At 40.9% G+C, this 144,179-nt stretch overlaps 2 protein-coding genes, 5 non-coding genes and 1 pseudogene across 7 annotated transcripts; 5 read left to right on the forward strand and 3 right to left on the reverse strand.

Moving 5' to 3' along the window:
* Positions 1-4,799, forward strand: part of LOC147299471 (uncharacterized) — a 10,178-nt pseudogene extending 5,379 nt beyond the window's left edge.
* A 24,775-nt stretch (positions 4,800-29,574) lies between these two features.
* On the forward strand, positions 29,575-29,680 carry LOC147299472 (small nucleolar RNA R71). The gene has a single exon (XR_015120140.1). It is a non-coding gene; the product is annotated as a small nucleolar RNA R71 (small nucleolar RNA).
* A 16,997-nt stretch (positions 29,681-46,677) lies between these two features.
* Positions 46,678-46,781, forward strand: LOC147299473 (small nucleolar RNA R71). The gene has a single exon (XR_015120134.1). It is a non-coding gene; the product is annotated as a small nucleolar RNA R71 (small nucleolar RNA).
* Positions 46,782-52,218: 5,437 nt separating this feature from the next.
* Positions 52,219-54,042, reverse strand: LOC147299474 (uncharacterized). The gene has a single exon (XM_086230867.1). It carries the CDS (start codon positions 54,040-54,042, stop codon positions 52,219-52,221), a length of 1,824 nt encoding a protein of 607 aa, XP_086086993.1.
* On the forward strand, positions 53,381-53,484 carry LOC147299475 (small nucleolar RNA R71). The gene has a single exon (XR_015120131.1). It is a non-coding gene; the product is annotated as a small nucleolar RNA R71 (small nucleolar RNA).
* A 21,451-nt stretch (positions 54,043-75,493) lies between the features above and the next one.
* Positions 75,494-87,119, forward strand: LOC147299476 (uncharacterized). The gene is made up of 2 exons (XM_086229413.1): positions 75,494-77,039; positions 86,508-87,119. The coding sequence occupies exons 1-2, from the start codon at positions 75,623-75,625 to the stop codon at positions 86,546-86,548; spliced, it is 1,458 nt and encodes a 485-aa protein (XP_086085539.1). The 5' UTR covers positions 75,494-75,622; the 3' UTR covers positions 86,549-87,119.
* Positions 87,120-113,893: 26,774 nt separating this feature from the next.
* On the reverse strand, positions 113,894-114,000 carry LOC147299477 (small nucleolar RNA R71). The gene has a single exon (XR_015120148.1). It is a non-coding gene; the product is annotated as a small nucleolar RNA R71 (small nucleolar RNA).
* Positions 114,001-144,038: 30,038 nt separating this feature from the next.
* On the reverse strand, positions 144,039-144,145 carry LOC147299478 (small nucleolar RNA R71). The gene has a single exon (XR_015120146.1). It is a non-coding gene; the product is annotated as a small nucleolar RNA R71 (small nucleolar RNA).
* Between the last annotated feature and the right edge of the window lie 34 nt (positions 144,146-144,179).

Here is a 144,179-nt window from a genome sequence, read left to right on the forward strand (position 1 = left end):
TGCGCATATTTTATAAAGGACTAACCCTTGCGAGTAGGAATGCTGTGATTAATTTTTCAGGTGGTTCTATCAGGAATAAGACAGCCCAGGAAGCCTCTGACCTCTATGAAGAGATGGCAAGAGAAACAATGCATTCAGATACTAGAGGTAAGTGTGCTGGTGTTAATGAGGTCAATACTTCTAATAATCTTGCATCTAATGCGCAGATCGCTCGGCTGGAACGCAAGATGGATGTCATACTTGCCCTAAATCAGAAAGCTCCATCATTGGAGGTTTGCGCCATTTGTGCTACACCTGGACATGAAACGATTTCTTGCCCTCATGGTGTCGATTTCCCTGAGTTTGAGCAAGAACAGGCCAACATGCTGAACTCATATAATCAGAGGCCCAGGAATGATCCATTCTCTCCTACTTACAACCCAGGGTGGCGGAATCATCCCAATTTCAGGTGGAGTAATAACCAGAATCAGCAGCAGCCTCAAGGTTCATTTCCACAACATCAGGCACATCAGGCACATCAGGGCTATCAACAACAACAGCCTCAGAAGAAGTCCTTGGAAGATTTGATTGCATCCATGGCTCAGAGCACACAGTCTTTGATTCAGAAGTCAGAGACACATATGCAGAAAACTGATAGGGCCATTGCGAATCTTGAGCAACAAATGGGCCAGTTAGCTACCGCACTGAATCAAAGAGAGCCAGGGAGACTTCCAGGGCAAGTGATCATTAACCCCAAGAATAAGGAGCAGGTGAATGCAATTACTCTCAGAGGGGGTAAGATAGTTGGGAAAGAGGAGAAAGAAGTTGTGGAGGAAGGTGTCAAGTCAGAAGATGCACCTGAGATCATAGCCGAACCTGTTAAGGGTACCTTAGACTCTTCTGTGCCATCTTCAGGCAACCATGTGGTAGTTCCCAAGGGTTTTCCCTTACCTCAGGTACAATCTGACCCCTCTAAGTTGATTTCTATACATGCTCCTTTTCCTAGCAGGTTGCAGAAGGCTAAGAAAGAGGACCCTCTGAAGGGTGTTATGGAGATATTCAAGAAGGTGGAGATCAATATTCCCCTTCTAGATGCGATTAAGCAAGTGCCAAGATATGCAAAGTTCCTCAAGGACTTGTGCACAAACAAGAGAAGGTTCAAAGAGTTCGAGACAGTGAAGGTCTCTGAGGAGGTTTCAGCAGTGATTCAGAGGAAGCTACCTCCCAAGCTCAAGGACCAAGGCAGCTTCACTATCCCTTGTATCATTGGGGATTGTAGGTTTGAGAAAACTCTCCTTGATTTAGGTGCCTCTGTGAATTTAATGCCATTTTCTGTGTATGAGACTTTGAATTTAGGTGAGCTGAAGGCGACTTCTGTGAGTATCCAGTTAGCTGATAGATCAGTTAAGTACCCCAGAGGAATTTTGGAGGATGTACTTGTGAGAGTAGATGGATTGATATTGCCGGCTGATTTCCTAATTTTGGAAATGGAGGCCGTACCTATGTATGAGGCACAATTACCCTTGATACTTGGTCGTGCCTTTATGGCCACTGCAGGTACAAAAATTGATGTTCAACAGGGTACACTAACTATGAATGTGCAGGGACAGACCATTGAGTTCAGAGTGTTTGAGGCACTCAAACTACCCAGTGATGAGCACGAGTGCTTTAGGGTGGATGTTATGGATTTGGTTTGTCAACAGGTGTTTAATGTGACTTATAGCAGTGATCCGTTGGATAGAGCTTTGATTCATAGCCCTATGGCTGTGCATGAGGATGAGCAGGTTGAGAACATTTTGGCTCACTTAGAGGCCGTACCCCGCTGTTCAGGTATGTATATTTCTGCTTTTGAGCCTTTACCTGTTTCTGATACAAAACTTGTACCCTCTGTGTTGCAGGCACCTAAGCTAGAGTTGAAGGATTTGCCTGAGCATCTGAAGTATGCTTATTTGGGTGAGGGAAGCACATTACCGGTGATCATTGCTTCCAACCTCAATGCAGAGGAAGAAGAGAAATTGTTGAGAGTGCTGAGAGAGCACAAAACAGCAATTGGGTGGAGTATTGCAGATATCAAGGGAATCAGTCCCTCGAGGTGTATGCACAGGATATTGTTGGAGGATGGAGCTAAGCCAACTAGAGAGGCTCAGCGTAGACTCAACCCAGTGATGAAGGAAGTTGTGCTGAAGGAGGTGCTGAAGTTGCTAGATGTGGGTATTATTTATCCCATATCATATAGCAAATAGGTGAGTCCGGTGCAAGTGGTTCCTAAGAAGTCTGGTGTTACAGTGGTCAGAAATGATGCAAATGAGCTGGTGCCAACTCGAGTACAGACAGGGTGGCGTGTCTGCATAGACTACAGGAAACTTAACTCAGGTACTCGGAAAGACCATTTCCCATTACCTTTTATTGATCAGATGTTGGAACGTCTTGCAGGTCATAGCCATTATTGCTTTCTAGATGGGTATTCAGGCTACAACCAGATAGCTATAGCCCCAGAGGACCAGGAGAAGACGACATTTACCTGTCCCTATGGCACTTTTTCCTACAGGCGCATGCCCTTTGGCTTGTGCAATGCTCCAGGTACTTTTCAGCGATGCATGATGAGCATTTTTTCGGATATGGTGGAGCATATAATAGAGGTATTTATGGATGACTTCAGTGTATTTGGTTCTTCTTATGATAAATGCCTACATAATCTTGCTTTGGTTTTAGAAAGATGCCAGGAATGCAATTTGGTTTTGAATTGGGAGAAGTGCCATTTTATGGTACAACATGGTATTGTTCTTGGCCATGTCATATCCAGTAGAGGGATAGAGGTGGATAAGGCCAAGGTTGATCTGGTAAGTAATCTTCCACCACCTTTGACAGTTAAGGATGTGAGATCGTTTCTTGGTCATGCAGGTTTTTACAGGCGGTTCATTAAGGATTTTTCCCAGATAGCTCGGCCTTTGAGTAGATTGTTGGCCAAGGAGGTGCCGTTTGAATTCAATGAGGAGTGTCTAGCCGCATTTAACAGATTGAAGACTCTTCTCACATCAGCTCCAGTCATTATGCCTCCTGATTGGAGTTTGCCATTTGAGCTGATGTGCGATGCTTCTGATTATGCTGTGGGAGCTGTGTTAGGGCAGAGAGTGAACAAGATACCACATGTTATCTACTATGCCAGTCGGACTCTCAACGATGCCCAGCTGAATTATTCCACCACAGAGAAGGATCTTTTGGCTGTCATTTTTGCTTTAGAAAAATTCAGGTCATATCTGATTGGAACTAAAGTGATTGTGTTTTCTGATCATGCAGCGCTTAGGTACCTTCTACAAAAGAAAGATGCGAAGCCCAGGCTGATTAGATGGATTTTGTTGCTCCAGGAGTTTGACCTAGAGATCAAAGATAAGAAGGGCTCAGAGAATGTGGTGGCGGATCACCTTAGTCGATTGGTGCACAGTTCTACTGCAGAGGAGGACATCCTCCCTCTGAATGAGCGATTCCCAGATGAGCAGTTGTTCTCATTGTCTGTTTATGTTCCTTGGTACTCTGATATTGTTAATTATATTGTTACAGGAGAACTTCCAGGTGATATACAGAGAGCTCAGAAGGAGAAGCTCATCAGCACGGCTAAGTACTATATATGGGATGATCCATATCTATTTAAGCGGTGCCCCGACCAGATCATCAGAAGGTGTGTGCCAGAATCTGAGTTTCAGTCTATACTAACTTTTTGCCATTCTGATGCATGTGGAGGACATGGTGGAGCAAAGAAGACGGCCCTAAAAGTGTTGCAGTGTGGTTTTTACTGGCCTAGTTTGTTCAAGGATGCTTATACATTCTGTACCACTTGTGATAGGTGCCAAAAGTTGGGTAATATTTCTTCACGAAATCAAATGCCTCTTAACCCCATTCTTATTGTTGAGATTTTTGATGTCTGGGGCATTGATTTCATGGGCCCATTTCCGTCTTCCAAGGGTTATTTGTATATCTTGCTTGCGGTTGATTATGTGTCGAAATGGGTGGAAGCAATTCCATCCAAGACTAATGATTCTAGAGTTGTCCTCAGATTTCTTAAGGATCATATTTTTGCAAGATTTGGCGCTCCCAGAGCTATTATTAGTGATGGAGGATCTCACTTCAACAACAGGTTATTTGCGGCCTTGCTGAGCAAATATGGTGTCAAGCATAAGGTTTCTACACCTTATCACCCCCAGACAAGTGGACAGGCTGAGATCTGTAATAGGGAAATTAAGCAAATTTTGGAGAAGACTGTGAGCCCCTCCCTGAAAGATTGGTCAGATCGCCTCTTAGATGCTCTATGGGCTTATCGTACAGCGTATAAGACTCCCATTGGTATGTCCCCGTACAGGTTGGTTTTTGGTAAGCCATGTCATTTACCTGTCGAATTAGAGCATAAAGCATATTGGGCTATTAAACATTTCATTTTTAAGATGAACGAGGCAGGTGACCATAGGAAGCTACAATTGAGTGAGTTGGAAGAACTCAGGAATGAGGCTTACGAGAGTTCTAGGATTTACAAAGACAAGACTAAGGCCTACCATGACAAGGCCATTTTGAGGAAACATTTCGAAGTGGGTCAGAAAGTCTTGCTTTACAATTCTCGCCTCAAACTCTTTCCAGGTAAACTTCTTTCTCGATGGTATGGTCCATTTACTGTTACTAATGTTTACCCTCATGGTGCAGTCGAGGTCTGCAATACAAAGACAAAGAATACATTCAAGGTGAATGGCCATCGGCTTAAGCATTACTTGGAGGCTAATATGGAGCGTTCGCAGGAGAATATGCTCTTGGAGGATCCTGTTCCATTCGCATGATGTACTACCAAGTCTGGCTGAAGACGCTAAACTTAGCGCTGATTGGGAGGCAACCCAACATTTGGAGAGAAGAGACATTGCCCTATGGCTGTTTGCATGGATATCAGGGAGTTCTTAACCTTCTACTTTCCTTTAGTTTTTTTGTTGGTTGTGGTCTGTTTTTAGGTCATTAGAGTATTTGTTTTCCTAACTTGAAGGATTCATTGCATGCTTAGTTCGAAACATTGAGGACAATGTTTCATTTAAGTTTGGGGGAAGAGTTTTAGGTTTAGGTTTTGAGATTTTCGTTCAAATTTTTGAAAAATACCAAAAATATTTTTTGTTTTTATGGCCTTTAGGTTCCTGTCCACCACTATGATGAATTGCAAATGCTTTGATCTTGCATACTTTGGTCGAATTGATGAATCCAGTTCTTTTGATTATTCTTTTGACATATAACTCATTTTGAGCATATTTGAGCTATCTTTGTGTGGATTACAATGCCGGTATAGTTTAGACTGAAAATGATTGCATGCTTGTATGATCTAGGCTTCTAGTGAACTTATATACCCCTTGTGAGATTCGAGCTTTAATTCTTCTGTTTTGAGGGTTATATGCTAATACTCCATACGTTCATTGAATATCTAGAGTTTGCATGGTCTCATTATCTTTCACTTGATCAAATGCTTGAAATGTGCATCATTTTAAATCAAATGATAGAACTTCCATCTCAATTTAATTGAAGCATGTTGTAACTACATGGAACCTAGGAAATGATTTAGGCCTTCTTTGTCTCGTTTGCGCCATTCTAGCCATCCTTTTTGTGTTAATTTATACCCCTAGTTGCCCTGTTGAGCCTTGTCAGCCTTTTTGTTCCTTAACCATGTTACCTGTGCCAGCCCCTAGTTTGGGGGAAGTACCTTTCCGTTGTGTGTATCTACCCATACTTAAGGGATTGTAGAGAACTGGTTTAGGATAATTGTTCATTTGTGTGCAAGGATTGGGAATAATGTGGAAAAGAAAAGAAAAGGACTTGAATATGTTGCCGTGCCCAAAAGGAAAAAGAAAAAAAAAAAAAAAAAAAAGAAAGTGAAAAGGGTAGGCATGTGTATCACAAGTGTGCAAATTCAAGAATGCAAGCTTTGTTGCCAAAGTGTATAAGAATGAAATGACAACGTAAAACCTGATTCTCTATGGTTCCCTTAAGTCTTTGTGTTTTCCATACCCTTCTTGTTAAAACCCTTCACCGTTAGCCCCATTACAACCCATATGTAAAAGTCCTATATGATCTTAGGTGAAGTGTAGTCTTAATGTGGAGATTAGAAGGGATGGAAGCATATTGTATTTTGATTTGATTTCGGGTATTTGGTACCTTTCATGAGATCATTATTCTTTCACTTGTGCTTTCGTTCTTACATATATGTGAGTAATTTGAATTTGTATGCATAAACTCGCTCACATATGCCTTTTGAGGGAATCACTATTTAACCAATATCTCAGTGCTTTATTTGAGAGTGACTATCTTTGTGAGAATTGAAGTGACACTAGCTGCTTATGATTACTCAAGTTGCTTGAAAGTTCAGATTGAAAACTATGTTGATATTGTCTTACGCACATGATACTTTAACCTTGTTGATTGTGAGTTAATGTTGGCATTTGGTAATCTCTGGAACTAGTATGTAATCTATTTGACTGAGTTATGAATGATCAAGCATACCTGAGATTTTTGGTGGACGGTTAGGTTGTTTTTGGAGTCTTAGTGTAGTTTTGTTTTGTTTTGCTAGGGACTAGCAAACGTTAAGTTTGGGGGAATTTGTTAGGTCCTTAAATGTTTGCATTTTAGGCCCTCTATCTTCATGTATTTAGTACTTAGTCCCTATATTTTATGTTATTTATTTGTGTTTTTCTCTTTTGTAGGTGGAAAGCCCATAGGAATTAAATGGATGCAAATCAGCCCATTTTGAGCTTAAATGAATATTTGCTGTTTAAATGGAAGCCCAAGATCAAGAGAGGGTCCAAGAGCATGAAGAAATGGAAGCCCAGCCCAAACCACATAGGAAGTGGCGTGGTTGCTAGAAGAAAAGGGCTGGCCGCACCTTGCAAGGCTTTCCTTTCCTAATTGGGCTCTTAAAAATCAGATTTGATATAACCTGATTTATTTCATTTTAATTCCTAATTTATTGGAGGCCCATTAGGGGAGGAAATCAGCTACATGCAAGCCCATAGGGGTCAGCTACACCATGCGCAAGAGAGGGAAACCCTAGGGCCTTGCGCAAGTCACTTAAGCCCAAGAAGCCAAGCCCATGCCGCATCTTCCTAGCTTGGAAACCCTAGCTGGCCGCACATCCTTCCTTCCCAAAACCCTAGCTGCTGCACACCCTTATATATACATCTCTTTCTATCATTTTGGGGGTTCAGACACTTGAAAAAAATCAGAAAATAGAGAGAGAGTGGCTGCTGAAGGCGTGAGCTCTCCTTGGGGTGTTTTCTCTTCTTCTTCTTCTTTTCTTGTAATTGTTAGAGGAAAAACATGATTACGTGGCTGTTCTTGTTCTCTAGCATGAACTAATCACGTTTTCTAGGGCCTAGGATTCAGCCCTAGGCCGAATTTTCAATGGATTGGTGATGTAGTTGCTGTTTCTTTAATTCCATGGATTTGATGATTTTGATTTCACTTTTATCATTGTTCTCTATGTGTTTATAATCCTTGATTGATCACCTAGGGTTATTGCATCTAGAATTTAATCAATTTAGGGTGAGGACAACCAATCAGCCCCTAATACAAGTGATAAACAACTTAGGATTTAGTAATTGGCTGAATTCTAATTGTGTGAAATCAATACTAATGCACCTAAGGTAGACGCCATGCCTTAGGGTTTTATTTGCATTCATAATCTCATTTGTGTGTTAATGGACCTTGCTGCGTTCTTAGGTAGATGCCATGCCTAGGTTGCATTTAGGGTACCAAACTAGGGTAGACGCCATGCACTAGTTTGTACATTTGGGGAATCATGCATTTCATGCTATGCCATAGGTGAATATGCGAATGCATTCATCAATAGGAATTAAAGGTTTCAGAAATTGCACCATGACATTGAAAATTCGGCCTAGGGCTGAATCCTAGGCCCTAGAAAACGTGATTAGTTCATGCTAGAGAACAAGAACAGCCACGTAATCATGTTTTTCATCTAACAATTACAAGAAAAGAAGAAGAAGAAGAAGAGAAAACACCCCAAGGAGAGCTCACGCCTCCAGCAGCCACTCTCTCTCTATTTTCTGATTTTTTTTCAAGTGTCTGAACCCCCAAAATGATAGAAAGAGATGTATATATAAGGGTGTGCAGCAGCTAGGGTTTTGGGAAGGAAGGATGTGCGGCCAGCTAGGGTTTCCAAGCTAGGAAGATGCGGCATGGGCTTGGCTTCTTGGGCTTAAGTGACTTGCGCAAGGCCCTAGGGCTTCCCTCTCTTGCGCATGGTGTAGCTGACCCCTATGGGCTTGCATGTAGCTGATTTCCTCCCCTAATGGGCCTTCAATAAATTAGGAATTAAAATGAAATAAATCAGGTTATATCAAATCTGATTTTTAAGAGCCCAATTAGGAAAGGAAAGCCTTGCAAGGTGCGGCCAGCCCTTTTCTTCTAGCAACCACGCCACTTCGTATGTGGTTTGGGTTGGGCTTCCATTTCTTCATGCTCTTGGACCCTCTCTTGATCTTGGGCTTCCATTTAAACAGCAAATATTCATTTAAGCTCAAAATGGGCTGATTTGCATCCATTTAATTCCTATGGGCTTTCCACCTACAAAAGAGAAAAACACAAATAAATAACATAAAATATAGGGACTAAGTACTAAATACATGAAGATAGAGGGCCTAAAATGCAAACATTTAAGGACCTAACACCGCCTCCACCTCGTCATCCGTGGCTTGATTTCTTCTTCCCTTTCTTTTATTTTAATTGTTTTAATTATGCTTTGTTTATTTATGGATTTAATTATGTGTAGCTGAATATTGGGCTAGGGCTAGGATGAAGCCCTAGCGATGCTGCTTACTCTCACTATGGATTATTGATTTTTAATTATTTACATGTTGACAAATCTTGGATCTCTGTTTAAATTGAATCTATTTGTTCCGCATCTTTGACTGATCACCTTAGGTTGCATGCATCTAGATATATGTTGTGAAACTAAATAAGCTCGAAAGGATGATAGTTTCAATAGGCAACAAGTGGATATCCTAAGATAATATTCATGAGAAAAGGGATCATAGAGGACATAGGGTACATTAATTTGGAGCTATGCGCTATGTGTTTGTCACTCTCACAGATCGTAATGACTCTTGCATGGGTAACAGCTGCCTTAGCTTCGCACTAGGGAACATGCAAGTTAACTGGCTAAGGAAAGCCCAAGAAGTTCTTAGTTTATGCACAGTAAGGGGAGTAATTGCTAAAAGTAACTAGCCAAACCTTTTAGTAGACGAACTTTGTAGACATGTTTATATATTGATTGTTAATATCCATAGTAGAGTGAAAGGTATGCTAGTGGTCGATTCTGACCCCTAGTGTTTCTTTATTATTGTTTTATCCAAATTCATTCAGTTGTTATTTTAAAGTTTTGTCATTTATCTGTTAGTTTGTCTAGTCTCAAAAACCAATCAAAACCCCCCATTTGCGTGTGTGAGTTAGAGTTGATTTAATCGAATTTAATTAAGTTAGTGATCATAACACTAGTACAATTCCCTGTGGGATCGACCTCGTATTTGTAAGCTTTGCTACTCCGCGATTCGTGCACTTGCGAGTTAACCTAGAGCTCAGAAAAGGGTATTTAATTTGCTCTAGGAAAACATACAACAATGCCTTGGTGAGAATTGGAGTTGATACTATTTTGGATATGCTGATTTAGTCTTGTTTGTCTAAACACTTGAGTTTGTGTTAAGGATGGTTGTTGAGTGTCCAATTTGCATCATTTTATGATACTAATTCCCTAATCTAGAGTGCAAGAACTCGATATTTTAGGTCTTGTTAGTTTGTTTTAGTGTTTTGTAGGTTAAATAAAGCAATGATGGAGAAAGAAGCTAAATGGGGCTATTTTGAGCTAAAAATGGAAAAAATGAGAAAAAGGATCTTGAGGGAATCTTCTAGAAGGATCTGGAATCTGGAAGGAATCTTTGAAGAATCTTAGACAGAATCTTTTGGAGAATCTTTTTGGTCAAGGTTGACTTTTGGTCAAAGTCAAAGGTCAAAGGTCAAAGTCAATGGTCAACCATGCCACATCATCACATGACATGGACCACACATGCAGCCCATGCACTAAAGGCCATGCGCATAACCCTAGCCCAAAGGACCAAGGCCATGCGCCTATTGCTAGCCCAAATGGAGGAAGCCCAAGTGGTGCCATTCAAGGTCCAAGAGCCCAAGTGTATGCCGCACCCACTCAGCTGATCCAAGGCCCAACGAATGAATCCTTCATGCTCAAGGAAAATCTCACAAGATTCAGTCAAAGATCAGAAGGAATCCTAGTTGAAGAAGAAGTCAAAACCCTGGAAAATTGAACATGAATTTCGACAGTGATTCTGTACCTCTACAGATCGAATCAGGTGTTATGCCATATATGGTTGGAAAGCTACGGATGTTAGCTTCGCAGGAAGTTTTACGGATTTCGATTCCGAGTTGCGTAGGTCAAGATATAGCCATTTTAGCGGAGGTAGTGCAGCAGTTCCGCGAGCTGAAAAGGGAGTTACGCCCAAAAAGAGCCCAAATCAGCCCAAGGCCCACTTTTGGCCGAAAATTAGAAGCCTTATGGGACAAGGAAAGCTTCACCTCCTCACTCCTATATAAGGACCCCATTCTCTCATAATTGAGGAAAGTTTAATTTGAGTTATGCAATACTTTTCAGATTTCTAGAGAGAGAGTAGTCGACATTAAGAGAGAGAAGAAGAGAGCCACTTTGCCGCAAGCCCTAGCTAACCCTAGCCGTGAGGAATAGCTTGTGTGGTCTCTCTCTTTCTCCTTCTTGTGCCGCAGCCCTCTCTATGCTTTTTCTTAATTTTCTGTTATTTCAATTGTTTAATTAGTTTTGTTATTTGTTCAACAATGGATTGGAAATTTATATATGTTATGTTTCTTTTGTTTCTCAATTTATTTATGAGTTAGTTTGATTGTTCTTGCATGTTAAGATTATGATGATATCCATATTATTTGATTCAATGTTGATTTATGGTTAATGAAATAAAGCCATGTGATTTTATGTGAAGTTTGCATGTGATTAATTCCTATTGTCTTGTTAAATTGATTCTAGTTGTTTTCATTCTTTGGCTGGCCACCTTAGGTATGTTTGCATCTAGTAATTGTTATGAAATTGAGAGGTGATAATCAAACTAATCAATTCAGTAGGTAACAAGAAGATAACCTAAGAACTTATCTTTGATAAATAGGTTTCATAGATGTCATCTAGATTGATAATCAAGATTCTATCATGCTCTATGTGTTTGCTGTTTTCATAAGTTCTTAATGACTCTTGCATGGTTAACAGCTTAGGTAGACGATAATCAAGCTTCCTAGGAACATGTGAGTTAACTAGGTTAAGTAGCGATAATCAAGCTCTTAATTTATGAATAAGGAAAACATAGTTAGAGAGTGTCCGATAATCAAAGCCTTTCGGCTAGCAACCTTAATTATGTGTGTTTACATTGAATTGCATGTCACCATAATAGTTGTTATCTTTTAATATGTGATGGATTCAATATCTTAGCATTGCAAGACAATCGGGTGTGTGCGTGTGTTTGGTGGTGTGCGTGTGTTTCACAACTTACAACCCCCCATATCGTGTGTGTGTGTTAGTGGATAGATCAAATTGATTTGATGTGTATTTAACCATTCCTCATGGGATCGACCTCGTATTTACAAGCTTTGCTATTGATGCGATTCGTGCACTTGCGAGTATACTTAGAATTGAGTTATTTAATTTGTTCTAAGAAAACAATCAACAATGGTCTATATTTTTCATGGAGGAGTAAGGTATGTTAATTGAAGCATTATTAGAGGTCGAAGAATGAATTTTATATGTATCTTGCTTGATTATGCTATTTATGGCTGTGCTTATGAAATCATGTGTTGGGATGTTTGGAGTCTGTCTTGAGTCTTTTCTTTGTTCTTTTTGCTCGAGGACTAGCAAAATCTAAGTTTGGGGGTGTGTTGAGTGCTCATTTTACACTACTTTATGATACTAACTCCCTAATTCAGAGTGCAAGAACTCGATATTTTGTGTGTTGTTAGATTGTTTTTTTTTTTTATAGGATAAAATGAGCAAAGAAGAGAAAAGGAGCCAAACGGATCATTTTTAGACGTTTCCTAGTCAAACTAGGAAAACGAGAGAAATTCTGGTCAAACCAGGAAAGGGGCCGAAATCCTAGTCGAACGAGGATTCCTAGTCACACTAGGAAACATCAAGTCCAGAACCATCATTGCGGAGCCAGAAATGAGAAATCCTGATTGGAACAGGAAATCCTGGTTGAACTAGGAAACCTAACCCAACTAGGGAAAGGAGTCCTAATGACACTAGGAGACCCCAGGGGCAATATGGTCATTACGAGAAGTCAAAATGGATAAGGAATCCTTCATTTACAAGAAATCCTAGTCACACTAGGAAATGTTGGTCAAAGTCAACTCTACAAAATCAAGGTTCCAGAAGCTTCTAGAAGGTGGTGGACATCCTTGGAAATAAATGGAGGGAAGAAATGAATTCGAACTCAAATGGAAATGAGGGGCAAAATGGGAAGTCAAAGTTAATGGTCAAGGGTCAACTATGACAAGTCAACAAGTCCAATGGGCCATGGGCCTATGCAAATGCCGAAATCTGAGGGGCCATGCATGCATGCATGCACCAGCCCAAGATGAAGCCCAATGCGCAAGCCTAAAGGTGGCAGCCATGAAGTGAAACCCTAGGGGGCTGGCGTGTGGCACTTAAGCCCAAAGCCAAAGCCCTTGCCGCAAGCCCAAAGCTTTCCCTAACCCTAGCAGCAGCCGCACCTTCTCTTTTCCTTGCCTCCCAAGGATTCCTCTCCTACTGATCCCTATAAATATATCTTTAAAAATCAGAAAAAGGGTGCTGAAGTTTTGCGCTCTCTTCTTCTAATTTTCGAAAACCCTAGCCGTAGCCTCCATCTCTTTCTTTTTATTCTCTTGCCGCAACCCTAGCAGCCACCCTCTCTCTTATTCTCTTCTTGTGCCGCAGCCACCATCTCTTCTTTTCTCTTTAGTTTCTCCTTCTTTTCTTTTATGGCCGAACCTAGCAGCCCCCTTCTATTGTGTTGTCTTTTATTTTTGCGCTGAACGGAAGAAAGCGGATCAAGTGACGCCGCAGCCACCACCACCGAGTTGCACCACCTAGGAGCCGCTCCTTCCAGCAGCCACGCCATCACCATCTTGCTGCCACCTTGCCGAGCACCTCAGCCTCCTTGCCGTGGAGCCCAAGGCCGAGCAGCCCCATTGCACACCACCATTGCAGCCGCACCTCCACCTTGCTGCCCCGGCTTGCATCTTTGTTCCTTGTTATTTTGGGGGCTGAATTGAAGAAGGAGAAGGAAGTCAAGCCGCGCCACCTTCTTGCTGCCACCATCTTGCCGAGCACCCCAGCAGCCTTGTCGTGGAGCCCAAGCCGAGCAGCAGCCATCACGCCGCCTTGCAGCCACACCGTTCAAGGGTGGAGCCGCCTCCACCTCGTCATTCGTGGCTTGATTTCTTCTTCCCTCCGCGTTTATTCCGATTATTTAATTATGCATCAATTATTTATGGATTTAATTATGTGTAGCTAAATATTGTGCTAGGGCTAGGATGAAGCCCTAGCATTGCTGTTCATTTTCACTATGGATTATCAATAATTTAATTGTTTATATGTTGACAAATCTTGGATCTCTGTTTAAATTGACTCTATTTGTTTTGCATCTTTGACTGATCACCTTAGGTTGCATGCATCTAGATTTATGTTGTGAAACTAAACAAGCTCGAAAGGATGATAGTTTCAATAGGCAACAAGTGGGTATCCTAAGATAATATTCATGAGAAAAGAGATCATAGAGGACATAGGGTACATTAATTTGGAGCTATGCGCTATGTGTTTGTCACTCTCACAGATCGTAACGACTCTTGCATGGGTAACAGCTGCCTTAGCTTAGAACTAGGGAACATGCAAGTTAACTGGCTAAGGAAGGCCCAAGAAGCTCTTAGTTTATGCACAGTAAGGGGAGTAATTGCTAAAAGTGACTAGTCAAACCTATTAGTAATGGCTCCAAATTAATGTACTGTATGTCATCTATGATCCCTTTTCTCATGAATATTATCTTAGGATACCCACTTGTTGCCTACTGAAACTATCATCCTTTCGAGCTTGTTTAGTTTCACAACATAAATCTAGATGCATGCAACCTAAGGTGATCAGTCAAAGATGCAAAACAAATAGAGTCAATTTAAATAGAGATCAAGGATTTACTACATGCATGAAATTAAATCACAAGTGTCACCATTGCATAACTCACAATTAAAGTTTCATCATCCAACTTAGCAAAGCAATAAAAAAAAAAACTCAAAACATAATAATAAAGAAAATAAAAGATCTAACTTCCATTATAATAATTAAATCCACAATGAAAGCAAGAACAACTAATTAACTAAAGAAAAAGAAGAAAATCAAAAAAAAAACAAAGAACATCACAAGAGGGTGGCAGCGGCACAAGAGAGAAGAAGAGGAGAGACATAGCAGCAAGGAGGCTCACGACAAAGGTGAGCTAGGGCTGCGGCACATGGTCTCTCATTCTCCCTCAAGTGGCGCCACCCTCTCACTCTCTCTCTCTGAAATTCGGCCTCCCCCTCTCTCTCTGAATTCTGAAAATATAAAAATATGGGAACCCAAAAGTTATGAAGTCTGAAGGGATATGATATATTTATAGAGGTGTAAGAGAGGAATCCTTGGGAGGCAAGGAGAAGACAAGGTGCGGCTAGGGTTTCAGTAAAAGAACCTGGGCTTAAGTGAATTTCTTGCTCCTTAAGACTTCTAATTTTCGGCCAAAAGTGGGTCTTGGGCTGATTTGGGCTCTTTTTTGGGCGTAACTCCTTTTCAGCTCGCGGAACTGCTGCGCTACCTCCACTAAAATGACCATAACTTGAGCTAGAAAACTCGGAATCGAAATCCGTAAAATTCCCTGCGAAGCTAACATCCGTATCTTTCCAACCATATATGGCATGCTACCTGATTCGTTCTAGAGAAGTACAGAATTGCTGTCGAAATTGGTGCTCTATTTTCCAGGGTTTTGACTTCTTTTTCAGCTAGGATTCCTTGGGCTTTCTCTTTGCATGGCGTGATGGACTTGGGCTGCATGGCTTGCGCATGGCTGTATGGGATGGGCTGCTGCAAGTGACGTGATGGGCTTCCTCCCTTCTAACTTGCGCATGGCTGCATGACTTGGGCTGAATGGGTTGCACAGGCCCTAGGGTTTCAGTGCATGGGCTGCCACCTTGCATGGCGTGATGGACTTGGGCTGCTAGGTTTAGGCGCATGGGCTTGCATGGGATGCGCATGTATGCATGGGCTGCCACCTGGCCATTGACTTCCATATAGGCCCATGGCCCATTTGACTTGATGACATGTCATAGTTGACCCTTGACCATTGACTTTAACTTTCCAATTTGCCCCTCATTTCCATGGATGTCCACCACCTTCTAGAAGCTTCTAGAACCTTGACTTGATAGAGTTGACTTTCACCAACCTTTCCTAGTCCCACTAGGATTCCTTGTAGATGTAGGATTCCTTGTCCATTTCAACTTCTCATAATGACCATATTGCCCCTAGTGACTCCTAGTCTCATCAGGACTCCTTTTCCTAGTAGGATTAGGTTTCCTAGTTCAACCAGGAATTCCTGCTTCAATTAGGATTTCTCATTTCTGGCTTGACAATGATGGTTCTGGGCTTGATGTTTCCTCTTGTGACTAGGAATCCTCATTTGACTAGGATTTCTGCTCGTTTCCTAGTTTGTCCAGGAAATGTCCCAAAACGGCTCCATTTGCTCCTATTTCCTATTTTTGCTTCATTAGACCTAAAAACACAAAAACAAGATAACAGACACCAAAGTATCGAGTTCTAACACTCTAGGTTAGGGAGTTAGTATCATAAAATAACGTAAAATGAACACTCATCAACCTCGTATTTGTAAGCTTTGCTACTTAGCGATTCGTGCACTTGCGAGTTAACCTAGAGCTCAGAAAAGGTTATTTAATTTGCTCTAGGAAAACATACAACACTATTCAGCAGATTCCTAAGTATGCTAAATTTTTGAAGGAATTGTGCACACACAAGAAGAAATTCAAAGAGCATGAGCAGGTGTGTCTGAGTGAAGAACAAAGTTGAAAGACCCTGGCAGTTTTACGATTCCATGTTTGGTTGGGGATCACAAGTTTGAGAAGGCATTGCTGGATTTGGGAGCAAGTATTAATTTGATGCCGTATTCAGTTTTCCCACAGTTGGGCATAGGAGACCTTAAACCTACTAGTGTTACTCTTCAATTGGCAGATCGTTCAATAAAAGTTTCGAAAGGTGTGGTTGAAGATGTGCTGGTTCGGGTAGCAGATTTGATCATGCTTGCTGATTTCATCATTCTTGAAATGGAGGATACCCCAATTAGAGGGAATGAGCTACCGATCATATTGGGAAGACCGTTCATGGCCACAGTGAACACCAAGATTGATGTGAGTAATGGGAAGTTGACAATGTCTGTACTTGGTGAAACAGTTGAGTTTGATGTTTTCGGTGCAATGAAGTATCCAAAGGAGGAGGATGATTGCCTAAGGATTGATAGTTTGGACCCATTGATTGAGGAAGTGTGCGAAACTAGCCTTGCAGAAGATACATTGGAGGTTGCTTTGGGAGCACCAGAGACCAGTGAGTTGGATGAAAACGTGGAAACAACTCCTACACGTTTGGAAGGCAACCGACCTCTCAGAAATAAGTAGTTCAACCAGTTTGAAATGTTAGTACCCACTAATCATAAGACACTTCCTTCTATTGAGCAAGCACCAAAGTTGGAGCTGAAACCGTTACCAGAGCATTTGAAATATGCATTTTTGGTAGAAAATGAGACTTTGCCTGTGATTATTGTAGCTAATTTGGGTGCAGGCGAGGAAGAAAGACTCTTGAGAGTTCTGAAGGAAAATCGGTTGGCATTGGGATGGACCATAGCCGATATCAAGGGAATCTCACCCACAATATGTATGCATAGAATTTTACTTGAGGAGGAATCCAGGCCTACTCGTGATGCCCAAAGAAGACTGAATCCAACTCTGAAGGAAGTTGTGCGTAATGAGGTAATCAAATTGTTGGATGTTGGTATTATTTATCCTATCAGTGATTCGAAGTGGGTTAGTCCTGTTCAAGTGGTGCCGAAGAAAAGTGGTATTACTGTGGTGAAGAATGAGCATAATGAGTTGGTTCCCCAAAGGACGCAAACCGGTTGGCGTGTTGATGAGTGTTCATTTTACGTTATTTTATGATACTAACTCCCTAACCTAGAGTGTTAGAACTCGATACTTTTGTGTCTGTTGTCTTGTTTTTGTGTTTTTAGGTTAAATGAAGCAATGATGGAGAAAGAAGCTAAATGAGGCTATTTTGAGCTAAAAATGGAAGAAATGGGAAAAAGAATCTTGAGGGAATCTGCTAGAAGGATCTGGAATCTGAAAGGAATCTTTGGAGAATCTCAGACAGAATCTTTTGGGGAATCTTTTTTGTCAAGGTTGACTTTTGGTCAAAGTCAAAGGTCAAAGGTCAAAGGTCAAAGGTCAAAGTCAATGGTCAACCGTGCCACATCATCACATGACATGGACCACACATGCAGCCCATGCACTATGGGCCATGCGTATAACCCTAGCCCAAAGGACCAAGGCCATGCGCCTAAGCCATGCAGCCCAAGTCCATCACACCATGCAAGGTGGTAGCCCATGCACTAAAACCCTAGGGCCTAGGTGCATCCCATTCAGCCCAAGTCATGCAGCCATGCGCAAGCTAGAAGGGAGCAAGCCCATCACGCCACTAGCAGCCCATTCCAAGCTTCCTTGCGCCAGCCCACTTGCAAGTCACTTAAGCCCATCACGCTTACAAGGTTGCAGCAGCCCACATGTGTGTTTGTAAACCCTAGCCCAAGTCGACACACAAGGAGTCCTTATCTTGCAAGGAAGTCAAAACCCTGAAATCTAAACATCAAATTTCGACAGCAATTCTGTACTTCTCCAGAACGAATCAGGTAGCATGCCATATATGGTTGGAAAGATACGGATGTTAGCTTCGCAGGGAATTTTACGGATTTCGATTCCGAGTTTTCTAGCTCAAGTTATGGTCATTTTAGTGGAGGTAGCGCAGCAGTTCCGCGAGCTGAAAAGGAGTTACGCCCAAAAAAGAGCCCAAATCAGCCCAAGGCCCACTTTTGGCCGAAAATTAGAAGTCTTAAGGAGCAAGAAATTCACTTAAGCCCAGGTTCTTTTAATGAAACCCTAGCCGCACCTTGTCTTCAGCTTGCCTCCCAAGGAATCCTCACCTCACCTCTATAAATATATCCTATTCTCTCATTGTTTGGGGTTCCCATATTTTATATTTTCAGAATTCAAAGAGAGAGAGGGAGGCCGAATTTCAGAGGGAGAGAGTGAGAGGGTGGCGCCACTTGAGGGAGAATGAGAGACCATGTGCCGCAGCCCTAGCTCACCTTTGCCGTGAGCCTCCTTGCTGCTATGTCTCTCCTCTTCTTCTCTCTTGTGCCGCTGCCACCCTCTTGTGATGTTCTTTGTTTTTCTTTTGATTCTCTTCTTTTTCTTTAGTTAATTAGTTTGTTCTTGCTTTCATTGTGGATTTAATTATTATAATGGAAGTTAGATATTTTATTTTCTTTATTATTATGTTTTGAGTTTTTTATTGCTTTGCTAAGTTGGATGATGAACCTTTAATTGTGAGTTATGCAATGGTGACACTTGTGATTTAATTTCATGCATGTAGTAAATCCTTGATCTCTATTTAAATTGACTCTATTTGTTTTGCATCTTTGACTGATCACCTTAGGTTGCATGCATCTAGATTTATGTTGTGAAACTAAACAAGCTCGAAAGGATGATAGTTTCAGTAGGCAACAAGTGGGTATCCTAAGATAATATTCATGAGAAAAGGGATCATAGATGACATACAGTACATTAATTTGGAGCCATGCGCTATGTGTTTGTCACTCTCACAGATCGTAACGACTCTTGCATGGGTAACAGCTGCCTTAGCTTAGAACTAGGGAACATGCAAGTTAACTGGCTAAGGAAGGCCCAAGAAGCTCTTAGTTTATGCACAGTAAGGGGAGTAATTGCTAAAAGTGACTAGCCAAACCTTTTAGTAGACGAACTTTATTATATGCATTATCTTGAATTGCTTGGTTGTATTTCCATCAATTGGTGTGGATTCTGAATTCTTAGCATTGCAATTGTGTGTGTGTGTGTGTGTGTGTGTATGTGGTGTGTGTGAGTTTAACAATCTACAAACCCCCCCTGCCGTGTGTGTGTGTTTGGTGATTCTAATTGGTAAGTTGAATTGGTTTGATGTGTATTTACCTATTCCTCGTGGGATCGACCTCGTACTTATACGCTATGCTTACATGAGCGATTCGTATACTTGCGAGCTACAACTTGGTATTCGTTTCTAAATTCCAAGTAAAACAAGTTGTACAAAAAGGAGCAACAAGTTTTTGGCGCCGTTGCCGGGGAATGGTGCTAAATATCATCGAATTGGTTTTACTTATCATTAGAATTAGGTTAGGTTATTTATTTTTCTTTGTAGTTTTTTTTTTAGGTTTTAATAATGCTATTTTCTACTTGAATTCTTATTCTAACCAATTATTGTTTTTGAGAGTTTTTGGAAGGTTCAAAGAGTCCATGAAGGATGGCGAGCTTTCCAAAGCCGAGAGCAAGAAAGGGAAGAAGAGGACATTTGAGTAGACGATTGGCAACGTCTGGCTGAAGACGTACAAACTTAGCGCTGCTTGGGAGGCAACCCAAAGCTTTTGAAGAAATCAAGGGAGTGAGTCGAGAAGACCAAGGAGACCGCGTCTATGCTTTGAGGATCATGGTGGCTGTGCATTCATTGGGCCATGCTTGCAATCCAAGTACACAATTTCTTTCATCCTTGCTTCATTGAACCAATTTTTTGTTTTTTGTATTTTTGGTTTTGTTGGATAATTGTTTTGATTCCCTTACTTTAACTGATCATGCATGTTTGTTATTTCTTTCACATTGAGGACAATGTGTCATTTAAGTTTGGGGGGAAAGGCAATTTCTTTGTTTTTAGGTTTCTAGGTTTTTCTACAAAAAAAAAATTTTCTTTCTGTTTGTTTTCAATTAGGGTGTTAAAACCCACAACAAAATGCAATTCTCTAAGATTCATTCCACTCTAATGATGGAGTTGAATCCTTAGAACCGTGTTGCGACATTGTTTTAAATAAAAACAAAGTTTTGAGTTTTTTTGTTTTTAATTGTGTTTTTAGAGTCCCCAACAAGTTGATTGATTGTTTATGGTCTTTGAGAAACATGTTTAGCATTGTTGTATATGATATGTGTTCTTCTTTTTCTAATATTGTTCCATAACCTATATTATGATTCTATGTGATTAGATCTTGTTTTCATAAGCTTGAGTTATGATTTGCATGATTTAGTGATTCATATACATTTTAGAGTAGACTTATATGACCTAAGTGAGCTTTTGAGCCTTGTCCTTCATTTTTCGAGTGTTAGACACCACTCTATTCCTTTCTTGTCATTTAAGTCGTTGTGTGATCTCATTATTCATTCTTTTGATCAAATGCTTGAAATACACATGATTTGTATCAATGAACTAGAACTTCTCTCTTATTCTATGCAAAGCATGTTTATAACTACATGGAACCTAGGAAATGATTTTAGGCCCTGTTTGTTGTATTTTTAACCTTTAGTTAACCCTTTACTTTCTAACCCTAGTTTAACCTTAAGTTTGGGGGTGTTACATCCCTTGACCTAATTTTTCTTTTATCTATGGTGTTGCATTGATTTGTGACTTTTGGAGGTTGAAGAAAAGTGTTCATGCATAGCTTGAAACAAAAAAAAAAAAAAAAAAAAAATGTAAAGTGCTACAAAAGTGTGTATGCCGTACCAAAAAAAAAAAAAAAAAAAAAAGTGAAGTGTATGGGACGGTTCCAAAAAAAAAAAAAAAAAAAAAGAAAAAAATGAAATAGTCAAGCTATGTAGTGCAATTGTGGAAGGTATGCCTCTAAGAGTTGTGTTGGTTGCAATTCCATAGATCTAGCCCTTTGTTGTATACCCTTTTCATTGTTTTTATCACACCTAACCCAAGCTAACCCTTTTGAAAGTCCTAATTGATCTTAGGAGAAATGTGGTTCTTGATGTGGAGTGTAGATGAGAGAGGAGCATATGGTTTTTGATTTTATTTCAAGTATTTTGATATTCCTTTCATGAGATCATGTTTCCTTTCAAATGTGCCCTTGTTTCATGCTAATATGTGAGCTATTTGTCTTTGATTACATAACATCTCTCACATATACTTATGAGTGCACGAATCAACCTAATTCTTGAGTGTTTTATTGTTGAGAGTATGCCTTTGTGAGGATTGGAGTTGAATCTATTTTGTATATGTTGATCTATTCCTTGCTTTTCTGACACTTGGGTTATGAAGAGAATGACCTATATGCACAATGGAGGAGTAAGGTATGTTATTTGAAGCATTATTAGAATTTGAAGAATAAATGTTATATATGCCTTGCTCTACTATGTTATTGTTGGTCATACTCATGATATCATCTGTTGGGAAAGTAAGTAGTTTGTTTTTGAGTCTTTGAGTCTTTTCTTTATTTTCTTTGCTCGAGGACTAGCAAAGTCTAAGTTTGGGGGTGTGATGAGTGTTCATTTTACGTTATTTTATGATACTAACTCCCTAACCTAGAGTGTTAGAACTCGATACTTTTGTGTCTGTTGTCTTGTTTTTGTGTTTTTAGGTTAAATGAAGCAATGATGGAGAAAGAAGCTAAATGAGGCTATTTTGAGCTAAAAATGGAAGAAATGGGAAAAAGAATCTTGAGGGAATCTGCTAGAAGGATCTGGAATCTGAAAGGAATCTTTGGAGAATCTCAGACAAAATCTTTTGGGGAATCTTTTTTTTCAAGGTTGACTTTTGGTCAAAGTCAAAGGTCAAAGGTCAAAGGTCAAAGGTCAAAGTCAATGGTCAACCGTGCCACATCATCACATGACATGGACCACACATGCAGCCCATGCACTATGGGCCATGCGCATAACCCTAGCCCAAAGGACCAAGGCCATGCGCCTAAGCCATGCAGCCCAAGTCCATCACACCATGCAAGGTGGTAGCCCATGCACTAAAACCCTAGGGCCTAGGTGCATCCCATTCAGCCCAAGTCATGCAGCCATGCGCAAGCTAGAAGGGAGCAAGCCCATCACGCCACTAGCAGCCCATTCCAAGCTTCCTTGCGCCAGCCCACTTGCAAGTCACTTAAGCCCATCACGCTTACAAGGTTGCAGCAGCCCACATGTGTGTTTGTAAACCCTAGCCCAAGTCGACACACAAGGAGTCCTTATCTTGCAAGGAAGTCAAAACCTTGAAATCTAAACATCAAATTTCGACAGCAATTCTGTACTTCTCCAGAACGAATCAGGTAGCATGCCATATATGGTTGGAAAAATACGGATGTTAGCTTCGCAGGGAATTTTACGGATTTCGATTCCGAGTTTTCTAGCTCAAGTTATGGTCATTTTAGTGGAGGTAGCGCAGCAGTTCCGCGAGCTGAAAAGGAGTTACGCCCAAAAAAGAGCCCAAATCAGCCCAAGGCCCACTTTTGGCCGAAAATTAGAAGTCTTAAGGAGCAAGAAATTCACTTAAGCCCAGGTTCTTTTAATGAAACACTAGCCGCACTTGTCTTCAGCTTGCCTCCCAAGGAATCCTCACCTCACCTCTATAAATATATCCTATTCTCTCATTGTTTGGGGTTCCCATATTTTATATTTTCAGAATTCAAAGAGAGAGAGGGAGGCCGAATTTTAGAGGGAGAGAGTGAGAGGGTGGCGCCACTTGAGGGAGAATGAGAGACCATGTGCCGCAGCCCTAGCTCATCTTTGCCGTGAGCCTCCTTGCTGCTATGTCTCTCCTCTTCTTCTCTCTTGTGCCGCTGCCACCCTCTTGTGATGTTCTTTGTTTTTCTTTTGATTCTCTTCTTTTTCTTTAGTTAATTAGTTTGTTCTTGCTTTCATTGTGGATTTAATTATTATAATGGAAGTTAGATATTTTATTTTCTTTATTATTATGTTTTGAGTTTTTTATTGCTTTGCTAAGTTGGATGATGAACCTTTAATTGTGAGTTATGCAATGGTGACACTTGTGATTTAATTTCATGCATGTAGTAAATCCTTGATCTCTATTTAAATTGACTCTATTTGTTTTGCATCTTTGACTGATCACCTTAGGTTGCATGCATCTAGATTTATGTTGTGAAACTAAACAAGCTCGAAAGAATGATAGTTTCAGTAGGCAACAAGTGGGTATCCTAAGATAATATTCATGAGAAAAGGGATCATAGATGACATACAGTACATTAATTTGGAGCCATGCGCTATGTGTTTGTCACTCTCACAGATCGTAACGACTCTTGCATGGGTAATGTTGATATGTTTTCTTAGAATAAAATAAACAATCACTTCATTCTAAGTTTACTCGCAAGTGCACGAATCGCATTAGTAGCAAAGCGTACAAGCACGAGGTCGATCCCACAGGGAATGGTTAATATACAACAAATCAGTGCAAATAATCAATAGAATAACTAATGGGGGGTTTTGAAAGATGGAAACACACGCACACATCACCACACGCACACACACCTTATTCTATCTTGCAATGTCAAGTTTTCGGTCTCAAATCAGATAAGCATGCAATAACCATCCAAGGCTAATGACAGTTAATTTGAACACAACATATTAAAGTTTGACAGCTAAAAAGGTTTGGCTAGTTACTTTCTCGCCATTGTTCTCCTAATGCATAAACTAAGAGCTTCTTGGGCCTTCCTTAGCTAGTTAACCTACATGTTCCCTAGTTCAAGCTAGGGCAGCTGTTACCCATGCAGGAGTCATTAAGTTTTATGAGAACATCAAACATGCACAACATATAAGCTTTGACTATTTCCTTATAGAGGTCGCCCAACCCCACTACCAAGAATAATCCCTTATTCCCTTGTTACTTGTGGTTTAGTGTCTTTGACTATTTCACAGCTAAACCTAACGGATAAACTAGATGCAATTACCCTAAGGTGGCCAGTCAAAGGATGCAAACAACTAGTGACGGGGGTTTTAATAGATAGTGGAAATTTAATATGTGCAAACATCAAACTAACAGACCAAGAGACGGATAAACGATTTGTTAAAGCATACGAATCCATTAATCAACCTACGACTAACATGCAAGATAGAATAACTAACCTACATAATTAAATAAAACAAATAAAAGAAATAAAACAGCAGCAAGTAAACAAAGTCCCAATTCATGATTGCAAAAGGAAATCAGAAACGCAACTTAAATGAACCTAGAAGCATAAACTAAACAACTACCTTAAAGTGCATCAATTAAATGAAATCAGAAACGCAAAATTAAAGAAACTAAAAGCATAAACCAATGGAAATCAGCAACATGAATTCAAAGCAATAAGAGGTAAATAACAAAATCAGATTGCAAGATTAAATAACAACTAACTAAAATCAGAACCAAAACTATAAAATAAATAAAAAGACAACCAAATTAAACCAGCAATTTAATTTAATAAAATCAGTAACATGATCCAACAATAGAAATTAAAAGGAAAAGGAAAACAAAAATCAGAGATGCAACAAGTGGGGGCTGCGGCAAGGAGGGAGAAGAAGGAAGCACCAGCACAAGCAATTGGCTCACGGCAAGGTGAGCTTGGGCTTGTGGCAGCAGGTGATCCTCCCCTCTCAATGTCACGCCACCCTCTTCCTAAGTCCCTCTCTGAATTTGGCTCACCTTACAAGAGAAATAATAGTTGAAGCTAAAAACCCTAAAACAGAAAAATAAACTAGGAGAGAGAAGAGAGAATTCGGCTGGAGGAGGGGAGAAAGAATCAATGCTAAAGTCTGAATAAGAGGGGGTTTAAATAGGAGAAGCTTTCCTTGAGAGCCAAGGAAAGCTAGTTGCGGCTGGCTAGGGTTTCTCTCCTAGTGCCTTGCGGCTTCAGCTAGGTCCAGCTGGACTAGGCCTTGGCGTGATGGGCTGCTCCCTTTTGGGCTTGAGTGGCTCACGCCTAGCCTAGCTAGGGTCCCTCCTTGGCGCATGGGCTGGTAGTCTTGGGCTTTGGGCTTGCATGTTGGGCTTCCATGTTGGGCTTCAGTAGCTTGCACAAGATGGGCTAGGGTTTCACTCCATGGGCTTCCATCTTGGGCTTGCGCATGGCCTCTTCCTTGCTAGGGTTTGCATGGCATGCATGCGCATGCATGGGCTGCCATCTTCCTCCTTGCGTGTGGCTTTTGGGCTGCTAGGGTTTGGGCCCATGCATGTGCATGCATGGCCCACTTGGTTCGGCATCCCTAGGGCCCATGGGCCCTCCACTTTTGACTTCCCATTTTGCCCCTCATTTCCATTTGAATTCAAATTCATTTCTTCCCTCTATTCATTTCCATGGATTTCCACCACCTTCTGGAAGCTTCTGGAACCTTGAAAAACATTTCCTGGTGCAACTAGGATTTCTTGGAAATGAGAGATTCCTTATCCGTTTCGACTTCTCGTAATGACCATATTGCCCCTGGGGTCTCCTAGTGTCACTAGGACTCCTTTCCCTAGTTGGGTTAGGTTTCCTAGTTCGACCAGGAATTCCTGTTTGAATCAGGATTTCACATTTCTGGCTCCGCAATGATGGTTCTGGACTTGATGTTTCCTAGTGTGACTAGGAATCCTCATTTGACTAGGATTTCTGCACTTTTCCTGATTTGACCAGGATTTCACTCGTTTTCCTGGTTTGACCAGGAATTGTCCCAAAATGGCTCCATTTGCTTCTTTTTCTCATTTCTGCTTCATTTGACCTGAAAACACAAAAACAAGACAAGAAACACAAAATAGCGAGTTCTAACACTCTAGGTTAAGGAATTAGTATCATAAAGTGATGCAAAATGCACACTCATCACACCCCCAAACTTAGATTTTGCTAGTCCTCGAGCAAATAAAGGAAAGAAAAGACTCAAAACTGACTCCAACATCCCAACAACTGAATTCATGCGCACAACCATTAATCACATAAAATAGCAAGGCATATAAATGATATTCTTCAAATTCTAATAACATTTCAAATAACATACCTCACTCCTCTATTGTCATATAGGCCATCCTTGACACAAATCCAAGTCTTAGACAAACAGAACTAAATCAATACATACATAATAGATTCAACTCCAATTCTTACTATGGCATACTCTCAATGATAAACACTCAAGAATTGGGTTGATATGTGCACTCAAAAGTATATGTGAGAGAAAATATGTAACAAAAGCAATTAGCTCACATATGTACATGAAATAAAGGCACATTTAGAAAGAAATACTGATCTCATGAAAGGAATACAAATGCTTGAAATAGAATCAATAACCATAGGCTCCCTTCTTAAATAGACTCCACATAAGTATAATACACACCTCTTGAGATCAGCTAGGGCTTTAAATAGGGTTGTAATGAAGGCTTAGGCTAGGATAGGGTATTGAAATGAAAAGGAAAACACAAAGGGCTAATTTCAAGGAATTGCAAGCACCAATAGAACATTCTGAGGTACACTTTGCTTCTTTGCACTTCATAGCTTAACTTGAGCTCTTTTTGCTCACTTTTTCTTTTCTTCTTTTGAAACCGTCCCATTTCTTTTCTTTGATTTCTTTTTCTTTTTCTTTTCTTTGGGTACGGCATACATACTTTTCTAACACATTTTTGTACAAGCTATGCATTTTCACTTCTTTTTCACCTCAATCAACATATAGACAGCTTGCAACACCATAAAAAGGGTAAAACGGATGAAAGGGGTGGTACACCCCCAAACTTAGGGTTTGGTATGGGGTAACAAAGAAAACGGCTTAAAAGGCTCAAAATGGGTAACTAAGGATAAAACATGTAATGGGTAGGCTTTCAGGCTATGGGGTACACAAACAGGGCCTAAATTCATTTCTCAAGAGTTATGCAAATACGGCATGCTTTGTGTACACAAGAAAAGAGTTCTAGCTCATTGATTCAAGATTATGCATATTCCAAGCAAATGACCAAATGAAAGATAATGAGATCAAAACAACGACTTATATGACAATGATAGAATCAGAGTGGCGCGCAACACTCAAGAATTGAAGAACAGGGCTCAAAAGCTCACTTAGGTCATGCAAGTCTACTCTATTATGCATATAATCATTAGTAATGCTAATCACAACCTAAATTCATATCAACAAGGCCAAATGACATAGAATTGCAAGATATGTTATGGAACACTATTAGAATGAAAAGAACACCAAATATACACACAATACTAAAACATGCTCATAACAATCATGCACACTCAAATCAATTAGTTGGGGACTCAAAATAACCTGAAACAACCAAAATGACTCAAAAACTTTTTGTTTTTAAAACAATGTCGCACACTTCCAAAGAATCACATCCATCACTAAGGTGAATGAGATCTAATGAAAACGTGCATTTTGATGTGGGTTGTGACACCCTAAGTTTAAAAACAAAGGAAAAAGTTTTTTCCTAACCTAAAAACACCTAAAAACACTAAAAACGAAAAATTTTTTTCTTTTTCTAAAAACGCTCAAAAACACTTAAAACACTCTAAACACTTGTTTTAACCTAAAAACACTAACAAATGACAATTGCCCTTCCCCCCACACTTAAATGATACATTGCCCTCAATGTATATGAAATAAATGCAAGAATGATCAAATTAAGCGAAACGGGAAATTGCAAATATCCAAAATCAAATAAACACACCAAAACAAGAAATTGTCTTATGAAGCGAAATAAAGAAACTGTTTACTTGCATACGCAAGCGTGGACACTCCAAGGGTAGGCGCGGCCTCCTTGGTCCTCAATGACTTCTCCTCCATTATTCGAAACTAAAAACTTGGGTTGCCTCCCAATAAGCGCTTGTTTTTCTGTCTTCAGCCTGACATTGCCATCTCCTTTACTTGCGTTCTTTCCTCTTCCTCTTGCCATTGCTGCTTTCGGCATTCTTTAGGATCGAACTGAGGAAGCTCTCCATCTCGGACTTCTCCTCTCCATAAAAAGTGACCTCCTCGTTTTCTGGCATCTCGGAAGTGAGCACATACAACTCTCGCTTGGCGTAGTGCCGAATTGTCATGGCGCTCTCCAATGCTTTGTACTCCATGTTAGAGGTGCACAAAAATGGTCTCCCAAGAATAATAGAGACATCGCCCGGAATTGTCGGCACATCTAGCACTATGAAATCAGAGGGGATTAGTAATTTACGACATTTAACCAAAACATCCACAAGCATACCACAAGCTTCTTGGGCTGAAGAGTTGGCGAAGCGAATGTTCACATCAGCTGGTTGCAAATCAGCCTCTTTGAATCCAAGCCTCTCGAACACAACCAGCGGCATGACATTGATAGCTGCACCACTGTCAATTAAGGCACTAGTGATCTTATGCTCCCCTATGCTGCATGATATGACCAACGAGCCCGGATCCTTCTTCTTGCTTGGAAAAGATGCAAAGAGATAACCACGAATCTCCCTAGGAACATTGTGACTATGCCCTTGCTTCTCAACCTTCTTCTCAATAGATTTCAACTCCCTCATGGTTGCTGGAAATTTGGTGATGTCGATGTCCGGAATGAGGGGAATCTCACGTGTATCCTTATGCTCTTCAGTCATTTCCGGATCCTCCTCTTCCTCACTATCACTGATCTCAATTACTTCCTTCACCACCTTAGTTTTGACCATTCTAACTCTTTTTCTTGGAGTAGTCCTCAAAATAGCATTTACATGCTCCTCATTCTTCGGGTTGACGATGGGCTGACTTGGCAACTTCCCCTTCTCTCTCTGACCCAAAGTAGTGGCAATCTGACCCATTTGACTCTCCAAGTGTGCAATAGCCTTCGAATTGGCTTGCATCTGCTGTTCGGTACGGTTCATGAAGGCATTGGTGCTTTGGGCAAGGGAAGTGGTGCTTTGAGCAATCTGAGCAATCTTGTCCTCCAAACTAGACCTCTCGGCATTAGGGTGCACATACGGCTTGTTGGTGCTCCCACTAGCTTGCTGTCCATTGTTGTTGCTCCACCTGAAATTAGGGTTGTTCTTCCATCCAGGGTTATAAGTGTTAGAAAATGGATCATATGGCACCCTAGGATAATTCCCAACCTGGTTCACTTGTTCCACGTCACCCCCTTGTCCTTGCGCACTCATCATCTTTTCTTGAGCCATAGATAACTTCTGCACCATAGTCTTGATTTCCAAAATCTGTCCCTCCATGGTGTTTGGCACATCAGCTACCTCATACAACCCTCTCTTTGGTCCTCCTCTTGCACGATTGGAATCCCATTGTTGAGAACTCAAAGAAAGCGACTCAAACAATTCTGTAGCCTCATCCTCCGTTTTAGACATAAACGCACCACCACATGCCGAATCCACCTTGGCTTGGTCTCTCTCCAACAATCCCTGATAAAAACAACAAATCACATACCAAGGAGATAAGTTGTGGTGTGGGCAGCTAGTAAGTAACTCATTGAATCTGTCCCAAGTCTCATGGAATGGTTCGTCCGCCTTTTGCACAAATCCAAGGATCTCCTTCCGAATCGAATTAGTCTTGGAAATGGAATAGAACTTGTTCAAAAACTTGCTCGAAAGATCATCCCATGTCGAAATGGAACCACTGGGCAGCGAATACAACCACCTCTTTGCCTTGTCCTTAAGCGCAAAAGGGAACATCCTCAAACGGTACTGATCAGCATTCAGGCCCCTCAATTGTGCGGCTTCACAAACCCCGGAAAACTCCTTCAAAAAGTGGATCGGATCCTCCCCATTCAGCCCATGGTAGCTCGGCAACAAATGAATCTGACCACTCTTGATTTCGAAATCAGTGGCTATGGTGGCATACCGAATGCATGATGGTTGAGTGGGCAGCGAAGGTGCTGAAAAATGGCTCAGGGGCTGCGGCACTATCTCATTTGCTTCAGCCATGTCGACACTCTCAGTCTCTTCACTACTCGAATCTGATGCACTAGGTTGCGGGCTGACTTGTGATGCACCTAAAGCTTCGTTCTTGAGCCTCTCTAACCTAGCAACAAGATCAGGGTTCATAAACACACCTAATTAAGAGAAAAACACACAATCAGTAGAAAGAATGCATATAAAGGCATGGCATTTATTAAAAACTAAAAATTAACAAAAACTGAAATCTAACTAATATAACCTAATTCTAATGACTAATTACACCAATTCATTGATATTAGACACCATTCCCCGGCAACGGCGCCAAAAACTTGTTGATATGTTTTCTTAGAATAAAATAAACAATCACTTCATTCTAAGTTTACTCGCAAGTGCACGAATCGCATTAGTAGCAAAGCGTACAAGCACGAGGTCGATCCCACAGGGAATGGTTAATATACAACAAATCAGTGCAAATAATCAATAGAATAACTAATGGGGGGTTTTGAAAGATGGAAACACACGCACACATCACCACACGCACACACACCTTATTCTATCTTGCAATGTCAAGTTTTCGGTCTCAAATCAGATAAGCATGCAATAACCATCCAAGGCTAATGACAGTTAATTTGAACACAACATATTAAAGTTTGACAGCTAAAAAGGTTTGGCTAGTTACTTTCTCGCCATTGTTCTCCTAATGCATAAACTAAGAGCTTCTTGGGCCTTCCTTAGCTAGTTAACCTACATGTTCCCTAGTTCAAGCTAGGGCAGCTGTTACCCATGCAGGAGTCATTAAGTTTTATGAGAACATCAAACATGCACAACATATAAGCTTTGACTATTTCCTTATAGAGGTCGCCCAACCCCACTACCAAGAATAATCCCTTATTCCCTTGTTACTTGTGGTTTAGTGTCTTTGACTATTTCACAGCTAAACCTAACGGATAAACTAGATGCAATTACCCTAAGGTGGCCAGTCAAAGGATGCAAACAACTAGTGACGGGGGTTTTAATAGATAGTGGAAATTTAATATGTGCAAACATCAAACTAACAGACCAAGAGACGGATAAACGATTTGTTAAAGCATACGAATCCATTAATCAACCTACGACTAACATGCAAGATAGAATAACTAACCTACATAATTAAATAAAACAAATAAAAGAAATAAAACAGCAGCAAGTAAACAAAGTCCCAATTCATGATTGCAAAAGGAAATCAGAAACGCAACTTAAATGAACCTAGAAGCATAAACTAAACAACTACCTTAAAGTGCATCAATTAAATGAAATCAGAAACGCAAAATTAAAGAAACTAAAAGCATAAACCAATGGAAATCAGCAACATGAATTCAAAGCAATAAGAGGTAAATAACAAAATCAGATTGCAAGATTAAATAACAACTAACTAAAATCAGAACCAAAACTATAAAATAAATAAAAAGACAACCAAATTAAACCAGCAATTTAATTTAATAAAATCAGTAACATGATCCAACAATAGAAATTAAAAGGAAAAGGAAAACAAAAATCAGAGATGCAACAAGTGGGGGCTGCGGCAAGGAGGGAGAAGAAGGAAGCACCAGCACAAGCAATTGGCTCACGGCAAGGTGAGCTTGGGCTTGTGGCAGCAGGTGATCCTCCCCTCTCAATGTCACGCCACCCTCTTCCTAAGTCCCTCTCTGAATTTGGCTCACCTTACAAGAGAAATAATAGTTGAAGCTAAAAACCCTAAAACAGAAAAATAAACTAGGAGAGAGAAGAGAGAATTCGGCTGGAGGAGGGGAGAAAGAATCAATGCTAAAGTCTGAATAAGAGGGGGTTTAAATAGGAGAAGCTTTCCTTGAGAGCCAAGGAAAGCTAGTTGCGGCTGGCTAGGGTTTCTCTCCTAGTGCCTTGCGGCTTCAGCTAGGTCCAGCTGGACTAGGCCTTGGCGTGATGGGCTGCTCCCTTTTGGGCTTGAGTGGCTCACGCCTAGCCTAGCTAGGGTCCCTCCTTGGCGCATGGGCTGGTAGTCTTGGGCTTTGGGCTTGCATGTTGGGCTTCCATGTTGGGCTTCAGTAGCTTGCACAAGATGGGCTAGGGTTTCACTCCATGGGCTTCCATCTTGGGCTTGCGCATGGCCTCTTCCTTGCTAGGGTTTGCATGGCATGCATGCGCATGCATGGGCTGCCATCTTCCTCCTTGCGTGTGGCTTTTGGGCTGCTAGGGTTTGGGCCCATGCATGTGCATGCATGGCCCACTTGGTTCGGCATCCCTAGGGCCCATGGGCCCTCCACTTTTGACTTCCCATTTTGCCCCTCATTTCCATTTGAATTCAAATTCATTTCTTCCCTCTATTCATTTCCATGGATTTCCACCACCTTCTGGAAGCTTCTGGAACCTTGAAAAACATTTCCTGGTGCAACTAGGATTTCTTGGAAATGAGAGATTCCTTATCCGTTTCGACTTCTCGTAATGACCATATTGCCCCTGGGGTCTCCTAGTGTCACTAGGACTCCTTTCCCTAGTTGGGTTAGGTTTCCTAGTTCGACCAGGAATTCCTGTTTGAATCAGGATTTCACATTTCTGGCTCCGCAATGATGGTTCTGGACTTGATGTTTCCTAGTGTGACTAGGAATCCTCATTTGACTAGGATTTCTGCACTTTTCCTGATTTGACCAGGATTTCACTCGTTTTCCTGGTTTGACCAGGAATTGTCCCAAAATGGCTCCATTTGCTTCTTTTTCTCATTTCTGCTTCATTTGACCTGAAAACACAAAAACAAGACAAGAAACACAAAATAGCGAGTTCTAACACTCTAGGTTAAGGAATTAGTATCATAAAGTGATGCAAAATGCACACTCATCAGGTAACAGCTGCCTTAGCTTAGAACTAGGGAACATGCAAGTTAACTGGCTAAGGAAGGCCCAAGAAGCTCTTAGTTTATGCACAGTAAGGGGAGTAATTGCTAAAAGTGACTAGCCAAACCTTTTAGTAGACGAACTTTATTATATGCATTATCTTGAATTGCTTGGTTGTATTTCCATCAATTGGTGTGGATTCTGAATTCTTAGCATTGCAATTGTGTGTGTGTGTGTGTGTGTATGTGGTGTGTGTGAGTTTAACAATCTACAAACCCCCCCTGCCGTGTGTGTGTGTTTGGTGATTCTAATTGGTAAGTTGAATTGGTTTGATGTGTATTTACCTATTCCTCGTGGGATCGACCTCGTACTTATACGCTATGCTTACATGAGCGATTCGTATACTTGCGAGCTACAACTTGGTATTCGTTTCTAAATTCCAAGTAAAACAAGTTGTACAAAAAGGAGCAACACGTGTTTGTATTGACTATCGGAAGCTTAACACCGCAACAAGGAAGGATCATTTTCCTTTGCCATTTATTGACCAGATGTTGGAAAGGTTGGCTAGCCATAGTCACTATTGCTTTTTGGATGGGTATAGTGGGTACAATCAGATTGCTATTGCACCCGAGGATCAAGAGAAAACCACGTTCACATGTCCATTTGGTACGTTTGCTTATAGGAGGATGCCATTCTGATTGTGCAATGCGCCTGCAACATTTCAGAGATGCATGATGTCTATTTTCTCTGACATGGTGGAACGAATCATTGAGGTATTTATGGATGATTTTTCTGTTTTTGGTCCGTCTTTTGATGCATGTCTGGATAATTTGTCTTTAGTTCTGAAAAGATGTCAAGAAGCCAATCTAGTGCTTAATTGGGAGAAATGTCACTTCATGGTTCAACAGGGGATAGTATTGGGTCATGTGATTTCAAAGGAGGGCATACAAGTTGATAAGGCCAAGATTGATGTGATACAGAGATTGCCGCCTCCATCGAGTGTTAAGGAAGTAAGAAGTTTCCTAGGCCATGCTGGGTTTTATAGGAGGTTCATTAAGGACTTTTCTAAGATTTCTAGGCCTTTGTGCACCTTATTACAAAAAGAGGTGAATTTCGAGTTTAATGAGGATTGCTTGGTTGCATTTAACAAGTTGAAGAAGCTACTCACTTCTGCCCCAATCATTAGGCCACCCAATTGGAACTTGCCGCTTGAGCTTATGTGTGATGCAAGTGACTATGCTGTTGGTGCTGTTTTGGGACAAAGAGTTGATAAGCTGCCACATGTGATCTATTATGCAGGCAGGACTCTGAATGATGCGCAGTTGAACTATTCTACTACAGAAAAGGAGTTGCTTGCTGTGATCTTTGTCTTGGAGAAATTTAGAAGTTATTTGATTGGGTCTAAGATCACCATCTACACGGATCATGCCGCTCTCAAGTATCTGCTGAATAAGAAAGATGCCAAGCCAAGGTTGATTAGATGGACTCTGTTGCTACAGGAATTTGATATTGAGATCAAGGATAAGAAAGGGTGTGAGAATGTGGTAGCAGACCATTTGAGTAGACTCGTCAATGAGGAACAGTCTGAAGAGGACACACTACCGTTACGAGAGTCATTCCCGGACGAGCAGCTTTTTGCCATCTTGACTACTCCATGGTATGCTGACATAGCTAATTATTTAGCAAGTGGAGTGTTGCCCAATGACCTGACACACTACCAAAGGAAGAAGTTTTTGCATGACGTCAGACAATATGTGTGGGATGATCCTTATTTGTTCAAATATGGGTCAGATCAGTTAATAAGACGATGTGTACCGAAAATGGAGCAGAGGAATGTCATTGAGATGTGTCATTCTAAAGAATGTGGAGGCCATGGTGGAGGAACTAAGACCGCTTACAAGATTCTTCAAGTAGGTTTCTTTTGGCCCACTATTTTTCATGATTGTCGTCAGTTTTATCTCACATGTGACAGATGTCAGAAGATGGGAAATATTTATGCTCGTGATCAAATGCCACTGAACTTCATGTTGGAAGTCGAAATCTTTGATGTTTGGGGTATAGATTTCATGGGACCATTTCCATCTTCTTTTGGATACGAGTACATTCTGGTGGGAGTTGATTATGTGTCTAAGTGGGTAGAAGCTGTCGCTTGTAGGACTAATGATGCACCAAATGGTTCCCGGTTGGCAAGAAAGATATGGGAAAGCACTTTCTCATGTTAGGATTAGAGTTCTATATCTATTGAACCACATTTGGTGTTAAGAACGCACGAAAACGTCATTTCGGTGCATACTTGGTCCAATTTCCTCTAGATTGGCCCGAAACGTTCTCGGTTGGCAGGAAAGACATGGATGGGAAAGCACTTTCTCATGTTAGGATTAGTGTTCTAGACTTATTGGACGATTTTTGGTGTTACAAACGCACAAAATTATCATTTTGGTGCATACTTGGTCCAATTTCGTTCAAAATGCACCAAAAGTGTCGGTTGGTAAGAAAGACTTGGGGAAGCACTTTCTCAGGTTAGGATTAGTATTCTAGACTTATTGAAACACATTTAATGTGAAGAACACACGAAACATCATTTCGATGCATACTTGGTCCAATTTCATCCTACTTGCACCAAAGTATTCATGGATGACAAGAAAGACATGTCGAAGAACTTTCTCATGTTAGGATTAGTGTTTACGACTAATTGAACCACATTTGGAGTTAAGAACGCACGAAAACATCATTTCGGTGCATACTTGGTCTAATTTCGTCCAAATTTCATCAAAATGTTCCCGGTTGGCGAGAAAGACATGGGGAGGGAAGCACTTTCTCATCTTAAGAACTCACAAAAATGTCATTTCGGTGCAAACTTGGTGCATTTTCGTCCAAATTGCACGAAAACGTGACCGGTTAGGAAGAAAGACATGTCGAAGCACTACCTAATGTTAGGTTTAGCGTTCTATACCTATTGAACCACATTTGGTATTAAGAACGCACGAAAACATCATTTCGGCGCATATTGGTCAAATTTTGTTCTAATTACACCAAAACATTCCCGAAGGGCAAGAAAAACATAGGGAAGCACTTTCTCATGTTAGGATTAGCGTTCTAGACCTACTGAATCACATTTGGTGTTACGAACGAACGAAAACGTCATTTCGGTGCATATTTGGTCTAATTTTGTCCTAATTGCACCAAAACATTAGCGGAGGGCATGAAAGACATTGGGAAGCACTTTCTCATGTTAGGATTAGCGTTCTAGACCTATTGAATCACATTTGGTGTTAAGACAACCATGCATGCGCATACCATGCAATCCATGCACCAACCCTAGCAGCCCAAGAAGCCCAATGCGCCAAGTCCATGCATGCAGCCTGATGAGTGTTCATTTTACGTTATTTTATGATACTAACTCCTTAACCTAGAGTGTTAGAACTCGATACTTTTGTGTCTGTTATCTTATTTTTATGTTTTTAGGTCGAATGAAGCATAAATAGGAAATATGAGCAACTAGAGCCATTTTGGGACATTTCCTGGTTAAACTAGGAAAAGAGGAGAAATTCTAGTCAAATGAGGATTTCTAGTCACAAGAGAAAACATCAAGCCCAGAACCATCATTGTCAAGCCAGAAATGAGAAATCCTAATTGGAGAAGGAATTCCTAGTTGAACTAGGAAACCTAACCCTACTAGCGAAAGGACTCCTGATGAGACTAGGAATCACTAGGGGCAATATGGTCATTATGAGAAGTTGGAATGGACAAACAATCCTACCACTACAAGAAAAACATATTTGGGCGACGAACCTATATTTGTTGCCCAAAGTAATTTTGGGCGACGAATAAGAACATTTGTCGCTCAATGTCATACAGATTTAGGCGACGAACAAATCCGTCGCCCAAAGTGCCTTTGGGCGACGGATAACATGTTTCTCGCCTAAAGTTACTTTGGGAGACGAAATGATCTTGTCGCCTCAACCCACGCGCCAAAATATTAATTGAGAAATGCATTGGGCGAGGAATATGCATATTCTTCGCCCAAAGTACCTTTGGGCGAGAAAAACCTAAATTTGTCGCCCAAACCTAGGGTCTCCTAGTGTCATTAGGACTCCTTTCCCTAGTTGGGTTAGGTTTCCTAGTTCAACCAGGATTTCCTGTTCGAATCAGGATTTCACATTTCTGGCTCCGCAATGATGGTTCTGGACTTGATGTTTCCTAGTGTGACTAGGATTCCTCATTCGACTAGGATTTCTGCACTTTTCCTGGTTTGACCAGGATTTCACTCGTTTTCCTGGTTTGACCAGGAAATGTCCTAAAATGGCTCAATTTGCTTCTTTTTTTCATTTCTGCTTCATTTGACCTGAAAATACAAAAACAAGACAAGAAACACAAAATATCGAGTTCTAACACTCTAGGTTAAGGAATTAGTATCATAAAGTGATGCAAAATGCACACTCATCACACTAGCATACCATTCACTTCACTATGGGTATTAACAATCAATAAGTAAACATGTTGACAAAGTTCGTCTACTAAAAGGTTTAGCTAGTCACTTTTAGCAATTACTCCCCTTACTGTGCATAAACTAAGAGCTTCTTGGGCCTTCCTTAGCCAGTTAACTTACATGTTCCCTAGTTCTAAGCTAAGGCAGCTGTTACCCATGCAAGAGTCGTTACGATATGTGAGAGTGACAAACACATAGCGCATAGCTTCAAATTAATGTACCCTATGTCCTCTATGATCTCTTTTCTCATGAATATTATCTTAGGATACCCACTTGTTGCCTATTGAAACTATCATCCTTTCGAGCTTGTTTAGTTTCACAACATAAATCTAGATGCATGCAACCTAAGGTGATCAGTCAAAGATGCAAAACAAATAGAGTCAATTTAAACAGAGATCCAAGATTTGTCAACATATAAACAATCAAAATATTAATAATCCATAGTGAAAGTAAACAGCAATGCTAGGGCTTCATCCTAGCCCTAGCCCAATATTTAACTATGCATAATTAAATCCACAATTAAACAATGCATAATTAAAATAATGGAAATAAAAATGAAAGGAAGAGAGATCAAGCCGGGGCAGCAAGGTGGAGGTGCGGCTGCAATGGTGTTGTGCAATGGGGCTGCTCGGCCTTGGGCTCCACGACAAGGAGGCTGAGGTGCTCGGCAAGGTAGCAGCAAGGTGGTGATGGCGTGGCTGCTGGAGGTGGCGCAACTTGGTGGTGGTGGCTGCGGCTTCACTTGATCCTCCTTCTTCAGTTCGGCACAAAATAAAAGAAAACACAATAGAAGGGGGCTGCTGGGGTTCGGCCACAAAAGAAAAGAAAGAAAAATAAAGGGAAGGGAGATGGTGGCTGCGGCACAAGAAAAATATGAGAGAGGATGGCTGCTAGGGTTGCGAAAATTAAAAGAGAAGAGAACAAAACTTCAGAACAGAACCCCTTTTCTGATTCTTAAAGATGTATTTATAGAGGGGAGTGGGAGAGAAATCCTTGGGAGGCAAGGAGAAGAGAGGGTGCGGCAGCAGCTAGGGTTAGGAGAGGTATTGGGCTTGCGGCAAGGGCTTTAGCTTGGGCTTAAGTGACACACACCAGCCCTCTAGGGTTTCGCGCTGTTCGTTTTAAATTTAATACTCGCAGTGCACGAATCTATATATAATATAGATGGCAAGCAAGGTCGATCCCACGAGGACTATTGTTGATCTTTAAATGATAATCCGAGTGCTAAAAAGAAACAAGAAAACAAGACACGAGTGGCTGCCCAAGTTGTCACGCCTAGGGCAGCTGCTCACTTGAAATGAAACGCACGCACACACAAATTGGAGGGGGGTTTGTATGACTCGAGACAGCAAATTAAACCTACTTAAAGACTAAGATACGCGACTAGCAAAGAGTATGAAACAGCAAGTTATCTTGTAAAAATAGATTGATAAATGATACTAGGACTCTAGGACTTTACCACTAGACCTCATATTCAATGTCATGGTGCAATTTCTGAAACCTTTAATTCCTATTGATGAATGCATTCGCATATTCACCTATGGCATAGCATGAAATGCATGATTCCCCAATTGTACAAACTAGTGCATGGCGTCTACCCTAGTTTGGTACCCTAAATGCAACCTAGGCATGGCATCTACCTAAGAACGCAGCAAGGTCCATTAACACACAAATGAGATTATGAATACAAATAAAACCCTAAGGCATGGCGTCTACCTTAGGTGCTTTAGTATCGATTTCACACAATTAGAATTCAGCCAATTACTAAATCCTAAGTTGTTTATCACTTGTATTAGGGGCTGATTGGTTGTCCTCACCCTAAATTGATTAAATTCTAGATGTAATAACCCTAGGTGATCAATCAAGGATTATAAACACATAGAGAACAATGATAAAAGTGAAATCAAAATCATCAAATCCATGGAATTAGAGAAACAGCAACTACATCACCAATCCATTGAAAATTCGACCTAGGGCTGAATCCTAGGCCCTAGAAAACGTGATTAGTTCATGCTAGAAAACAAGAACAGCCATGGAATCATATTTTTCATCTAACAATTACAAGAAAAGAAAAGAAGAAGAGAAAACATCCCAAAGGAAAAGCTCACGCCTCCAGCAGCCCCTCTCTCTCTATTTTCTGATTTTTTTCCAAGTGTGTGTACCTCCAAAATGAGAGAAAGAGATGTATATATAAGGGTGTGCGGCAGCTACGGTTAGGAAGACTAGAGAATGCGGCAGCTAGGGTTAGGGTTAGGAGTGTGCGGCATGGGCTTGGCTTCTTGGGCTTAAGTGACTTGCGCAAGGTGTAGCTGACTTCTATGGGCTTGGTGTAGCTGATTTCCTCCCCATTGAGCCTCCAATAAATCAGGAATTAAAATGAAATAAATAAAGGTAATATCAAATCTGATTTTTAGAGCCCAATTAGGAAAGGAGAGCCTTGCAAGGTGCGGCCAGCCCCTCTCTCTTAGCACACACGCCACTTCCTATGTGGTTTGGGCTGGGCTTCCATTTCTTCATGCTCTTGGACCCTCTCTTGATCTTGGGCTTCCCTTTAAACATCAAATATTCATTTAAGCTCAAAATGGGCTGATTTGCATCCATTTAATTCCTATGGGCTTTCCTCCTACAAAAGAGAAAAACACAAATAAATAACATAAAATATAGGGACTAAGTACTAAATACATGAAGATAGAGGGCCTAAAATGCAAACATTTAAGGACCCAACAAATTCCCCCAAACTTAACATTTGCTAGTCCCTAGCAAAACAAAACAAAACTACACTAAGACTCCAAAAACAACCTAACCGTCCACCAAAAATATCAGGTATGCTTGATCATTCATAACTCAATCAAATAGATTACACACTAGTTCCAGAGATTACCAAATGCCAACACTAACTCACAATCAACAAGATTAAAGCATCATGTGCGTAAGACAATATCAACATAGTTTTCAATCTGAACTTTCAAGCAACTTGAGTAATCACAAGCAACTAGTGTCACTTCAATTCTCACAAAGATAGTCACTCACAAAATAAAGCACTGAGATATTGGTTAAATAGTGATTCACTCAAAAAGCATATGTGAGTGAGTTTATGCATACAAATTCAAATTACTCACATATATGTAAGAACGAAAGCACAAGTGAAAGAATAATGATCTCATGAAAGATACCAAATACCCGAAATCAAATCAAAATACAATATGCTTCCATCCCATCTAATCTCCACATTAAGACTACACTTCACCTAAGATCATATAGGACTTTTACATATGGGTTGTAATGGGGCTAACGGTGAAGGGTTTTAACAAGAAAGGTATGGACAACACAAAGACTTAAGGGAATCATAGAGAATCAGGTTTTACGTTGTCATTTCATTCTTATACACTTTGGCAACAAGGCTTGCATTCTTGAATTTGCACACTTGTGATACACATGCCTACCCTTTTCACTTTCTTTTTTTTTTTTTTCTTTTGGGCACGGCAACATATTCAATTCCTTTTCTTTTCTTTTTCACATTATTCCCAAGCCTTGCACACAAATGAACAATTATCCTAAACCAGTTCTCTACAATCCCTTAAGTATGGGTAGATACACACAATGGAAGGGTACTTCCCCCAAACTAGGGGCTGGCATGGGTAACATGGTTAAGAAACAAAAAGGCTGACAAGGCTCAACAAGGCAACTAGGGGTATAAATGAATACAAAAAGGATGGCTAGAATGGCACAAACGAGACAAAGAAGGCCTAAATCATTTCCTAGGTTCCATGTAGTTACAACATGCTTCAATTAAATTGAGATGGAAGTTCTATCATTTGATTTAAAATGATGTACATTTCAAGCATTTGATCAAGTGAAAGATAATGAGATCATGCAAACTCTAGATATTCAATGAACGTATGGAGTATTAGCATATAACCCTCAAAACAGGAGAATTAGAGCTCGAATCTCACAAGGGGTATATAAGTTCACTAGAAGCCTAGATCATACAAGCAAGCAATCATTTTCAGTCTAAACTATACCGGCATTGTAATCCACACAAAGATAGCTCAAAAATGCTCAAAATGAGTTATATGTCAAAAGAATAATCAAAAGAACTGGTTTCATCAATTCGACCAAAGTATGCAAGATCAAAGCATTTGCAATTCATCATAGTGGTGGACAGGAACCTAAAAGCCATAAAAACAAAAATATTTTTTGGTATTTTTAAAAAATTTGAACTAAAATCTCTAAACCTAAACCTAAAACTCTTCCCCCAAACTTAAATGAAACATTGTCCTCAATGTTTCGAACTAAGCATGCAATAAATCATTCAAGTTAGGAAGACAAATACTATAATGACCAAAAAACAGACCACAACCAACAAAAAAAAAAAACTAAAGGAAAGCAAAAGGTTAAGAACTCCCTGATATCCATGCAAACAGCCATAGGGCAATGTTTCTTCTTTCCAAATGTTGGGTTGCCTCCCAATCAGCGCTAAGTTTAGAGTCTTCAGCCAGACTTGGTAGTACATCATGCTAATGGAACAGGATCCTCCAAGAGCATGTTCTCCTCCGAACGCTCCATATTAGCCTCCAAGTAATGCTTAAGCCGATGGCCATTCACCTTGAATGTATTCTTTGTCTTTGTATTGCAGACCTCGACTGCACCATGAGGGTAAACATTAGTAACAGTAAATGGACCATACCATCGAGAACGAAGTTTACCTGGAAAGAGTCTGAGGCGAGAATTGTAAAGCAAGACTTTCTGACCCACTTCGAAATGTTTCCTCAAAATGGCCTTGTCATGGTAGGCCTTAGTCTTGTCTTTGTAAATCCTAGAACTCTCATAAGCCTCATTCCTGAGTTCTTCCAACTCACTCAATTGTAGCTTCCTATGCTCACCTGCCTCGTTCATCTTAAAATTGAAATGTTTAATAGCCCAATATGCTTTATGCTCTAATTCGACAGGTAAATGACATGGCTTACCAAAAACCAACCTGTACGGGGACATACCAATGGGAGTCTTATACGCTGTACGATAAGCCCATAGAGCATCTAAGAGGCGATCTGACCAATCTTTCAGGGAGGGGCTCACAGTCTTCTCCAAAATTTGCTTAATTTCCCTATTACAGATCTCAGCCTGTCCACTTGTCTGGGGGTGATAAGGGGTAGAAACCTTATGCTTGATACCATATTTGCTCAACAAGGCCGCAAATAATCTGTTGTTGAAGTGAGATCCTCCATCACTAATAATAGCTCTGGGAGCGCCAAATCTTGCAAAAATATGATCCTTAAGAAATCTGATGACAACTCTAGAATCATTAGTCTTGGATGGAATTGCTTCCACCCATTTCGACACATAATCAACCGCAAGCAAGATATACAAATAACCTTTGGAAGAGGGAAATGGGCCCATGAAATCAATGCCCCAGACATCAAAAATCTCAACAATAAGAATGGGGTTAAGAGGCATTTGGTTTCGTGAAGAAATGTTACCCAACTTTTGGCACCTATCACAAGTGGTGCAGAATGTATAAGCATCCTTGAACAAACTAGGCCAGTAAAAACCACACTGCAACACTTTTAGAGCCGTTTTCTTTGCTCCACCATGTCCTCCACATGCATCAGAATGGCAAAAAGTTAGTATAGACTGAAACTCAGATTCTGGCACACACCTTCTGATGATCTGGTAGGGGCACCACTTAAATAGATATGGATCATCCCATATATAGTACTTAGCCGTGCTGATGAGCTTCTCCTTCTGAGCTCTCTGTATATCACCTGGAAGTTCTCCTGTAACAATATAATTAACAATATCAGAGTACCAAGGAACATAAACAGACAATGAGAACAACTGCTCATCTGGGAATCGCCCATTCAGAGGGAGGATGTCCTCCTCTGCAGTAGAACTGTGCACCAATCGACTAAGGTGATCCGCCACCACATTCTCTGAGCCCTTCTTATCTTTGATCTCTAGGTCAAACTCCTGGAGCAACAAAATCCATCTAATCAGCCTGGGCTTCGCATCTTTCTTCTGTAGAAGGTACCTAAGCGCTGCATGATCAGAAAACACAATCACTTTAGTTCCAATCAGATATGACCTGAATTTTTCTAAAGCAAAAATGATAGCCAAAAGCTCATTCTCTATGGTGGAATAATTCAGCTGGGCATCGTTGAGAGTCCGACTGGCATAGTAGATAACATGTGGTATCTTGTTCACTCTCCGCCCTAACACAGCTCCCACAGCATAATCAGAAGCATCGCACATCAGCTCAAATGGCAAACTCCAATCATGAGGCATAATGACTGGAGCTGATGTGAGAAGAGTCTTCAATCTGTTAAATGCGGTTAGACACTCCTCATTGAATTCAAACGGCACCTCCTTGGCCAACAATCTACTCAAAGGCCGAGCTATCTGGGAAAAATCCTTAATGAACCGCCTATAAAAACCTGCATGACCCAGAAACGATCTCACATCTTTAACTGTCAAAGGTGGTGGAAGATTACTTACCAGATCAACCTTGGCCTTATCCACTTCTATCCCTCTACTGGATATGACATGGCCAAGAACAATACCTTGTTGTACCATAAAATGGCACTTCTCCCAATTCAAAACCAAATTGCATTCCTGGCATCTTTCTAAAACCAAAGCAAGATTATGTAGGCATTTATCATAAGAAGAACCAAATACACGGAAGTCATCCATAAATACCTCTATTATATGCTCCACCATATCCGAAAAAATGCTCATCATGCATCGCTGAAAAGTACCTGGGGCATTGCACAAGCCAAAGGGCATGCGCCTGTAGGCAAAAATGCCATAGGGACAGGTAAATGTCGTCCTCTCCTGGTCCTCTAGGGCTATAGCTATCTGGTTGTAGCCTGAATACCCATCTAGAAAGCAATAATGGCTATGACCTGCAAGACATTCCAACATCTGATCAATAAAAGGTAATGGGAAATGGTCTTTCCGAGTACCTGAGTTAAGTTTCCTATAGTCTATGCAGACACGCCACCCTGTCTGTACTCGAGTTGGCACCAGCTCATTTGCATCATTTTTGACCACTGTAACACCAGACTTCTTAGGAACCACCTGCACCGGACTCACCCATTTGCTATCTGATATGGGATAAATAATACCCACATCTAGCAACTTCAGCACAACTTCCTTCATCACTGGGTTGAGTCTACGCTGAGCCTCTCTAGTCGGCTTAGCTTCATCCTCCAACAATATCCTGTGCATACACCTCGAGGAACTGATTCCCTTGATATCTGCAATACTCCAGCCAATTGCTGTTTTGTGCTCTCTCAGCACTCTCAACAATTTCTCTTCTTCCTCTGCATTGAGGTTGGAAGCAATGATCACCGGTATTGTGCTTCCCTCACCCAAATAGGCATACATCAGATGCTCAAGCAAATCCTTCAACTATAGCTTAGGTACCTGCAACACAGAGGGTACAAGTTTTGTATCAGAAACAGGTAAAGGCTCAAAAGCAGAAATATACATACCTGAACAGCGGGGTATGGCCTCTAAGTGAGCCAAAATGTTCTCAACCTGCTCATCCTCATGCACAGCCATAGGGCTATGAATCAAAGCTCTATCCAACGGATCACTGCTACAAGTCACATTAAACACCTGTTGACAAACCAAATCCATAACATCCACCCGAAAGCACTCGTGCTCATCATTGGGTAGTTTGAGTGCCTCAAACACTCTGAACTCAATGGTTTGTCCCTGCACATTCATAGTTAGTGTACCCTGTTGCACATCAATTTTTTTACCTGCAGTAGCCACAAAGGGACGACCAAGTATCAAGGGTAATTGTGCCTCATACATAGGTACGGCCTCCATTTCCAAAACTAGGAAATCAGCCGGCAATATCAATCCATCTACTCTCACAAGTATATCTTCCAAAATTCCTCTGGGGTACTTAACTGATCTATCAGCTAACTGGATACTCACAGAGGTCGCCTTCAGTTCACCTAAATTCAGAGTCTCATACACAGAAAATGGCATTAAATTCACAGAAGGACCTAAATCAAGGAGAGCTTTCTCAAACCTTCAATCCCCAATGATACAAGGGATAGTGAAGCTGCCTGGGTCCTTGAGCTTGGGAGGTAGCTTCCTCTGAAGCACTGCTGAAACCTCCTCCGAGACCTTCACTGTCTCGAACTCTTTGAACCTTCTCTTGTTTGTGCACAAGTCCTTGAGGAACTTTGCATACCTTGGCACTTGCTTAATCGCATCTAAGAGGGGAATATTGATCTCCACCTTCCTGAATATCTCCATAACACCCTTCAGAGGGTCCTCTTTCTTAGCCTTCTGTAACCTGCTAGGAAAAGGAGCATGTATAGAAATCAACTTAGAAGGGTCAGATTGTACCTGAGGTAAGGGAAAACCCTTGGGAACTACCACATGGTTGCCTGAAGATGGCACATAAGAGTCTAAGTTATCCTTAACAGGTTCGGCTATGATCTCAGGTGCATCTTCTGAGTCGACACCTTCCTCCACAACTTCCTTCTCCTTTTTCCCAACTATCTTACCCCCTCTGAGAGTAATTGCATTCACCTGCTCATTGTTCTTGGGGTTAATGATCACTTGCCCTGGAAGTCTCCCTGGCTCTCTTTGATTTAGTGCGGTAGCTAACTGGCCCATTTGTTGCAAAAGATTCGCAATGGCCCTATCAGTCTTCTGCATATGTGTCTCTGACTTCTGAATCAAAGACTGTGTGCTCTGAGCCATGGATGCAATCAAATCTTCCAAGGACTTCTTCTGAGGTTGTTGTTGTTGATAGCCCTGATGTGCCTGATGTTGTGGAAATGAACCTTGAGGCTGCTGCTGATTCTGGTTATTACTCCACCTGAAATTGGGATGATTCCGCCACCCTGGGTTGTAAGTAGGAGAGAATGGATCATTCCTGGGCCTCTGATTATATGAGTTCAGCATGTTGGCCTGTTCTTGCACAAACTCAGGGAAATCGGCACCATGAGGGCAAGAAATCGTTTCATGTCCAGGTGTAGCACAAATGGCGCAAACCTCCAATGATGGAGCTTTCTGATTTAGGGCAAGTATGACATCCATCTTGCGTTCTAGCCGAGCGATCTGCGCATTAGATACAAGATTATTAGAAGTATTGACCTCATTAACACCAGCGCACTTACCTCGAGTATCTGAATGCATTGTTTCTCTTGCCATCTCTTCATAGAGGTCAGAGGCTTCCTGGGCAGTCTTATTCCTGATAAAACCACCTGAAAAATTAATCACCGCATTCCTACTCGCAAGGGTTAGTCCTTTATAAAATATGCGCATCAATAAGTTCAAAGGAAGTCCATGATGTGGACATTGAAGTAGCAGTGTATTAAAACGCTCCCAAGCCTCTGAGAATGACTCATCTTGTTGAGAAAACTGCATAATCTTATCTCTCAGCATATCCGTCTTTTGAGATGAAAAGAACTTTTCTAGGAACTTCTTCTCAATTTCATCCCAAGTCCTCAGTGATCCAGGTTTCAAAGAATTCAGCCAAAACTTAGCTTTATCCTTCAGAGTGTAAGGAAACACCCTCATCTTGAGTTGATTCTCATTCACACCTGTCAAGGGCAAAAAGCTCACAGCATTAAATATATCTTTAAGGTGAGTTAGCGGATCTTCGCTAGGTAAACCATGAAAAGAGGGTAGCATATTAAAGTGAGAAGATTTGAGCTCATAATTTCTTGCAGCAGGTGGCAAAGCAATGCTCGAAGGGGAAGCAGGGATGGTCGGGATGTCTAGATCCCCCATGTGTTCCACATTGTCTTCCTCGGCCATAACTTTTTCAAAGTGGTGAGAGCTTGATGAAGATGTAGGAGACGGTGTAGGGGATGGCAAAGGTAGACGTGTTGCTGCTCGAACTAACTCCGCCTTACTCTTTTCACAAAACAACCTGATTTGGGCTAATCTCTCATCCAAATGAGTGTCCTCAATTGACTTGTTAGGATCTGGCTGGGACATGCACAAGTACCTACAAAATAAGAGACAAACACATTAGAACCACAATTGAACAACAAGAGAAAAAATAAACTATGTAATTAAATAAATACGAAAATCAGAAAACTAAAACAAGTTAAAAACGAAAAACTAAACACAATCCTACAACTATGACTCACGGCACACGAACAAGGACAAAGGGAAAAACAAATTAAGAAAAAGAAAACAGCAAATAATCACTAAATAAAAACACTAAAAGAACGCACTAAGATTGTCACAAAGATCAAATCTAGTCCCCGGCAACGGCGCCAAAAACTGTTCGTTTTAAATTTAATACTCGCAGTGCACGAATCTATATATAATATAGATGGCAAGCAAGGTCGATCCCACGAGGACTATTGTTGATCTTTAAATGATAATCCGAGTGCTAAAAAGAAACAAGAAAACAAGACACGAGTGGCTGCCCAAGTTGTCACGTCTAGGGCAGCTGCTCACTTGAAATGAAACGCACGCACACACACACGAATGGGAGGGAGTTTGTATGACTTGAAAACAGCAAATTAATCCTAAACAAAAACTAAGATGCGCGACTAGAAAAGAGTATGAAACAGCAAGTTATCTTGTGAAAATAGATTGATAGATGATACTAGGACTCTAGGACTTTACCACTAGACCTCATATCCAATGTCATGGTGCAATTTCTGAAACCTTTAATTCTTATTGATGAATGCATTCGCATATTCACCTATGGCATAGCATGAAATGCATGATTCCCCAAATGTACAAACTAGTGCATGGCGTCTACCCTAGTTTGGTACCCTAAATGCAACCTAGGCAAGGCATCTACCTAAGAACGCAGCAAGTTCCATTAACACACACATGAGATTATGAATGCAAATAAAACCCTAAGGCATGGCGTCTACCTTAGGTGCATTAGTATTGATTTCACACAATTAGAATTCAGCCAATTACTAACTCCTAAGTTGTTTATCACTTGTATTAGGGGCTGATTGGTTGTCCTCACCCTAAATTGATTAAATTCTAGATGCAATAACCCTAGGTGATCAATCAAGGATTATAAACACATAGAGAACAATGATAAAAGTGAAATCAAAATCATCAAATCCATGGAATTAAATAAACAGCAACTACATCACCAATCCATTGAATATTCGGCCTAGGGCTGAATCCTAGGCCCTAGAAAACGTGATTAGTTCATGCTAGAAAACAAGAACAGCCACGAAATCATGTTTTTCATCTAACAATTACAAGAAAAGAAAAGAAGAAGAGAAAACACCCCAAACGAAAGCTCACGCCTCCAGCAGCCCCTCTCTCTCTATTTTCTGATTTTTTTCCAAGTGTGTGAACCTCCAAAATGAGAGAAAGAGATGATTTTATAAGGGTGTGCGGCAGCTAGGGTTTTGGGAAGGAAGGATGTGCGGCAGCTAGGGTTTCCAAGCTAGGAAAATGAGGCAGCTAGGGTTTTGGGCTTAAGTTGTATGCGCAAGGCCCAAGGGCTTCCCTCTCTCTCTTGCGCAAGGTGTAGCTGACTTCTATGGGCTTGGTGTAGCTGATCTCCTCCCCTTAATGAGCCTCCAATAAATCAGGAATTAAAATGAAATAACTAGGGTAATATCAAATCTGATTTTTAGAGCCCAATTAGGAAAGGAGAGCCTTGCAAGGTGCGGCCAGCCCTTCTCTCTTAGCACACACGCCACTTCCTATGTGGTTTGGGCTGGGCTTCCATTTCTTCATGCTCTTGGACCCTCTCTTGATCTTGGGCTTCCCTTTAAACAGCAAATATTCATTTAAGCTCAAAATGGGCTGATTTGCATCCATTTAATTCCTATGGGCTTTCTACCTACAAAAGAGAAAAACACAAATAAATAACATAAAATATAGGGACTAAGTACTAAATACATGAAGATAGAGGGCCTAAAATGCAAACATTTAAGGACCCAACAAATAGCCCAATATGCTTTATGCTCTAATTCGACAGGTAAATGACATGGCTTACCAAAAACCAACCTGTACGGGGACATACCAATGGGAGTCTTATACGCTGTACGATAAGCCCATAGAGCATCTAAGAGGCGATCTGACCAATCTTTCAGGGAGGGGCTCACAGTCTTCTCCAAAATTTACTTAATTTCTCTATTACAGATCTCAGCCTGTCCACTTGTCTGGGGGTGATAAGGTGTAGAAACCTTATGCTTGATACCATATTTGCTCAGCAAGGCCGCAAATAACCTGTTGTTGAAGTGAGATCCTCCATCACTAATAATAGCTCTGGGAGCGCCAAATCTTGCAAAAATATGATCCTTAAGAAATCTGAGGACAACTCTAGAATCATTAGTCTTGGATGGAATTGCTTCCACCCATTTCGACACATAATCAACCGCAAGTAAGATATACAAATAACCCTTGGAAGAGAGAAATGGGCCCATGAAATCAATGCCCCAGACATCAAAAATCTCAACAATAAGAATGGGGTTAAGAGGCATTTGATTTCGTGAAGAAATGTTACCCAACTTTTGGCACCTATCACAAGTGGTGCAGAATGTATAAGCATCCTTGAACAAACTAGGCCAGTAAAAACCACACTGCAACACTTTTAGAGCCGTCTTCTTTGCTCCACCATGTCCTCCACATGCATCAGAATGGCAAAAAGTTAGTATAGACTGAAACTCAGATTCTGGCACACACCTTTTGATGATCTGGTCGGGGCACCACTTAAATAGATATGGATCATCCCATATATAATACTTAGCCGTGCTGATGAGCATCTCCTTCTGAGCTTTCTGTATATCACCTGGAAGTTCTCCTGTAACAATATAATTAACAATATCAGAGTACCAAGGAACATAAACAGAAAATGAAAACAACTGCTCATCTGAGCATCGCTCATTCAGAGGAAGGATGTCCTCCTCGGCAGTAGAACTGTGCACCAATCGGTTAAGGTGATCCGCCACCACGTTCTCTGAGCCCTTCTTATCCTTGATCTCTAAGTCAAACTCCTGGAGCAACAAAATCCATCTAATCAGCCTGGGCTTCGCATCTTTCTTCTGTAGAAGGTACCTAAGCGCTGCATGATCAGAAAACACAATCACTTTAGTTCCAATCTGATATGACCTGAATTTTTTTAAAGCAAAAATGACAGCCAAAAGCTCCTTCTCTGTGGTGGAATAATTCAGCTGGGCATCGTTGAGAGTCCGACTGGCATAGTAGATAACATGTGGTATCTTGTTCACTCTCTGCCCTAACACAGCTCCCACAACATAATCAGAAGCATCGCACATCAGCTCAAATGGCAAACTCCAATCAGGAAGCATAATGACTGGAGCTGATGTGAGAAGAGTCTTCAATCTGTTAAATGCGGCTAGACACTCCTCATTGAATTCAAACGGCACCTCCTTGGCCAACAATCTACTCAAAGGCCGAGCTATCTGGGAAAAATCCTTAATGAACCGCCTGTAAAAACCTGCATGACCAAGAAACGATCTCACATCTTTAACTGTCAAAGGTGGTGGAAGATTACTTACCAGATCAACGTTGGCCTTATCCACTTCTATCCCTCTACTGGATATGACATGGCCAAGAACAATACCCTGTTGTACCATAAAATGGCACTTCTCCCAATTCAAAACCAAATTGCATTCTTGGCATCTTTCTAAAACCAAAGCAAGATTATGTAGGCATTTATCATAAGAAGAACCAAATACATTGAAGTCATCCATAAATACCTCTATTATATGCTCCACCATATCCGTAAAAATGCTCATCATGCATCGCTGAAAAGTACCTGGAGCATTGCACAAAGCCAAAGGGCAAGCGCCTGTAAGCAAAAGTGCCATAGGGACAGGTAAATGTCGTCTTCTCCTGGTCCTCTGGGCTATAGCTATCTGGTTGTAGCCTGAATACCCATCTAGAAAGCAATAATGGCTATGACCTGCAAGACGTTCCAACATCTGATCAATAAAAGGTAATGGGAAATGGTCTTTCCGAGTACCTGAGTTAAGTTTCCTGTAGTCTATACAGACACGCCACCCTGTCTGTACTCGAGTTGGCACCAGCTCATTTGCATCATTTCTGACCACTGTAACACCAGACTTCTTAGGAACCACCTGCACCGGACTCACCCATTTGCTATCTGATATGGGATAAATAATACCCACATCTAGCAACTTCAGCACCTCCTTCAGCACAACTTCCTTCATCACTGGGTTGAGTCTACGCTGAGCCTCTCTAGTCGGCTTAGTTCTATCCTCCAACAATATCCTGTGCATACACCTCAAGGGACTGATTCCCTTGATATCTGCAATACTCCACCCAATTGCTGTTTTGTGCTCTCTCAGCACTCTCAACAATTTCTCTTCTTCATCTGCATTTAGGTTGGAAGCAATGATCACCGGTAATGTGCTTCCCTCACCCAAATAAGCATACTTCAGATGCTCAGGCAAATCCTTCAACTCTAGCTTAGGTGCCTGCAACACAGAGTGTACAAGTTTTGTATCAGAAACAAGTAAAGGCTCAAAAGCAGAAATATACGTACCTGAACAGCGGGGTACGGCCTCTAAGTGAGCCAAAATGCTCGCAACCTGCTCATCCTCATGCACAGCCATAGGGCTATGAATCAAAGCTCTATCCAACGGATCACTGCTACAAGTCACATTAAACACCTGTTGACAACCCAAATCCATAACATCCACCCTAAAGCACTCATGCTCATCACTGGGTAGTTTGAGTGCCTCAAACACTCTGAACTCAATGGTCTGTCCCTGCACATTCATAGTTAGTGTACCCTGTTGCACATCAATTTTTGTACCTGCAGTGGCCATAATGGGACGACCAAGTATCAAGGGTAATTGTGCCTCATACATAGGTACGACCTCCATTTCCAAAACTAGGAAATCAGCCAGCAATATCTCTTGTTTGTGCACAAGTCCTTGAGGAACTTTGCATACCTTGGCACTTGCTTAATCGCATCTAGAAGGGGAATATTGATCTCCACCTTCCTGAATATCTCCATAACACCCTTCAGAGGGTCCTCTTTCTTAGCCTTCTGTAACCTGCTAGGAAAAGGAGCATGTATAGAAATCAACTTAGAAGGGTCAGATTGTACCTGAGGTAAGGGAAAACCCTTGGGAACTACCACATGGTTGCCTGAAGATGGCACAGAAGAGTCTAAGGTACCCTTAACAGGTTCGGCTATGATCTCAGGTGCATCTTCTGACTCGACACCTTCCTCCACAACTTCTTTCTCCTCTTTCCTAACTATCTTACCCCCTCTGAGAGTAATAGCATTCACCTGCTCATTGTTCTTGCGGTTAATGATCACTTGCCCTGGAAGTCTCCCTGGCTCTCTTTGATTCAGTGCAGTAGCTAACTGGCCCATTTGTTGCTCAAGATTCGCAATGGCCCTATCAGTCTTCTGCATATGTGTCTCTGACTTCTGAATGAAAGACTGTGTGCTTTGAGCCATGGATGCAATCAAATCTTCCAAGGACTTCTTCTGAGGCTGCTGTTGTTGATAGCCCTGATGTGCCTGATGTTGTGGAAATGAACCTTGAGGTTGCTGCTGATTCTGGTTATTACTCCACCTGAAATTGGGATGATTCCGCCACCCTGGGTTGTAAGTAGGAGAGAATGGATCATTCCTGGGCCTTTGATTATATGAGTTCAGCATGTTGGCCTGTTCTTGCACAAACTCAGGGAAATCGGCACCATGAGGGCAAGAAATAGTTTCATGTCCAGGTGTAGCACAAATGGCGCAAACCTCCAATGATGGAGCTTTCTGATTTAGGGCAAGTATGACATCCATCTTGCGTTCCAGCCGAGCGATCTGCGCATTAGATGCAAGATTATTAGAAGTATTGACCTCATTAACACCAGCGCACTTACCTCGAGTATCTGAATGCATTGTTTCTGTTGCCATCTCTTCATAGAGGTCAGAGGCTTCCTGGGCTATCTTATTCCTGATAAAACCACCTGAAAAATTAATCAAAACATTCCTACTCGCAAGGGTTAGTCCTTTATAAAATATGCGCATCAATAAGTTCAAAGGAAGTCCATGATGTGGACATTGAAGTAGCAATGTATTAAAACGCTCCCAAGCCTCTGAGAATGACTCATCTTGTTGAGAAAACTGCATAATCTTATCTCTCAGCATATCCGTCTTTTGAGATGAAAAGAACTTTTCTAGGAACTTCTTCTCAATTTCATCCCAAGTCCTCAGTGATCCAGGTTTCAAAGAATTCAGCCAAAACTTAGCTTTATCCTTCAGAGTGTAAGGAAACACCCTCATCTTGAGTTGATTCTCATTCACACCTGTCAAGGGCAAAAAGCTCACAGCATTAAATATATCTTTAAGGTGAGTTAGCGGATCTTCACTAGGTAAACCATGAAAAGAGGGTAGCATATTAAAGTGAGAAGATTTGAGCTCATAATTTCTTGCAGCAGGTGGCAAAGCAATGCTCGAAGGAGAAGCAGGGATGGTCGGGATGTCTAGATCCCCCATGTGTTCCACGTTGTCTTCCTCGGCCATAACTTTTTCAAATTGGTGAGAGCTTGATGAAGATGTAGGAGACGGTGTAGGCGATGGCAAAGGTAGACGTGTTGCTGCTCGAACTAACTCCGCCTTACTCTTTTCACAAAACAACCTGATTTGGGCTAATCTCTCATCCAAATGAGTGTCCTCAATTGACTTGTTAGGATCTGGCTGGGACATGCACAAGTACCTACAAAATAAGAGACAAACACATTAGAACCACAATTGAACAACAAGAGAAAAGTAATTTTCGGACCCCTAGTGCATGGCGTCTACCCTAGGTGATTTAAAATTGATTTCACACAATCAGATTTTAGCCAATTACTAAGCCCTAGATTGTTTATCACTCACATTAGGGATTGATTGGTTGTCCTCACCCTAAATTGATTAAATTCTAGATGCAATAATCCTAGGTGATCAATCAAGGATTAGAAACAACTAGAGAACAATGATAACAATGAAATCAAAATCATCAATCCATGGAATTAAATAAATAAGCAGTAACTACATCACCAAACCATTGAATATTCGGCCTAGGGCTGAATCCTAGGCCCTAGAAAACGTGATTAGTTCATGCTAGAAAACAAGAACAGCCACAAAATCATGTTTTTCATCTAACAATTACAAGAAAAGAGAAGAAGAAGAGAAAACACCCCAAGGAGAGCTCACACCTCCAGCAGCCCCTCTCTCTCTATTTTCTGATTTTTTTTCCAAGTGTGTAAACCTCCAAAATGAGAGAAAGAGATGAATATATAAGGGTGTGCGGTAGCTAGGGTTTTCAAGGCTAGGAAAATGCGGCAGCTAGGGTTAGGAGAAAGAAGGATGTGCGGCAGCTAGAGTTTGGGCTTAAGTGGTATGCGCAAGGCCCTAGGGCTTCCCTCTCTTGCGCAAGGTGTAGCTGGCCCTTATGGGCTTCCATGTAGCTGATCTCCTCCCCTTAATGAGCCTCCAATAAATCAGGAATTAAAATGAAATAATTAAGGTAATATCAAATCTGATTTTTTAGAGCCCAATTAGGAAAGGATAGCCTTGTAAGGTGCGGCCAGCCCTTCTCTCTTAGCACACACGCCACTTCCTATGTGGTTTGGGCTGGGCTTCCATTTCTTCATGCTCTTGGACCCTCTCTTGATCTTGGGCTTCCCTTTAAACAGCAAATATTCATTTAAGCTCAAAACGGGCTGATTTGCATCCATTTAATTCCTATGGGCTTTCCACCTACAAAAGAGAAAAACACAAATAAATAACATAAAATATAGGGACTAAGTACTAAATACATGAAGATAGAGGGCCTAAAATGCAAATATTTAAGGACCCAACAGTTACTCTTCAATTGGCAAATCGTTCAGTTAAGATTCCGAAAGGTGTGGTTGAAGATATGCTGGTTCGTGTTGCAGATTTCATCATGCCTGCTGATTTTATCATTCTAGAAATGGAGGATACCCCATTTAGAGGAAAAGAGTTACCAATCATAATGGGAAGACCATTCATGGCCACGGCAAACACCAAGATCGATGTAAGTAATGGGAAGTTAACAATGTCTGTTCTTGGTGAAACAGTTGAGTTTGATGTTTTTAGTGCGATGAAGTATCCAAAGGAGGAGGATGATTGCTTGAGGATTGATAGTTTGGATCCATTGGTTGAGGAAGTGTGCGATACTAGTTTTACAGAAGATCCATTGGAGGTTGCTTTGGGAACGCCTCAGTCCAGTGAACTAGATGAAAAAGTGGAAAAAGTCCATACACTTTTGGAAGGCACCCAAACTCTCAAGAATAAGTGGTACAACTATTTTGAAATGTTAGTATCCACTAATCCTAAGCCGCTTCCTTCCATTGAACAAGCACCTAAATTGGAGCTGAAGCCGTTACCTGAGCATTTGAAATATGCATTCTTGGGAGAAGATGAAACCTTGCCTGTAATTATTGCAGCTAATCTGAGTACAAGTGAGGAAGACAGACTCTTGAGAATTCTGAAAGAGAATCGGTTAGCATTAGGATGGACCATAGCCGATATCATGGGGATCTCACCCATAGTGTGTATGCACAGAATTTTGCTTGAGGAGGAATCTAAGCCTACTCGTGATGCCCAAAGGAGACTGAATCCAACTCTGAAGGAAGTTGTGCATAATGAGGTAATCAAATTGTTGGATGTTGGTATTATCTATCCTATTATTGATTCAAAGTGGGTTAGTCCTGTTCAAGTGGTGCCAAAGAAAAGTGGTATTACTGTGGTGAAGAATGAGCATAATGAGTTGGTTCCCCAAAGGACGCAAACCGGTTGGCGTGTTTGTATTGACTATCAAAAGCTTAACACCGCAACAAGAAAGGATCATTTTTCTTTGCCATTTATTGACCAGATGTTGGAAAGGTTGGCTGGCCATAGTTACTATTGCTTTTTGGATGGATATAGTGAGTACAATCAGATTGTTATTGCACCCGAGGATCAAGAGAAGACCGCGTTCACATGTCCATTTGGTACGTTTGCCTATAGGAGGATGCCGTTCGGATTGTGTAATGCACCCGCAACATTTCAGAGGTGCATGATGTCTATTTTCTCCGATATGGTGGAACGAATCATTGAGGTATTTATGGACGATTTCTCTGTTTTTGGTTTGTCTTTTGATGCATGTCTGGATAATCTGTCATGTCAAGAAGCTAATTTAGTGCTTAGTTGGGAAAAATGTCACTTTATGGTCCAACAAGGGATAGTTTTGGGTCATGTGATTTCGAAGGAGGGCATACAAGTTGATAAGGCTAAGATTGATGTGATACAAAGATTGCCGCCTCCGTCTAGTGTTAAAGAAGTAAAAAGTTTTCTAGGCCATGCTGGGTTTTATAGGAGGTTCATTAAGGATGTTTCGAAGATTTCTAGGCCTTTGTGCACCTTATTGCAAAAAGAAGTGAATTTTGAGTTTGATGAGGATTGCTTGGTTGCATTTAACAAGTTGAAGAAGCTACTCACCTCCGCTCCGATCATTATGCCACTTGATTGGAACTTGCCGTTTGAGCTCATGTGTGATGCAAGTGATTATGCTGTTGGAGCTGTTTTGGGGCAGAGAGTTGAGAAGCTGCCGCATGTAATTTATTATGCAAGTAGGACTCTAAATGATGCGCAATTGAATTATTCTACTACCGAGAAGGAGTTGCTTGCTATGATCTTTGCTTTGGAGAAATTTAGAAGTTATTTGATTGAGTCTAAGATCACCATCTACACAGATCATGCTGCTCTCAAGTATTTGCTGAATAAGAAAGATGCAAAGCCGAGGTTGATTAGATGGACTCTATTGCTGCAAGAATTTGATATTGAGATCAAAGACAAGAAAGGTTGTGAAAATGTGGTAGCAAACCATTTGAGTAGACTTGTCAATGAGGAACAATCTGAGGAGGATACATTACCGTTACGAGAATTATTCCCGGATGAGCAACTTCTTGCCATCTTAACTACTCCATGGTATGCTGACATAGCGAATTATTTAGCAAGTGGAGTGTTGCCCAATGATTTGACACACTACCAAAGGAAGAAGTTCTTGCATGATGTCAGACAATATGTGTGGGATGATCATTTTTTGTTCAAATATGGATCAGATCAGTTGATAAGACGATGTGTACCGAAAATGGAGCAGACGAATATCATTGAGATGTGTCATTCTAAAGAGTGTGGAGGCCATGAAGGAGGAAATAAGACTGCTTACAAGATTCTTCAAGCAAGTTTCTTTTGGCCCACTATTTTTCATGACTGTCATCAGTTTTACCTCGCATGCAATAGATGTTAGAAGATGGGAAACATTTCTACTCGTGATCAGATGCCGCTGAACTATATGTTGGAAGTTGAGATCTTTGATGTTTGGGGTATAGATTTCATGGGGCCATTTTCGTCTTCTTTTGGATACGAGTACATTCTGGTGGGAGATGATTATGTATCGAAGTCGATGGAAGCTGTTGCTTGTAGGACTAATGATGCTCGAGTGGTCATGAATTTCCTTAAGACCAGTATCTTTGCGCGATTTGGTACCCCGAGAGCAATGATTGGTTATGGGGGATCGCATTTTTGCAATAAGATGTTTGAGGCCTTGATGAAGAAATATGGAATAAGGAATAAAGTGGCTACTCCCTATCATCCCCAAATGAGTGGGCAAGTGGAAATTTCTAATCGTGAGATCAAGTTCATTCTGGAAAGAACTGTGCTTGCCAATAGGAAGGATTGGTCTACCAAGCTTAATGATGCATTATGGGCTTACCACACTGCTTACAAGACACCCATTGGAATGTCTCCATTTCGACTAATTTATGGGAAAGCTTGTCATTTACCAGTTGAGCTTGAGCATAAGGCATATTGGGCGATTAAGAAGTTCAATTTTGATATTCATGCCGTTGGTGAGAAAAGGAAGTTGAAACTTAGTGAGTTGGAGGAAATACGACATTTCGCATATGAGAATGCTAAGTTGTACAAGGAAAGGACCAAGAGGTATCATGATAAGAAGCTACGCCCAAGGGAATTCTTTGTTGAAGGGAAGGTGCTAATATATGACACAAGATTACATCTCTTCCCAGCCAAGTTGCGTTCGAGATGGACCGGACCTTATGAGGTGATCAGAGTGTTTCCCTATGGCACAGTTGAAATCAAGAATCCGAAGAATGGGAACATATTTAAGGTCAATGGGCATCGTGTAAAGCCTTTCCTTGAACTTGATTTTGAGCTGAACAAAGAAGAGTTTGATTTCTAGTACAAGACTAGGTCTGGCTGAAGACGTGCAACTTAGCGCTTCTTCGGAGGCAACCCAAGGGATGGATGACGAGGAAGAGGTGATTTGGTACATGTGCATGGGCGAGCCATTTTCACACCATCCAAGGTACGCTTTCACCCTCTCTTTACTCATCTAAGTAATTTTGTTTTACTTGTTGTTTTTCCCTTCCTTTGTTCATTGCATTGTGTATTACATTTGCCGTTGGTTTAAACATTGAGGACAATGTTTCTTTTAAGTTTGGGGGTGGGGGATGCAGCGCATTTTTAGTTTTTAGTGTGTAGTTTTCGTGTGTAAAAAATATATATATATAATTTTTACTTTTGGGTGTTAAACTCACATTAAAATGCATCTGTTCTTAAGATTTCATTCACCGTAGTGATAGATTTGAATCTTTGGAAGTATGCAACAGTGTTTTAACAACAAAGTTTTTGAGTTTTTCTGTTTGTTTTAGTCTTGAGTCCCCAACTAATAGATTTCATTATGTATGGTTGTTATGAGCATGTTTAGCCTGTATATATAGTATGTATTCCTCTTTTTCTAGTATTGCTTCATAACATGCTTTACAACTCTATGAACGTGGGCCTTGTTTTCATGAACTTGAGTGATGACTTGCATGACTAGAGATGCATATACTTGATAGAATAGACTTTTATGACCTAAGTGAGCTTTTGAGCCCTGTACTTCAATTCTTGAGTGTTAAGAGTACTCTAATATTTTCTTGTCATATAAAGTCGTTGTGATCTCATTATTCTTTCTTTTGATTAAGTACTTGGAATATAGTTGTGAATCAAAGAGCTAGAACTTCTTTCTTCTTCTATACAAAGCATGGATATAACTACATGAATCTTAAGAGATGATATTAGACCTTGTTTGTTTTTAACCCATAGCCTAAAGCTTACCTTGTGTTATAACCCTAGTCAAGCATTTTGAGCCTAATGACCTTTTCTTTGTTTACCCCTATACCAAACCCTAAGTTTGGGGGAGTTTCACTTCTTTACCTGTTTACCTTACTTATGGATATGCATTAAGTTGGTGAGCTGTGAGGTTAACAAGAAATATTTATGCATAGGTTGAAAGAGAAGGAATTGAACTTAAGATTGTTTGTCGTTCCCTTTCAAAAAAAAAAATTTTGAAGGGGAGGGACAATTTCAAAAGATTGAAGTGGAAAGGTGTTCAAATTTGAGCTATGAGTGCACATTATGCAAGGAATACCTCTATTGTTTTTTTTGTGCAAATCTATAGTCTGTAGCCCTTTGTTATCCGTTTCATTTCAATATCTTATCCTAACCTAAGCCTCCATTACAACCCTTATAAAAGCCCTACTTGATCTTGGGAGAAATGTAGTTCATTATGTGGAGTCTAGATAAAAGGGAAGCCTATGGTTATTGATTCTATTCCACGTATTTTAATTCCTTTTCTTGTGATCAGTGCTTTTGTTTCAATGTGCCTTTCTTTCATGATTAATATGTGAGCTTTTTGGATTTGTTTACCTATCATCTCTCACATATACTTGAGTGCAAGTGTCAACCCAATCTTTGAGCGTTTTATTATTGAGAGTATGCCATAGTGAGAATTGAAGTTGATGCTATTGTGTATATGTTTATTTAGACTTGTTTGTTTAACGCTTGAGTTTGTGTCAAGGATGGTCTATATGCTCAATGGAGGGGTAAGGTATGTTAATAGAAGCATTATTAGAAGTTGAAGAATAAATTCTATGTGTATCGTGCTTGACTATGTCATTGATGGCTGTGCTCATGAAGTCATGTGTTGGGATGTTTTGAGTCTGTCTTAAGTTTTTTCTTTGTTCTTTTTGCTCGAGGACTAGCAAAATCTAAGTTTGGGGGTGTGTTGAGTGCTCATTTTACACTATTTTATGATACTAACTCCCTAACCTAGAGTGCAAGAACTCAGTATTTTGTGTTTTGTTAGTTTGTTTTTGTTCTTATAGGATAAAATGAGCAAAGAAGAGAAAAGGAGCCGAAAGAGCCATTTTTAGACATTTCCTAGTCAAACTAGGAAAAATGGAGAAATCCTGGTCACACCAGGAAAAGCTGAATCTCAGTCAAACTAGGATTCCTAGTCTCACAAGGAAAGATCAAGCTTGAATAAGAAGGAATCATGACGATCCGGAGCCAGAAATGAGAAATCCTAGCTGGAGCAGGAAATCCTATTTGAACTAGGAAACCTAATTCGAGTAGGAAATGGTGTCCTAATGAAGATAGGAGTCATGAGGGGCAAAATAGTAATTATGAAATCTAAGTGAAGATAGAAATCCTATGTTTGTAAGGATTCCTAGGTGGACAAAGAGAATTGGTCAAAAGTCAAAGTCAACAAGTCAAAGGTTCTAGAAGTTTCTGGAAGACATTGGGCCAAAGCACAAAGGGATAAGATGAATTTCGGCCAAGCTCTTGGGCTTGGGCTGGGCGCAACATCCATGAGGAGGTGCGGAATGGGCTTAAGTGAAAGTCTAGGGGCTGGCACATGGGCTGAAGGTTAAGGCCTCGTGATTTGCGCAAGGGGCTGATTGTTGTGTGTAATGGGCTTAAGTGAGTGTGGCCTTGGTCCATTAGGTTAAGTTACAGCAATCCCACATTGAAGAGGAATGGAAATTGTAGCCCCACTCTCCTCTATAAATACATCCTTATAATTCATAAAAAGGGTTCTCTCCTCTGGATTTTCAGAAACCCTAGCCTCTCCTTCTCCCTTTTTCTTGCCACATATCCCTTTTCCCTCTTTTCTTTTCTTTCTTCTCACGCAGCCCTAGGAACCCTAGCAGCCCCATTCTTTCTCTTCTCTTGCCGCAACAACCACCACCTATCTCTCTTTTTATTTTTTTGCTGCAGCCACCTTTCTTTGTTTTCTTTTAATTTCATACTGAACCGAAGGAGGAGGAGGAAGCCTAGCTGCAGCCACGTCTCCACCTTTCTGCCACCTTGCCGAGCACCCCAGCTACCTTGCCGTGGAGCCCAAGGCCGAGCAGCAGCCATCACGCCGCCACCTTGCAGCCGCGCCACCTTCTTGCTACCTTGTTGCTGCCGTGGCTCGATCTCTCTTCCTTATTCCTCTTTATTTTCATTGTTTTAATTATGCTTTATTTATTTATGGACTTAATTATGTGTAACTAAATATTGGGCTAGGGCTAGGATGAAGCCCTAGCGATGCTATTTACTTTTACTATGGATTATTAATATTTTAATTGTTTACATGTTGACAAATCTTGGATCTCTGTTTAAATTGACTCTATTTGCTTCGCATCTTTGACTGATCACCTTAGGTTGCATAGATTTATGTTGTGAAACTAAACAAGCTCAAAAGGATGATAATTTCAGTAGGCAACAAGTGGGTATCCTAAGATAATATTCATGAGAAAAGAGGTCATAGATGACATAGGGTACATTAATTTGGATCTATGCTCTATGTGTTTGTCACTCTCACAAATTGCAAAAGACTCTTGCATAAATAACAGTTGCCTTAAGTACACTTAGGGAACATGCAAGTTAACTGGCTAAGGGAGGCCTAAGAAGCTCTTAGTTATGCACAGTAAGGAGAGTAATTGCTAAAAGTAACTAATCAAACATTTTAGTAGACGAACTTTGTTGACATGTTTGCATATTGATTGTTAGTATCCATAGTAAGGTGAATGGTATGCTAGTGGTGGATTCTGACCCCTAGTGTGTCTTTAGAATTGTTCTTATCTAAATTCATTCAGTTTGTTATTTTAAAGTTTGGTTACTTATTTGTTAGTTTAGCCTCAGTCTCAAAACCCAATCAAAACCCCCCATTTGTGTGTGTGAGTTAGAGTTGAGTTAATTGAATTTAATTGAGTTAGTAATCATAACACAAGTACAATTCCCAGCTAGATCGACCTCGTATTTGTAAGCTTTGCTACTCCGCGATTCGTGCACTTGCGAGTTAACCTAAATTTTTTAATAAGGTTTAATATAATTGCTCTAGGAAAGCATACAACAGGAATTGCAACTAGCACAACTCCTAGAGGCATACCTTGCACAATTGCACTGCTTAGAGGCCAAAGGATGACAAGCTTTATCATCACTCGATGCGCAGGTCGTAGCAACAACCTTAAAGTGGAACTTCCTGGATGAAGTTGCCTACATCCCTTCCCTTAGAGGATCAGACTTCATGTAGTTCTTTTTGCTTTCTCGTATCGGAACAAAGAATATAGCCAACAAGGGATAACCGGATCTTCTAAACAATGCTGAAACCATAGGAGAAAGAGACTCGGCGAGCGCTAAGCTCAGCATAATAGCCCAAAATGCCCGGCGAAAATTGCATAAAAAGAAAACAGAGCACTACATAGTTTGAACATTTCAACTTTTTTTTTTTCCTTAAGACTTTTTTCTAGGGCCCGGCATACACACTTTTAAAGGGTTAGCTAAAGGTTAAAAATACAACAAACAGGGCCTAAAATCATTTCCTAGGTTCTATGTAGTTATAAACATGCTTTGCATAAAATAAGAGAGAAGCTCTAGTTCATTGATTCAAATCATGTGTATTTCAAGCATTTGATCAAAAGAATGAACCATGAGATCACACAATGACTTAAATGACAAGAAAGGAATAAAGTAGTGTATAACACACGACAAATGAAGGACAAGGCTCAAAAGCTCACTTAGGTTATATAAGTCTACTCTAAAATGCATATGAATCACTAAATCATACAACTCACAACTCAAGTTATGAAAACAAGACATAATCACATAGAATCATAAAATAGGTTATAGAACAATATTAGAAAAAGAAGAATACATATCATATACAACAATGCTAAACATGCTTCTCAATGGCTATGAACAATCAATCAACTTGTTGGGGACTCTAAAACCACAATTAAAACAAGAAGACTCAAAACTTTGTTTTGTTTAAAAATGATGTTGCAACATGGTTCTAAGGATTAAATTCGATCGCTAGGGTGGAATGAATCTTAGAGAATTGCATTTTGATGTGAGTTTTGACACCCTAGGTTTAAAAACAAAAGAAACAAATTTTTTTTTTTATTTTTTTTAGAAACGCGCCCTAGAAGACCGGATCTCTAGAGCCAAAACAAAAATTTTTTTTACAAAATTTAAAAACGAAAAACCTAAGACACAAACTACGACACCATTACTTTCCCCCCAAACTTGAATGATACGTTGCCCCCAATGTATACGAAATAAATGCATGAATGCTCAAAATAAACAATAGGAAGAAAACAAATATCCAAAACACACAATTGAAATTAAAAATTGTCTTATGAAGCAAGAATAGGGAAATTGTTTACTTGCAGATGCAAGTTGGACACTCCAAGGGTAGGCGCAGCCTCCTTGGTCTACATTGATCTTTTGGATTCTTGAAAAAACTTGGGTTGCCTCCCAATCAGCGCTTGGTTTATTGGAATTCAGCCTGACATTGACATTCCTCCACTTGCGTCTTCTCTTCCTCTTTCTCCCATTGTTGTTCTCGGCATCACCAAAGCAAACACCAAATTAGTAGAGAATATGCTTATAAAGTCATGGCATTTATTTAAACTAAAAACTAACCAAAAACAAATCTAACTAATATATCCTAATTCTAATGATTAATCAAATCAATTCATTGATATTAGACCCATTCCCCGGCAACGGCGCCAAAACCTTGTTGATTGTTTTCATAGAACAAAATAAAAGCATATTTTATTCTAAGTTTACTCACAAGTGCACGAATCGCATTTGTAGCAAAGTGTTGTATGTTTTCCTAGAGAAAATTAATTAACATTTTACCGAGCTCTAGGTTAACTCGCAAGTGCCCGAATCGCGGAGTAGCAAAGTGTTGTATGTTTTCCTAGAGAAAATTAATTAACATTTTACCGAGCTCTATGTTAACTCGCAAGTGCCCGAATCGCGGAGTAGCAAAGCTTGCAAATACGAGGTCGATCCCACAGGGAATTGTACTAGTGTAATGATTACTAACTCAATTAAATTTAATTAAATCTACTCTAACTCACACACACAAATGCGGGGTTTTTGATTGGTTTTTAAGACTAGACTAAACTAACAAATAAGGAACAAAGCTTTAAAATAACAAACTGAATTAATTTAGATAAAAACAATGATAAAGAAACACTAGGGGTCGGAATCCACCACTAGCATACCATTCACCTTACTATGGATACTAACAATCAATATGCAAACATGTCAACAAAGTTTGTCTACCAAAAGGTTTGGCTAGTTACTTTTAGCAAATACTCTCCTTACTGTGCATAACTAAGAGCTTCTTAGGCCTCTTTTAACCAGTTAACTTACATGTTCCCTAAGCGTACTTAAGTCAACTGTTATCCATGCAAGAGTCATTACAATTTGTGAGAGTGATGTTAGGTCCTTAAATGTTTGCATTTTAGGCCCTCTATCTTCATGTATTTAGTACTTAGTCCCTATATTTTATGTTATTTATTTGTGTTTTTCTCTTTTGTAGGTGGAAAGCCCATAAGAATTAAATGGATGCAAATCAGCCCATTTTGAGCTTAAATGAATATTTGCTGTTTAAATGGAAGCCCAAGATCAAGAGAGGGTCCAAGAGCATGAAGAAATGAAAGCCCAACCCAAACCACATAGGAAGTGGCGTGTATGCTAAGAGAGAAGGGCTGGCCGCACCTTGCAAGGCTTTCCCTTCCTAATTGGGCTCTAAAAATCAGATTTGATATAACCTGATTTGTTTCATTTTAATTCCTGATTTATTGGAGGCCCATTAGGGGAGGAAATCAGCTGCACCATGCGCAAAAGAGAGAGAGAAACCCTAGGGCCTTGCGCAAGTCACTTAAGCCCAAGAAGCCAAGCCCTAGCAGCCGCATCTTCTTTCTCCAAACCCTAGCTGGCCGCACATCCTTCCTTCCCAAAACCCTAGCTGCTGCACACCCTTATATATACATCTCTTTCTATCATTTTGGGGGTTCGGACACTTGGAAAAATCAGAAAATAGAGGGAGAGAGGCTGCTGGAGGCGTGAGCTCTCCTTTGGGGTGTTTTCTCTTCTTCTTTTCTTTTCTTGTAATTGTTTGATGAAAAACATGATTTCGTGGCTGTTCTTGTTTTCTAGCATGAACTAATCACGTTTTCTAGGGCCTAGGATTCAGCCCTAGGCCGAATTTTCAATGGATTGGTGATGTAGTTGCTGTTTCTTTAATTCCATGGATTTGATGATTTTGATTTCACTTTTATCATTGTTCTCTATGTGTTTATAATCCTTGATTGATCACCTAGGGTTATTGCATCTAGAATTTAATCAATTTAGGGTGAGGACAACCAATCAGCCCCTAATACAAGTGATAAACAACTTAGGATTTAGTAATTGGCTGAATTCTAATTGTGTGAAATCGATACTAAAGCACCTAAGGTAGACGCCATGCCTTAGGGTTTTATTTGCATTCATAATCTCATTTGTGTGTTAATGGACCTTGCTGCGTTCTTAGGTAGATGCCATGCCTAGGTTGCATTTAGGGTACCAAACTAGGGTAGACGCCATGCACTAGTTTGTACATTTGGGGAATCATGCATTTCATGCTATGCCATAGGTGAATATGCGAATGCATTCATCAATAGAAATTAAAGGTTTCAGAAATTGCACCATGACATTGGATATGAGGTCTAGTGGTAAAGTCCTAGAGTCCTAGTATCATCTACCAATCTATTTCCACAAGATAACTTGCTGTTTCATACTCTTTGCTAGTCGCGCATCTTAGTTTTTGTTTAGGTATAATTTGCTGTTTTCAAGTCATACAAACTCCCTCCCATTTGTGTGCGTGTGTGTGTTTCATTTCAGTAAGTAGCTGCCCTAGGCGTGACAACTTGGGCAGCCACTTGTGTCTTATTTTCTTGTTTCTTTTTAGCATTTGGATTATCATTTAAAGATCAACAATAGTCCTCGTGGGATCGACCTTGCTTGCCATCTATATTATATATAGATTCGTGCACTGCGAGTATTAAAATTTAAAACGAACAAGTGACAAACATATAGAGCATAGACCCATCCGAATTGTAACCTATGATGATTTATAATCTCTTTTCTCATGAATATTATCTTAGGATATCCACTTGTTGCCTATTAAAACTATCACCCTTTTGAGCTTATTTAGTTCCACAACATAAATCTAGATGCATACAACTTAAGGTGATCAGTCAAAGATGTGGAGCAAATAGAGTCAATTTAAATAGAGATCCAAGATTTGTCAACATGTAAATAATTGAAAAATCAATAATCCATAGTAAAAGTAAATAGCATCACTAGGGCTTCATCCTAGCCCTAGCTAAATGTTTAGCTACGCATAATTAAAACCATAAACAAATATAATATAATTGAAACTAGGAAAATAAAGAGGAAAAGAAGAGAGATCAAGCCACGACAATGGGATGGAGATGGCTCCACCCTTGGACGGTGAGATGGGCTGTTGCTCGGCCTTGGGCTCCACGACAAGGCTGCTAGGTGGCTCGGCAAGGTGGCAGCAAGGTGGTGGCGTGACTAGGTGGTGGTGGCTGCGGCAAGACTTGCTCCTCCTCCTAGGGTTCAGCACAAAAATAAAGGGAAAGAAAGAAAAGTGGTTGCGGCTTGAGAAGAGAAAGAGAGGCTGCTAGGGTTGTGTGAGAACGCAAGGTGCACGGAGCACGGTGCCTTCGGGTGGCCTTCCAATGCATGTGCAAATACCGACAACAGTGGTCTTGGCATCGATGATTCCATCCGTCCCCTCAACGTGGGCCGGCGAGGGGGATGGTTGCTGCTCGGATTTTCTTTGTCATGCTAGTGTGTGCAACGGATCACGACGCCTTCAGGAAGCCTTCCAATGCATGTGCATGCCGATGAAGGGGTTCTTGGCATCGATTTTTCCCGCTTGTCGGCCCACGGAGGATGGAATAATCGATGCAAGAAAACGTCAATTCGGTTCATACTTGGTCCAATTTCGTTCTAATGTACTAAAACGTTCCCGGATGGCAAGAAAGACATGTTGAAGAACTTTCTTATATCAGGATGAGTGTTCTAGACCTACTGAAGCACATTTGGTGTTATAAACCCTCAAAAACGTTATTTGGCTGCATAATTGGTCCAATTTCGTCCGAATTTCACCAACAGGTTCTCGGTTGGCAAGAAAGTCATGTCAAAGCACTTTCTCATGTTAGAATTAGCTTTCTAGACCTTTTGTTTTTAACCCATAGCCTAAAGCCAACCTTGAGTTATAACCCTAGTCAATCATCTTGATCCTGATAACCGTTTCTTTGTTTACCCCTATACCAAACCCTAAGTTTAGGGGAGTTTTACTCCTCTACCCATTTACCTTTCTTATGGATTTGCATTGAGTTGGTGAACTGTGAGGTTGAAAAGAAATGTTTATGCATAGTTTGATGCAAAAGAAAATAAATTGTGCTTAAGATTGTTTTCCGTGCTCTTGAAAAAAAAAAAAAAAAAAAAGAATATTGCACGCCACAAGCACGACTAGGCAATCCGAGCAACAACTATCCACACACTATGAAAGGGACAAGTGGAATCATCGATTCCAAGATCACCACCGTCGACATTCCACGTGCAATGACAGGCCCCGAAGGTCGACACACTCCATTGCACACACAAGCATGACTAGGCAATTCGAGCAACAACTATCCACACACTGTGGGGTCTTCTTCTTCCATCCCTTGGGTTGCCTCCCAAGAAGTGCTAAGTTTCACGTCTTCAGCCAGACTTAGTCTTGTACTAGAAATCAAACTCTTCTTGGTTCAGCTCAAAATCAGGTTCAAAGAAAGGCTTCACACGATGGACATTGACCTTAAATATGCTCTCATTCTTCGGATTCTTGATTTCAACTATTCCATAGGGAAATACTCTAATCACCTCTTAGGGTCCAGTCCATCTTGAACGCAACTTGTCTGGGAAGAGACGTAATCTTGTGTCATATAATAACACCTTCCCTCCAACGATGAATTCCCTTAGCCGAAACTTCTTATTCTAACATGAGAAAGTGCTTTGTGTTGAGTGCTCATTTTACACTGTTTTATGATACTAATTCCCTAACCTAGATTGCAAGAACTCGGTATTTTGTATTTTGTTAGTTTGTTTATGCTTTTATAGGATAAAATGAGCAAAGAAAAGAAAAGGAGCCAAAAGAGCCATTTTAGGACGTTTCCTAGTCAAACTAGGAAAATATGAGAAATCCTAGTCAAACCAAGAAAAGCTGAATCTCAGTCAAACTAGGATTCCTAGTCTCACAAGGAAAGATCAAGTTTGAATAAGAAGAAATCATGAAGATCCGAGGCCAAAAATGAGAAATCTTAATTGAACTAGGAAACTTAATCCGGATAGGAAATGGTGTTCTAATGAAGATAGGAATCATGATGGGCAAAATGGTAAATGTGAAATCCAAGTGAGATAGGGATTCTACTTCTACAAGGATTCCTTGGTGGACGAGGAAAAGTGGTCAAAGTCAAAGTCAACAAGTCAAAGGTTCTAGAAGATTCTAGAAGACTTGAGGTGCAAGAAGGGATGATTGGGCCCTAAGTCTATCACATGCACCAAGCCCAAGAGGATGAAACCACATATCTATTTCTTGGCCTAGAAGACTTTCGTTTAAGTTGAAATTCTGATTTGGATAAGAGATATTGCAAGATTTGGTCAAAGATCACAAAGAATCCAAGTGAAAGAAGGAAAGTCAAAACCTTATGAAAATGAGCAGTAACTTCGACAGCATGCCAAGAAATCTATAGATCGAATCTGATGGCATGCCATATATGGTTGGAAAGATATGGATGTTAGCTTCGCGGAGAATTTTATGGATCTCAATTCCGACATGTCTAACCCAAGTTATAGCTGTTTTGGTGAAGGCAGCGCAGCAGACCCGCGACCAGAAACATAAGTAACGCCCAAGAAATGTTCAAGGCCCATTCCTTGCTATCCCTTTTGGTACCCAAAGCCCACAAGTTGACCTAATTGACCAGGAAACTTCTGAATCCCACATTGAAAAGGAGAGGAAAGCTTCAGCCCTCTTCACTCTATAAATACATCTTTATAGCACAAAGAGAGAGTTCCTTGCAAAGTTCTGAAAACCCTAGCCTCCTTTCTCTTTCTAGCCGCCATACCCTAGCAGCCCTCTCTCTTTTATTTTCTCACGCAGCCACCTCTCTCCCTCTCTTTGTTTGTTTGTGCCGAGCCCTAGGAGGAGAACAAGGAGCAGTGCCGCTGCCACCTTGCATCACCTCGCAGCCACCACGCCGCCACCTTGCTGCTGTGTTGCAGTGGAGCCAAAGGGCCGCCTCTCTCTCCTTTCTTCCCTTTTATTTTCTTAGTTTTAATCATTTTGTATTTAATTGTTAATTTAATTTGCATACCTAAATATTCAGCTAGGGCTGGGATGAAGCCCTAGTGATGCTATTTACTTCTACTATGGATTATTGAGTTTCAATTGCTTTACATGTTGACAAATCTTGGACCTCTGTTTAAATTGATTCTATATGTTTCGCATCTTTGACTGATCACCTTAGGTTGCATACATCTAGATTAATGTTGTGAAACTAAACAAGGTCGAAAGGATGATAGTTTCAGTAGGCAACAAATGGGTATCCTAAGATAATATTCATGAGAAAAGGGATTATAGATGGTCGTAGGTTACAATTCGGATGGGTCTATGCTCTATATGTTTGTCACTCTCTCAAATTGTAATGACTTTTGAATGGATAACAGTTGCCTTAAGTAAGCTTAGGAAACTTGCAAGTTAACTGGCTAAGGGAGGCGTAAGAAACTCTTAGTTATGCAAAGTAAGGAAAGTAATTGCTAAAAGTAACTAGCCAAACCTTTTGGTAAACAAACTTTGTTGACATGTTTGCATATTGATTGTTGATATCCATAGTAATGTAAATGGTTTGCTAGTGGTGGATTCTGACCCCTAGTGCTTATTTATTATTATTTTCACCTAAATTAATTCAGTTTGTTATTTTAAAGTCGTTGTTACTTTATCGATAGTTTAGTCTAGTCTCAAAAACCAATCTAAATCTCCTATTTGTGTGTTTGAGTTTGTGTAGATTTAATTGAATTTAATTGAGTTAGTAGTCATTACACTAGTACAATTCCCTGTGGGGTCGACCTCGTATTTGCAAGCTTTGCTACTCCGCGATTCGTGCACTTGCGAGTTAACCTAAAGCTTGGTTAAAGGTTAAATAATTTGCTCTAGAAAAACATACAACAAGTTTTTGGCGCCGTTGCGGGGGAATTGTTATTTCTGTTGATTGCTAGTTTAATTAATTTTAGTTAAGTCATTTTAGTTAGGTTTTATTTTCGGTTTTTTTTTTCTTTTTGGTTCTAGTTGATTTCTCTTGTTTCTAAGGTACAATGGAATAATCAAATTCAAAGATCACTCATCTTTCACGTGCAGAAGGCCAAAAGGTGTTGAGTGCACACGAGGGAAGGCCAAGACTCAATTGGACCATTAAGGATGAGGTCAACCCTTGTGTTTCCGAGACGGAGTGAATCTGAATGAGAATACAAAGAAGAGAAACAAGAGCAGAAAGTTGAGGAGACCTTGCAGCTGAGTGCCTCTCAAACGAGAGTACCATTGAGTGATTATTAGTCCCCAACACTACTAGCTCAACCTACATGCATTGCTTACTCTCAAGTGAAATCTGAGTTCGAAATTTCAAGTGAGACAATCAAACTTCTTCCACTGTTTTATGGTCAAGAAGGAGAAGATCCTTACGTGCATATTATGGAATTTCATGCTATATGCGAGATTGGCAAGCTGAGGGGGTTGAGCGATGATCAAAGGAAATTAAGGTTATTTCCATTCTCTCTCAAAGATAAAGCTAAAAATTGGTTGTTTTCCTTGCAGGTTGTTAGTAGTGATTACACTAGTACAATTCCCTGTGGGATCGACCTCATATTTGCAAGCTTTGCTACTCCGCGATTCATGCACTTGCGAGTTAACCAAGAGCTTGGTTCAAGGTTAAATAATTTGCTCTAGGAAAACATACAACATGTTTTTGGCGCCATTGCGAGGGAATTTTTATTTGTGTTGATTGCTAATTTAATTTTAGTTAAGTCATTTTAGTTAGGTTCTATTTTCTGTTTTTTTTCTTTTTTCTTTTTGGTTCTAGTTGATTTCTCTTGTTTCTAAGGTATAATGGAATAATCAAATTCAAAGATCACTCATCTTTCACGTGCAGAAGGCCCAAAAGAGTTGAGTATGCACGAGGGCAGGCCAAGACTCAATTGGACACCATTAAGGATGAGGTCAACCCTTGTATTGCCGAGCGGGAGTGAATCTGAAGGAGAATACGAAGAAGAGAAATAAGAGCAGGAAGTTGAGGAGACCTTGCAGCTGAGTGCCTCTCAAACGAGAGTACCATTGAGTGATTATTCGTCCCCAACACTACTAGCTCAACCTACATGCATTGCTTACTCTCAAGTGGAAACTGAGTTCGAAATTTCAAGTGGGACAATCAAATTTCTTCCACTGTTTTATGGTCAAGAAGGAGAAGATCCTTACGTGCATATTATGGAATTTCATGCTATATGCAAGATTGGCAAGATGAGGGGGTTAAGCGATGATCAAAGAAAATTAAGGTTATTTCCATTCTCTCTCAAAGATAAAGCTAAAAATTGGTTGTTTTCCTTGCAGGTTGCTTCTATTAAAATATGGGAAGAGCTGGCGTCCAAGTTTCTTTTGATATTTTATCTAGTTAGTAAGACCACTATTGTGAGGAAGCAAATCTTAGGGTTTACACAATCAGAGGATGAAGTGTTTCATGAGAGTTGGGAAAGGTATCAAGAGCTTCTGAATTCTTGTCCACACCATAATTTTGCCCCATGGATGCAGATTGAGTATTTTTTTGAGGGTTTATTAGATCAAGATCGTAACATGGTGGATATGACATGTGGAGGAGCATTGAAAAAGAAAACTGGTGAAGATGCATGGGCACTTGTCACGCCCCAAAACCCGGGTACGTAACAAAGGCACCTATCTTGAGAATACCTGAGACTACAATAACCAATCCCCCGGTGTTGTAATCCTAAATATTCACAAAATAGGTTAAGCCTTTTGGTTTAGTAAAATGGGTTGGATCAGAGTGCTTGAGTTTGCAACGGAAAAATAATTCAAAAATAATTAATTCATAATTAAACCAACCCTCGAAGCTACTATTGTTTAGAGTAACTTCAAAGAAATTGTTTATATAGACTCGATAATTCAAAAGTAGACAACCCAAGGACTCAGTGTATATACAGGATATGACCAAGGGTATATAAAGATAATAAAAGGTCACAAAGGACCTACCCAAAGAAATATACTGACTAAACAGGAACACAGGAGTTGACAAGCTCGAGACCGCATGTTATTGTTTTCCTAGAGGAATTATATTAAACCTTTTTAACAATTCTAGGTTAACTCGCAAGTGCACGAATCGCAGAGTAGCAAAGCTTGCAAATACGAGGTCGATCCCTCGAGGAATTGTATCAATGTCACAATTACTAACTCAATTAAATTCAATTAAATCTACACTAACTCACACACGCAATAAGGGGGTTTGGATTGATTTTGAGAATTAAAACAAAACAATTATATGAAAAGAAACTAAAATAGAAAACAGAATTGATTTGAATGGAAATAATAATAAAGAAGCACTAGGGATCAGAACCCACCACAAGCATACCATTCACTTTACTATGGATATGAAAAATCAAATAACATACATATCAATAAAGTTTGTCTACCAAAAGGCTTTGGTTATTTCCCTTCCAGCAATCATTCTTCTTTTGCATAACTAAGAGCCTATTAAGCTTCCAAAGTTAGTTATCTACACATGTGTCCTAAAAGCTTTGTTAGGCATTCCCTAGGTGCATGTTAACCATGTGAGATTTATTAAGATTTGTAAGAATGACAAACACATAGAACATAGATCCAAATTAATGTACCCTATGTCATCTATGACCTATTTTCTCATGAATATTTTCTTAGGATATTCACTTGTTACCAATTGAAATTATCATCCTTTTGAGCTTATTTAATTTCATAACAAATTCTAGATGCATGCAACCTAAGGTGATCAATCAAAGATGCAAAACAAATAGATTCAAATATAACAGAAATCCAAGATTTATCAACATGTAATATAAATAAAAATTCAACAATCCATAGTAAAAGTGAATAGCATAACTAGGGCTTCGTCCTAGCCCTAGCTAGATGTTTAGCTACACATGATTAAATTTACAACCAAATAAAACATAATTAAAATTAGGGAAAGAAGAGAGCAAGCCACGGCAACAAGGTGGAGGCGACGGCGTGATGACTCAAAGTGGCAGCGGCAAGGTGCCACAAGGTGGTGGCGTGGTTGCGAGGTGGTGGCGTGGGTGCAAGGTCCTTCTCCTTTCCAAAGGCTGCGGCACAAAATAAAAGAGAGAGAGATGTAGAGAGATGGATAGGTGCATGAGAAAAAGAAAGAATGAGGGAGTGGTGGCTGGCTGCAAGGTCCTTCTCCTTCCCAAAGGCTTAAAGAAAGAATGAGGGAGTGGTGGCTGGCTGCAAGGTCCTTCTCCTTCCCAAAGGCTTTGGCACAAAATAAAAGAGAGAGACCTAGGGTAGGCGGCAGAAAAGAGAGAGAGAGAGGCTAGGGTTTCAGAACTTGCAAGAAGGAACCCTCTCTTTATGTTATAAAGATGTATTTATAGAGTGAAGGGGGCTGAAGCTTTCCTCTCCTTTTCAATGTGGGATTGACACTTTACTTGCACGTCAAGACTTATAATTTTCCGCCAAGCATGGGCCTTGGGTTAATTTGGGCGTAACTTATTTTCAGCTCGCGGAACTGCTGCGCTACCTTCACTAAAATGACCATATCTTGAGCTAGAAAACTTGGAATCAAAATCCGTAAAATTCCCTGCGAAGCTAACATTCGTAGCTTTCCAACCATATATGGGATGACATTTGATTTGCTCTGTAGAAATACAGAATCACTGTCGAAATTTAGTGTTCATTTTCCAGGGTTTTGACTTTTTCTTCAACTAGGATTCCTTGTGATCTTTGACTGAATCCTATGAGATTTCCCTTGAGCATGCAGGATTCCTTCCTTGGGCCTTGGATCAGCTGAGTGAGTGCGTCATGTTAAGTGTGATACCACATGTCTGCTTTTCAGTGGATATAGCTAGCTGTTCAAATTTAGTTACTATTCAGCCTATGAGGTTATGACACATGGCTGGGTCTGTTAGTATTGTTTTGTTAGAATTCAGTTAGTTTGGTTAGCTGGGTTTGGGTTCTCTGTAAGCTTAGCTTAGCTCGTGTATATATATACACAATCAGATTCTCTTTGTAATGATATGAATCATAATCTTTTCTTCACTTTCTTCTATCTCCTTCTCTCAATTTCTTTGAATTCTCTCTTTTTCTTGTTCTCTCATTTTCGTGATCATGGTATCAGAGCGGGTTAATTCCTGACTCTACTTCCGCTATAGCAATATCTTGTAGTCTTCCGTTTTGTCTGAGTTTCTTGGATCTGCTTCGTCGTCTTTGAAGTTACAGTAGGGGGTCTGGTTCTACAAGATGCAAGACTGAGTTTGTTCATCAGCGAGTCTTCAAATCTTGCTTTCTACAAAATGGGTATTGTGTTCTATTTTCTCTTTTTGGATTCAGAAATTGATGTGGTTGTTTCTGTGTTGATTTGGAATAAAGATGTATGATTGGTCTGTGAAGTAGTGTTTTCTTGAAGAATTGTGGGTTTATGGAAGAAGTGTGTAGTTCGACTCCATGAAATTTTTTTTTTTTAGTTCTGTTTGAGAAGTAGTGTTATAATTGAAGAAGTCTGCAAGTTTGAAGAAGTTGTCTGAGAAATAGTGAATGAAGTTGTAGTATCTTGGATTTTCTTGAAAAAAAAAAATATTAAGATTCTTTGATCGTGTCTGAAGTTGGATTTTCTTGGAAAAGTGTTAAGATTCTTTGAAAGTTCTTTGAAGTTGGATATTCTTTGATTGTGTACAGTTTGTCTGGTGATTGTGTGTTGTTTGTTGAAGAATTGGTAAAAGAAAATCTGTAGCTATGTCAATTTCAAGTAGAGTTAATGGATTGTTGCCCCTCTTGACTTTTAAATTGACTGATTCCACTTATCTGAAATGGAGTTTTCAAATAAGAACAGTCTTAGGAAGTCATGGATTGTTTGGATATTTGGATGGATCAGTTGTTTGTCCTCCACAGTTTGTTCTTGATGAATATGGGGTTAGTACACTTGAAGTGAATCGTGCATTTCTTGAGTGGGATCAGACTGATAAGGCTCTAATTAGTTTGATGAGGGCATCAGTCACTGAAGATTTTGTGGAATATATACTTGACTGCTCTTCTGCTCATGAAGCTTGGTTGAATGTTAAAGAGAGGTACAGTACTGACTCCAGAGAAACAATTATGCAACTTAAGACTGATTTCCAAACCTTGCAGAAGGGAGCAGATAACATTGAAAGGTTTTTACTGAGGATTAAGCATTCTAGAGCTCAATTGTCTGCTGTTGGTGTACATATCAATGATGATGATGTTTATGTGGTTGCCTTGAATGGATTACCTGATGAATTTGATGCTGTAAAGGCTGGTTTGAGAGGTCACCAAGGACCTATGTCTATGAAGGAGTTTAGATCTCAGCTTCTTGCTGCTGAACAGGATATCAACAAAAAGCTTACTCTTGCCATGGTTTCTAATCAATCAATGGCTGCAATGGTGGCTAAGCTTCCCACACCTAATGAAAATCAGGGGTCTACTGGACATAATCTTAATGGAAATAATCATTTTCATTATGGTTCTAGTTCTGTTAGTATGGATAATGGACATAGTGTCTCTGGAAATGTTTACAATGGTCGTAATGCTTATAATGACAATAATAGTATGACTGCAGGAGGTTTTCATGGACATGGCCATTCTGGTGGTTATACCAATGGTGGTAGGGGTTATAACAATAATGGATATTACAATGGTGGAAGATGGAATGGAAATGGTAATGGTAGTTACTGGAATAGCAATGGAGGGAGAAATGGTAAAAACTGGAATTCTACTGTTGGAAGGTTTAACAATAACAGTGGTAGAGGATGGACTGGTAATGGTGGTAGGCAGAATAATACTTGGAACAATGGCTGGAATGGAGGAAGGCAGGCTCCAGAGTGTCAAATATGCTCAAAAAGAGGTCACACTGCTGTCAATTGCTATGACAGGGATAGGACTTCACAAAATCATGCATCTTCATCTGTTTTGGAGTGTCAGATATGTGGTAAGAAAGGACATGTTGCACTTGATTGCTTTCACAGGTCCAATTATGCATATCAAGGATCTGCCCCACCTCAAAGCTTGAATGCTTTCACTGCTCAAGCTAATGTTGGCTTTGCTTCAGAGGATGTCTGGATTGCAGATACTGGAGCTACACATCATATGACTGCAGATCTCAACAATCTCACACTTGCTGAACCATTTGATCCTGGTGAGAAGATTACAGTTGGAAGTGGCGAAAGTTTGGGGATCAAGCATATTGGTTCTGCAACTTTATCTCCTTTTCTTAGTCTTAACAATGTTTTGCATGTTCCTAGGTGATGAGTGTGCATTTTGCATCACTTTATGATACTAATTCCTTAACCTAGAGTGTTAGAACTCGCTATTTTGTGTTTTTTGTCTTGTTTTTGTGTGTTCAGGTCAAATGAAGCAGAAATGAGAAAAAGAAGCAAATGGAGCCATTTTGGGACATTTCCTGGTCAAACCAGGAAAACAAGTGAAATCCTGGTCAAACCAGGAAAAGTGCAGAAATCCTAGTCAAATGAGGATTCCTAGTCACACTAGGAAACATCAAGTCCAGAACCATCATTGCGGAGCCAGAAATGTGAAATCCTGATTCGAACAGGAAATCCTGGTCGAACTAGGAAACCTAACCCAACTAGGGAAAGGAGTCCTAGTGACACTAGGAGACCCCAGGGGCAATATGGTCATTACGAGAAGTCGAAATGGATAAGGAATCTCTCATTTTCAAGGAATCCTAGTTGCACCAGGAAATGTTTTTCAAGGTTCCAGAAGCTTCCAGAAGGTGGTGGACATCCATGGAAATGAATGGAGGGAAGAAATGAATTTGAATTCAAATGGAAATGAGGGGCAAAATGGGAAGTCAAAAGTGGAAGGCCCATGGGCCCTAGGGATGCCGAACCAAGTTGGGCCATGCATGCACATGCATGGGCCCAAACCCTAGCAGCCCAAAAGCCACACGCAAGGAGGTAGATGGCAGCCATGCATGCGCATGCATGCCATGCAAACCCTAGCAAGACAAGGGGCCATGCGCAAGCCCAAGGTGACAAGCCCAAGATGGAAGCCCATGGAGTGAAACCCTAGCCCATCTTGTGCAAGCAACATGGAAGCCCAACATGCAAGCCCAAAGCCCAAGACTACCAGCCCATGCGCCAAGGAGGGACCTAAGCTAGGCTAGGCGTGAGCCACTGAAGCCCAAGGGGGAGCAGCCCAACACGCAAGGCCTAGTCAGCTAGCCCTAGCTGAAGCCGCAAGGAACTAGGAGATGCAAACCCTAGCAGCCGCAAGTTCCTCTTCCTTGCCTCTCAAGGAAGGCTCCTCTATATAAGTCCCTCTCATTCAGACTTTTGGGAGATCACTTTTTCACCTACACTCCAGCCGAAAATTCCCCTCTCCTCTCCTAGTTTTATTTTTCTGTTTTAGGGTTTTAGTTTCAACTTTTATTTCTCTTGTAAGGTGAGCCGAATTCAGAGAGAGACTTAGAGAGAGGGTGGCGTGACAAGTGAGAGGGAAGGACCACCTGTTGCCGCAAGCCCTAGCTCACCTTGCCGTGAGTTCCTCCTGCTTGCTAGGTGCCTCCTTCTTCCTCTCTCCTTGCCGCAGCCCCCATTTGTTTGCACCTCTGATTTTTGCTTTCTTTTCCTTCTAGTTTCTATTTTAATTATTGGTTTATGCTACTGAATTTATTAAATTAAGTTTCTGAATTTATTTAATTTGTCTTTTGGTTTCAATTACTTTATGTTGCTGATTTTAATTCGTGTATGCATTTAATCTTGTGTACTTTACGTTTCTGATTTCATTTAATTTATGCACTTTAAATTAGTTGTTTAGTTTATGTCTCTAAGTTTGTTTAGTTTACGTTTCTGATTTCCTTTTGCAAGCATGAATTGGGACTTTGTTTATTTGTTAGTTTCTGTTTTTATTTGTTTTATTTAATTATGTAGGTTAGTTATTCTATCTTGCATGTTAGTTGTAGGTCGATTAATGGATTCGTATGCTTTAACAAATCGTTTATCCGTCTCTTGGTCTGTTAGTTTGATGTTTGCGCATATTAAATTTCCACTATCTATTAAAACCCCCGTCACTAGTTGTTTGCATCCTTTGACTGGCCACCTTAGGGTAATTGCATCTAGTTTATCTGTTAGGTTTAGCTGTGAAATAGTCAAAGACACTAAACCACAAGTAACAAGGGAATAAGGGATTATTCTTGGTAGTGGGGTTGGGCGACCTCTATAAGGAAATAGTCAAAGCTTATATGTTGTGCATGTTTGACGTTCTCATAAAACTTAATGACTCCTGCATGGGTAACAGCTGCCTTAGCTTGAACTAGGGAACATGTAGGTTAACTAGCTAAGGAAGGCCCAAGAAGCTCTTAGTTTATGCATTAGGAGAACAATGGCGAGAAAGTAACTAGCCAAACCTTTTTAGCTGTCAAACTTTAATATGTTGTGTTCAAATTAACTGTCATTAGCCTTGGATGGTTATTGCATGCTTATCTGATTTGAAACTGAAAACTTAACATTGCAAGATAGAATAAAGTGTGTGTGCGTGTGGTGATGTGTGCGTGTGTTTCCATCTTTCAAAACCCCCCATTTAGTTATTCTAGTGATTATTTGCACTGATTTGTTGTATATTAACCATTCCCTGTGGGATCGACCTCGTGCTTGTACGCTTTGCTACTGATGCGATTCGTGCACTTGCGAGTAAACTTAGAATGAGATAATTGCTTATTTTGTTCTAAGAAAACACATCAACAAGTTTTTGGCGCCGTTGCCGGGGAATGGTGTCTAATATCAATGAATTGGTGTAATTAGTCATTAGAATTAGGTTATATTAGCTAGATTTCAGTTTTTGTTAATTTTTAGTTTTTAATAAATGCCATGCCTTTATATGCATTCCTTCTACTGATTATGTGTTTTCTCTTGATTAGGTGTGTTTTATGAACCCTGAACTTGTTGCTAGGTTGGAGAGGCTCAAGAACGAAGCTTTAGGTGCATCACAAGTCAGCCCGCAACCTAGTGCATCAGATTCGAGTAGTGAAGAGACTGAGAGTGTCGACATGGCTGAAGCAAATGAGATGGTACCGCAGCCCCTGAGCCACTTTTCAGCGCCTTCGCTGCCCACTCAACCATCATGCATTCGGTATGCCACCATAGCCACTGATTTCGAAATCAAGAGTGGTCAGATTCACTTGTTGCCGAGCTACCATGGGCTGAATGGGGAGGATCCGATTCACTTTTTGAAGGAGTTTTCCGGGGTTTGTGAAGCCGCACAATTGAGGGGCCTGAATGCCGATCAGTACCGTTTGAGGATGTTCCCTTTTGCGCTTAAGGACAAGGCAAAGAGGTGGTTCTATTCGCTGCCCAGTGGTTCCATTTTGACATGGGATGATCTTTCGAGCAAGTTTTTGAACAAGTTCTATTCCATTTCCAAGACTAATTCGATTCGGAAGGAGATCCTTGGATTTGTGCAGAAGGCGGACGAGCCATTCCATGAGACTTGGGACAGATTCAATGAGTTACTTACTAGCTGCCCACACCATAACCTATCTCCTTGGTATGTGATTTGCTGTTTTTATCAGGGATTATTGGAGAGAGACCAAGCCAAGGTGGATTCGGCATGTGGTGGTGCATTCATGTCCAAAACGGAGGATGAGGCTACAGAATTGTTTGAGTCGCTTTCTTTGAGTTCTCAACAATGGGATTCCAATCGTGCAAGAGGAGGACCAAAGAGAGGGTTGTATGAGGTAGCTGATGTGCCGAACACCATGGAGGGACAGATTTTGGAAATCAAGACTATGGTGCAGAAGTTATCTTTGGCTCAAGAGAAGATGATGAGTGTGCAAGGACAAGGGGGTGACGTGGAACAAGTGAACCAGGTTGGGAGCTATCCTAGGGTGCCGTATGACCCATATTCCAACACTTACAACCCTGGATGGAAGAACAACCCGAATTTCAGGTGGAGCAACAACAATGGACAGCAAGCTAGTGGGAGCACCAACAAGCCGTATGTGCACCCTAATGCCGAGAGGTCTAGTTTGGAGGACAAGATTGCTCAGATTGCTCAAAGCACCACTTCCCTTGCCCAAAGCACCAATGCCTTCATGAACCGAACCGAGCAGCAGATGCAAGCCAATTCGAAGGCTATTGCACACTTGGAGAGTCAAATGGGTCAGATTGCCACTACTTTGGGTCAGAGAGAGAAGGGGAAGTTGCCAAGTCAGCCCATCGTCAACCCGAAGAATGAGGAGCATGTAAATGCTATTTTGAGGACTACTCCAAGAAAGAGAGTTAGAGTGGTCAAGACTAAGGAGGTGAAGGAGGTGATTGAGATCATGGATAGTGAGGAAGAGGAGGATCCAGAAATGATAGAGGAGAAAGCTGATACACGTGTGATTTCCCTCATTCCGGACATTGACATCACCAAATTTCCAGCAACCATGAGGGAATTGAAGTCTATTGAGAAGAAGGTTGAGGAGCAGGGGCATAGTCACAACGTTCCTAGGGTGATTTGTGGTTATCTCTTTGCATCTTTTCCAAGCAAGAAGAAGGATCCGGGCTCGTTGGTCATACCATGCAGCATAGGGGAGCTTAAGATCACCAATGCCTTAGTTGACAATGGCTCAGCTATCAATGTCATGCCGCTGGTTGTGTTCGAGAAGCTTGGATTTAAGGAGGCTGATTTGCAACCATTTGATGTGGACATTCGCTTCGCCAACTCTTCAGCCCAAAAAGCTTGTGGTATGCTTGTGGATGTTTTGGTTAAATGTCGTAAATTACTAATTCCCTCTGATTTTATAGTGCTAGATGTGCCGAGAATTCCGGGCGACGTCTCTATTATTCTTGGGAGACCATTTTTGTGCACCTCTAACATGGAGTACAAAGCATTGGAGAGCACCATGAAGATTCGGCACTACACCAAGCAAGAGGTGTATTTGCTCACTTCCGAGATGCCAGAAAACGAGGAGATCACTTTTTATGGAGAGGAGAAGTCAGAGACGGAGAGCTTCTTCAGTTCGTTCCTAGGGAGTGCCGAGAGTAGCAATGACAAAAAGAGGAAGAGGAAAGGACGCAAGTAAAGGAGATGGCAATGTCAGGCTGAAGACAGAAAAACAAGCACTTATTGGGAGGCAACCCAAGTTTTGGTTTCGAATAATGGAGGAGGAGTCATTGAGGACCAAGGAGGCCGCGCCTACCCTTGGAGTGTCCACGCTTGCATACGCAAGTAAACAGATTCTTTATTTCGCTTCATAAGACAATTTTTCATTTTGGTGTGTTTATTTGGTTTTGGATATTTGCAATTTCCCGTTTCGCTTAATTTGATCATTCTTGCATTTATTTTATATACATTGAGGGCAATGTATCATTTAAGTGTGGGGGGAAGGGCAATTGTCATTTGTTAGTGTTTTTAGGTTAGAACAAGTGTTTAGAGTGTTTTAAGTGTTTTTGAGTGTTTTTAGAAAAAAATAAAAAATAAAAAAAAATTTTCGTTTTTAGTGTTTTTAGGTGTTTTTAGGTTAGGAAAAAACTTTTTCTTTTGTTTTTAAACTTAGGGTGTCAAAACCCACATCAAAATGCACGTTTTCGTTAGATCTCATTCACCTTAGTGATGGATGTGATTCTTTAGAAGTGTGCGACATTGTTTTAAAAACAAAAAGTTTTTAAGTCATTTTGGTTGTTTCAGGTCGTTTTGAGTCCCCAACTAATTGATTTCAGTGTGCATGATTGTTATGAGCAGGTTTTAGTATTGTGTGTATATTTGGTGTTCTTTTCATTCTAATAGTGTTCCATAACATATCTTGCAATTCTATGTCATTTGGCCTTGTTGATATGAATTTAGGTTGTGATTAGCATTACTAATGACTATATGCATAATAGAGTAGACTTGCATGACCTAAGTGAGCTTTTGAGCCCTGTTCTTCAATTCTTGAGTGTTGCGCGCCACTCTGATTCTATCATTGTCATATGAGTCGTTGTTTTGATCTCATTGTCTTTCATTTGGTCATTTGCTTGGAATATGCATAATCTTGAATCAATGAGCTAGAACTCTCTTCTTGTGTACACAAAGCATGTGGTATATGCATAACTCTTGAGAAATGAATTTAGGCCCTGTTTGTGTACCCCATAGCCTGAAAGCCTACCCATTACATGTTTTATCCTTAGTTACCCATTTTGAGCCTTTTAAGCCGTTTTCTTGGTTACCCCATACCAAACCCTAAGTTTGGGGGTGTATACCCTCTTTTACCCGTTTTACCCTTTTTATGGTATTGCAAGTTGTTTATATGTTGATTGAGGTGGAAAAGAAGTGAAAATGCATAGCTTATACAAAAATGTGTCATAAAAGTATGTATACCGTGCCCAAAGAAAAGAAAAAGAAAAGAAATCAAAGAAAAGAGATGGGACGGTTTCAAAAGAAGAAAAAAATGAGCAAAAAGAGTTCAAAGTAAGCTATGAAGTGCAAAGAAGCAAAGTGTACCTCAGAATGTTCTAGTGATGCTTGCAATCCCATGAATTTAGACCTTTGTGTTTCCTTTTCATTTCAATACCCCATCCTAGCCTAAGCCTTCATTATAACCCTATTAAAGCCCTAGCTGATCTCAAGAGGTGTGTATTATACTTATGTGGAGTCTATTTAAGAAGGAAGCCTATGGTTATTGATTCTATTTCAAGCATTTGTATTCCTTTCATGAGATCAGTATTTCTTTCTAAAAGGTGCCTTTATTTCATGTACATATGTGAGCTAATTGTTTTTGTTACATATTTCCTCTCACATATACTTTTGAGTGCACATATCAACCCAATTCTTGAGTGTTTATCATTGAGAGTATGCCATAGTGAGGATTGAAGTTGAATCTATTATGTATGTATTGATTTAGTCTTGTTTGTCTAATACTTGGATTTGTGTCAAGGATGGCCTATATGACAATAGAGGAGCGAGGTATGTTATTTGAAATGTTATTAGAATTTGGAGAATACAATTTATATGCCTTGCTTTCCTATGTGATTAATGGTTGTGCGCATGAATTCAGTTGTTGGGATGTTGGAGTCAGTCTTGAGTCTTTTCTTTCTTTTATTTGCTCGAGGACTAGCAAAATCTAAGTTTGGGGGTGTGATGAGTGTGCATTTTGCATCACTTTATGATACTAATTCCTTAACCTAGAGTGTTAGAACTCGCTATTTTGTGTTTTTTGTCTTGTTTTTGTGTTTTCAGGTCAAATGAAGCAGAAATGAGAAAAAGAAGCAAATGGAGCCATTTTGGGACATTTCCTGGTCAAACCAGGAAAACAAGTGAAATCCTGGTCAAACCAGGAAAAGTGCAGAAATCCTAGTCAAATGAGGATTCCTAGTCACACTAGGAAACATCAAGTCCATAACCATCATTGCGGAGCCAGAAATGTGAAATCCTGATTCGAACAGGAAATCCTGGTCGAACTAGGAAACCTAACCCAACTAGGGAAAGGAGTCCTAGTGACACTAGGAGACCCCAGGGGCAATATGGTCATTACGAGAAGTCGAAATGGATAAGGAATCTCTCATTTTCAAGGAATCCTAGTTGCACCAGGAAATGTTTTTCAAGGTTCCAGAAGCTTCCAGAAGGTGGTGGACATCCATGGAAATGAATGGAGGGAAGAAATGAATTTGAATTCAAATGGAAATGAGGGGCAAAATGGGAAGTCAAAAGTGGAAGGCCCATGGGCCCTAGGGATGCCGAACCAAGTTGGGCCATGCATGCACATGCATGGGCCCAAACCCTAGCAGCCCAAAAGCCACACGCAAGGAGGTAGATGGCAGCTATGCATGCGCATGCATGCCATGCAAACCCTAGCAAGACAAGGGGCCATGCGCAAGCCCAAGGTGACAAGCCCAAGATGGAAGCCCATGGAGTGAAACCCTAGCCCATCTTGTGCAAGCAACATGGAAGCCCAACATGCAAGCCCAAAGCCCAAGACTACCAGCCCATGCGCCAAGGAGGGACCCTAGCTAGGCTAGGCGTGAGCCACTGAAGCCCAAGGGGGAGCAGCCCAACACGCAAGGCCTAGTCAGCTAGCCCTAGCTGAAGCCGCAAGGAACTAGGAGATGCAAACCCTAGCAGCCGCAAGTTCCTCTTCCTTGCCTCTCAAGGAAGGCTCCTCTATATAAGTCCCTCTCATTCAGACTTTTGGGAGATCACTTTTTCACCTACACTCCAGCCGAAAATTCCCCTCTCCTCTCCTAGTTTTATTTTTCTGTTTTAGGGTTTTAGTTTCAACTTTTATTTCTCTTGTAAGGTGAGCCGAATTCAGAGAGAGACTTAGAGAGAGGGTGGCGTGACAAGTGAGAGGGAAGGACCACCTGTTGCCGCAAGCCCTAGCTCACCTTGCCGTGAGTTCCTCCTGCTTGCTAGGTGCCTCCTTCTTCCTCTCTCCTTGCCGCAGCCCCCATTTGTTTGCACCTCTGATTTTTGCTTTCTTTTCCTTCTAGTTTCTATTTTAATTATTGGTTTATGCTACTGAATTTATTAAATTAAGTTTCTGAATTTATTTAATTTGTCTTTTGGTTTCAATTACTTTATGTTGCTGATTTTAATTCGTGTATGCATTTAATCTTGTGTACTTTACGTTTCTGATTTCATTTAATTTATGCACTTTAAATTAGTTGTTTAGTTTATGTCTCTAAGTTTGTTTAGTTTACGTTTCTGATTTCCTTTTGCAAGCATGAATTGGGACTTTGTTTATTTGTTAGTTTCTGTTTTTATTTGTTTTATTTAATTATGTAGGTTAGTTATTCTATCTTGCATGTTAGTTGTAGGTCGATTAATGGATTCGTATGCTTTAACAAATCGTTTATCCGTCTCTTGGTCTGTTAGTTTGATGTTTGCGCATATTAAATTTCCACTATCTATTAAAACCCCCGTCACTAGTTGTTTGCATCCTTTGACTGGCCACCTTAGGGTAATTGCATCTAGTTTATCTGTTAGGTTTAGCTGTGAAATAGTCAAAGACACTAAACCACAAGTAACAAGGGAATAAGGGATTATTCTTGGTAGTGGGGTTGGGCGACCTCTATAAGGAAATAGTCAAAGCTTATATGTTGTGCATATTTGACGTTCTCATAAAACTTAATGACTCCTGCATGGGTAACAGCTGCCTTAGCTTGAACTAGGGAACATGTAGGTTAACTAGCTAAGGAAGGCCCAAGAAGCTCTTAGTTTATGCATTAGGAGAACAATGGCGAGAAAGTAACTAGCCAAACCTTTTTAGCTGTCAAACTTTAATATGTTGTGTTCAAATTAACTGTCATTAGCCTTGGATGGTTATTGCATGCTTATCTGATTTGAAACTGAAAACTTAACATTGCAAGATAGAATAAAGTGTATGTGCGTGTGGTGATGTGTGCGTGTGTTTCCATCTTTCAAAACCCCCCATTTAGTTATTCTAGTGATTATTTGCACTGATTTGTTGTATATTAACCATTCCCTGTGGGATCGACCTCGTGCTTGTACGCTTTGCTACTGATGCGATTCGTGCACTTGCGAGTAAACTTAGAATGAGATAATTGCTTATTTTGTTCTAAGAAAACACATCAACACTAGGCTAACTGCCAATCTCTTGTCTGTTCATAAATTGTGTCAAGATAATAATTGTATTGTTTCTTTTGATGAGAATGAAGTTTGGATGCAGGACAAAACAACTCTAAAGGATCTGTTCAGAGGCAAGAGTAGCAAAGGACTATACCTTATTCCAAAGAAGATTACCGTACATCCAGTGTCTTCTTCAACTTCAAATTCAGTGTCTTCTTCAGTTCCTATTTCTACAGCTTTTTTGGGTCAGCTTGTTCAGACTTCAGTTTGGCATCATAGGTTAGGTCATGCCACTAATGAGGTAGTCAATAAGATGTTGTTAGATTCTCATATCCTTGTTATCTCAGATAGTCACCCTCATTTGTGTAAGTCTTGTTTAGGTGGTAAGATGTCAAGGATGCCTTTTCCTTCTCATGTCAATCAGTCTGTTGTTCCTTTTCACAAAATACACAGTGATGTTTGGGGTCCTTCACCCACTATTTCTTTGGAAGGATATAGGTACTATGTACTGTTTCTAGATGAATGTACGAGATTTGTATGGATTTTCCCCATGATAAATAAATCTGATGTTTTCTCCATTTTTGTTAAATTTAATGCTTTTGTTGAAAATCAGTTTAATACTAGTATAAAAATCTTTCAATCTGATGGTGGGGGAGAATTTTCAAGTAAAGCCTTTTCTTTTTTTCTTGCTTCAAAGGGTATTCTTCACTACTTTTCTTGTCCTTATACACCCCAACAAAATGGGATGGCTGAAAGGAAAAACAGGCATCTTGTTGAAACGGCTATAACACTTCTACATGCTGCTAAATTACCTCAAAAATTTTGGTATCATGCCTGTTCGCATGCCGCATTGCTCATTAACAGAATGCCTTGTCAACCACTTAAAATGGTTTCTCCCTATCAAAAATTGTTTCATCACTTACCTGATATTAAATCTTTCAAAATTTTTGGTACAGCTTGCTATCCATTTCTTAGACCGTACAATATCAACAAGCTTCAACCTAAAAGTACTGAATGTGTTTTCTTGGGGTATGCTTTAGGGTATAAAGGAGTCATTTGTTTTAATATGTCCACTAATAGGTTGTTTTTATCTAGACATGTTATTCATGATGAATCTGTCTTTCCCTTTTCGTCAACAATATCTGCTTCTATTTCTGGGTCTGTTTCTTGTGAATCTTCTAATGTCATGTCTTGTTTTCCCATTCCTTATGTTTCTTCTTCCGAACCTCCTTTGTCACTTATTGTTTCTTCTATTCCTTCTACTCCACTTTCTTCTAATTCTCCTGTTGCTTCTGTTCAAATATCTGAGACACATTCTCCTCTTGTTGATACTCATCTGTCTAGTTCCTCTGCTACTTCTCTTAGCACAGATCCTGCTGAGTTATCTGTCCATGATGCTACTTCTCTCATTGAAGTTGACAATGCAATTGTCCCTCTTTCCATCACGGCTCAGTTGACTGGTGCTAACACTCATGGTATGGTCACTCGATCCAAGGCTGGAGTTATTAAACCAAAAGACTTTGGTGAATTTCGGTGTTTCAGTGCTATTATGGATACTTGTAAGTTTGATGAGTTTGCTTTCTTTTCTGGACTAACTTGTATGGCTGATATTTCCCCTCTGATTGAACCCATTAGTTTTAAGATGGCTATTGCTCAGGCAGAATGGAAGAAAGCTATGACAGAGGAAATTGAGGCTCTTCATTTACAAGGAACATGGACACTTGTTCCTAAACCACCTGATAGAAATATTGTAGGTTGCAAATGGGTTTACAAACTTAAAAAAATCCAGCTGGCACTTTATCTAGATATAAGGCAAGGTTGGTAGCTCAGGTGTTCAGTCAAGAGCAAGGTTTGGACTATGTTGAGACTTTTAGTCCTGTTGTAAGACATTCAACAGTGAGGTTGGTTTTGGCTTTAGCAGCTCAGTTTCACTGGGAATTGAAGCAATTAGATGTGAAGAATGCTTTTCTTCATGGGGAGTTAAAGGAAGAGGTTTTCATGCGACAGCCTCAAGGTTTTGAGGATCCTACCTATCCAGATTATGTGTGTTTGCTTCAGAAGTCCTTATATGGATTAAAGCAAGCTCCTCGAGCTTGGAATGAGAAGTTTACAGGTTTTCTTCCTTCTCTGGGATTTCAATTCTCTCATTCAGATCCTAGTCTTTTTGTTAAAGCTTCTTCTGCTGGTGTAGTTCTATTGCTGTTATATGTGGATGATATCATCATTACTGGTTCAAGTCCATCAGATGTTCAACATGTGATTGATGAGTTGAGTTTAGTTTTTGACATGAAAGACTTGGGCAAGCTGACGTACTTTCTTGGATTGCAAATCAAATACAAGCCAGATGGTAGTATCTTTGTTTGTCAAGAAAAGTATGCAAAGGATCTTCTTGTCAAAGCTGGAATGGTTAATTGCCGACCATGTAACTCTCCCTGCAAACCTCATTTGCAAATGGCTAAGGAAGAAGGAGAGCCTTTGTCTGATCCTACTCTATACAGGAGCTTAGTTGGTGCCTTGCAATATTTAACTTTTACAAGGCCTGACATAGCCTATGCTAATAACACAGTATGTCAGTTTATGGCTAAACCAACAGAAATCCACTATGATGTAGTGAAGAAAATTCTCAGATATGTTCAAGGGACTTCAGCTCATGGTCTGCATTATCATTCTGGTCAAATGGCATTGACCGCCTACAGTGATTCAGATTGGGGTGGTGACATCAATGATAGAAGGTCTACCACTGGATACATTGTTTATCTTGCTGGTAATCTAGTGTCTTGGCAGTCAAAGAAGCAAGGTACTGTTGCTAGAAGTTCTACTGAAGCTGAGTATAGAGCCTTAGCTAATACCATTTCTGATATTGCTTGGCTTAGGAATGTTTTGAAGGATTTGCACATCACATTGCCCTACTCTCCTCTTATTCGCTGTGACAATTTGTCTGCTATTGCTCTTGGTACCAACCCAGTTTTTCATTCCAGAATTAAGCATTTAGATACTGATTTCCACTATGCCAGAGAACGAGTTCAGTGCAAGGACATTGAGTTAGAGTATGTTCCTACTTCTGAGAACACTGCTAACATTTTAACCAAAGGATTACATAGTCCTCTTCACCATCACCATTGTTGCAACCTCAGGCTTGGTCCCCATGCTGAGGTTGAGGGGGGATGTTAAGTGTGATACCACATGTCTGCTTTTCAGTGGATATAGCTAGCTGTTCAAATTTAGTTACTATTCAGCCTATGAGGTTATGACACATGGCTGGGTCTGTTAGTATTGTTTTGTTAGAATTCAGTTAGTTTGGTTAGCTGGGTTTGGGTTCTCTGTAAGCTTAGCTTAGCTCGTGTATATATATACACAATCAGATTCTCTTTGTAATGATCTGAATCATAATCAAAAGTCTTCACTTTCTTCTATCTCCTTCTCTCAATTTCTTTGAATTCTCTCTTTTTCTTGTTCTCTCATTTTCGTGATCACGTCATAGGCGCATGGCCTTGGTCCTTGGAATGGCACAACTTGGGCTTCCTCCAATTGGGCTTGCAATAGACGCATGGCCTTGGTCCTTTGGACTAGGGTTATGCGCATGGCCCATAGTGCATGGGCTGCATGTGTGGTCCATGTCATGTGATGATGTGGCACAGTTGACCATTGACTTTGACCATTGACCAAAAGTCAACCTTGACCAAAAAGATTCCCCAAAAGATTTTGTCTGAGATTCTCCAAAGATTCCTTCTAGAAGATTCCCTCAAGATTCTTTTTCCCATTTTTTCCACTTTTACCATAATGCCCTTGATGTCTCCTAACATGGTTATGACTCTTTTTCCAACTATGATTAAGTTTCCTAGTTCAATCAGGATTTCCTACTCCAACTAGGACTTCTTATTTATGGCTTCTGGCAATGGTGATTTCTTCTTCCCCAAGTATGACTTTTCCTGATGTGATCAGGAATCCTTATTCAACTAGGATTGCACCTTTTCTGGTGTGACCAGGATTTCTCCTCATTTCCTAGTTTGACTAGGAAACCTCCAAAATTGGTCCTTTAAGCTCATTTAATCCTACAAACACAAAAACAAACTAAAAATACATAAAATATTAAGTTCCCGCACTCTAGGTTAGGAAGTTAGTATCATAAAGTGATGCAAATTGCACACTCATCACCACACCACCACCCCCTTAATCGAGGCCGTCAAAGTCCATACGTGCAGCACCTAAGAGGGAGAAAAACAACAATGTAGGGGTGAGCATCACTGTTGTATGTTTTCCTTGAGCAAATTAAATAACCTTTTCTGAGCTCTAGGTTAACTCGCAAGTGCACGAATCGCGGAGTAGCAAAGCTTACAAATACGAGGTCGATCCCACAAGGAATTGTACTAGTGTTATGATCACTAACTTAATTAAATTCAATTAAATCAACTCTAACTCACACACGCAAATGGGGGGTTTTCATTGGTTTTTGAGACTGGAAAAGACTAACAGATAAATGACAAAACTTTAAAATAACTACTGAATGAATTTGGATAAAACAATAATAAAGAAACACTAGGGATCAGATTCCACCACTAGCATACCATTCACTCTACTATGGATATTAACAATCAATAAGTAAACATGTTGACAAAGTTCGTCTACTAAAAGGTTTGGCTAGTCACTTTTAGCAATTACTCCCCTTACTGTGCATAAACTAAGAGCTTCTTGGGCCTTCCTTAGCCAGTTAACTTGCATGTTCCCTAGTTCTAAGCTAAGGCAGCTGTTACCCATGTAAGAGTCGTTACGATCTGTGAGAGTGACAAACACATAGCGCATGGCTCCAAATTAATGTACTGTATGTCATCTATGATCTCTTTTCTCATGAATATTATCTTAGGATACCCACTTGTTGCCTATTGAAACTATCATCCTTTCGAGCTTATTTAGTTTCACAACAAATATCTAGATGCATGCAACCTAAGGTGATCAGTCAAAAATGCGAAACAAATAGATTCAGTTTAAACAGAGATCCAAGATTTGTCAACATGTAAATAATTAAAATATTAATAATCCATAGGAAAAGTGAACAGCAATGCCAGGGCTTCATCCTAGCCCTAGCCCAATATTCAGCTACACATAATTAAAATCACAAATAAATAACGCATAATTAAAACAATGAAAATAAAAGAAAGGGAAGAAGAAATCAAGCCACGAATGATGGAGTGGAGGTGCGGCTGCAAGGTGATGGCGTGATGGGCTGCTGCTCGGCCTTGGGCTCCACGGCAAAGAGGTGAAGATGCTCGGCAAGTTGGCAGCAAGGTGGTGATGCGTGGCTAATATTGGTGGCTGCGGCTTGGTGGCGCAACTCAGTGGTGGTGGCTGCGGCGGCTTCAATGACTCCTCCTTCTTCGGTTCAGCACCCAATAAAAGAAACACAATGAGAGGGGGCTGGGGGTGCTCGGCCACAAAAGAACAGAAGAAAGAGATGGTGGCTGCTAGGGTTTGCTTCAGAAAAATAAAAGGAAGAGAGAGAAAGGAAGAGGGGTGAGCGGCAAGGAAGAGGGAGGCTAGCTAGGGTTTCTGAAAATTAAAGAGGAGAGAGCCCCCTCCTTGAGTTATAAAGATATATTTATAGAGGAGAGTGGGGCTGAGATTTCTCTTTCTCTTCAATGTGGGATAAGTGCATTCCTTGCACACCAAGACTTATAATTTTCGGCCAAGCATGGGCCTTGGGCTGATTTGGGCTCTTTTTGGGCGTAACTCCTTTTTCAGCTCGCGGAACTGCTGCGCTACCTCCACTAAAATGGCCATATCTTGAGCTAGAAAACTCGGAATCGAAATCCGTAAAATTCCCTGCGAAGCTAACATCCGTATCTTTCCAACCATATATGGCATGCTACCTGATTCATTCTGGAGAATTACAGAATTGCTGTCGAAATTGGTGTTCTATTTTCCAAGGTTTTGACTTCTTTTTTCAGCTAGGATTCCTTGGGAGGCAAGGACAAGAAAGTGCGGCAGCAGCTAGGGTTAGGAGAGCATTGGGCTTGCGGCAAGGGCTTTGGCTTTGGGCTTAAGTGACACAAGCCAGCCCCTAGGGTTTAGTGCATGGCTGCTAGTCTTGGGTTGGCGCATTGGGCTTCCTCTTGGGCTGGCGCATGCATGCATGCATGGTCCCTTCAGATTTCGGCATTGCATAGGCTCATGACCCATTTGACTTGTTGATTTTGTCATAGTTGACCCTTGACAATTAACTTTGACTTCCCATTTTGCCCCTCATCTCCATTTGAATTTGAATTCATTTCTTCCCTCCATTTATTTCCATGGATGTCCACCACCTTCTAGAAGCTTCTGGAACCTTGACTTTGTAGAGTTGACTTTGACCAACATTTCCTAGCGTGACTAGGATTTCTTGTAAATGAAGGATTCCTTATCCATTTCGACTTCTCGTAATGACCATATTGCCCCTGGGGTCTCCTAGTGGCATTAGGACTCCTTTCTCTAGTTGGGTTAGGTTTCCTAGTTCAACCAGGATTTCCTATTCCAATCAGGATTTCACATTTCTGGCTCCGCAATGATGGTTCTGTTGATGTGTTTTCTTAGAACAAAATAAGCAATTATCTCATTCTAAGTTTACTCGCAAGTGCACGAATCGCATCAGTAGCAAAGCGTACAAGCACGAGGTCGATCCCACATGGAATGGTTAATATACAACAAATCAGTGCAAATAATCACTAGAATAACTAAATGGGGGGTTTTGAAAGATGGAAACACACGCACACATCACCACACGCACACACACTTTATTCTATCTTGCAATGTTAAGTTTTCAGTTTCAAATCAGATAAGCATGCAATAACCATCCAAGGCTAATGACAGTTAATTTGAACACAACATATTAAAGTTTGACAGCTAAAAAGGTTTGGCTAGTTACTTTCTCGCCATTGTTCTCCTAATGCATAAACTAAGAGCTTCTTGGGCCTTCCTTAGCTAGTTAACCTACATGTTCCCTAGTTCAAGCTAAGGCAGCTGTTACCCATGCAGGAGTCATTAAGTTTTATGAGAACGTCAAACATGCACAACATATAAGCTTTGACTATTTCCTTATAGAGGTCGCCCAACCCCACTACCAAGAATAATCCCTTATTCCCTTGTTACTTGTGGTTTAGTGTCTTTGACTATTTCACAGCTAAACCTAACAGATAAACTAGATGCAATTACCCTAAGGTGGCCAGTCAAAGGATGCAAACAACTAGTGACGGGGGTTTTAATAGATAGTGGAAATTTAATATGCGCAAACATTAAACTAACAGACCAAGAGACGGATAAACGATTTGTTAAAGCATACGAATCCATTAATCGACCTACAACTAACATGCAAGATAGAATAACTAACCTACATAATTAAATAAAACAAATAAAAACAGAAACTAACAAATAAACAAAGTCCCAATTCATGCTTGCAAAAGGAAATCAGAAACGTAAACTAAACAAACTTAGAGACATAAACTAAACAACTAATTTAAAGTGCATAAATTAAATGAAATCAGAAACGTAAAGTACACAAGATTAAATGCATACACGAATTAAAATCAGCAACATACAGTAATTGAAACCAAAAGACAAATTAAATAAATTCAGAAACTTAATTTAATAAATTCAGTAGCATAAACCAATAATTAAAATAGAAACTAGAAGGAAAAGAAAGCAAAAATCAGAGGTGCAAACACATGGGGGCTGCGGCAAGGAGAGAGGAAGAAGGAGGCACCTAGCAAGCAGGAGGAACTCACGGCAAGGTGAGCTAGGGCTTGCGGCAACAGGTGGTCCTTCCATCTCACTTGTCACGCCACCCTCTCTCTAAGTCTCTCTCTGAATTCGGCTCACCTTACAAGAGAAATAAAAGTTGAAACTAAAACCCTAAAACAGAAAAATAAAACTAGGAGAGGAGAGGGGAATTTTCGGCTGGAGTGTAGGTGAAAAAGTGATCTCCCAAAAGTCTGAATGAGAGGGACTTATATAGAGGAGCCTTCCTTGAGAGGCAAGGAAGAGGAACTTGCGGCTGCTAGGGTTTGCATCTCCTAGTTCCTTGCGGCTTCAGCTAGGGCTAGCTGACTAGGCCTTGCGTGTTGGGCTGCTCCCCCTTGGGCTTCAGTGGCTCACGCCTAGCCTAGCTAGGGTCCCTCCTTGGCGCATGGGCTGGTAGTCTTGGGCTTTGGGCTTGCATGTTGGGCTTCCATGTTGGGCTTCAGTTGCTTGCACAAGATGGGCTAGGGTTTCACTCAATGGGCTTCCATCTTGGGCTTGTCACCTTGGGCTTGCGCATGGCCCCTTGTCTTGCTTGGGTTTGCATGGCATGCATGCGCATGCATGGCATGCATGCGCATGCATGGTTGCCATCTACCTCCTTGCGTGTGGCTTTTGGGCTGCTAGGGTTTGGGCCCATGCATGTGCATGCATGGCCCAACTTGGTTCGGCATCCCTAGGGCCCATGGGCCTTCCACTTTTGACTTCCCATTTTGCCCCTCATTTCCATTTGAATTCAAATTCATTTCTTCCCTCCATTCATTTCCATGGATGTCCACCACCTTCTGGAAGCTTCTGGAACCTTGAAAAACATTTCCTGGTGCAACTAGGATTCCTTGAAAATGAGAGATTCCTTATCCATTTCGACTTCTCGTAATGACCATATTGCCCCTGGGGTCTCCTAGTGTCACTAGGACTCCTTTCCCTAGTTGGGTTAGGTTTCCTAGTTCGACCAGGATTTCCTGTTCGAATCAGGATTTCACATTTCTGGCTCCGCAATGATGGTTCTGGACTTGATGTTTCCTAGTGTGACTAGGAATCCTCATTTGACTAGGATTTCTGCACTTTTCCTGGTTTGACCAGGATTTCACTTGTTTTCCTGGTTTGACCAGGAAATGTCCCAAAATGGCTCCATTTGCTTTTTTTTCTCATTTCTGCTTCATTTGACCTGAAAACACAAAAACAAGACAAAAAACACAAAATAGCGAGTTCTAACACTCTAGGTTAAGGAATTAGTATCATAAAGTGATGCAAAATGCACACTCATCACATGGACTTGGTGTTTCCTAGTATGACTAGGAATCTTCATTCGACTAGGATTTCGGCCCCCTTCCTGGTTTGACCAGGATTTCTCTTGTTTTCCTAGTTTGACTAGGAAATGTCTAAAAATGGTCCTTTTGGCTTCTTTTCTCTTCTCTGCTCATTTTATCCTATAAAAACAAAAACAACTAACAACACACAAAATATCGAGTTCTTGCACTCTGAGTTAGGGAGTTAGTATCTTAAAATAGTGTAAAATGAGCACTCAACACACCCCCAAACTTAGATTTTGCTAGTCCTCGAGCAAAAAGAACAAAGAAAAGACTCAAGACAGACTCAAAACATCCCAACACATGACTTCATAAGTACAGCCATAAATAGCATAGTTAAGCAAGATACATACAGAATTTATTCCTCAATCTCTAATAATGCTTCAATTAACATAACTTACTCCTCCATGAAATATATAGACCATCCTTGACACAAACTCAAGTGGTTAGATAAACAAGACTAAATCAGCATACACAAAATAGATTCAACTTCAATTCTCACTAAGGCATACTCTCAACAATAAAACGCTCAGAGATTGGGTTAACACGTGCACTCAAGTATATGTGAGAGATGATATGATAAACAAATACAAAAAGCTCACATATTAATCATGAAAGAAAGGCACAAAGAAAAAAAAACACTGATCTCAATAGAAGAAATTAAAATACTCGGAACAGAATCAATAACCATAAGCTTCCCTTTTATCTAGACTTCACATAATGAACCACATTTCTCCCAAGATCAAATAGGACTTTTATGTGGGTTGTAATGGAGGCTTAGGTTAGGATAAGGTATTGAAATGAAAGGGAGAACAAAAGGCTACAGACTATGGATTTGCAAAAGGAAATCAATAGAGGCATTCTTTGCATAATTTGTACTCATAGCTCAAATTCGAACACCTTTCCACTTCTATCTTTTGAAATCGTCCCTTCCCTTTGATTTTTGATTCTTGATTTTTTTTTTTTTTTTTGAAAGGGAACGACAAACACTCTTAAGCACAATTCATTTTCCTTTTACATCAAGCTACGCATAGACATTTCTTTTCAACCTCACATTTTCACCAACTCCATGCAAATTCATAGGTAAGGTAAACGGGTAGAGGAGTGAAACTCCCCCAAACTTAGGGTTTGGTATAGGGGTGAACAAAGAAAAGGTCATTAAGCTCAAAATGTTTGACTAGGGTTATAACATAGGGTAGGCTTTAGGCTATGGGTTAAAAACAAACAAGGCCTAATATCATCTCCTAAGATTTATGTAGTTATATCCATGCTTTGTATAGAATAAGAGAGAAGTTCTAGCTCTTTGATTAACAATTATATTCCAAGTACTTAATCAAAAGAAAGAATAATGAGATCACAACGACTTTATATGACAAGAAAATATTAGAGTAATGTTAACACTCAAGAATTGAAGTACATGGCTCAAAAGCTCACTTAGGTCATACAAGTCTACTCTATTAAGTATATGCATCTCTAGACATGCAAGTCATCACTTAAGCTCATAAAAACAAGGCCACAAGTCCATAGAGTTGTAAAGCATGTTACGAAACAATAGTAGATAAAGAAGAATACATACTATATATACAAGCTAGACATGCTCAAAATAACCATACATAATGAAATCAATTAGTTGGGGACTCAGGACTTAAAACAAACAAAAAGACTCAAAAACACTGTTGCATGCTTCTAAAGATTCGAATCCATCACTACGGTGAATGAAATCTTAAGAACAGATGCATTTTAATGTGGGTTTGATACCCTTAATTTACAACAAAAGTAAAAATATATTTTTTTTTTTTACTCACTAAAAACGAAAAAATGCGTTGCATTCCCCACCCCCAAACTTAAAAGAAACATTGTCCTCAATGTTTAAATGAGTGACAAATGTAATGCACAATGTAATGAAAAGAGGAAGGGAAAAACAACAAATAAAACAAAACTACTGAACTGAGCAAAGAGAGGGTGAAAACGTACCTTGGCTGATGTGAAAATGGCTTGCCCACGCATATGTACAAAATCACCTCCTCGTCGTCATCCATCCCTTGGGTTGCCTCCCAAGAAGCGCTAAGTTTCACGTCTTCAGCCAGACCTAGTCTTGTACTATAAATCAATTTTTTCTTGGTTCAGCTCAAAATCAGGTTCAAGGAAAGGCTTCACACGATGACCGTTAACCTTAAATGTGTTCCCATTCTTCGGATTCTTGAGTTCAACTGTACCATAGGGAAACACTCGAACCACCTCATAAGGTCCAGTCCATCTCGAACGCAACTTGCCTGGGAAGAGACGTAATCTTGTATCATATAATAACACCTTCCCTCCAACAAAGAATTCTCTTGGGCGTAGCTTCTTATCATGGTACCTCTTGGTCCTTTCCTTGTACAACTTAGCATTCTCATATGCGAAATGTCGTATTTCCTCCAGCTCACTAAGTTGCAACTTCCTTTTCTCACCAGCGGCATGAATATCAAAATTGAACTTCTTAATTGCCCAATATGCCTTATGCTCCAGCTCAACTGGTAAATGACAAGCTTTCCCATAAATCAGTCAAAATGGAGACATTCCAATGGGCGTCTTGTAAGCAGTGCGATAAGCCCACAATGCATCATTAAGCTTGGTAGACCAATCCTTCCTATTGGCGAGCACCGTTCTTTCCAAAATGAACTTAATCTCACGATTTGAAATTTCCACTTGCCCACTCGTCTGAGGATGGTAGGGAGTAGCCACTTTATGCCTTATTCCATATTTCTTCATCACGGCCTCAAACAGCTTATTGCAAAAATGCGACCCCCCATCACTAATGATTGCTCTCGGGGTACCAAATCGTGCAAAGATATTGGTCTTAAGGAAATTCAAGACCACTCGAGCATCATTAGTCCTACAAGCGACAGCTTCCACCCACTTAGACACATAATCAACTCCAACCAGAATGTACTCGTATCCAAAAGAAGATGGAAATGGCCCCATGAAATCTATTCCCCAAACATCAAAGATCTCAACTTCCAACATAAAGTTCAGCGGCATCTGATCACGAGCAGAAATATTTCCCATCTTCATACATCTATCGCATGTGAGGTAAAACTGATGACAGTCATGAAAAATAGTGGGCCAAAAGAAACCTGCCTGAAGAATCTTGTAAGCGGTCTTAGTTCCTCCACCATGGCCTCCACATTCTTTAGAATGGCACATCTCAATGACATTCCTCTGCTCCATTTCCGGTACACATCTTCTTATCAACTGATCTGACCCATATTTGAACAAATAAGGATCATCCCACACATACTGTCTGACATCATGCAAAAAATTCTTCCTTTGGTAGTGTGTCAGATCATTGGGCAACACTCCACTCGCTAAATAATTCGCTATGTCAGCATACCATGGAGTAGTCAAAATGGCGAAAAGCTGCTCGTCCGGGAATGACTCTAGTAACGGTAGTGTGTCCTCTTCAGACTGTTCCTCATTGACGAGTCTACTCAAATGGTCTGCTACCACATTCTCACACCCTTTCTTATCCTTGATCTCAATATCAAATTCCTGTAGCAACAGAGTCCATCTAATCAACCTCGGCTTGGCGTCTTTCTTATTCAGCAGATACTTGAGAGCGGCATGATCCGTGTAGATGATGATCTTGGACCCAATCAAATAACTTCTAAATTTCTCCAAGGCAAAGATCACAGCGAGCAACTCCTTCTCTGTAGTAGAATAGTTCAACTGTGCATCATTCAGAGTCCTGCTTGCATAATAGATCACATGTGGCAGCTTATCAACTCTTTGTCCCAAAACAGCTCCAACAGCATAGTCACTTGCATCACACATAAGCTCAAACGGCAAGTTCCAATCGGGTGGCATAATGATTGGGGCAGAAGTGAGTAGCTTCTTCAACTTGTTAAATGCAACCAAGCAATCCTCATTAAACTCGAAATTCACCTCTTTTTGCAATAAGGTGCACAAAGGCCTAGAAATCTTAGAAAAGTCCTTAATGAACCTCCTATAAAACCCAGCATGGCCTAGGAAACTTCTTACTTCCTTAACACTCGATGGAGGCGGCAATCTTTGTATCACATCAATCTTAGCTTTATCAACTTGTATGCCCTCCTTCGAAATCACATGACCCAATACTATCCCTTGTTGGACCATAAAATGACATTTTTCCCAATTAAGCACTAGATTGGCTTCTTGACATCTTTTCAGAACTAAAGACAAATTATCCAGACATGCATCAAAAGACGAACCAAAAACAGAGAAATCATCCATAAATACCTCAATGATTCTTTCTACCATGTCGGAGAAGATAGACATCATGCATCTCTGAAATGTTGCGGGCGCATTGCACAATCCGAATGGCATCCTCCTATAAGCAAATGTACCAAATGGACATGTGAAAGTGGTCTTCTCTTGATCCTCGGGTGCAATAGCAATCTGATTGTACCCACTGTACCCATCCAAAAAACAATAGTGACTATGGCCGGCCAACCTTTTCAACATCTGGTCGATAAATGGCAAAGGAAAATGATCCTTTTTTGTCGCGGTGTTCAGCTTCCGATAGTCAATACAAACACGCCAACCGGTTTGTGTCCTTTGGGGAACCAACTCATTATGCTCATTCTTCACCACAGTAATACCACTTTTCTTTGGCACTACTTGAACAAGACTAACCCACTTCGAATCACTGATAGGATAAATAATACCAACATCCAACAATTTGATTACCTCATTACGCACAACTTCCTTCAGAGTTGGATTCAGTCTTCTTTGGGCATCACGAGTAGGCTTGGATTCCTCCTCAAGTAAAATTCTGTGCATACATACTGTGGGTGAGATCCCCTTGATATCGGCTATGGTCCATCCCAATGCTAACCGATTTTCCTTCAGAATTCTCAAAAGTCTTTCTTCCTCGCTTGCACTCAAATTAGCTGCAATAATCACAGGCAAAGTCTCATTCTCTCCCAAAAATGCATATTTCAAATGCTCTGGTAACGGTTTCAGCTCCAACTTAGGTGCTTGCTCAATAGAAGGAAGCGTCTTATGATTCTCGTAGGCACTAACATTTCAAACTGGTTGAACCACTTATTTCTGAGAGGTCGGGTGCCTTCCAAACGTGTAGGAGTTGTTTCCACGTTTTCATCTAATTCACTGGACTCTGGTGTTCCCAAAGCAACCTCCAATGTATCTTCTGCAAGGCTAGTTTCGCACACTTCCTCAACTAATGGGTCCAAACTATCAATCCTCAAGCAATCATCCTCCTCCTTTGGATACCTCATTGCACCAAAAACATCAAACTCAACTGTTTCACCAAGTACAGACATTGTCAACTTCCCATTACTCACATCAATCTTGGTGTTCGCTGTGGCCATGAACGGTCTTCCCAATATGATCGGTAGCTCATTCCCTCTAATTGGGGTATCCTCCATTTCAAGAATGATGAAATCAGCGGGCATGATCAAATCTGCTACCCGAACCAGCACATCTTCCACCACACCTTTTGGAACCTTTACTGAACGATCTGCCAATTGGAGAGTAACATTAGTAGGTTTAAGATCTCCTATGCCCAACTGTGCGAAAACTGAATATGGCATCAAATTAATACTTGCCCCCAAATCCAGCAATGCCTTCTCAAACTTGTGATCCCCAACCAAACATGGAATCGTAAAACTGCCAGGGTCCTTCAACTTGGGCGGCAACTTTCTTTGCAAAACAGCACTAACTTCTTCACTTAGACACACCTGCTCATGTTCTTTGAATTTCCTCTTGTGTGTGCACAATTCCTTCAAGAACTTGGCATACTTAGGAATCTGCTGAATAGCATCAAGCAAAGGAATGTTGATTTCCACTTTCTTAAACATCTCCAAAATTTCCTTAGCTTGCTCATCCTTATTCTACTTCCATTGACGTTGAGGGAAAGGCAACGGAGCTCTTGGAATAGAGGAAGTAATCTCGGCCTTCTTGCTAGCACGCGTAGCAACGTGCTTTTCTTGTTTCTTTCTTTCCTCTTCTTCCTCATCCTTAACCTTGACTTTATCCCTCTTGTACTTTTCCACTTGTTCAGGCTCTAATATCTCAACCTCATCCTCAGTACCCGGATTATCCTCTTGAGTAGTGCCCACTTTGTTGTCAATCACTTTCCCACTTCTCAAAGTAGTGATCGCTTCTGCCCTATCCTGAATTGGTGCACCCTTTACCACTTTGTCCAAGGTTAAATTCACTTGTTCCAATTGGGCTTCCAAATTCGAGATAGCTTTAGCTGTGACACTCAACTGCTCCTCAGTCTTATTCATAAACGTCTTAGTATCATTAGACATCGAAGTTATACTCTGAGCTAATGCAGCCATCATGTCCTCCAAATAAGTACTTCGCTGCTCAACAGGGGACTGTACCCTCGGTCTAGCTTGAACTCTTTCAACCTCGAAACATGCCTCTCCATGTGATGGCCTAGCTTCATGATTTGCCATCAGAACCTGCATCATCTGCTTAAGCTCAGACATCTCAGCTTCCATAGCTGATTTCTTTTCCACTCTTTTCCGTCTATTCCACTGCTGTGAACTCAACGCCAATGTGTCAAAGAGTGTCCATGCTTCCTCAAAAGTCTTATTTTTCAGTGCTCCTCCACATGTCATATCCACCATATTACGATCTTGATCCAACAGACCCTCATAAAAATACTCAATCTGCATCCACGGGGCAAAATTATGGTGCGGACACGAAGTCAGAAGCTCTTGATACCTTTCCCAACTCTCATGAAACACTTCGTCCTCTGATTGTGTAAACCCTAAGATCTGCTTCCTCATGATGATAGTCTTGCTAACTGGATAGAACCTCAGAAGAAACTTAGATGCCAGTTCCTCCCATGTTGTAATTGAAGCGACCTGCAAGGAAAACAACCAATGTTTAGCTTTATCTTTAAGAGAGAATGGAAATAACCTTAACTTCCTTTGATCATCGCTCAACCCCCTCAGCTTGCCAATCTCGCTTATTGCATAAAATTCCTTGATATGCACGTAGGGATCCTCTCCTTCAAACCCATGAAATGATGGAAGAAGTTTGATTGTCCCACTTGAAAGTTCAAAATCAGCTTCCACTTGAGAGTAAACAATGCACGTAGGTTGAGCTAGAAGCGTTGGAGACGAATAATCACTCAAAGGTATTCTCCTTTGAGATGCATTAGGCTGCAAGGTTTCCTCGACTTCCTCTTCTGATTTCTCTTCTTCGTATGCTTCTTCAGATTCACTCCCTCTCGGCGACACAAGAGTTGACCTCATCCGTAATGGTGTCCAATTGAGTCTCGGCCTTCCCTTGTACGCACTCAACGCCTTTTGGCCTTCTGCACGTGAAAGAGGAGTGATCTTCGAATTTGATTCTTCCATTGTACCTTAGAAACAAGAGAAATCAGTGAGAACCAAAAATAAAAACAGAAAATAAAACCTAACTAAAATGACTTAACTAAAGTTAATTAAACTAGCAATCAACACAAATAACAATTCCCCGGCAACGGCGCCAAAAACTTGTTGTATGTTTTCCTAGAGCAAATTAAATAACCTTTTCTGAGCTCTAGGTTAACTCGCAAGTGCACGAATCGCGGAGTAGCAAAGCTTACAAATACGAGGTCGATCCCACAGGGAATTGTACTAGTGTTATGATCACTAACTTAATTAAATTCAATTAAATCAACTCTAACTCACACACGCAAATGGGGGGTTTTCATTGGTTTTTGAGATTGGAAAAGACTAACAGATAAATGACAAAACTTTAAAATAACTACTGAATGAATTTGGATAAAACAATAATAAAGAAACACTAGGGGTCAGATTCCACCACTAGCATACCATTCACTCTACTATGGATATTAACAATCAATAAGTAAACATGTTGACAAAGTTCGTCTACTAAAAGGTTTGGCTAGTCACTTTTAGCAATTACTCCCTTACTGTGCATAAACTAAGAGCTTCTTGGGCCTTCCTTAGCCAGTTAACTTGCATGTTCCCTAGTTCTAAGCTAAGGCAGCTGTTACCCATGCAAGAGTCGTTACGATCTGTGAGAGTGACAAACACATAGCGCATGGCTCCAAATTAATGTACTGTATGTCATCTATGATCTCTTTTCTCATGAATATTATCTTAGGATACCCACTTGTTGCCTATTGAAACTATCATCCTTTCGAGCTTATTTAGTTTCACAACAAATATCTAGATGCATGCAACCTAAGGTGATCAGTCAAAAATGCGAAACAAATAGATTCAGTTTAAACAGAGATCCAAGATTTGTCAACATGTAAATAATTAAAATATTAATAATCCATAGGAAAAGTGAACAGCAATGCCAGGGCTTCATCCTAGCCCTAGCCCAATATTCAGCTACACATAATTAAAATCACAAATAAATAACGCATAATTAAAACAATGAAAATAAAAGAAAGGGAAGAAGAAATCAAGCCACGAATGATGGAGTGGAGGTGCGGCTGCAAGGTGATGGCGTGATGGGCTGCTGCTCGGCCTTGGGCTCCACGGCAAAGAGGTGAAGATGCTCGGCAAGTTGGCAGCAAGGTGGTGATGCGTGGCTAATATTGGTGGCTGCGGCTTGGTGGCGCAACTCAGTGGTGGTGGCTGCGGCGGCTTCAATGACTCCTCCTTCTTCGGTTCAGCACCCAATAAAAGAAACACAATCAGAGGGGGCTGGGGGTGCTCGGCCACAAGAGAACAGAAGAAAGAGATGGTGGCTGCTAGGGTTTGCTTCAGAAAAATAAAAGGAAGAGAGAGAAAGGAAGAGGGGTGAGCGGCAAGGAAGAGGGAGGCTAGCTAGGGTTTCTGAAAATTAAAGAGGAGAGAGCCCCCTCCTTGAGTTATAAAGATATATTTATAGAGGAGAGTGGGGCTGAGATTTCTCTTTCTCTTCAATGTGGGATAAGTGCATTCCTTGCACACCAAGACTTATAATTTTCGGCCAAGCATGGGCCTTGGGCTGATTTGGGCTCTTTTTGGGCGTAACTCCTTTTTCAGCTCGCGGAACTGCTGCGCTACCTCCACTAAAATGGCCATATCTTGAGCTAGAAAACTCGGAATCGAAATCCGTAAAATTCCCTGCGAAGCTAACATCCGTATCTTTCCAACCATATATGGCATGCTACCTGATTCATTCTGGAGAATTACAGAATTGCTGTCGAAATTGGTGTTCTATTTTCCAAGGTTTTGACTTCTTTTTTCAGCTAGGATTCCTTGGGAGGCAAGGACAAGAAAGTGCGGCAGCAGCTAGGGTTTGGAGAGCATTGGGCTTGCGGCAAGGGCTTTGGCTTTGGGCTTAAGTGACACAAGCCAGCCCCTAGGGTTTAGTGCATGGCTGCTAGTCTTGGGTTGGCGCATTGGGCTTCCTCTTGGGCTGGCGCATGCATGCATGCATGGTCCCTTCAGATTTCGGCATTGCATAGGCCCATGACCCATTTGACTTGTTGACTTTGTCATAGTTGACCCTTGACCATTAACTTTGACTTCCCATTTTGCCCCTCATCTCCATTTGAATTTGAATTCATTTCTTCCCTCCATTTATTTCCATGGATGTCCACCACCTTCTAGAAGCTTCTGGAACCTTGACTTTGTAGAGTTGACTTTGACCAACATTTCCTAGCGTGACTAGGATTTCTTGTAAATGAAGAATTCCTTATCCATTTCGACTTCTCGTAATGACCATATTGCCCCTGGGGTCTCCTAGTGGCATTAGGACTCCTTTCCCTAGTTGGGTTAGGTTTCCTAGTTCAACCAGGATTTCCTATTCCAATCAGGATTTCACATTTCTGGCTCCGCAATGATGGTTCTGGACTTGGTGTTTCCTAGTATGACTAGGAATCCTCATTCGACTAGGATTTCGGCCCCCTTCCTGGTTTGACCAGGATTTCTCTTGTTTTCCTAGTTTGACTAGGAAATGTCTAAAAATGGTCCTTTTGGCTTCTTTTCTCTTCTCTGCTCATTTTATCCTATAAAAACAAAAACAAACTAACAACACACAAAATATCAAGTTCTTGCACTCTGAGTTAGGGAGTTAGTATCTTAAAATAGTGTAAAATGAGCACTCAACAATCACATATGTTCATTGCTCCCCCTCAGGAAACTCTCTGCTAGGTTTGAAAAATAGTTTTAGATAATTTAAAATTAAATGCACAACACAAACCAGTTGTCAAGCTTTGTAAAACTAGTAACATGCTCATACAATTTTTAAAATACAGTTTTCCGGGCCCAAGTTCAGAATCATACCTGTTGACCAGCCGTTAGGGCTAACTACCCTCTTACAAAAACATAACAAAATCCTGCAGTCATTTGACTGGGACAGGGTAGTGAAAGTGGCCATTTCATGGTTATACTGCCTAGATTGGCCTCCCAAGAAGGACAATCGACCAGTCCGTCCGTACAACCCCTTATGAGGTTTTGGGGATCGAAACCCAGGGTCTACCGTAAGGGACCTTTCACTCTCAAGTCAAACACAATAACAATCTCACGAGAATATGCATAACAGTCATCATTCCCATCATCATAAAACCAAGCAGATATGCCAATAAAAAACATGCATCTTTATCACACAGTATTTATTATATAGTACATGCAGGAAATCCACTAGTCAGAGTGTGTTGTCTCCCTACCTAGCGTCCAAAGCTTTTGCCTGTTCTCGAGTACAAATCACAATTGCCACGTCGCAACAATCTCTTTTAGGTAACTGGAGTTCCTTAATTTGACAACAACTGGTGTTAAAAACGGTCTTCACGTAAATCGATGACCTTATCTGTTAAGACCAGGTATAATTCAGAGGTTTGGCACTAGCGTAACTGCTAGGCTTCTCTGAATTCTTAATCCGACATGACCTTGCACCCCGAGGCAAACAGTCATGTCAGACCGTATGGTTTCTATATCTATTTTAATTTATTGTCGAAGAGGTTGATCAGATATGAACCTACAACGTGACCAGGTCAGTGCATGGGGAAACTGAGGGAGCTCTGGCTCAGTACCCAACGCCTGTATGCTCATAGACTAACCTTAGTCATCACGTTATTTGGTTACCACTGATATGGCCTCAATATTTATTAAGTTCATTTGATAACAACAGTTAAACGACATTCCGTCTATAACCACAACTAAAATAACAGCAGATTAAATAAGCTGGGTTAAGGGTATACTTGTTGAAGACTTCCCACTGGCAGAGTCTCGGTACTACTAGACTTGCTAAGTAACAAGATTAAAAGAGCCTAATTAACAAGACATTAATTTAACAAAAATTTTAGCAGAAGTTCGACAGGGATCAAGAAATTATCTATGGAGCTCAGAAATGATTTTTTTAAAACTTCACCAAAACATAGCCTTCACACTACTAGAATTGAAGAGCTCGTCGCCACGATCGCGTAGGCAAAATCGGATCGTCGATCGGACCTCTAGAACTTAAGATAAACTCAAAACAAGATTGAAGAAGAGAGAGAAAGGAGGAGAGAGGAGAGAGAAGCTCTCTCTTGGGAAGTGTGCGGCTGAAATGGTATGAAGAACCAGCTGAGTGTGCGCCTCTATTTGTAGGGAGAGAGGGTGAGTCAACTTGGTTGACTCATCCGAGTTGATCGGGTTGAGTTAAGTCAACCGTCACAACTTGGACCAATGAGGAAGTGACACGTGGCATGTGCACTGACACTTGGCTGCACATGCAGCCATCAGATCTTGCTGCCACGCAGCGATGGACGCTCTGGATCGTGCCATGTGGCGCGATCTGGTGATTTCCTATTTTATTTTATTTTTCATATATTCCTTAACTTCAAAAATTAATTAAAAATAGCTTGAAACTCAGAAAAATACCCCGAAAAATACTAAGGACTCGTATCGACTAGTACTAATTAACTATGAGATCAAATTATCAATTTGCCTTTTAGAAACATTTCAAAAATTTCAAGCTCCACAAACTAAGAAAAAATGCTTTAAAGAAAAAGAAAATTTGGGAAATTCATAAAATAATCTCCCGAACTCGGAATAATACTAGACTTGCACCGTTGGATTTGTTAGTAAAAGTACTACCTTTAAAGGTCTAACTTGGGTCAAAACCCTAGTCAAAGTTGGTCAAATAATTAAAGCTCAAGGTGGAAAAATTAGATTTTCCGACAAATAAATTCTATAAAATTTTTAGAAAATAAGGAAAAATCTGAAAATTTGGAAATTTCCGGGTCTCACAGCACTCTTTGATACATTGGCATTGAATTCACAACAATGGAATAGACGAAAAAAGAGTGGAAAAGAAATCAGTTATGGAAGTTGAGATGTTTGAGCTTAAGCAGATGATGCAGGTTATGATGGCAAATCAAGATTCTAGGTCGTCTCAAGAAGAGCCATGTTTTGAGGTTGAAAAAGTTCAAGCTAGACTGAGTGTACTGTCCCCTGTTGAGCAATGAAGTTCTTATTTGGAGGATATGATTACTACATTAGCTTAAAGTACAACATCGATGTCTAATGATACCAAGTCGTTCATGAATAGAACCGAAGAGCAATTAAATGTTACAGCTAGAGCTATTTCGAATTTGGAAGCCCAATTGGAACAAGTGACCTTAACTTTGGATAAAGTGTTAAAGGGTACACCAATTCAAGATAAGGCTGAAGCAATCACTACTTTGAGAAGTGGGGGAGTTGTTGATAACAAAGTGGGTACTACCCAAGATGATAATAGAGACAATGAGGATGAAATTGAGACTTAGAGCCTGAACAAGTGGAAAGGTACAAGAGGGATAAAGTAGAGATCAAGAATGAGGAAGAGGAGGAAAGACAGAAGTAAGAAAAGTAGAAATCAACATTCCTTTGCTTGATGCTATTCATCAAATTCCTAAGTATGCCAAGTTCTTGAAGGAATTGTGTACACATAAGAGGAGATTCAAAGAGCATGAGCAAGGGTCTAAGTGAAGAAGTGAGTGCTTTTTTGTAGAGGAAGTTGTTGCCTAAGTTGAAAGATCCTAGAACCTTTACGATTTTATGTTTGGTTGGAAATCACAAATTTGAAAAGGCATTGTTGGATCTTGGTACAAGTATCAATTTGATGCTGTATTCAGTTTTTGAACAGTTGGGTATAGGAGACCTTAAACCCACTGATGTTACTCTGACAGGACCGCCCCCAAATTCCACCCTAACACCCGGAGAGGTTCTGCGGGAATCCAAAATCAAGGAAAATCCTACCGAAAATTCGGCAGAACCTCCCCTGATCGTCGCGAACCCCGATCGTCTCGCCTAGAGATGAAGTCATTGGTGCCAAAAGTTGGCCAGAATTCGACGAGTCAATGGTGAGGCAGGAGCTGGGGTTTCTGGTTGATCTCTGTGCGCGCGAGGCTGAGATGACCAAGGCTCGCTGCTGGGTGATTTCTGCGCCGGCGTGGGGAGTCGACCGATGAGCTTGGGTCGTCGGGAAGGTGGCCAGAATTAGGCTAGGCTGGCTGGGTTGGTCGCGCGCAGTAGAGGAGGGAGAAGAGAGAGTCACAGAGAGAGCAAACTGGGGGGGGGGGTCTGTGGGGTCGGTGACGACGATAGGGACTCGTCGCCGGCCTCTGGTCGTCGGGAAGTAGGCCGGAACTGGCCCCGCCGGTGAGAGAAGAGAGGGGGAGGAGAGTGGGCTCGGGGAGAGAGAGGGAGAAGTGAGAGAGTGCGGGAGAGAGAGATAAAAGGGAGAGAGAGAAGTCACTAGAAAATTCTAGACAGAGAGAGAAAAATCATAAAATTTTATGATTTTGGGTATTTAAAACCCACTTTTATAAATTTACAAAATTGCCCCTCCCTTTACATGTCCGTATCTTTCAAACCGTAACTCGAAATGACGCGTGCTACGTGTCTATGAAATCGTGGGTTCGAAACCTATCCAACGGACCCAAAGTCAAAATCGAAAGCCCATTTATTTTAAAAGTCAACTTTGGGTCAAGCTTAAATTAAAACAAAAACAAAAACAAAAATAAATAAATCAATCAAAACTTTAAATCAAAATCCTTTTTATTTTCTAAATAAATCCCAAAATCTTTAAAATAAAATTCTACATCCTTTAAAAGAAATCTCTTAAAAACATAGTTAAATAAAAATTTAAATTTCTAGTGCAAATTTGGGTCGGGTCGTTACAACCTTCCCTCCTTACAAAAATTTCGTCCTCGAAATTGAGTAGAAATCTTTAATTTAAGTGAATTGTAGTTGCAAACTTTTTATCGTCTATCAAATCAAACCTCCTTTCAGCAACCATAAGTTGAAATATGCGTGAATTTTGACATTTCCTTCCGTTTGAGAAAACCAAGGATATTTAAACTCAGGAAATTGCTCTACAACGAACCTAAATAAATTAAGTAAGCCTCAAAAATAAAAACTTGAAAATGTGATAGAAACGCCAAACCCTAGATAAAGTTTTCAGGGATAAAACCATTACGAAATAAGTCCATTTAAAACCTTCAAATCATTTGAAAACCACTCTAACCCACAAATCGAGAAAGTTTATCTCTTATCGACAATCAAAACGATAATACGTGACACGCAAGAGTGTGTGTGTGTCCCAGAGTCTATCAAAAAATCTTGCATTATGCCCAAAGATGGATAACGTACCCATGATGACATCTGGTGAAGTCAAAGCGTCCTGTTGCGTCATGGCGAAAACTCTGCCTTGGGCTTTGGGGCGTCCTGGCTGACTCCTCTGCTGTCCTTCGCCTCTTCTAGCATGACTAGACTGATGTTGGGTCCTTAAATGTTTGCATTTTAGGCCCTCTATCTTCATGAATTTAGTACTTAGTCCCTATATTTTATGTTATTTATTTGTGTTTTTCTCTTTTGTAGGTGGAAAGCCCATAAGAATTAAATGGATGCAAATCAGCCCATTTTGAGCTTAAATGAATATTTGCTGTTTAAAGGGAAGGCCAAGATCAAGAGAGGGTCAAAGAGCATGACGAAATGGAAGCCCAGGCCAAACCACATAGGAAGTGGCGTGTGTGCTAAGAGAGAAGGGCTGGCCGCACCTTGCAAGGCTCCTCTCCTTTCCTAATTGGGCTCTAAAAAATCAGATTTGATATTACCCTAGTTATTTCATTTTAATTCCTTATTTATTGAAGGCTCATTAAGGGGAGGAGATCAGCTACATGGAAGCCCATAAGGACCAGCTACACCTTGCGCAAGAGAGGGAAGCCCTAGGGCCTTGCGCGCACAACTTAAGCCCAAACCCTAGCTGCCGCACATCCTTCTTTCCCAAAACCCTAGCAGCCGCATTTTCCTAGCCTTGGAAACCCTAGCTGCCGCACACCCTTATAAATTCATCTCTTTCTCTCATTTTGGAGGTTCACACACTTTGAAAAAAAATCAGAAAATAGAGGGAGAGGGGCTGCTGGAGGCGTGAGCTCTCCTTTGGGGTGTTTTCTCTTCTTCTTTTCTTTTCTTGTAATTGTTAGATGGAAAACATGATTTCGTGGCTGATGAGTGTGCATTTTGCATCACTTTATGATACTAATTCCTTAACCTAGAGTGTTAGAACTCGATATTTTGTGTTTCTTGTCTTGTTTTTGTGTTTTCAGGTCAAATGAAGCAAAAATGAGAAAAAGAAGCAAATGGAGCCATTTTGGGACATTTCCTGGTCAAACCAGGAAAACGAGTGAAATCCTGGTCAAACCAGGAAAAGTGCAGAAATCCTAGTCGAATGAGGATTCCTAGTCACACTAGGAAACATCAAGTTCAGAACCATCATTGCGGAGCCAGAAATGTGAAATCCTGGTTGAACTAGGAAACCTAACCCAACTAGGGAAAGGAGTCCTAATGACACTAGGAGACCCTAGAGGCAATATGGTCATTACAAGAAGTCGAAATGGATAAGGAATCTCTCATTTTCAAGGAATCCTAGTTGCACCAGGAAATGTTAGTCAAAGTCAACTCTACAAAGTCAAGGTTCCAGAAGCTTCCAGAAGATGGCAAACATCCATGGAAATGAATGGAGGGAATAAATGAATTTGAATTCAAATGGAAATGAGGGGTAAAATGGAAAGTCAAAAGTCGATGGCCCATGGGATGCCGAACCAAGATGGGCCATGCATGCACATGCATGGGCCCAAACCCTAGCAGCCCAAAGACCATACGTAAGGAGCAAGATGGCAGCCCATGCATGCGCATGCATGCCATGCAAACCCTAGCAGCCAAGGAGCCCATGCGCAAGCCCAAGATGCAAGCCCAAGGTGGAAGCCCATGGAGTGAAACCCTAGCCCATCTTGTGCAAGCCACTTCAGCCCAACATGCAAGCCCAAAGCCCAAGACCAGAAGCCCATGCGCAAGGAAGGAACCCTAGCTAGGCTAGGCGTGAATCACTTAAGCCCAAGGAGCAGCCCATGCCGCAAGGCCATATTCACCCTAACCCTAGCTGCTGCCGCAAGTTACCTTCTCCTTGCCTCTCAAGGATTGCACCTCTATAAATATATCATGTACTTCAGAACCCTAGACACGCTTACCTCCTGCTAGTTTTATTTTCAGTTTTAGGTTTTTATTTTCAGAAGTTAGAGAGAGTGAGAGAGAGCCGAATTCAGAGAGACTTAGAGAGAGAAGGTGGCGTGACAAGTGAGAGAGAGAAGGACCAGCCTGCTGCCGCAAGCCCTAGCTCACCTTGCCGTGAGTTCCTCCTGCTTGCTAGGTGCCTCCTTCTTCCTCTCTCCTTGCCGCAGCCACCCTAGTGTTTGCATCTCTGATTTTGTTTCTTTTTCCTTCTAGTTTTCTATTTTATTGTTGGTTTATGCTACTGAAATTAATTAGTTTATGATTCTGATTTTATTTAGTGCATGGTTCTGATTTCATTTAGTTTATGCAATTTAATTTAGTTGTTTAGTTTATGCCTTTAATTTTGTGCACTTTGCGTTTCTGATTTTCTTTTGCAAGCATGAATTGAGATTTTGTTTATTGTTTCTGTTTTGTTTTATTTAATTTAAGTAAGTAGGTTAGTTATTCTATCTTGCATGTTAGTCGTAGGTCGATTAATGGATTTGCATGTTCTAACAAATCGTTTATCCGTCTCTTGGTCTGTTAGTTTGATGTTTGCACGTATTAAATTTCCACTATCTATTAGAACCCGTCACTAGTTGTTTGCATCTTTTGACTGGCCACCTTAGGGTAATTGCATCTAGTTTATTTGTTAGGTTTAGCTGTGAAATAGTCAAAGACACTAAACCACAAGTAACAAGGGAATAAGGGATTATTCTTGGTAGTGGGGTTGGGCGACCTCTATAAGGAAATAGTCAAAGCTTATATGTTGTGCATGTTTGACGTTCTCACAAAACTTAATGACTCCTGCATGGGTAACAGCTGCCTTAGCTTGAACTAGGGAACATGTAGGTTAACTGGCTAAGGAAGGCCCAAGAAGCTCTTAGTTTATGCATTAGGAGAACAATTGCGAGAAAGTAACTAGCCAAACCTTTTTAGCAGTCAAACTTTAATATGTTGTGTTCAAATTAACTGTCATTAGCCTTGGATGGTTATTGCATGCTTATCTGATTTGAAACTGAAAACTTAACATTGCAAGATAGAATAAAGGGTGTGTGCGTGTGGTGATGTGTGCGTGTGTTTCCATCTTCCAAAACCCCCCATTTAGTTATTCTATTGATTAATTGAATTGATTTGTTGTGTATTAACCATTCCCTGTGGGATCGACCTCGTGCTTGTACGCTTTGCTACTGATGCGATTCGTGCACTTGCGAGTAAACTTAGAATGAGATAGATGTTTATTTTGTTCTAAGAAAACACATTGAACAAGTTTTTGGCGCCGTTGCCAGGGAATGGTGTCTAATATCAATGAATTGGTTTAATTAGTCATTAGAATTAGGTTATATTAGCTAGATTTGAGTTTTGGTTAATTTTTAGTTTTTAATAAATGCCATGCCTTTATTTGCATTCTTTCTACTGATTGTGTGTTTTTCTCTTGATTAGGTGTGTTTATGAACCCTGAGCTTGTTGCAAGGTTGGAGAGGCTCAAAAAGGAGACTTTAGGTACATCACAAGTTAGCTCGCAACCTAGTGCATCAGATTCGCATAGTGAAGAGACTGAGAGTGTTGACATGGCTGAGACAAACGAGATGATGCCGCAGCCCCTGAGCCATTTTTCAGCACCTTCGCTGCCCACTCAACCATCTTGCATTCGGTATGCAACCATAGCCACTGATTTCGAAATCAAGAGTGGCCAGATTCACTTGTTGCCGAGCTACCATGGGCTGAATGGGGAGGATCCGATCCACTTTTTGAAGGAGTTTTCCGGGGTTTGTGAAGCCGCACAGTTGAGGGGTCTGAATGCCGATCAGTACCGTTTGAGGATGTTCCCTTTTGCGCTTAAGGACAAGGGAAAGAGGTGGTTTTATTCGCTGCCCAGTGGTTCCATTTCGACATGGGATGATCTTTCGAGCAAGTTCCTGAACAAGTTTTATTCCATTTCCAAGACAAATTCGATTCGGAAGGAGATCCTTGGATTTGTGCAGAAAGCGGACGAGCCATTCCATGAGACTTGGGACAGATTCAATGAGTTACTTACTAGCTGCCCACACCATAACTTATCTCCTTGGTATGTGATTTGTTGTTTTTATCAGGGATTATTGGAGAGAGATCAAGCCAAGGTGGATTCGGCATGTGGTGGTGCGTTTATGTCAAAGACGAAGGATGAGGCTACAGATTTGTTTGAGTCACTCTCTTTGAGTTCTCAACAGTGGGATTCCAATCGTTCGAGAGGAGGACCAAAGAGAGGGTTATATGAGGTGACCGATGTGCCAAACACCATGGAGGGACAGATTTTGGAAATCAAGACTATGGTGCAGAAGTTATCTTTGGCTCAAGAGAAGATGATGGGTATGCAAGAACAAGGAGGTGATGTGGAACACGTGAATCAGGTTGGGAGTTATCCTAGGGTGCCATATGATCCATTTGCTAACACTTATAACCCTGGATGGAAGAACAACCCTAATTTCAGGTGGAGCAACAACAATGGACAGCAAGCTAGTGGGAGCACCAACAAGCCATATATGCACCCCAATGCCGAGAGGTCTAGTTTGGAGGACAAGATTGCTCAGATTGCTCAAAGCACCACTTCCCTTGCTCAGAGCACCAATGCCTTCATGAACCGAACCGAGCAGCAGATGCAAGCCAATTCAAAGGCTATTGCACATTTGGGGAGTCAAATGGGTCAGATTGCCACTACTTTGGGTCAGAGAGAGAAGGGGAAATTGCCAAGTCAGCCCATCGTCAACCCGAAGAATGAGGAGCATGTAAATGCTATTTTGAGGACTACTCCAAGAAAAAGAGTTAGAGTGGTCAAGACTAAGGAGGTGATTGAGATCATGGATAGTGAAGAAGAGGAGGATCCGAAAATGATTTAGGAGAAAGCTGATACACGTGTGATTCCCCTCATTCCGGACATCGACATCACTAAGTTTCCAGCAACCATGAGGGAGTTGAAGTCTATTGAGAAGAAGGTTGAGGAGCAGGGGCATAGTCACAACGTTCCTAGGGAGATTTGTGGTTATCTCTTTGCATCTTTTCCAAGCAAGAAGAGGGATCCGGGCTCGTTGGTCATACCATGCAGCATAGGGGAGTATGAGATCGCCAATGCCTTAATTGACAATGGCTCAGCTATCAATGTCATGCCGCTGGTTGTGTTCAAGAGGCTTGGATTTGTGGAGGCTGATTTGCAACCGTTTGATTTGAACATTCGCTTCGCCAACTCTTTAGTCGAGAAAGCCCGTGGTATGCTTGTGGATGTTTTGATTAAATGTCGTAAATTACTAATTCCCTCTGATTTCATAGTGCTAGATGTGCCGAGACTTCCGGGCGACGTTTCGATTATTCTTGGGAGACCATTTTTGTGCACCTCTAACATGGAGTACAAAGCAATGGAGAGTACCATGAAGATTCAGCACTACACCAAGCAAGAGGTGTATTGTCTCACTTCCGAGATGCCACAAAGCGAGGAGATCACTTTTTATGGAGAGGATAAGTCCGAAATGGAGAGCTTTTTCAGTGCGTTCTTAGGGAGTGCCGAGAGTAGCAGTGGCAAGAAGAAGAGAAAAGGACGCAAGTAAAGGAGAAGGCAATGTCAGGCTGAAGACAGAAAAACAAGCGCTTATTGGGAGGCAACCCAAGTTTTTGTTTCGAATAATGGAGGAGGAGTCATCGAGGACCAAGGAGGCCGCGCCTACCCTTGGAGTGTCCACGCTTGCGTACGCAAGTAAACAGTTTCTTTATTTCGCTTCGTAAGACAATTTTTCATTTTGGTGTGTTTATTTGGTTTTGGATATTTGCAATTTCCCGTTTCGCTTAATTTGATCATTCTTGCATTTATTTCATATACATTGAGAGCAATGTATCATTTAAGTGTGGGGGGAAGGGTGTTGTATGTTTTCCTAGAGCAAATTAAATAACTTTTTCTGAGCTCTAGGTTAACTCGCAAGTGCACGAATCGCGGAGTAGCAAAGCTTACAAATACGAGGTCGATCCCACAGGGAATTGTACTAGTGTTATGATCACTAACTTAATTAAATTCGATTAAATCAACTCTAACTCACACACGCAAATGGGGGGTTTTGATTGGTTTTTGAGACTAGACAAACTAACAGATAAATGACAAAACTTTAAAATAACAACTGAATGAATTTGGATAAAACAATAATAAAGAAACACTAGGGGTCAGAATCCACCACTAGCATACCATTCACTCTACTATGGATATTAACAATCAATATATAAACATGTCAACAAAGTTCGTCTACTAAAAGGTTTGGCTAGTTACTTTTAGCAATTACTCCCCTTACTGTGCATAAACTAAGAGCTTCTTGGGCCTTCCTTAGCCAGTTAACTTGCATGTTCCCTAGTGCTAAGCTAAGGCAGCTGTTACCCATGCAAGAGTCATTACGATCTGTGAGAGTGACAAACACATAGCGCATAGCTCCAAATTAATGTACCCTATGTCCTCTATGATCCCTTTTCTCATGAATATTATCTTAGGATATCCACTTGTTGCCTATTGAAACTATCATCCTTTCGAGCTTATTTAGTTTCACAACATATATCTAGATGCATGCAACCTAAGGTGATCAGTCAAAGATGCGGAACAAATAGATTCAATTTAAACAGAGATTCAAGATTTGTCAACATGTAAATAATTAAAAATCAATAATCCATAATGAGAGTAAGCAGCATCGCTAGGGCTTCATCCTAGCCCTAGCCCAATATTCAGCTACACATAATTAAATCCATAAATAAACAAAGCATAATTAAAACAATTAAAATAAAAGAAAGGGAAAAAGAAATCAAGCCGAGGCAGCAAGGTGAAGGCGAGATGACAGCATGAGATGATGCGGCTGCAAGGGTGGTGTCGCAATGGTGCTGCTCGGCCTTGGGCTCCACGGCAAGGTGGCTGAGGTGCTCGGCAAGGTGGCAGCAAGGTGGAGGCGTGACTAGGTGGTGGTGGCTGCGGCGTGACTTCCTCCTCCTTCTTCAGTTCAGCCCAAAAATAAAAGAACAAAAAGATAGGTGGCTGCAGCAGAAAAATAAAGAAAAGAGATGATGGTGGCTGCGGCAAGAGAAGAGAAAGAGATGTGATGGTGGCTGCTAGGGTTTGCTTCAGAAAAATAAAAGGAAGAGAGAGAAAGGACAAGGGGTGTGCGGCAAGGAAGAAGGAGGCTAGCTAGGGTTTCTGAAAATTAAAGAGGAGAGCTGTGAGACCCGGAAATTTCCAAATTTATTTTGGGATTTTTCCTTATTTTCTAGAATTTTTTATAGATTTTATTTATCGGAAAATCTAATTTTTCCACCTTGAGCTTTAATTGTTTGACCAACTTTGACTAGGGTTTTTGTGAGACCCAAAACTTTCCAAATTTATTTTGGAATTTTTCTTTAATTTCTAGAATTTTTCTAGAAATTTGTTTGGCGAAAAATCGTATTTTTCACCTTAGGCTTTAATTGTTTGACCAACTTTAACTAGAGTTTTGACCCAAGTTAGACCTTTAGAAGGTGGTACTTTTACTCACGAACCCAACGGAGCAAGTCTCGTATTATTCCGAGTCCGGGAGATTATTTTATGAATTTCCCAAAATTTCATTTTTAAAAGCATTTTATCTTAGTTGTGGAGCTTGAAATTTTCGAAATTTTTCTAAAGGGCAAATTGGTAATTTGACCTCATAGTTAATTAGTACTAGTCGATACGAGTCCGTAGTATTTTTCGGGGTATTTTTCCGAGTCCCGAGCTATTTTTAATTAATTTTTGAAGTTGAGAAAAATAGGAAAAAGAAAAAATAAAATAGGAAATCACCAGATCGCGCCACGTGGCACGATCTGGAGCGTCCAACGATGCATGGCAGCAAGATCTAATGGCTGCATGTGCAGCCAAGTGTCAAAGCCTTCGCCACGTGTCAATTTCTCATTGGTCAAAGTTATGACGGTTGACTTGAGTCAACCCGGTCAACTCGGATGAGTCAACCGAGTTGACTCACTCACTCTCCCTATAAATAGCAGCGCACCCCCAGCTGATTTTCATCCCATTTCAGCCGCACGCTTCCCAAGAGAGAGCTTCTCTCTCCTCTCTCCTCTTTTCTCTCTCTTCTTCAATATTGTTTTGAGTTTATCTTGAGTTCTGGAGCTCCGATCGACGATCCGATTTCGCCTATGCGATCGTGGCGACGAGCTCTTCAATTCTAGTAGTGTGAAGGCTATGTTTTGGTGAAGTTTTAAAAAAATCATTTCTGAACTCCATAGGTAATTTCTTGATCCCTGTCGAATTTCTGCTAAAATTTTGTTAAATAAATCTCTTGTTAATTAGGCTATTTTAATCTTATTATTTAGCAAGTCTAGTAGTACCGAGACTCTGCTCGTGGGAAGTCTTCAACAGGTATACCCTTAACCCAGCTTATTTAATTTGCTGTTGTTTAAGTGGTGGTTATAGACGAAACACCGTTTAACTGTTGTTATTAAATGAACTTAATAAATATTGAGGCCATATCAGTGGTAACCAAATAACGTGATGACTAAGGTCAGTCCATGAGCATACAAGCGTTGGGTACTGAGCCAGAGCTCCCTCAGTTTCCCCATGCACTGACCTGGTCACGTTGTAAGGTTCATATCTGATCAACCTCCTCGACAATAAATTAAAATAAACTTAGAAACCACACGGTCTGACATGACTGTCTGCCTCGGGGAGCAGGGTCATGCCGGATCAAGAATTTAGAGAAGCCTAGCAAGTTACGCTAGTGCCAAACCTCTAAATTTTACCTGGTCTTAACAGACAAGGCTGAGAGTACGTTTAGTACGTTCCTAATAGCTGTCGTCGGATTCGGATCTCCAGTTTCCCAACAGGTACAAGTGGGACCCAGACACAGGAAAGGGATCAGGCAAGGGACACACTTTGGTAAAGCAGGTAGGGGGAAAGTACCATATCCCGGTTATTGGATTTCCTGCCTATTTTCGTACTATATGTATATGAAAATGTCTTTCACAGAGAATGTGCATGATTTTTGTATGGCATATTTGTGTGATTTTCTGTGTGATACCTTGGACGACCTGAGAGTAACGGGCACGTGTTGTGACCTTGGGTTTCGATCCCCTAAACCTCCGGAGGGGTAAGTACGGACTGGTTAGTCGAATGTCCTTCTGGGGAGGCTAACCAATGTGGTATTACCAGGTAAATGGATACTCTCACCACAGTATCGAGGTGGTGGTTGAATTTCCGATACTGGCGGTTGGCCTGTATGTGATCGGTCGCAGGTATGTTTCTGAACTATGTCACGTGACAGGAAGGATTTTCACTGAAAAAGATGTATGAGCATGCAAAGGCTTTACTCACTGATTATTGGCATAATTATCTTTATCATTACTGGCCTTAGTTACAGTATTATTGATATTGATACCCTGTTTTTGGGTGTGCATTGCTTTTAAACTGTTTTCCTTGAAATCCTATATTTTCGAGTATTGCTTCAAACCTAACCAGGATTTTCCCTCGAGGGGAAGCGATGAACGTATGTGACGCTTACCCCCTACTGTACTCTTGTGAGTGCAGATAATCCAGTTGTTGGAAACCAAGATTGAGGTCGTGGGTGTGGCACTTGCAGCTTGTCAGTTTCAGTCTTGCTATCTGGTTTAGATCCTTTCTTTGGATCCGTGGTGGTGTTTCTCTTTCATCCTCGTAGGTGGCATATCCCAATGGCTATCCATGAGTCCAATTTGTTGCACCACTTTGTTGAAGACTGAATCACTCTGGCGTGGGTTGGACTATCCTGACATATCTGTTTATCTACTGTTTTATTATGTAGCATTAGGGTTAGTGTATTTGAAACATATAACCCTCACGGGTTGGTACTCTTTACTGTTATTTATAATATGAGGTATTTTCAGTAATTTCTTTCGCTGTATTTTTACTACTCTGATCCAACCCGGGTTCTTCAATAAAAAGGGCTTAACTCGTTTTAGAGAGCTTGGGAATATAATACTCGGGGTAAGGGGTATTATAGTCTCAGGATCTTTAAGACGGGTGCCGCTGTGGTGTTCCCAGTTTCGGGGCGTCACAGAAAAAGTGGTATCAGAGCGGTACGACCTAAAATAATAATAATAATAATAATAATAAATAAATAGATAACTTTGTAAGATTGTTAGTAGATTATTTTTACTAATATGCAGGATATGCCAACCCAGAGCCGATTCAGCAGATTCCTTCGAAGTTTCCACCCAAACACATTCTTCGATAAGTCTTTCCCTTGAAACACTTTTGTTCCTTGTATTACTTGTGTCAATCATTCCCTTATTTGTTTTCAGTCTTGTTGACAAGATGCCACCCCGTTTTGATCGAACTAACAGTAATGCCAATAATCGGTTCGACCCGCAACAAATGGCTGAATTTATGCAGGCTTTCTTTGCTCAACAAGCTGGTAACCGTCTCACTCCCGCTGAACGTGAAGATAAGCGACGAGGCGAGTACTTAGATCGTTTCCTTAGGACTAAGCCGATGAAGTTTCACGGAAGTTCTGAACCCGATTTAGCTGAGAATTGGGTTACGCACATCGAGAAGAAGCTCGAGTCGATTAACGCACCAGATGAGTACAAGATCTGGCTAGCTACACATGTGTTTGAAGGCGAAGCTGACGGATGGTGGAGATGCATTAGGCACCGAGAAAATATTAACACTATGACTTGGGAAGGATTTAGGGAATTGTTCTACGACAGATATTTTCCCGAGCCACTGCAGATGATAAAGATGAAGGAATTCATGGATCTAGAGCAGGGAAACATGACTGTTTCTGAATACGTGGGAAAATTTACTGAACTTGGACGTTTCGTCCCATCTACCATGAATGATGAGAAGGCAAAGACTGTCAGATTTCTGCAAGGTCTGAAGAACGGGATTCGCCAATACTTGGCAAGTCAAAGGTTTACAGTTTTCAAAGATGTGGTCAATGCTGCTTATGCTCAGGAGCAGGATTTCCTTGCAACTAGACAGAAAGGGGAAATTGCGAGGTCTGAGGAAACAAGACTAGGAAAAAGAAGAAATTTTCAGAGGGGAGGACCCTCTCGAAACCAAAGAAACTGGAAGAAGACTAGACTTCAAATTTGTTTCCAGTGTGGAGGTGAAGGCCACTACAGAAATCATTGTCCTACTAGAACACAGCAGAATGCCCCCAGGCCACAGATACAGGCTGCACCACAACCACTTAGAGCTCAACCATTGCAACAGGCACCACCGCAACCCAACAATCGTGGAGGACAAGGAAGAGGTGGCGGAGGAAGACCACAACCAGCTAGAGGAGGACGAGTTTTTGCTGTAAGAGCTAACCAGGAAGAAGCCCCACTTGACGGTACTATACTGCTCTTTAATACTGAAGTTAGAATTTTGTTTGATACGGGTGCTTCACATTCATTTGTCTCTGTTAGCTTTACTGAGAAATTAGGATTGCAACCTGAACCTTTAGCTGAAACCATCCACATGAGTACACCCATTGGAACAACAACCGAGGTAGATAGAATTTACCAATCTTGCCAACTAGTAGTCCAAAACCGAGTCTTGACAGCAGACCTATACCCTTTGAACATGGATTACTACGACCTTATTCTAGGAATGGATTGGTTACAAGAAAATCAGGCACAGATCGATTGTGAGAAAAGAAAAGTGAAGGTAGTCACGAGTAACAGAGAAGAGGTGATCATCCGATTGCACAAACCGCTACAACCTATCAACCCATTGCTGAGAGTTTGTTTCAAAAGCAAGAGAGCTATGCTATGCTATTCACTCATCATTTCCACGCAAGCCAAGCAGAAGGAAGATAAACCAATACCAGTGGTAGACGAATACCCAGACGTTTTTCCAGAAGATCTGCCCGGAATCCCACCAACAAGAGAAGTAGAATTCAAGATTGAACTTGTACCAGGCACTCAACCTATTTCAATCCCGCCCTACCGCATGGCACCAGCCGAGATGGTGGAGCTGAAGAAGCAATTAGACGACTTGAAGGAGAAGGGCTTTATCAGAGAAAGTATATCACCATGGGGAGCCCCTGTTCTATTTGCCAAAAAGCATGATGGAACATTGCGACTCTGCATAGACTACCGGAAGCTGAACCAAGTCACAATAAAGAACAAGTATCCATTGCCTAGAATTGACGAGCTGTTTGATCAACTTAGTGGAGCGAAGTACTTCTCAAAGATTGATCTCAGATCCGGCTACCATCAACTCAGAGTTCGAGACGAAGACGTCCCAAAGACTGCTTTTCGTACCAGGTACGGACATTATGAGTTCGTTGTGATGCCGTTTGGATTGACAAATGCACCTGCCGCATTCATGGACCTGATGAACCGAGCATTCCGTCCATACTTGGACAAATTTGTTATTGTCTTCATCGACGACATCCTGATTTACTCCAAGAGTAAGGAAGAGCATGAAGAGCATCTGAGAATTGTTCTACAGACATTACTTCAAAAGCAACTTTACGCCAAGAAGTCAAAATGTGAATTTTGGCTGAAAGAGGTACAGTTCCTTGGCCACATCATCTCAGAAAAAGGATTATCTCCTGATCCCAAGAAGATCGAAGCAGTTCTGAATTGGGAACAACCGAAGAGCATGACAGAAGTCCGTAGTTTTCTTGGATTAGCAGGTTATTACAGAAGGTTTGTAGAAGGTTTTTCCAAGATTGCTACCCCGATGACTCGACTACTCAGAAAAGGATTCAAGTTTGAATGGAACGAGAAGTGTGAAGAAGCATTCCAAGAGCTCAAGAAACGACTGACAACTGCCCCAGTGTTAGTCTTACCCAACAATGAAGATCCTTATGAAGTCTACACCGACGCGTCCATAATAGGAGTCGGATGTGTACTGATGCAGAATGGGCGAGTGATAGCCTATGCCTCAAGACAGTTGAAGGAATATGAAAAGAATTATCCAACTCATGATTTGGAGTTATCCGCTGTTGCACACGCTCTAAAAATCTGGAGATGCTACTTGTATGGAGGTCGATTCACTGTTTTCTCAGATCACAAGAGCCTCAAGCATATATTCACTCAGAGAGATCTGAATTTGCGACAACGACGCTGGATGGAGTATCTTAAAGATTATGATTTTGAATTACAATATCATCCAGGAAAAGCCAACAAGGTAGCTGATGCACTGAGCAGAAAGAAAAACACTCTAGCCAGTTTATTGATGGCTGAACGGGAGATCCTACAGACTTTGGATCAGTACAAAGTCAACATACTCCATGATGGAAGGATTGCAAGTATGCAGATTGAGCCCTAATTGGAGCAAGAATTAGTTCAAGAACAAGAAGGGGATCTAGAGATACAACAGAAAAAGAAGGAGGTATACTCAGGAGATGCACCTGGGGAATGGAAGGTACATTCTGATGGAAGTTTGAGATACAGAGGCCGAATAGTTGTGCCAAACAGGAAAGAAACAAGACAACGGATTCTGAACGAAGCTCATTCTACCAGTTTTGCTATGCACCCTGGAGGAACGAAAATGTATCAAAATTTGAAACGAAGATACTGGTGGAAAGGTATGAAAAGAGACGTGGCTGATTTTGTTAATCACTGTGTGACCTGTCAACAAGTGAAAGCCGAACACCAGAAGCCGTCTGGATTGTTGCAACCGTTACCTACTCCAGAGTGGAAGTGGGATTGTGTTACTATGGATTTCATCACCGATCTGCCGAGAAAAAGGGCACAATGGTATTTGGGTTATCGTGGACAGACTCACGAAGTCAGCTCATTTCTTGCCGGTCAAGATGAACTCACCCGTTGATTATTTTGCTGATCTCTATGTCGAATGGATTGTTCGATTGCATGGTATTCCGAAGACGATTGTTTCCGATCGAGATCCCCGATTTACGTCTCGATTATGGCGGAAGTTACAATCTGAATTAGGCACTCAGTTGAATCTTAGCAGTGCCTATCATCCGCAGACGGATGGGCAATCTGAAAGAGTTATTCAGATACTGGAAGATATGTTGCGAGCTTGTGTTCTAGATTTCAGAGGTAAGTGGAGTGAGTACTTACCGCTCGCCGAGTTCGTATATAACAATAGTTATCAAAGCAGTATCAAGATGGCACCGTACGAAGCACTTTACGGAAGGCCGTGTCGTTCGCCACTCTGTTGGGCCGATGTTGAGGACCGAGTTGTTCTGGGTCCTGAAGTGATTAAAGAAACGACCGAAAAGGTCAAGATAGTCAAGAAACGACTAGAAATCGCCCAGAGTAGGCAGAGATCGTACGCTGATCGAAGGAGGAAGCCTTTGGAATTTCAAGTTGAGGACTTGGTGTTTCTGAAAGTTAGCCCTTTGAAGGGTACATTTCGATTTGGTATGCGAGGCAAGTTGGCACCCAGGTATATTGGACCGTTCAAGGTTTTGGAACGTGTCGGGAAAGTTGCTTACAGGTTGGAGTTGCCGCCTCAGTTAGCATACATACATAACGTATTCCATGTGTCCCAGTTGAAAAAGAGTGTGCCTGACATCCCTCAAGTGATGCCTTGGATTGGTTTACCGCTCGAACCAAACGTGTCTTATGTGGAAGGACCTGTTTCTATCTTAGCTTACGAGACGAAACAACTCAGGAATAGGAAGGTACCACTTGTAAAAGTTCAGTGGCAACACCACAGAGTCGAGGAAGCGACATGGGAACTGGAATCCGACATGAGGAAGAGATACCCGCATCTCTTCAGTGAACTCAGGTAATCTCGAGGACGAGATTTTTTTTTAAGTAGGGGAGGATGTGAGACCCAAAACTTTCCAAATTTATTTTGGAATTTTTCTTTAATTTCTAGAATTTTTCTAGAAATTTGTTTGGCGAAAAATCGTATTTTTCACCTTAGGCTTTAATTGTTTGACCAACTTTAACTAGAGTTTTGACCCAAGTTAGACCTTTAGAAGGTGGTACTTTTACTCACGAACCCAACGGAGCAAGTCTCGTATTATTCCGAGTCCGGGAGATTATTTTATGAATTTCCCAAAATTTCATTTTTAAAAGCATTTTATCTTAGTTGTGGAGCTTGAAATTTTCGAAATTTTTCTAAAGGGCAAATTGGTAATTTGACCTCATAGTTAATTAGTACTAGTCGATACGAGTCCGTAGTATTTTTCGGGGTATTTTTCCGAGTCCCGAGCTATTTTTAATTAATTTTTGAAGTTGAGAAAAATAGGAAAAAGAAAAAATAAAATAGGAAATCACCAGATCGCGCCACGTGGCACGATCTGGAGCGTCCAACGATGCATGGCAGCAAGATCTAATGGCTGCATGTGCAGCCAAGTGTCAAAGCCTTCGCCACGTGTCAATTTCTCATTGGTCAAAGTTATGACGGTTGACTTGAGTCAACCCGGTCAACTCGGATGAGTCAACCGAGTTGACTCACTCACTCTCCCTATAAATAGCAGCGCACCCCCAGCTGATTTTCATCCCATTTCAGCCGCACGCTTCCCAAGAGAGAGCTTCTCTCTCCTCTCTCCTCTTTTCTCTCTCTTCTTCAATATTGTTTTGAGTTTATCTTGAGTTCTGGAGCTCCGATCGACGATCCGATTTCGCCTATGCGATCGTGGCGACGAGCTCTTCAATTCTAGTAGTGTGAAGGCTATGTTTTGGTGAAGTTTTAAAAAAATCATTTCTGAACTCCATAGGTAATTTCTTGATCCCTGTCGAATTTCTGCTAAAATTTTGTTAAATAAATCTCTTGTTAATTAGGCTATTTTAATCTTATTATTTAGCAAGTCTAGTAGTACCGAGACTCTGCTCGTGGGAAGTCTTCAACAGGTATACCCTTAACCCAGCTTATTTAATTTGCTGTTGTTTAAGTGGTGGTTATAGACGAAACACCGTTTAACTGTTGTTATTAAATGAACTTAATAAATATTGAGGCCATATCAGTGGTAACCAAATAACGTGATGACTAAGGTCAGTCCATGAGCATACAAGCGTTGGGTACTGAGCCAGAGCTCCCTCAGTTTCCCCATGCACTGACCTGGTCACGTTGTAAGGTTCATATCTGATCAACCTCCTCGACAATAAATTAAAATAAACTTAGAAACCACACGGTCTGACATGACTGTCTGCCTCGGGGAGCAGGGTCATGCCGGATCAAGAATTTAGAGAAGCCTAGCAAGTTACGCTAGTGCCAAACCTCTAAATTTTACCTGGTCTTAACAGACAAGGCTGAGAGTACGTTTAGTACGTTCCTAATAGCTGTCGTCGGATTCGGATCTCCAGTTTCCCAACAGGTACAAGTGGGACCCAGACACAGGAAAGGGATCAGGCAAGGGACACACTTTGGTAAAGCAGGTAGGGGGAAAGTACCATATCCCGGTTATTGGATTTCCTGCCTATTTTCGTACTATATGTATATGAAAATGTCTTTCACAGAGAATGTGCATGATTTTTGTATGGCATATTTGTGTGATTTTCTGTGTGATACCTTGGACGACCTGAGAGTAACGGGCACGTGTTGTGACCTTGGGTTTCGATCCCCTAAACCTCCGGAGGGGTAAGTACGGACTGGTTAGTCGAATGTCCTTCTGGGGAGGCTAACCAATGTGGTATTACCAGGTAAATGGATACTCTCACCACAGTATCGAGGTGGTGGTTGAATTTCCGATACTGGCGGTTGGCCTGTATGTGATCGGTCGCAGGTATGTTTCTGAACTATGTCACGTGACAGGAAGGATTTTCACTGAAAAAGATGTATGAGCATGCAAAGGCTTTACTCACTGATTATTGGCATAATTATCTTTATCATTACTGGCCTTAGTTACAGTATTATTGATATTGATACCCTGTTTTTGGGTGTGCATTGCTTTTAAACTGTTTTCCTTGAAATCCTATATTTTCGAGTATTGCTTCAAACCTAACCAGGATTTTCCCTCGAGGGGAAGCGATGAACGTATGTGACGCTTACCCCCTACTGTACTCTTGTGAGTGCAGATAATCCAGTTGTTGGAAACCAAGATTGAGGTCGTGGGTGTGGCACTTGCAGCTTGTCAGTTTCAGTCTTGCTATCTGGTTTAGATCCTTTCTTTGGATCCGTGGTGGTGTTTCTCTTTCATCCTCGTAGGTGGCATATCCCAATGGCTATCCATGAGTCCAATTTGTTGCACCACTTTGTTGAAGACTGAATCACTCTGGCGTGGGTTGGACTATCCTGACATATCTGTTTATCTACTGTTTTATTATGTAGCATTAGGGTTAGTGTATTTGAAACATATAACCCTCACGGGTTGGTACTCTTTACTGTTATTTATAATATGAGGTATTTTCAGTAATTTCTTTCGCTGTATTTTTACTACTCTGATCCAACCCGGGTTCTTCAATAAAAAGGGCTTAACTCGTTTTAGAGAGCTTGGGAATATAATACTCGGGGTAAGGGGTATTATAGTCTCAGGATCTTTAAGACGGGTGCCGCTGTGGTGTTCCCAGTTTCGGGGCGTCACAGTTTTAACCCAAGTTAGACCTTTAAAAGGTAGTACTTTTACTCACAAACCCAACGGTGCAAGTCTCGTATTATTTCGAGTTCGGGAGATTATTTTATGAATTTCCTAAATTTTCTTAGTTTGTGGAGCTTGAAATTTTCGAAATTTTTCTAAAGGGCAAATTGGTAATTTGACCTCATAGTTAATTAGTACTAGTCGATACGAGTCCGTAGTATTTTTCGGGGTATTTTTCTGAGTCCCGAGCTATATTTAATTAATTTTTGAAGTTGGGGAATACATGAAAAAGAAAAATAAAATAGGAAATCACCAGATCGCGCCACGTGGCACGATCTGGAGCATCCATCGCTGCATGGCAGCAAGATCTGATGGCTGCATGTGCAGCCAAGTGTTAGTGCACATGCCACGTGTCACTTCCCCATTGGCCCATTTTGTGACGGTTGACTTGAGTCAACCCAGTCAACTCGGATGAGTCAACCGAGTTGACTCACTTTCTCTCCCTATAAATAGTGTCGCAACTCAGCTGGTCTTCATCCCATTTCAGCCGCACGCTTCCCAAGAGAGAGCTTCTCTCTCCTCTCTCCTCCTTTCTCTCTCTTCTTCAATCTTGTTTCGAGTTTATCTTGAGTTCTGGAGCTCCGATCGACGATCCGATTTCGCCTACGCGATCGTGGCGACGAGCTCTTCAATTCTAGTAGTGTGAAGGCTATGTTTTGGTGAAGTTTTAAAAAAATCATTTCTGAGCTTCCATAGGTAATTTCTTGATCCCTGTCGAATTTCTGCTAAAATTTTGTTAAATTAACCTCTTGTTAATTAGGCTATTTTAATCTTATTACTTAGCAAGTCTAGTAGTACCGAGACTCTGCCCGTGGGAAGTCTTCAACAGGTATACCCTTAACCCAGCTTATTTAATCTGCAGTTATTTAAGTTGTGGTTATAGACGAAACGCCGTTTAACTGTTGTTATCAAATGAACTTAATAAATATTGAGGCCATATCAGTGGTAACCAAATAACGTGATGACTAAGGTCAGTCCATGAGCATACAGGCGTTGGGTGTTGAGTGCTCATTTTACACTACTTTATGATACTAACTCCCTAACCCAGAGTGCAAGAACTCGATATTTTGTATGTTGTTAGTTTGTTTTTGTTCTTATAGGATAAAATGAGCAAAGAAGAGAAAAGGAGCCAAAAGAACCATTTTTAGACGTTTCCTAGTCAAACTAGGAAAACGAGTGAAATCCTGGTCAAACCAGGAAAAGTGCAGAAATCCTAGTCAAATGAGGATTCCTAGTCACACTAGGAAACATCAAGTCCAGAACCATCATTGCGGAGCCAGAAATGAGAAATCCTGATTGAAACAGGAAATCCTGGTTGAACTAGGAAACCTAACCCTACTAGGGAAAGGAGTCCTAATGACACTAGGAGACCCCAGGGGCAATATGGTCATTACAGGAACTCGGAATGGATAAAGAATCCCTCATTTACAAGAAATCCTAGTTGCACTAGGAAATGTTTGTCAAAGTCAACTCTACAAAGTCAAGGTTCCTGAAGCTTCTAGAAGGTGGTGGACATCCATGGAAATAAATGGAGGGAAGAAATGAATTCAAATTCAAATGGAGATGAAGGGCAAAATGGGAAGTCAAAGTTAATGGTCAAGGGTCAACTATGACAAAGTCAACAAGTCAAATGGGCCATGGGCCTATGCAATGCCGAAATCTGAAGGGGCCATGCATGCATGCGCCAGCCCAAGAGGAAGCCCAATGCGCCAGCCCAAGACTAGCAGCCATGCGCATGCACTAAACCCTAAGGGGCTGGCGTGTGTCACTTAAGCCCAAAGCCAAAGCCCTTGCCGCAAGCCCAATGCTCTCCTAACCCTAGCTGCTGCTGCGCTTTCTTGTTCTTGCCTCCCAAGGAATCCTAGCTGAAAAAAAGAAGTCAAAACCCTGGAAAATAGAGCACCAATTTCGACAGCAATTCTGTAATTCTCCAGAATGAATCAGGTAGCATGCCATATATGGTTGGAAAGATACGGATGTTAGCTTCGCAGGGAATTTTACGGATTTCGATTTCGAGTTTTCTAGCTCAAGATATGGCCATTTTAGTGGAGGTAGCGCAGCAGTTCCGCGAGCTGAAAAATGAGTTACGCCAAAAAAGAGCCCAAATCAGCCCAAAGCCCATGCTTGGCCGAAAATTATAAGCCTTGGTGTGCAAGGAATGCACTTATCCCACATTGAAGAGAAAGAGAAATCTCAGCCCCACTCTCCTCTATAAATACATCTTTATAACTCAAGAAGGGGGTTCTCTCCTCTTTAATTTTCAGAAACCCTAGCTAGCCTCCCTCTTCCTTGCCGCTCACCCCTCTTCCTTTCTCTCTCTTCCTTTTATTTTTCTGAAGCAAACCCTAGCAGCCACCATCTCTTTCTTCTGTTCTCTTGTGGCCGAGCACCCCCAGCCCCCTCTGATTGTGTTTCTTTTATTGGGTACTGAACCGAAGAAGGAGGAGTCATTGAAGCCGCCGCAGCCACCAATATTAGCCACGCATCACCACCTTGCTGCCAACTTGCCGAGCATCTTCACCTCTTTGCCGTGGAGCCCAAGGCCGAGCAGCAGCCCATCACGCCATCACCTTGCAGCCGCACCTCCACTCCATCATTCGTGGCTTGATTTCTTCTTCCCTTTCTTTTATTTTCATTGTTTTAATTATGCGTTATTTATTTGTGATTTTAATTATGTGTAGCTGAATATTGGGCTAGGGCTAGGATGAAGCCCTAGCATTGCTGTTCACTTTTCCTATGGATTATTAATATTTTAATTATTTACATGTTGACAAATCTTGGATCTCTGTTTAAACTGAATCTATTTGTTTCGCATTTTTGACTGATCACCTTAGGTTGCATGCATCTAGATATTTGTTGTGAAACTAAATAAGCTCGAAAGGATGATAGTTTCAATAGGCAACAAGTGGGTATCCTAAGATAATATTCATGAGAAAAGAGATCATAGATGACATACAGTACATTAATTTGGAGCCATGCGCTATGTGTTTGTCACTCTCACAGATCGTAACGACTCTTGCATGGGTAACAGCTGCCTTAGCTTAGAACTAGGGAACATGCAAGTTAACTGGCTAAGGAAGGCCCAAGAAGCTCTTAGTTTATGCACAGTAAGGGGAGTAATTGCTAAAAGTGACTAGCCAAACCTTTTAGTAGACGAACTTTGTCAACATGTTTACTTATTGATTGTTAATATCCATAGTAGAGTGAATGGTATGCTAGTGGTGGAATCTGACCCCTAGTGTTTCTTTATTATTGTTTTATCCAAATTCATTCAGTAGTTATTTTAAAGTTTTGTCATTTATCTGTTAGTCTTTTCCAGTCTCAAAAGCCAATCAAAACCCCCCATTTGCGTGTGTGAGTTAGAGTTGATTTAATTGAATTTAATTAAGTTAGTGATCATAACACTAGTACAATTCCCTGTGGGATCGACCTCGTATTTGTAAGCTTTGCTACTCCGCGATTCGTGCACTTGCGAGTTAACCTAGAGCTCAGAAAAGGTTATTTAATTTGCTCTAGGAAAACATACAACATTGGGTACTGAGCCAGAGCTCCCTCAGTTTCCCCATGCACTGACCTGGTCACGTTGTAGGTTTATATCTGATCAACCTCCTCGACAATAAATTAAAATAGATATAGAAACCACACGGTCTGACATGACTGTTTGCCTCGGGGTGCAAGGTCATATCGGATTAAGAATTCAGAGAAGCCTAACAGTTACGCTAGTGCCAAACCTTTGAATTATACCTGGTCTTAACAGACAAGGTCATCGATTTACGTGACGACCGTTATTAACACCAGTTGTTGTCAAACTAGGAACTCCAGTTACCTAAAGGAGATCGTTGCGACGTGGCAAATTGTGATTTGTACTCGAAAACAGGAAAAAGCTTTGGACGCTAGGTAGGGGGACAACACACTCTGACTAGTGGATTTCCTGCATGTACTATATAATAAATACTGTGTGATAAAGATGCATGTTTTTGATTGGCATATCTGCTTGGTTTTATGATGATGAGAATGATGACTGTTATGCATATTCTCGTGAGATTGTTATTGTTTTTGACTTGAGAGTGAAAGGTCCCTTACGGTAGGCCCTGGGTTTCAATCCCCAAAACCTCATGAGGGGTTGTACGGACGGACTGGTCGATTGTCCTTCTTGGGAGGCCAGTCTAGGCGGTATAACCATGAAATGGCCACTTTCGCTACCCTGTCCCGGTCAAATGACTGCAGGACTTTCTTATGTTTTTGTGAGAGGGTAGTTAGCCCTAACGGCTGGTCAACAGGTATGATTCCGAACTTGGGCCCGGAAAACTGTATTTTGAAAATTGTATGAGCATGCTACTCGTTTTACAAAGCTTGACAACTGGTTTGTGTTGTGCATTTGATTTTAAATTATCTCAAACTATTTTTCAAACCTAGCAGGGAGTTCCCTGAGGGGGAGCAATGAACGTATGTGATGCTCACCCCTACATTGTTATTTTTCTCCCTCTCAGGTGCTGCGCGTGTGGACTTTGACGGCCTCGATTAAGGGGGTGGTGGTGCGGTCTCGAGCTTGTCAACTCCTATGTTCCTGTTTAGTCAGTATATTTCCTCGGGCAGGTCCTTGGTGTCCTTTTACTATCTTTATATACCCTTGGTCATATCTTATATATACACTGAGTCCTTGGGTTGTCTACTTTTGAATTATCGAGTCTATATAAACAGTTTCTTTGAAGTTACTCTAAACAATAGTAGCTCCGAGGGTTGGTTTAATTATGAATTAGTTATTTCTGAATAAACTTTCCGCTGCAAACTCAAGCACTCTGATCCAACCCATTTTTACTAAACCAAAAGGCTTAACCTATTTTGTAGATATTTAGGATTATAACACCGGGGGATTGGTTGTTGTAGTCTCAGGTATTCTCAAGATAGGTGCCTCTGTTACGTACCTGGGTTTCGGGGCGTGACAGCTAAAATGGTATCAGAGCAGTTTTCCTAAAAATGTTTTTAAAATAGAGTCTTCTGAAATTCTTTCTTCTTCCAAGAGTCTTGTTCGAAATTCTTTTGTTTATCATCTTTTTCTTCTATTCTTGAAAGTCATTGTTAAAGTCTGCCCATTTTTTTTTTTAGTCTGTCAGTTCTGTTGACAAGATGCCGCCCCGACGTCAAAACCGCGCTCAGCCACCAAACCAAATGAACGCACAGCAAAAGGTCAACGGCTAACATTGGGCGAACGACTGTTGTGAGGAGAAATTATCTCTAGTATCACTTATAGTCGAGATCAATGGAGGTCTCCGTTTTCGCTTTAGTTTACGGGTTTGGTTATCAGGAGGATCCTCGACATTACGGTATCGTCAGATCAACGGAAGTGTCTTTGGGGACTGATATCAACCGTAGCTTGTTTTTATCTTTTTAAAAATGAGTCTCCAGTATTTCGACTTGATCAATAGAGGTATTTTTCTCGAGAGTTGTTGTTATGCATGCTTTATCACTCAAGTAAAGTTGGATTATGATTGATTGAGAACGTAAAGGGGAAAATGTTCTACAGGAACTGGAGTCCACGTACCCACTTTTGGTTCGAGCAACCTTGGTAATCTCGAGGACGAGATTTTTTCTAAGTAGGGGAGGATGTGAGACCCGGAAATTTCCAAATTTATTTTGGGATATTTCCTTATTTTCTAGAATTTTTTATAGATTTTATTTATCGGAAAATCTAATTTTTCCACCTTGAGCTTTAATTGTTTGACCAACTTTGACTAGGGTTTTAACCCAAGTTAGACCTTTAAAAGGTAGTACTTTTACTCACAAACCCAACGGTGCAGGTCTCGTATTATTCCGAGTCCGTGAGATTATTTTATGAATTTCCTAAATTTTCTTTGTTTGTGGAGCTTGAAATTTTCGAAATTTTTCTAAAGGGCAAATTGGTAATTTGACCTCATAGTTAATTAGTACTAGTCGATACGAGTCCGTAGTATTTTTCGGGGTATTTTTCTGAGTCCCGAGCTATTTTTAATTAATTTTTGAAGTTGGGGAATACATGAAAAAGAAAAATAAAATAGGAAATCACCAGATCGTGCCACGTATCGCGCCACGTGGCACGATCTGGAGCATCCATCGCTGCATGGCAGCAAGATCTGATGGCTGCATGTGCAGCCAAGTGTTAGTGCACATGCCACGTGTCACTTCCCCATTGGCCCATTTTGTGACGGTTGACTTGAGTCAACCCAGTCAACTCGGATGAGTCAACCGAGTTGACTCACTTTCTCTCCCTATAAATAGTGTCGCAACTCAGCTGGTCTTCATCCCATTTCAGCCGCACGCTTCCCAAGAGAGAGCTTCTCTCTCCTCTCTCCTCCTTTCTCTCTCTTCTTCAATCTTGTTTCGAGTTTATCTTGAGTTCTGGAGCTCCGATCGACGATCCGATTTCGCCTACGCGATCGTGGCGACGAGCTCTTCAATTCTAGTAGTGTGAAGGCTATGTTTTGGTGAAGTTTTAAAAAAATCATTTCTGAGCTTCCATAGGTAATTTCTTGATCCCTGTCGAATTTCTGCTAAAATTTTGTTAAATTAACCTCTTGTTAATTAGGCTATTTTAATCTTATTACTTAGCAAGTCTAGTAGTACCGAGACTCTGCCCGTGGGAAGTCTTCAACAGGTATACCCTCAACCCAGCTTATTTAACCTGCTGTTATTTAAGTTGTGGTTATAGACGGAACGCTGTTTAACTGTTGTTATCAAATGAACTTAATAAATATTGAGGCCATATCAGTGGTAACCAAATAACGTGATGACTAAGGTCAGTCCATGAGCATACAGGCGTTGGGTACTGAGCCAGAGCTCCCTCAGTTTCCCCATGCACTGACCTGGTCACGTTGTAGGTTCATATCTGATCAACCTCCTCGACAATAAATTAAAATAGATATAGAAACCACACAGTCTGACATGACTGTTTGCCTCGAGGTGCAAGGTCATATCGGATTAAGAATTCAGAGAAGCCTAGCAGTTACGCTAGTGCCAAACCTCTGAATTATACCTGGTCTTAACAGACAAGGTCATCAATTTACGTGAAGACCGTTTTTAACACCAGTCGTTGTCAAACTAGGAACTCCAGTTACCTAAAAGAGATCGTTGCGACATGGCAAATTGTGATTTGTACTCGAAAACAAACAGAAGCTTTGGACGCTAGGTAGGGGGACAACACACTCTGACTAGTGGATTTCCTGCATGTACTATATAATAAATACTGTGTGATAAAGATGCATGTTTTTGATTGGCATATCTGCTTGGTTTTATGATGATGAGAATGATGACTGTTATGCATATTCTCGTGAGATTGTTGTTGTGTTTGACTTGAGAGTGAAAGGTCCCTTACGGTAGACCCTGGGTTTCGATCCCCAAAACCTCATGAGGGGTTGTACGGACGGACTGGTCGATTGTCCTTCTTGGGAGGCCAGTCTAGGCGGTACAACCATGAAATGGCCACTTTCGCTACCCTGTCCCAGTCAAATGACTGCAGGACTTTGTTATGCTTTTGTGAGAGGGTAGTTAGCCCTAACGGCTGGTCAACAGGTATGATTCTGAACTTGGGCCCGGAAAACTGTATTTTGAAAATTGTGTGAGCATACTACTCGTTTTACAAAGCTTGACAACTGGTTTGTGTTGTGCATTTGATTTTGAATTACCTCAAACTATTTTTCAAACCTAGCAGGGAGTTCCCTGAGGGGGAGCAATGAACGTATGTGATGCTCACCCCTACATTGTTGTTTTTCTCCCTCTCAGGTGCTGCGCGTGTGGACTTTGACGGCCTCGATTGAGGGGTGGTGGTGCGGTCTCGAGCTTGTCAACTCCTGTGTTCCTATTTAGTCAGTATATTTCCTTGGGCAGGTCTTTGGTGACCTTTTATTATCTTTATATACCCTTGGTCATATCATGTATATACACTGAGTCCTTAGGTTGTCTACTTTTAAATTATCGAGTCTATAAAAACAGTTTCTTTGAAGTTACTCTAAACAATAGTAGCTTCGAGGGTTGGTTTAATTATAAATTAATTATTTCTGAATAAATTTTCCGCTGCAAACTCAAGCACTCTGATCCAACCCATTTTTACTAAACCAAAAGGCTTAACCTATTTTGTGGATATTTGGGATTATAACACCGGGGGATTGGTTGTTGTAGTCTCTGGTATTCTCAAGATAGGTGCCTCTGTTACGTACCTGGGTTTCGGGGCGTGACATGGTGGCTGCTAGGGTTTGCTTCAGAAAAATAAAAGAAAGAGAGAGAAAGGACAAGGGGTGTGCGGCAAGGAAGAAGGAGGCTAGCTAGGGTTTCTGAAAATTAAAGAGGAGAGAACCCCCTTCTTGAGTTATAAAGATGTATTTATAGAGGAGAGTGGGGCTGAGATTTCTCTTTCTCTTCAATGTGGGATAAGTGCATTCCTTGCACACCAAGGCTTATAATTTTCGGCCAAGCATGGGCTTTGGGCTGATTTGGGATCTTTTTGGGCGTAACTCCTTTTTCAGCTCGCGGAACTGCTGCGCTACCTCCACTAAAATGGCCATATCTTCAGCTAGAAAACTCGGAATCGAAATCCGTAAAATTCCCTGCGAAGCTAACATCCGTATCTTTCCAACCATATATGGCATGCTACCTGATTCATTCTGGAGAATTACAGAATTGCTGTCGAAATTGGTGCTCTATTTTCCAGGGTTTTGACTTCTTTTTTTCAGCTAGGATTCCTTGGGAGGCAAGAACAAGAAAGCGCAGCAGCAGCTAGGGTTAGGAGAGAATTGGGCTTGTGGCAAGGGCTTTGGCTTTGGGCTTAAGTGACACACGCCAGCCCCCTAGGGTTTAGTGCATGCGCATGGCTGCTAGTCTTGGGCTGGCGCATTGGGCTTCCTCTTGGGCTGGCGCATGCATGCATGCATGCATGGCCCCTTCAGATTTCGGCATTGCATAGGCCCATGGCCCATTTGACTTGTTGACTTTGTCATAGTTGACCCTTGACCATTAACTTTGACTTCCCATTTTGCCCTTCATCTCCATTTGAATTTGAATTCATTTCTTCCCTCCATTTATTTCCATGGATGTCCACCACCTTCTAGAAGCTTCAGGAACCTTGACTTTGTAGAGTTGACTTTGACAAACATTTCCTAGTGCAACTAGGATTTCTTGTAAATGAGGGATTCTTTATCCATTCCGAGTTCCCGTAATGACCATATTGCCCCTGGGGTCTCCTAGTGTCATTAGGACTCCTTTCCCTAGTAGGGTTAGGTTTCCTAGTTCAACCAGGATTTCTCATTTCTGGCTCCGCAATGATGGTTCTGGACTTGATGTTTCCTAGTGTGACTAGGAATCCTCATTTGACTAGGATTTCTGCACTTTTCCTGGTTTGACCAGGATTTCACTCGTTTTCCTAGTTTGACTAGGAAACGTCTAAAAATGGTTCTTTTGGTTCCTTTTCTCTTCTTTGCTCATTTTATCCTATAAGAACAAAAACAAACTAACAACATACAAAATATCGAGTTTTTGCACTCTGGGTTAGGGAGTTAGTATCATAAAGTAGTGTAAAATGAACACTCAACACCAAATCTCTGAATTATACCTGGTCTTAACAGACAATGTCATCAATTTACGTGAAGACCGTTTTTAACTCCAGTTGTTGTCAAACTAGGAACTCCAGTTACCTAATGGAGATCGTTGCGACGTGGCAAATTGTGTTTTGTACTCGAAAACAAGCAAAAGCTTTGGACGCTAGGTAGGGGGACAACACACTCTGACTAGTGGATTTCCTGCATGTACTATATAATAAATACTGTATGATAAAGATGCATGTTTTTGATTGGCATATCTACTTGGTTTTATGATGATGAGAATGATGACTGTTATGTATATTCTCGTGAGATTGTTATTGTGTTTGACTTGAGAGTGAAAGGTCCCTTACGGTAGACCCTGGGTTTCGATCCCCAAAATCTCATGAGGGGTTGTACGGACGGACTGGTCGATTGTCCTTCTTGGGAGGCCAGTCTAGGCGGTATAACCATGAAATGGCCACTTTCGCTACCCTGTCCCAGTCAAATGACTGCAGGACCTTGTTATGCTTTTGTGAGAGGGTAGTTAGCCCTAACGGCTGGTCAACAGGTATGATTCTGAACTTGGGCCCGGAAAACTGTATTTTGAAAATTGTATGAGCATGCTACTCATTTTACAAAGCTTGACAACTGGTTTGTGTTGTGCATTTGATTTTAAATTACTTCAAACTATTTTTCAAACCTAGCAGGGAGTTCCCTGAGGGGGAGCAATGAACGTATGTGATGCTCACCCCTACATTGTTGTTTTTCTCCCTCTCAGGTGCTGCGCGTGTGGACTTTGACGGCCTCGATTGAGGGGGTGGTGGTGCGGTCTCGAGCTTGTCAACTCATGTGTTCCTGTTTAGTCAGTATATTTTCCTTGGGCAGGTCCTTGGTGTCCTTTTACTATCTTTATATACCCTTGGTCATATCTTGTATATACACTGAGTCCTTGGGTTGTCTACTTTTAAACTATCGAGTTTATATAAACAGTTTCTTTGAAGTTACTCTAAACAATAGTAGCTCCGAGGGTTGGTTTAATTCTGAATTAATTATTTCTGAATAAACTTTCCGCTGCAAACTCAAGCACTCTGATCCAACCCATTTTTACTAAACCAAAAGTCTTAACCTATTTTGTGGATATTTGGGATTATAACACCGGGGGATTGGTTGTTGTAGTCTCAGGTATTCTCAAGATAGGTGCCTCTGTTACGTACCTGGGTTTCGGGGCGTGACAGTTAAAATGGTATCCGAGCAGTTTTCCTAAAAATGTTTTTAAAATAGAGTCTTCTGAAATTCTTTCTTCTTCCAAGAGTCTTGTTCGAAATTCTCTTGTTTATCATCCTTTGCTTCTATTCTTGAAAGTCATTGTTAAAGTCTGCCCATTTTTTTTTAGTCTGTCAGTTCTGTTGACAAGATGCCGCCCCGACGTCAAAACCGCGCTCAGCCACCAAACCAAATGAACGCACAGCAAAAGGTCAACGGCTAACATTGGGCGAACGACTGTTGTGAGGAGAAATTATCTCTAGTATCACTTATAGTCGAGATCAATGGAGGTCTCCGTTTTCGCTTTAGTTTACGGGTTTGGTTATCAGGAGGATCCTCGACATTACGGTATCGTCAGATCAACGGAAGTGTCTTTGGGGACTGATATCAACCGTAGCTTGTTTTATCTTTTTAAAAATGAGTCTCCAGTATTTCGACTTGATCAATAGAGGTATTTTTCTCGAGAGTTGTTGTTATGCATGCTTTATCACTCAAGTAAAGTTGGATTATGATTGATTGAGAACGTAAAGGAGAAAACGTTGTACAGGAACTGGAGTCCACGTACCCACTTTTGGTTCGAGCACCCTTGGTAATCTCGAGGACGAGATTTTTTCTAAATAGGGGAGGATGTGAGACCCGGAAATTTTCAAATTTATTTTGTGATTTTTCCGTATTTTCTAAAATTTTTATAGAATTTATTTGTTGAAAAATCTAATTTTTCCACCTTGAGCTTTAATTGTTTTACCAACTTTGACTAGGGTTTTGACCCAAGTTAGAACCTTAAAAGGTAGTACTTTTACTCACGAACCCAACGGTGCAAGTCTCGTATTATTTCGAGTCCGGGAGATTATTTTATGAATTTCCTAAATTTTCTTAGTTTGTGGAGCTTGAAATTTTCTAAATTTTTCTAAAGGGCAAATTGATAATTTGACCTCATAGTTAATTAGTACTAGTTGATACGAGTCCGTAGTATTTTTCGGGATATTTTTCTGAGTCCCGAGCTATTTTTAATTAATTTCTGAAGTTGAGAAAAATAGGAAAAAGAAAATAAAATAGGAAATCACCAGATCGCGCCACGTGGCACGATCTGGAGCGTCCATCGCTGCATGGCAGCAAGATCTATGGCTGCATGTGCAGCCAAGTGTTAGTGCACATGCCACGTGCCACTTCCCCATTGGCCCATTTTGTGACGGTTGACTTGAGTCAACCCAGTCAACTCGGATGAGTCAACCGAGTTGACTCACTTTCTCTCCCTATAAATAGTGACGCAACTCAGCTGGTCTTCATCCCATTTCAGCCGCACGCTTCCCAAGAGAGAGCTTCTCTCTCCTCTCTCCTCATTTCTCTCTCTTCTTCAATCTTGTTTTGAGTTTATCTTGAGTTCTGGAGCTCTTATCGACGATCCGATTTCGCCTACGCGATCGTGGCGACGAGCTCTTCAATTCTAGTAGTATGAAGACTATGTTTTGGTGAAGTTTTTTAAAAAATCATTTCTGAGCTCCATAAGTAATTTCTTGATCCCTGTCGAACTTCTGCTAAAATTTTGATAAATCTGTTGTTAATTAGGTTCTTTTAATCTTGTTACTTAGCAAGCCTAGTAGTACCGAGACTCTGCCCGTGGGAAGTCTTCAACAGGTATACCCTCAACCCAGCTTATTTAACCTGCTGTTATTTAAGTTGTGGTTATAGACGGAACGCTGTTTAACTGTTGTTATCAAATGAACTTAATAAATATTGAGGCCATATCAGTGGTAACCAAATAACGTGATGACTAAGGTCAGTCCATGAGCATACAGGCGTTGGGTACTGAGCCAGAGCTCCCTCAGTTTCCCCATGCACTGACCTGGTCACGTTGTAGGTTCATATCTGATCAACCTCCTCGACAATGAATTAAAATAGATATAGAAACCACACGGTCTGACATGACTGTTTGCCTCGGGGTACAAGGTCATATCAGATTAAGAATTCAGAGAAGCCTAGCAGTTACGCTAGTGCCAAACCTCTGAATTATACCTGGTCTTAACAGACAAGGTCATCAATTTACGTGAAGACCGTTTTTAACACCAGTCGTTGTCAAACTAGGAACTCCAGTTACCTAAAGGAGATCGTTGCGACGTGGCAAATTGTGTTTTGTACTCGAAAACAAGCAAAAGCTTTGGACGCTAGGTAGGGGGACAACACACTCTGACTAGTGAATTTCCTGCATGTACTATATAATAAATACTGTATGATAAAGATGCATGTTTTTGATTGGCATATCTGCTTGGTTTTATGATGATGAGAATGATGACTGTTATGCATATTCTCGTGAGATTGTTATTGTGTTTGACTTGAGAGTGAAAGGTCCCTTACGGTAGACCCTGGGTTTCGATCCCCAAAACCTCATGAGGGGTTGTACGGACGGACTGGTCGATTGTCCTTCTTGGGAGGCCAGTCTAGGCGGTATAACCATGAAATGGCCACTTTCGCTACCCTGTCCCAGTCAAATGACTGCAGGACCTTGTTATGCTTTTGTGAGAGGGTAGTTAGCCCTAACGGTTGGTCAACAGGTATGATTCTGAACTTAGGCCCGGAAAACTGTATTTTGAAAATTGTATGAGCATGCTACTCGTTTTACAAAGCTTGACAACTGGTTTGTGTTGTGCATTTGATTTTAAATTACCTTGATGAGTGTGCATTTTGCATCACTTTATGATACTAATTCCTTAACCTAGAGTGTTAGAACTCGCTATTTTGTGTTTCTTGTCTTGTTTTTGTGTTTTCAGGTCAAATGAAGCAGAAATGAGAAAAAGAAGCAAATGGAGCCATTTTGGGACAATTCCTGGTCAAACCAGAAAAACGAGTGAAATCCTGGTCAAACCAGGAAAAGTGCAGAAATCCTAGTCAAATGAGGATTCCTAGTCACACTAGGAAACATCAAGTCCAGAACCATCATTGCGGAGCCAGAAATGTGAAATCTTGATCCGAACAGGAAATCCTGGTTGAACTAGGAAACCTAACCCAACTAGGGAAAGGAGTCCTAGTGACACTAGGAGATCCCAGGGGCAATATGGTCATTATGAGAAGTCGAAATGGATAAGGAATCTCTCATTTTCAAGAAATCCTAGTTGCACCAGGAAATGTTTTTCAAGGTTCCAGAAGCTTCCAGAAGGTGGTGGACATCCATGGAAATGAATGGAGGGAAGAAATGAATTTGAATTCAAATGGAAATGAGGGGCAAAATGGGAAGTCAAAAGTGGAGGGCCCATGGGCCCTAGGGATGCCGAACCAAGTGGGCCATGCATGCACATGCATGGGCCCAAACCCTAGCAGCCCAAAAGCCACACGCAAGGAGGTAGATGGCAGCCATGCATGCGCATGCATGCCATGCAAACCCTAGCAAGATAAGGGGCCATGCGCAAGCCCAAGGTGGAAGCCCATGGAGTGAAACCCTAGCCCATCTTGTGCAAGCTACTGAAGCCCAACATGGAAGCCCAACATGCAAGCCCAAAGCCCAAGACTACCAGCCCATGCGCCAAGGAGGGACCCTAGCTAGGCTAGGCGTGAGCCACTCAAGCCCATAAGGGAGCAGCCCATCACGCCAAGGCCCTAGTCAGCTAACCCTAGCTGAAGCCGTAAGGCACTAGGAGAAGGAAAACCCTATGCAGCCGCAAGTCTTTTCCTTGCCTCTCAAGGAAGGCTTCTCCTATTTAAATCCCCTCATTCAGACTTTTAGAGAACATTATTTTCTCTCCTCCTCCAGCCGAAATCACTCTCTCCCCCTTCTAGTTTTATTTTTCTGTTTTAGGGTTTTAGTTTCAGACTTTTATTTTCTTGTAAGGTGAGCCAAATTCAGAGAGAGGTTTAGAGAGAGGGTGGCGTGACAAGTGAGAGGGAAGGACCACCTGCTGCCGCAAGCCCAAGCTCACCTTGCCGTGAGCCAATTGCTTGTGTTAGGTGCCTCCTTCTTCCTCTCTCCTTGCCGCAGCCTCCATTTGTTGCACCTCTGATTTTTGCTTTCTTTTTCCTTCTAGTTTCAGATTTAATGTTGGATATTGGTTTCTGAATTTATTTAATTTAAGTTTCTGAATTTAATTAGTTTATAGCTTTGGTTCTGATTTTAATTCGTTGTTATTTAATCTTTGCAATCTGATTTTATTTAGTTTTCTCTTTATTGCTTTCAATTCATGTTGCTGAGTTCCATTTGTTTATGCTTTTAATTTCTTTAATTTTGCGTTTCTGATTTCCGTTAACAAGCATGAATTGGGATTTTATTTATTTGTTAGTTTCTGATTTTATTTGTTTTATTTAATTATGTAGGTTAGTTATTCTATCTTGCATGTTAGTCGTAGGTTGATTAATGGATTCGTATGTTTTAACAAATCGTTTATCCGTCTCTTGGTCTGTTAGTTTGATGTTTGCACATATTAAATTTCCACTATCTATTAAAACCCCCGTCACTAGTTGTTTGCATCCTTTGACTGGCCACCTTAGGGTAATTGCATCTAGTTTATCTGTTAGGTTTAGCTGTGAAATAGTCAAAGACACTAAACCACAAGTAACAAGGGAATAAAGGATTATTCTTGGTAGTGGGGTTGGGCGACCTCTATAAGGAAATAGTCAAAGCTTATATGTTGTGCATGTTTGACGTTCTCATAAAACTTAATGACTCCTGCATGGGTAACAGCTGCCCTAGCTTGAACTAGGGAACATGTAGGTTAACTAGCTAAGGAAGGCCCAAGAAGCTCTTAGTTTATGCATTAGGAGAACAATGGCGAGAAAGTAACTAGCCAAACCTTTTTAGCTGTCAAACTTTAATATGTTGTGTTCAAATTAACTGTCATTAGCCTTGGATGGTTATTGCATGCTTATCTGATTTGAAACTGAAAATTAACATTGCAAGATAGAATAAAGTGTGTGTGCGTGTGGTGATGTGTGCGTGTGTTTCCATCTTTCAAAACCCCCCATTTAGTTATTCTAGTGATTATTTGCACTGATTTGTTGTATATTAACCATTCCCTGTGGGATCGACCTCGTGCTTGTACGCTTTGCTACTGATGCGATTCGTGCACTTGCGAGTAAACTTAGAATGAGGTAATTGTTTATTTTGTTCTAAGAAAACACATCAACAAGTTTTTGGCGCCGTTGCCGGGGAATGGTGTCTAATATCAATGAATTGGTGTAATTAGTCATTAGAATTAGGTTATATTAGCTAGATTTCAGTTTTTGTTAATTTTTAGTTTTTAATAAATGCCATGCCTTTATATGCATTCTTTCTACTGATTGTGTGTTTTTCTCTTGATTAGGTGTGTTTTATGAACCCTGAACTTGTTGCTAGGTTGGAGAGGCTCAAGGACGAAGCTTTAGGTGCATCACAAGTCAGCCCGCAACCTAGTGCATCAGATTCGAGTAGTGAAGAGACTGAGAGTGTCGACATGGCTGAAGCAAATGAGATAGTGCCGCAGCCCCTGAGCCATTTTTCAGCACCTTCGCTGCCCACTCAACCATCGTGCATTCGGTATGCCACCATAGCCACTGATTTCGAAATCAAGAGTGGTCAGATTCATTTGTTGCCGAGCTACCATGGGCTGAATGGGGAGGATCCGATCCATTTCTTGAAGGAGTTTTCCGGGGTTTGTGAAGCCGCACAATTGAGGGGCCTGAACGCTGATCAGTACCGTTTGAGGATGTTCCCTTTTGCGCTTAAGGACAAGGCAAAGAGGTGGTTGTATTCGCTGCCCAGTGGTTCCATTTCGACATGGGATGATCTTTCGAGCAAGTTTTTGAACAAGTTCTATTCCATTTCCAAGACTAATTCGATTCGGAAGGAGATCCTTGGATTTGTGCAAAAGGCGGACGAACCATTCCATGAGACTTGGGACAGATTCAATGAGTTACTTACTAGCTGCCCACACCATAACTTATCTCCTTGGTATGTGATTTGCTGTTTTTATCAG

This window comes from Dryas octopetala, chromosome 1, assembly GCF_963921425.1.
Source record: "Dryas octopetala chromosome 1, drDryOcto1.1, whole genome shotgun sequence".
In the NCBI taxonomy this organism is placed as follows: domain Eukaryota; kingdom Viridiplantae; phylum Streptophyta; class Magnoliopsida; order Rosales; family Rosaceae; genus Dryas; species Dryas octopetala.

Bases quoted from the DNA above. Each gene is read 5' to 3' on its own strand.
- LOC147299474 (XM_086230867.1), bottom strand. From the start codon at position 54,042: ATGTCCCAGCCAGATCCTAACAAGTCAATTGAGGACACTCATTTGGAT.
- LOC147299476 (XM_086229413.1), top strand. From the start codon at position 75,623: ATGTCAATTTCAAGTAGAGTTAATGGATTGTTGCCCCTCTTGACTTTT. The intron at 77,040-86,507 runs GTGAGAAGATTA...GTTTGGATGCAG, and splicing joins TGCTGAACCATTTGATCCTG to GACAAAACAACTCTAAAGGA.